The 108,014-nt window shown below is 38.7% G+C and overlaps 1 protein-coding gene across 1 annotated transcript; it reads left to right on the top strand.

Annotated features, from left to right (window-relative positions):
• The first annotated feature begins 12,683 nt into the window (after positions 1-12,683).
• On the top strand, positions 12,684-106,286 carry NUBPL (NUBP iron-sulfur cluster assembly factor, mitochondrial). Its single transcript, XM_086750056.1, has 11 exons — positions 12,684-12,851; positions 13,851-13,998; positions 19,115-19,149; positions 30,676-30,766; positions 43,219-43,258; positions 43,349-43,439; positions 72,870-72,963; positions 84,710-84,795; positions 90,486-90,606; positions 94,403-94,485; positions 105,557-106,286. The coding sequence occupies exons 1-11, from the start codon at positions 12,726-12,728 to the stop codon at positions 105,617-105,619; spliced, it is 978 nt and encodes a 325-aa protein (XP_086606182.1). The 5' UTR covers positions 12,684-12,725; the 3' UTR covers positions 105,620-106,286.
• Positions 106,287-108,014: the final 1,728 nt, after the last annotated feature.

Genomic DNA, 108,014 nt, shown 5'->3' with positions numbered 1-108,014 from the left:
AGAGTGCCCCTAGGTAGTGTCATCTTTTTGAAGAGAAACTATAAAAAGCTGCAGTGGCACTTAAATAACAAAGATACAAATAGGTTGCTGGTAAGGGTTATATCTTGGTAGAACTACCTCTTGTGGGATAGACATGGCTGAAAGGCTGCAGAGTGTCAAAGGAAGAATTAGATTTAAACACTTTATTTTCTCCATTGTCCAGTGTGGAACTCTCTCTTCCCACACGCAGAGAGATTAAAAAAAAAGAAAAGAGGACAAGTAGCAGGGCATATATAAGGAAAGAAGGAGTATTTAGTTAAATCACTTAAAACATTTCATAAAGAATCACAGGTGGATGCCACTACTGCTGTGAAGGGTGAGACAGAACTGATGGACTCTGCTGTGCTAGTTAGTAGAGGCTGCTGTTCATCTTTTAAATAAAAAAATCTCATCATCGGAGATGGCCTGGAAAGTGGAATTTGCAGCAATGAATTGCAAATTTCCATCACAAGATAAAGACAATTCTGCAAAATACTTTGTAAACTGGGATTAATGTTTAAAGTTTTTTAATTTGGCCATGCTGAAACAACACATCAGTCCCTCAAAGAAAGACAAAAAGATTGCATATCTTTAGTCTAAGATGTTAAAACTGCCACAAGATAGCTCAGAAGAATAGTGTGTTTTGGTTTTGAAGTGTTTACAGTCTGACATCCTGAACTGAGTCAAGCCCTTTGCTTTCTGTTGGATGATGATTCCTTTTTCTTCTCTTTTGCTCCCAGTTTACTTATTTTGCTTCTGGTTTTGAACTACTTAGACTCCTCATGCTATCTGTGATGAGCTATCTGGCTCTTTGCATTTGGCAATTCTTTTTTTTTTTTTTTTTTTTGTAGCCTGCTTCTCAGTCTAGTTCAAGACCCAATTAAGCATTTTTCTTTCTACAGCCTCAGAATTGCCAGCTGAAATACTGATTAGCTGGAAGAGAGAAGATACTGCTGAACAGTGATGTGGGTGTAGAGAGGATTAGGTGGGGGTGTTAGAATAATTTTATTGTCTAAGTAGCAGACATGTTATGATGACTGTACTTAGTACTGACTTCTCCTTTATTAAAAGTGCTGTCCAGACATTAAGGTCAGGAGTATGTCTGCCTCCCAACCATCCTCCTTCTTTCTCCAGAGGTATTTAAATAAGGAAAGAGGAGAGGGAGCATAAAGAATTTCCCTAGTACAAGTCAAGCAGCAGAAATGAGATGGAATAGCAGTCCTGTCACTCAGAGACCACAAGTACTGCACAATGCCTGGGTAAAGCTACCAGAACTAGCTCTTCTAGAGAACACGTGGGGTGAAGACTATAATCAACTTTGCCTTCCAGAGAGACCCCAGATCTGCTTAGCCTTCAAAAGAAGCATTGTAGACTCCTGGAGGAAGATGACTGAGAGGAAGAGATGGCACTGGGATTTTTGTCCTTCTGGTTTGCACCATAGCTCTGAGGAAGGTTGTGACTTCTTCAGCCCCAGTTTTGTAGCTTCAGAGTCGGTACACCTCTTTAGCTCTTCCAGCAGAGCCAATTTACTATCCTCATGAATGTCAGAATTGTTTCCAGTGAAGGCTGGTATTTCTATTGTAGGGAGAGCAATCCTGTGATTTGAGCAGTTAATTTTATGCGTGTTTAAAGTACACAGCAAAAATTAAATACAGTATTGAAAACAGATTAGTGATTTGTTTAGTCTTTCATACAATTACAAAACAGATACTGAAATGTGTTACATTAGAGTAATCAAAAGTTAATTAAATTTCTGAACAAAATAACAGATTCAGTGTGAAGGCTGTGTCAGGTACAATTACGGCTTTTCTAAGTGAGAAGCGGAAATTTAGGTCTATTGGAAAAAAAGGTAGCCAGATAAAGACACACAATTTGCTTGCTTACCATGATTGCCTAAAGGAAACGGGAACTGTATTAATCACAGTTTCTTTCTCTACAGGTGTCAGGCATGTTCATTTGCCTGTGGCATTTAACTACTGTATTTTTTCCCTGCTTGGGTGTCTCTGGCACCAAACCTTTGTCTGCATGATTGACAGATATTAATGTTAAAAGGACTTCTGTCTCCTGCTCCAATTAAATCAACAGAGCACTGGGCGTAGCCTACCTATGGTAGGTACTATAGGGTCTCAACACTTCATACTGTTTTTTTTTTTTTCTTCTCACAGAACTGAGCTACTCTAATAAGCTACAGTCCTGAACCTTTCTTGTGTAGGGCCAACCCTGAGTTTCAACACAACATTCTCAATTCTGGAATTCAGAGGGAGGTTGTACAGAGCCACCAGCCTGATTCCAGGAGTCCCTCAAAGGTCATCAGTTTTCTGCTCTGTTTTAGGAATGGTACTGCCAGACCCAGGCTGATCCCTGCAGGCATATTAAAATGTCTTTGTACTCGTTTCCTCAGTCTCCTGAGTTTGGGATCTGGGTTCTACACAGCAGGGGTGCATGGAGGCAACTTGAGTGTAGGACAGTAACTGAAGCAGCGGTGAGGGGAAAAAGCACCCACCTAGCTATAAAAGCCTAACTATGGGCACAGGGCCTGGAGCAAACAGGGAGGAGTAAGTGCTGAATGAGTGTGCAACCGTACGGGGCTGTTTGCTGTCCCTGAGCAAGTTCAGTATACTTGCTAAGGCCAGCTTTTACCAGTGAAGCTCAGTTTCAGCTTCTTGTGCCCCGTAAGGAGCTGCTGACCACACATCTGTGCAGAGCCTGGCACTGGTCTGATGGCGTGGTAGGTGGCAGTTCTCCTTTGCTTCAAGCCACTCAGTTAATCCATGCCTCACTGATCTAAACTGGTGTTGCAAACTGGGTTCCTCCTAATGGGGGATATACTTAGACTGGGCCCTGCTGCAGGCACTGTGTAGCACAGGTCCTACGTTCTTCATGTCCTACATTCAGGGTTGGTTTGGTGCAGACCCAAGGAGCTCCACCAAGTGTTTGTGCTATGCTCCACAGCCCCTGTATTTTGGTCTCTATTATGCTGGGTACTGTCCTCTACCCTTTCATGTAAAGGAATTAAAATCTGTTCTCTTCCCCAGGTATTGTTGCATCACTGCTCGCTTCACCTCATAAACACTTTCGCAATAGCAATTAGTACTACTGAAGTGTGTTTTGTTAGTTAATGCCATTTTTTTCATTTTCAGTGAGAAATTTTGATGGTAATGTGAGGACAATGCTATAGACAAAAATGCACTAATTTCTTCTAGGAGCTGAAACTCGAGTTCTCCATGTTTTCCATGTTTTCAATAGATGCCATGAGTATTGGCATAAAGCCTCATGTTATTATTAAAAATTTACATGGATTGAGATGTGGCTCTTCCTGCTCCTTTCACAAACAGTATGAAAGATCATTTATTATTCTCTATTTACCTGGCGGACTCCCTGTCTCCAGTTACTGTTGAGTGTGCAAGCATAATCAGGCTGCATGTAATTTTTTTGCATTTATATGGATAACTTTCAAAATAAAACTCTTACCACAGCTTCAGACCAAAAGCTTTCTCCTTGAGCCACAGCTCCTGTAATGTTTTTTTTCCCCTCAGGCATACTGATCCTTAGCTAGTCAGGAAAGCATGCACAAGAATGATAGATCATTAGGAAATTCTCTGAATAGCAAACCTCTGAAGTCATCCCAAGTGCTATGTGCCATACATCATGATAAAATTGGGTAAGTTTGAGGAAGCACTAATTATATGCTTGGTCTGTCATTTATCAGTTGCTGGAGCTGTTGTTCCCAGAACACAGCAACCTCTTCTGCAGCATAGTTCAACAAGACTGCCAGAGCTCAATGAGCCAGCAGGGTTGACAGATTTTGGCATTTTATTCCCTTTGATGTAAGGTCATTGCATTACAACACAAATGGGTATCTCGCTTTGCCATAACACAGCATCATGTACAGATACAGTAATGTTGGTCTATGGGCTTTTCTTAAAATTATATTTTGGGAACTCATCCCCTTAGAACAAATAGCAACTTTAGGACTTTCATTTACCATCAGCCTTTAGTTTTTGATGGTTTGTTTCAGTTAATACAATAGTGTGTATATATATAACCCTTTCACGATTTTAACCAACTTAAATAGAAGGTGATCTTGTTTCCCCTCAGGTCTTGTGGGGAAAAAAGCAGATGTTTAATGCAGTGAGCTAAATAATACGTGATTGTAAATTCTAATGAATATTCATGCAGTCAAATAAGATAATGGACCATGTGTCAAGAAATAATGTGGCTTCCTGCTATGACTTCCAGTATGGCTTAACATGTTTCAAAGAGCTTCCACTGTCAAGAATTGTTCTTTAATATTTAATTTTCACACTTAAAGCACAGATTTATTTTTTATGCATGTTTCTGAACTCATGTGGTGTGATATTATTTCTTTATTATTTGATACGTCAGAATCATTGCAATGATGAAAAGGAGATTTTTCACATAATCTTTGGGGTTTTTTTAAGCTCAGAAAGGGTCACAATTTCTTTCTTTTACAATAGATGCTAAATAGCTGCTACAGTGTGGAAGTAAAACACTTCATCTTCAATATTTGATGTTCTAACAGAATAGAAAAATGGTATTTGGTATAACTTTTTCTAAAAGCTTTTTATTTAACAGGTAATTATTGGTACTGCTAGAGGCTCACATTTTTATGAATAACTGGGTAAAACAATTACTCTGTAACTTGGGATATGTTAATATCAAGTACAGATATTTAATCTTTCCCTGCATACTGTGTTGCCCATAGGACAACAAATAATTGTGTCTTCATAGTGACAGTCTCAGTGAGGACCATGTCCAGATTAAAAAAAAAAATCATGTTAGTACCCAGAAATACATTCCAGCATAAGTATGAGGAGGTTTAACTACTGTTACAGAAAACACAGATCTAACTAATGCACTCTGGAGGTTAGAGAATGACTCAGCTCCCCTTCAGGTGAACCTCTAGGCTATGTCTGTACTAGGAAGTTGATCAATTGCAGGAAATGTTCTTGGACACTGCAACTCATCTTTACTTTTCATGGTTCCTGACATACTTTTGGCCAGGGCTAACTCACTAACAAAAAATTCTGGTCCTGGTTCAGCAGTTAAGATGGACCAGAGCCCGTTCTCAAGAGGCAACTTGCATGACACCACCCTGCTTTGCAAATCTCCTTTCTCTAATGACTTTCATAAGTCCTAAGTGTGAGCTAATAAGCCAAGTGCTGAATTCAACAATTGCTTATTATAAAACAAACGTATTTTCTATCAGTAGTCCCTCTTATTTCCTGTAATACCATCATATTTCCTCATGTCAAAGTTTGATTAAATTGCTACTTTAAAAGGTACAATGCAGTCTTTTAGTGGAAGTAATTAGAAGAATTTAAATTACATTTATCTCTGTGATAAAGTTGGTTTTTAGACCTTAGTTTCAAGATTCATAGGCCAAGAGCTTTCATGAAGAATTCACTAGAAAACTACCTTCCTCTGAAACGATTACAATGAAAAATCTAGTTACTTTTTGTAGGGAGTCACAAACCCAGTCCCTCTTGTCTTCCTGCACAGGGAGCTGGGATGGAAAAGAAAGCAAAGATAAATTCTCTGAATCGAGAGAAACTTGCTGAGTTTCTTGCAAAAGTTAAACTTCAAAGGTGCTCTGCTTTAGGCTGTTCTTTCCTTGGTCTAAACTTCCTATAAAGGAGAAAAAGAGGCAAGTTACAAACATGCCTATCTTCGCTCTCTGTGCTGGGAACATCAGTTGGCTGTATTCTGCCTAAAGTAGCCTGCTGTTTGACATTAGAGGACATTAGCATAATTAAAAATGCGAGGCACTGTGGCTCTCTCTTTTGAGGGGGTAAATCAGTAATAGTAACACTTTAGTACAGGAGATTACAAATCAGTAGCTCTAGCTTATATTACTGGATCTGCTTCTGGCTTACTGTAAGAATCTGAAGAAGAGTTAACTTTTCTTCACAGTTGAGGATTAACCAAAGGATTGCATTCCACTAATGAGCTGCTCTGGCTCCACGGAGGTGGGGCGCCTCACAGTGTTACACGATAGTGCTTCAAACAGGGTGCACAGACAAAAGAAGTGTTCTCAGATCACATTTATTTTCAGCTTGCACACTGAAACACTCTGGAGCAGGTTGCTGCCAGCATAATTGTGTAAGCGGTCTATATAAACCCAAAGTGCATCAGTGCCCTTCTGAAATATCTTGCACTGCTAGTGTACTGCAAATTGTAAGTATTGAATGGCCACGGAGCAAAACTGAACTGGTTTGGAACATGAACCACTAAACACCAAAACCACTAGAAGTTGATGTAATGTCTCAATCAGCCTCATTGGTTAAATAAGGTTAATTTGCTATACAGAACTCATTTAGGCTCAAGGTTCTGATGTTAACAAAAATGCTTCCTGAATGAAGAGCAGAATTAAAATTATTTCAGAAACTGAAACTGTGACTGAATGCCATTATGACTCAGACTAGTGGTGTCATATGGTTTACTGAAGCTTTTAGGACAGTGACCGTCTTTTTTATTCTGGATTTGTACAATGTCTAATACAATAGGGCTCTTTCTGCCTCTGGGAGTCTTACCATTACAATTTATCTCCATTACTGAAGGGAAAAAAAAAAAAAAGAAGAAGAAGAAAGGAAAAAAGAAAGAAAGAAAACACTAGTCTTCCTTCAATGCTTGTAAAATATATGGCAAAGATTAGGAATACTTTTTTAAAAAATCAAAACCTTTATTTTTCTCTGTTCTTCAAGTATGGAAATACCGCTAATTGGAGGTAATTCCATTCATGCAAGGAATATCTATATATCAGGTACCTTAGAAAAAATATGCGGCTTTGTTACTGAAAGGCATATTCAACAAAATAAATCTCTTAATTTTCTGCACCACTTGTTCAAAGGCTGGAAAAATTGCTGTAATATCAGCTGCATCTTCACTGTGATATGACTGTTACTACAGTAAGCAATATTAACCTGAAGAACTTGATGACTGACTTCTGAAGAATCTAGCAATAATTTAAATACGGTTTTCATCTCTTCTTGACTGTGAAGGACTGCACTGATTAAAATGTCCACATGAAAGCAATATACAAACTTAATTTGGTTCAGTTTTGCCAGACCTTCTTCCTCATTTAGCAAAACAGAACTGAAGGAGACAACTTAATTTCTTTCTCAGTTTAAGGTTTGGCAAAGCACTCACATAGGATGACGCTACTTTTGTGGTCTTATATTTATTGAAAATATTAATAGACACGATAAAGAAAAATCAGTACATTATTACTGTTTATTATGTGTTTTCATTGTGCTTGTTAAGACGTTGTAGTTTCAAGTAGTTTGAGTTCAAGATCCACGGGGCAGCAAGGAAAATACACGGCAAGCTCTCTGCCCTAGACTTCAGGAAGGCGGACTTCGGCCTCTTCAGGGACCTGATGGGCCAAGTGCCATGGGAGGCAGCCCTGGAGGGAAGAGGGGTCCAGGAAAGTTGGTCCATATTCAAGGAGCACCTCCTCCAAGCTCAGCAGAGGTGCATCCCGATGAAAAACAAGTCGGGCAGAAAGGCCAGGAGGCCGGCGTGGATGAGCAAGGAGCTCCTGGACCAACTGAAAGTGAAAAAGGAAGCCTATAGAGGGTGGAAGTGGGGACAGGTAGCCTGGGAGGACTACAAAGAGGCTGCGCGAGTGGCCAGGGATAAGGTAAGGAAGGCCAAAGCCCTGGCAGAACTGAATCTGGCCAGGGATATAAAATGTAACAGGAAGAGCTTTTATAGGTACGTAGGGGACAAAAGAAAGTCCAGGGTAAATGTAGGCCCACTCCAGAAGGGAACTGGTGTCTTGGTTACCCAGGACATGGAGAAGGCTGAGGTTCTCAATGACTTTTTTGCCTCAGTCTTCACCGACAAGAGTTCCTGTCCCACTGCCCAAGCTGTAGAAGGTGCAAGCAGGGACTGCAAGAATGAAGAACTGCCCATTGTACTCAAAGAGCAGGTTCGGGATCATCTAAGGAACCTGAAGGTGCACAAGTCCATGGGTCCTGATGAGATCCATCCTCGGGTGCTGAGGGAACTGGCGGATGAAGTTGCCAAGCCACTGGCCATCATATTTGAGAAATCGTGGCGGTCTGGTGAGGTCCCCGATGACTGGAAGAGGGGGAACATAACCCCAATTTTTAAAAAGGGGAATAAGGAAGACCCAGGTAACTACAGGCCGGTCAGCCTCACCTCTGTGCCTGGCAAGGTCATGGAGCAGATTCTCCTGGAAACCATGCTAAGGCACATGGAGAGGAAGGAGGTGGTTGGTGACAGCCGACATGGCTTCACCAAGGGCAGATCGTACCTGACCAATTTGGTGGCCTTCTATGAGGGGGTGACGGCATCGGTGGACAAGGGACGAGCAACTGACATCATCTACCTGGACTTGTGCAAAGCTTTTGACACTGTGCCGCACGACATCCTTCTCTCTAAACTAGAGAGACACGGGTTTGATGGACGGACCACTCGGTGGATAAGGAGTTGGCTGGATGGCCGCACTCAGAGAGTGGTGGTCAACGGCTCAATGTCCATGTGGAGACCGGTCACGAGTGGCGTCCCTCAGGGGTCCGTGCTGGGCCCGGCCCTGTTCAACATCTTTGTCAGAGACATGGACAGTGGGATAGAGTGCACCCTCAGCAAGTTCGCCGATGACACCAAGTTGTGTGGTGCCGTCGACACGCTGGAAGGGAGGGATGCCATCCAGAGGGACCTTGACAGGCTGGAGAGGTGGGCCCGTGCCAACCTCATGAAGTTCAACCAGGCCAAGTGCAAGGTCCTGCACCTGGGTCATGGCAATCCCAGGCACAAATACAGGCTGGGCGGGGAATGGATTGAGAGCAGCCCTGAGGAGAAGGACTTGGGAGTGCTGGTGGATGAGAAGCTTAACATGAGCAGGCAATGTGCCTGTTACCCCCAGGTACGACACTGAGCCCACGTGCACGAGCTCTGCCAAGCTGACGCTGGTGTGTGCAAGACCGGATCATGTGTCTCAGCATTAAATAAAGCAACCTGGAAGTTGCTTTAACTTACAGGAGGAGCATAGCAAAGATAAAGCAAATAACTCACATGGGTAGGCATTTTGGCTTGGCTTATTTTTCAGCCTGATCTAGTTTGTCAGCCCCACAGCAGAATGATAGTACGGCAAGAGCCATAGAGAAGCTCCAGCTTAGTCTCAGAGCCGCAAAAGGAAGGAGGTGGCAGCCATCCTGAGACACAGTGTATGGGCTGAGCCAAGGGATAACACTGAGGAGCCTGAGGCTCAGAAACGAGGGCAGAGCAGCAACGCTCCCTGCACCAGAAGTTGTTGGGCAACAGCACAAGAAGTCAGAGGATTACAATTTTTTTTTCAAACTGGGCTTAGCTTTAAAAAACCTTGGGAACAACTGCTCCAGTTCAAGAGCCTTTATGTCCTCCTCACTCTGCAGCAGCCTGAGGCTCAAACAGAAGCAGAGTCTCTTAACTTTTAAAAGGCAATCATAATGAAAGTTTTCCTGGCTTCTCCAAAAGTGCCACAACTTCCGTAACTCTTTTTTAGGCACTGTATCTCATTTTACTACATAACAATGTATGGCAGATTATCTCATAATTTAATGTATTCATCTATATTTCTTAATCATACATCAGCCTCATTGTCCCTCACATAAGCTTTGATAACCGGCCTAAAATTTAACTATCTTAGACTTGCTTTCTTCATGAACCTAGTATTTATCACTATGGGAACAAAAAAGATAAAAAGCAACATCTTAACCTTCTTTATCTTAAATGTGCCAGGGCTGGCTGACCAGCCAGGGAAAGAAACAGAACCAGTGATGCCCATGCCACATGCACTCGCCCTTGGTACGCTACCAGTATACCTCTGCAGCCAAAGATTACAGGCCCAGCCATGAAGCTAGAAGGACTGCTTAGTTTTGAAGGGCATTTCTTTAGCCTTTCTTTAATATAATTTCTAGTTTAAATTGTGACCAAAGTGGATGGCTCATATGAGTAAGAGTTTGCAATGTGTCCTTTACTTACTGTGCTACCGATGCGGTATTATGCAGACACCCAGAAATTAGAATGGAAATACAGGGTTCCATCAGCCTTGAAAGCTTAGAGTCTTAGTCTTCTTTTTTTAGCTGCTTACTTCCTGTTGCACACAAGTGAACCCAATTATCTACCAAGTAATTTTTCAAATGTTAATTCATTTTAAAAATTTGGAGTCATTTGGCAACAAATCTCCCCTAGTTATACCTGGATACCCTTAATTGATTTTGGGTGGAGAAAGAATACATTTGAACACAAAATAATCTAATTTCAGACAAAAATCAATTTATTTTTATCATGTTAGTTTTCAAGCTGCATAGCAATTTAAAGTCTTTGAAACATTTTCTTACAGTTACTTAAAGAAAATGTTATCAATTTGCATTAAAATTAAATATTGTGTTTTTCATTTTGTGGAACTATTGAAAAGTCCAGAATTGAATTTTCTGAAAGATACAGAGATTGCCCATAGTTTCCATAAAGACTCATCTGGCAGTAAAATCTTTGTCAATTTTTGGTTGCATTTTCCTAGACTGATATTTTAGCACTATATGTGGACTGCAATGACATGTTGACTTTCAAATACTAAAATTTAAATAGGAGGCCAAAAGCAATTATGAGAAGTGTATAATCCATAAAACTTTATTCACAATTAGTAGAGATGGTAGAATACTACTCAATCAAATTGTAATCAAAGTATTCCACTATTAACTATCAAGGTATTTGAAAATGTCAGCTTTATTGCTGAGCAAATTTAATCCCTAATGGCCAAATTCTACTTTTCATATTCACATTCAATACAACCAACTGCCATATTAGCTCCCCTACTATGACCAAACCAGTGCTAAAATAAATTATTAAAACTAAAAATAGTGAGAATTCTTCTTTTTTTTAGGTGACAGTTTGGAAAACTCCTTCAGCTTAGTTTTCTAAAAATCTATTTTATTTTGTGCTAGATCAGCTTTACAAAAAAACAAACCCACAAAAATATTTATGAAGGTTGTTCCAGACAGTGTTAAAGCTATTCCCAGAACCAAAGAGCATACGATGGAACTTTTTTGCCTTTTTTCTTTTCTCTGTACAGACTGTGAAGTGATGGGTATCTAAACTGTGCGCCTACCAGTGATCCTGCAGTACTAATTTAATTTCTCTGAGATGCCTAGTATTTTGCACTTTAACACTGCCTCCAACTGCTCAAGATAGGAAAACCAGTTGTGCAAATTTCTTGCAAGGCAAAAGGTAATCTGGTTTCCTGAAGCAGTGAAAAAAAGGCCCTTGAGGCAGATCTATATTATATTTTCAAAATGAAGTGCTCATTGGTTTTCAGTATTATTTTGCATTCTGGGTTGACAGTAGGATAAGTTATTGGAAAACTATTCAACCTCTTCAAGTGTCTGTGCTAACTATGCAATACATGTTCATGTGAGTACAACAAAAATGAGAGGTTGTATGAGAATCACTTAAAGGACAGCAAAAAGTTTTATGTTCATCATTGTAATTTTTGTGTGGTAGCAGAGCACTGAATAAGCCTTTCAAAATGATGTTTTTTAGCAAAATGCTTGATTAGCGCTTTTAATAATACAAGTCAAAAAAAACCATTTAAAATAGTGGTGAAAACTCTGCTCACTATGAAAGAGAGGGTTATGATGATAATGCTTTAAATGATGTAAAATCCTCTGATCCATTACGTATTACAAGAGATATCAACAAAGGACACTATCTAAACCGTATTTTATCTTTGGAAACTAATGTCCTGAAACTGCCAAGATCTGAATTACTTCTACAATACCGCTTAGATGAATAAGAACTATTCATGGAATTGTCAAGAGAAAATAATGTCAAATTGATCTAATTTCCTTCCACAACGTGGTTACAAGCCTTGTAGGTGGGAGAGAAGTAGACAATGTGTATCTTAAAGCTTTAAACAAATCTCACACAACGTAAGGAACAGAAACGTGGTTTTGATGAAACTTCCACGGAGTGAGTGTAAACTGGCTGCAAACCCAAAAGTATAACCAGAACAATTATCCGTGCTTCAGTATTACTAAAAAACCCACAACCAAGTGGCACCTGTCCTGGCTACAGGTCTCTTTGTTCTTTTAACTAATGACCCAAACGATGAAATGGAATATATTCATTATATTTGCAGAGGACACAAACCAAGGAGAGACCAAGCCCTTGACCAACCGTTTTGCAGGCCAAGATGAGAAGTCAAAAGACACCGACGAGCTGAAGGAGATTCAGCAGGACACAAGGACAATGCTATGAGGAATAACCCCCAACCAACGTGTAACGCGTATGGCGATCCGGTATTTTACCCTTGGGCCCAGTTTGCTTACAGACAGCGGCAAGGAGCTGCTTTTTTTTTTTTGTGCTGCTGCTTCACAGTGCCACCGCTCGGCACTTTATCCGGGAAGGCCTCGGTCCGTTCCACCAAGGTCGGGAGCCGCGGCAGTTCCCTCTCAGCGCAAAATCCGTTTCCAGCAAGCTCTCCGCTCTCTCCGGGGCTTGCTGGGTCCGCTCAGCCCCAACCCCGCCACCAGTGGTCCTGGCCTCCCGGGCTGTGCAGGGGCCGAGGCACCGGCCCAGCGGGGAGAGGAGAGGCCCGGCGCGGCGGAGGGGGCGGGCCGAGCCACGGCGCGGCGAGACGGCGCCATCTCAGCGCGCCCGGGGCGGGGGAGGCGGCGGGCATGGGGGCTCCCGCCTGGCGCTGGGTGCTGCGAGCCACCCGCCTCCCCCTGAGCGGCGGGAGGGCTCCAACGGCGCCGCGCCGCGATCCGGGCTGCGGCTCCGCCGCTCCGTTTGCCGACTCCGCCGTGAGTGAAGCGTGAGCGCTGCGGCGTGCGCCGGGTCCGCCCCGGGACGGGAGGCGAGCGGGACGGCCGTGCCCGCCGGCCGTGGAGGGTCGGGCTGCCTGTGTGCTCGGCCGGGAGCTGCCGGGGAGTGGGAGGCAGGAGGGCCGCCGTGTCGTGGGGCAGGTCGAGTGCCGTGGCGGGCTGTGCCCTGGCGCAGCCGGTTCAGCTCTGCCCTGAGATCGCTCCAGCGTGTTAGCGGCGCGGTCTGGGGGGCCGGCCGGACCGGGCAGAGGAGAGTGAGTCTTTGCCCAGTTTTTTTGCCTGGACCTTGGTCCGTTCTGTGGAAGTAGCCAGCGGTCGCTCACCGCCCGAGGCGGTGAAATCGGGCCACAGGGTGGGACGCTGCCTGTGGAGATGCGGGGTCCTGTCTGGTAGTCCATCCGTCCATGCTGCTGCGGAGGGCTCACAGGGCGCCGAAAAGCCGCGGTGTGCCCCATTTTCTGACACAGCGGCGAAGCAGGACGTGCTCCAGCGAGCCGGCACTCGGGCCGCTGCCCCTGACGGGACTGGGGCGGACACGGCCCCTCCGGAAAGCGGGCTGTGCTGCGCCGGCACCGCGGGTTTCTCGTCCTTTGCTGCTGGCTGTGTTTGTTTTGCCTGAAGCAACTGTAACGCAAAACACCGCTCGGTCTCGCCTGTGTTTTAAAGCTTCCAGCCTTTTAAGTGGTGTTTTGGTTTATTTTAACATAAGCCTTCATGCTTTTTTTTTTTTTAAGTGTTAAGATCGATCATATTTAACTGTTTCGCAAAACAAAATGCCCACTGGGGTTATTTTTAAGTAGGCTCCATTCCTGCCTGCCTGTGAAGCAGGCTCCCTTTGGGAGAGCCTAGGTGCAAAACGTTTTTTTTGGACCAGTAGTGAAAATTTCTCAGCGTGCAGGTGGGTTCTTCCCTGTCGGCTTTCTCTGCAAAAACTCCCGGTTGGTGCATACACGTTTACACGCTTTCTGTTTTTGATAGTCCTCAGGCTCCAGGGATGAGGCTCTAAGGGACAAACGCGCCCGGCTCCTGTCACGAGGGCTGCCGAAACAGAAGCCCATAGCAGGAGTTAAGCAGGTGGTGGTCGTGGCTTCTGGAAAAGGGGGAGTTGGAAAATCGACAACAGCAGGTAAGTGGTGGTTTTTTTTTGTTGGTTTTTTTTTTTATTGCTTACTTTGCACATTTTGTAATACTTTCTAAGGAATATTTGGGCACTTATGTCATTACCTTGTAATCGAGTCCTGCTAAGACAGTCCTCATCTCTGTCAAGTCTCATTACAGCCGTTGAGAATCTAGGTGAGTACAGAGATCTTGGCTTTAAATAAAGTGCAAATTGAGCAGACGGCTTTGAAATAGTGTCTTCATAATAATGCAGTGCTGTCCTGGGACAGTCTGCTATGTTAAGAGGAGGTGTAAGCTGGGGTGGAGGGGATCATATGCTGGTGCAGTAGTCCTGTTCCTCCTTCCCTAGCAGCATAGGTGTGCCTGTACAGTGCTCTTGTTTGTGATGTTGGCATAGTCATGTGCTCTGTAGAGGATACTAATATTTAGCAGGTTTCAAAAACAGATCTCTGTCCAATTTTCTCAACTACTTGTATAGAAAAGATAAAATAGTACTTATAAACCACAAAAATTGATCAGAGCCTTGTGAGGCACCTTGAACTCTTCTTCAGCTCCACCATTAGGTTTTGAATTATTTTTTTCTAACTGTGCAGTTCCTAGGTAGTAGAACAAGATAGTACATGGGTTACCAGTACTGCAGAAATTTACTTGATCTTAAACAAAGATGTTTCTGAAAGTAAACCTCTTCACAAACATCTCTGTAAAGTGTTAGAAATTTGTTTAAAAGTCTCTTCCTTCATCTAGATGTACCTTTTTGTTGATGGTTATAGTTCATAGGCTGGTTGTGTCAGGTTACTGAAAATATCAAATATCTGTTTGTAAATCAACAGGTATCTGAACATAATTTGAACAGTAAATTCAGATTATCCTCCTCATGTCTGCAAATAAATGTGCTAATAAAAGTAACACTAACTGGCATCTGTATGTAATTTGTACATAAATTATGACACATGTCTAGATAACACTTAAAGAGCTGGAAGTTCATACCCATGCATTTAAAAATAAAAAGTCAGGGTTCAACAAACATTAAATAGATACGTGAAATGTAAACAAACCATTCAGATGTCACTGTGACGCGCGGATCAAACTCTACAACTCGGAAAGAGTTATAAAGCAGGCATGTTTATTCGGCGCCGGGTGCATGGGGGATCACTCCTTCAAAAGCAGGCACACTGACAGCACATTTTACCAAAAAATGTATATGGTGCAGGTATACATATTCATAGGATTGCACAATACAGACATACATATGCGTAAGTGAGGCGGGGTTATTAAAAAAAACACTTGCGTTAGCATTTCAGATCTGTCTCTGGTGGTCGTTTACTTCTTCAGGGGTCTTATCTTCCTCTAGATGAACTTCAGTCATTCACCCATGCTCTCCTTTCATTTGGTGATTTCAGCAGTTTCCCAACTTCTGACCGAATTTGCGGTGGAACTAACATTCCGTCCTTTGCTAGACGTATTAGTCCTTGACAGATACCAGTTTCTTGAAACATACTAGTTCCTGATAAGCTTAAGTGAGTTTCAAGGCAAACAGGTTTGTTAGGCATTCTCTAGCAGACAGTTAGTCTCCTAAATCAAGCAATATTTAGCAGACCGTTAATTCCCTGTATCAACTGTATTGGACAGCCTTTTGTTAATGAATGAATTCATTTATAATATTGAGAAGAAAAGGAAATATAGATTTTTGTTAAAATGAGAATAAATTTCGTCGTTCAGATGAGCAATTGAAGATCAGATAACTCATATGAGCAAAAGTATTGCATGGCGTAATTGCTGGATTATGTACGTAAAATTATGTGCTTTGTAATGGGGGTTTATGTGGAACGTATTTGGTGGCAACTCCACTGACTCATTTTGAGAGCAGGAATTGAAAAGGAAGGAGGGTGGTATGCACCTAAAGCACCACAGCAAATATAATTACTCTTATTGTCTGCATCTTTCTGAAGAACTGTCAAGGCTCTTTGTATTCTTTTCCCTGGTGTGTTTATATTTCAGTTGCTTTAGATCTCCATTTCAGGACAAGTGGATATGCATTCTGGTCAAGTTTGTCAGGGCTATTCCTTAACCTGTCTCTATTTCTGTTGAGTAACTCTTTCTGTTTGTTGCATGTAGCTTTCATGTTGTGTTATCATTGCTTCTAGCACTGTTTAGTCTTCTGAAATCAATGTAACAAATGATTAAAAGAACAAATGGTGTTATAGAAAAAATATTTTTCAATGCATGTTTGAATACTTTGCTCTTTTTTTGGTTGTTTTTGTTTGCCTAGTGTCTTGGTTTGTTTGTTTCCTTTTTTGTGCGAAGTTTCTGTCTTCTACCAGCATTCTGCTATATTTACTCTATCTGTCCAAAAGTGTGTGGTTTTGGGTTTTTTTTAAATTTTTTTTTCTCTTCTGTCTTTTCTTTTACATTACCTGAAGATGAGAGTACTGTAGAAAATTGATCCTGGCATTAGAAGAGTTCAAAGTGTGGTCTTGAAAAAAGTTTCTAATTTATTGAAATTCTTATTTTTAGCTGTGGAAGTATAATAAAATTAATGACTGGTGTTCTTACTCACTTTTGTTAATCCTGCAGTTTGGGGAAAATAAAACTACTGATACTACCAACTACCTTGGCTTTGAGAGATTTTTAGTAAAGACTAATGGGCTGAGATTTTTCATTATTATTCAAGAGAGCTGCTAAACTCAATGGATGGTCAAGTGTATCTCAGTCATATTAACTGTGTTTAATTTTTTTTTCTTTTGTATGCTTTTATTCTGCATGTAAGATGTACTATTATTGAAACTCAGTCTCTCAAGGTAGGAGCAAAAATCTTGAATCCAGTTCACCCGACCGACTCAGACACAGGTCTGGGCCTTGGCAAAGGTGATACTAGTATTTGTTCATGGTTCTTTTCCAGGATCAATGTGTTTTTTGATTCTGGGCTTTCTCTACATGCTAAAATATTCTTATAAATAGTCATAAACCAGTTACTCTTTCTAAACGCCACATTGAGATGTCAGTGTTGAAAGTTAGCTTTCAGAGAGTTCATCTTAGTTGTCTGTAGGTATTTTATTGATCATGTAGATTAACCATGTCACCAATATAGATGCACTCAACTGGCTCTGTACGTGTCTGATTTTGGGTTGAGAAATTTTGTTTGTATTGTTAGCTTAATATTCTGAGAATTCAACTGTGGACCATTTTAGATTTGGAAGTTACAAGGTCCAGACTAGTAAACCTTCTCAGACTTGTGCTGATTTCAAGAAAAAAAAAATAACTCTGATGTTCTTGTACATCATTCTTGATATTATTTGGCTGGTTTAGCATGGGAAGAGATATCATGGTGGCTTTTCATGGAGCCTGCTGTGAAGTTTTTTTTTTTTTTTAAAAAAAGGAAGTTATATTGAACTTCTGGAATGTATCTGCCCTTCTCTCCTGCAGTCCTGTTAGAGCCAACGTGAATGTTTAGGGTCAGGTTAAATGCTGTGCTGCATCTCTATACCCTCTTGGAACTGATGGTAATAAGAAGACAATGGTATGCAAGAGTCAGCTGGGATTCAGCAGAGAACATGAGGTGTCCAGCTAGATATCCAGCTGAAAAACTCAGGTTTTCCCACTGTCTCCCTTTTTTCTGTGCAATAGTCAAATATCCTTTATTGAAGAAGCATTGCGGATCATATTTTAATTTTCACACATAGTAATTGTATAGGAAGAAGATAGGTGTATAAAGTGGTTTGAAGACAGTGTGTGGAGTAACTTGCTGCTTCCTTTGTACCTCTTCAGACACGAGCTGCAGTTGATTTTTTTTTTTTTTTTTTTTTAATTTATCATTGATTTGCTTGGTTTTTTTTTCTCCTTATCTGTGATTTGTAGATTGGTCTCCAGGTTCCAGAGCATGAATCTTCCTCTGATGGGTTCAGGGAACAGTTAATCAAGCATCTGTTTAAATAGCAAACTGGAGAATAAAATCTATGTGCTTTGTCAGTTTAGGAGTAAACAGAGGCTGTGTGCTTTTTAGGGAGAGCTGTGCAGTTTTCCTTGTTAACCTCCTCACTATTTTGTTTAAAGGAACTTATCTTTCTCAATACTAAATTCTTTAAGCTGGGAATGTGGCTCCCCAGGTTATTCTTGGTACCTTTATATTCTTTTGGTAAAACATGGCTGATTGCAGCTTGTCTTCCTTAAAAGGCTCTATGGACTGACATACAGCAGTGGTAAAGAAAGCAAAAGATGTTACCCAAGAAAAAGGGAGGCGTGTGTGTGTTGGAGGCTTTTTGTGGTTGTTTTTTGGTTGTTTGGTTGTTTTTTAAGCATGTTACTCCTTGGATTATAACAATTACTCTCTGGTTATACTGAAGCTTCTAGGTCTTCCAACATAACTGAAGCTGGTGAGCCATTAAAAGATACCATTTCTTGCATGTGCTTTTAAGTTATGGGAGTTAAGTATTGATGGAAATGTAAAAGCTGTAAACAAACTCAGTCTTTTTAATTGCTTCATCCTGTCTTTCTGTTTCTTCAGTTGTTACAGATGCTTTCACAGGGTAGATGAGGCTTTGTTTTCTGACATAAAAATGAAGTGAAAAGCATGCATCGTACCTTCTTCCAGAAAATAGCTACGTTTAATACATAACAAGAAATCAAAAAAAGGACTATGATCATCTTTCTGGTCACCATACTTTAACAGTTTAGATCAATAATTACCTAATCTCTAGTTTTTAGAAAGTTCACTGGAGACTGTGGTGAAGGTTACCTATGGTAGGATTATTTTAGTTTTATAGCACAATGTCCACTTTTCAAAAGTCAAGTGGGTACCTCAGAATTTTTGTCTTAATGTTATTGCTTGGCAAAATACTTAAATTGTATTTTTGTTTTGCAGTGTCCCCTAGAAACTTAGAGTTTGCAAACTTTTGCAGATTAGCTTGAGTTTGTCAGCCTGTTATCAAACATAGACTGAAATGTGGGTGCTGCCACTTAAACTGGTAATATTGTAGAGGTCCAAGAAGCTAAGAACCAAGATGATGAATGCAATTAAGTTTGATGTATTTTTATTATATTTTCTCATATTAGAAAGTATAACATTTTTAATATTTAGCAATTAAGTTTTCTTGCACTTAATATTTTTTTTTTCCCCTTTCTTGCAGTAAATATAGCCCTTGCCCTAGCAGCGAATGATTCGGTAGGTGAACATCTAATTATCAGCCTTAATGTGAAACAACTGTGTGAGTCATAAATAAAATGGTGATTGCTGAGGGCAGTCACATACATTAAGTCTTATGTATTCACTCTGACAGTTAATTTCTTTCTTTGTTTTTCATGGACTTCTGAGTTTGTATTAATTTATTTTATCAGTACCATGAATGACTTGGTAGCTCTCATCCTTCATTTGGGTTTGTCTGTGTCCTTTCCCTTGTGTGTCTCTGAGTTCAACTGCAATTCTGCAAGGATGTGTAGACATATAGAGGATGTTTATGCCGGCTGGAGACATGTAATAAATAATTAAATTCTATCACTTCAGAGCACTGACTTGGAAAAAGATAAGTAAGTGCCGAATGGTGTGCAAAACTTTTTTTTTTTTTTTTTTTTTGTAATAGCACTGAAGGTTTATGTTTTTCTGGAGAAACTAATGTGTAAAAATACTTATATAAATAGCTGAGGAAATAAAGGAGCTACGTATTTTCCCTAAAGCTTGGAAATACATTTTTTTTGAGTGACAAAATATCATTGCCCAGTTTGATATTACTCGAGCTGTTACTTGGACTATAAATAAACAGTGGGAATCATTCAGGTGTAAAAACAACAGGTTTTTACACTTGAATGTTATGTCCACCTGCTGCTATAACCTGGGAGTAGTTCCGTTGTGCCCGTGCAGGGGTGTATAATGCAGGTTTTGTACTCATGAAGCGTTAATTAAATACAAAGTATTCTCAAGTACTTTAATCTGGTAAATGTAGCATCTTTTTCCTGTTGTAAAAGATGAATAAAATAAAACATCAGGTAGAAGGAGTGAGGTTTACATGCAGTCTGCACACTTCCTGTAGGAATTTTATAAAATATTAAAAAAATTTCCGTAAACTCAGTCATACTTGATAAGAAAATAATGTTTAAAGCTGTTATATGAAATATGTACTGTTTGTAATGGCATCTGATCTTGATATTTCACACATTTAAATTCTGTATTTTAAATAGGCTGCTGGAGTAATTTGATTTCAGAGAAAAATCTGTCATCTTGAAAAGCAAAACAGCTTGAATGATTCCTTCTAATTAACTTTAAAACATGCTATTTGCTGTAATACTTTTACAAAATTAATATTATCCTGCAGTGTGATTTGTGTTGTGGTATGGTCATTGAGTAGCTCCATGGAAACCGTGTCAACTAATTGCATGTAACTTTCTATACCAGCTTAAGTGTTTTTAGGATTGTGCCTGATGTTTTTCAAACATGCAGTTTTGTACATTGTTTAAATTTATATTTAGATGAAGCATCTCTTAGTAATACTGACATCACGAGTTTTGGGATTATGCTGTTTGTTGAGTGTCAAACATCAGGCTTTAAACATAATGATCTGATACACCACTTCAGTAGCCCATTAAAACACTTTTAAAGCACACAAATAAGAGACCGTAGTCTAGAAAGATTGAAGAGATTGTTGCTGCAGTTGTTTGGAAACTCAGGGACTGAAATTATTTTAAATAAAATTGAGCCAAGAAAGTTAAGTAAACATAGAATGCGCTAGTGATTTCTGATGTTACGATTATGTGGTGGTGTAGAATTGGAGGCCAGCATCTGGTGGATATTAATCAATGAAGAGCAGCTGAAATAGATGAAATAGCTGTGACTTGCATGAACTAGTGATCACAATATAGCAAGCTGCTGCTGTGGTGAAGTTGTGCATGGATGTTGTTACAGGTTAGAAAATACGATATTAAGCTGGGCTGAGTAAACTCTATCTTGTTTGTTCATGCATTTATATATATATATATATATATATTTTAAGATAATGGTGGCATACCTCATGTTTATGTTTAACCTCTGGACTTTGCTAGTGCATTCATTTGTGTACTCCCGTTGATCAGTTCACTAGTTTTGTGAGTCAGGGTTATGAAATGGATATCTCTGGGGCATTGATCTGGACTGGGATTGCCCAGTCTTCTAAATTGTGGGGATTGTTGCTATGTTCAGTTTTGTTATGGTGAAATAAATAAGGAGGTTGTTTTCCAGAGTCCATTGGCCTCATGCTGAAGTTTATAATTAATTTCTTTGACCTCAGATATGCAGTAATGGACCTCTTCATTTTACTTCTAATAACTACTGATAGTGCATCATGTTCCCATGGTTTCCCTTCCCTTCTTTGCTATTGTAAGTTCATCTCTTACTGAGGAAGCAGTAATGATTCTGTTAGTAGATCGGGTTCAGCAGGCTCCCACAGTTTCATTACAGTCCTTATGTCTCTTATAAGTAAAATACAAATTTATAGAAACTGATGCTTGAACTTGATGTACTGTTTAAAGGAGCAAAGAAAGGACTAATGAGGAAAGACAGGTCACCATGACAATAAAGGTCTGTGCTTCCTCCATTAGCTGCAGTTGGTTTCTGTTTCAAGTTCAATGTTTGTAACTAGATTTTCAGAGCAAGTAGTATACTGGAGCTAAATGACCTTAAAAATAATGTTGTCTTCTGATGTTTCAAGTGTTCTTTTTCTAAGATTATACAGGTCACAGACTATTGAAAACAACTGTTTTCTGGTGTGGGAGATCCTTGGAAGTTGCTTTCAGAGGAGATTGAGTTAGAGTAGATTCTTGCTGCTTTCAGTAACAGCTGTGACATTTTATTGTTTTTTGGTAGTGTCATAAGCTGGAAGAAGATTGACAGTCAAAGCATAAAGGAATTTTTTGTCCCCTTGGTAAAAGGAAGTTTCTTTTCATCTGCTCTTAAAAGTCTGCTTTCGAAGTTAAAAACCAAAACCCCACTGTTTCTACAGGTTTTTTTTTTTTTTAATATGGAAGCTTTTTCAGTGATGTTCTGAAGTAATGAGGCATTGACAGAGCCTTGGACGTTGTCATTGGCACACAGTGTTGTTGGCAGCGCTGGGATTAGAATTCAGGAGTTCAAGTCTTGCATACTGGTGCTCAGTGTGTTTGGCATATTTTTACCTCATGGTTACAGAGTAAGTAATTCAAGACAGGATTTCATTTAGATGCCTAGATACCATGTCCAACACAAAGTAGGTTCTTTGGGGGTTTTTGTTTTGTTTTGTTGTTGTTTTTTTTTTGTGAGGGGGTGTTTTTTGGGGTTTTTTTTTGGTTTTTTTTTTTTGTTTGTTTTGTTGTTTTTTTTTTTTTTTTTTTTGAGACAGAGCCAGGGAAACAGGCAGGGCAGCCTCTTATCCTTTTCTGGAATGTTAGGCTTTTGGTACCCCAGGTTACCTGTTGTAGATGGATTAGTTAAGAATTTTATAAGCTCTTGTGCCTGTACCAAGACCTATAAATCTATAGAGTGTTCTTTTTGTGTTAAGAAATAACTTAAAGTTTTACCCTTGTGTCTTGTTTTTAGTTGCTTGCTTAGTTTGACAGCTGATTCTGTTCATTCTTTTGATGCACCAGTCAGTGGTGCTCCCCTAGGAGCAGTTGGGAAGAATTTTTGGGTTTCGTGCCAGGACGATTCATATTCAGACTAGAGTGACTATTTATGAAAGCTGCCTGGCCAGAGACGATTTGTTATAGTAGAAACAAGTTGAATTAATAGATGGCAGCAATAATAGGATAGAGATTGCTTGTTTATGAACAGAGTATTTTAGTGAGCAAACACCAGCTGTGCATGACTAAGGATGGCACAAATCCAGTTGGGAGGCTGTGTGCTTGTGCTGTCACTACCGAGGCAAGCTCCCCAGTCAGAGTTCCCTTGACTCCTTTCCAGGAAGATTTACATTTTTCACTATAGGGTGAAATGGTTTTTGTGCTGTGAAGGACAGAGGAGCAAGAAGTAAAACCGTATGGAACAAATCAGCATGTAAGCATCAGCAAGCGACTTCTCCCCGCAGTAATGGGGGTGTGTGATTAAAGGCACCGCTTTTAACTGTTCTGTGTCGGGGGGTTGTTGGGTGAGGCGGGCCAGGACCAAAATTGGAAATACATCACGGGTGACTTTTATCTTAGGGAGCAGCCTTGGTTTCCACAAGCAAACCTGCTGGTTGCTGCACAGCGCGGGGTGCTGGGGAGGGAGGGGGGCACCCTCGGTGTTTGGGTGCGCGGGGGGAACCAGCCAGAGTGGGAGTGCCTCTGCCGGGGGGGCTGTGCCCGGCCGCGGTGGCCGGCAGCCTGGAGAAAGCTGGGGAAAGCGGGTGATGAGCTGAATGAAAAACGCTTGTTCAAACCATAGCACAGTCAAAATGTCACAACCCAGATATTTTTATGTTTTTAAGCAAAAAACTCGTGTGGATATCTGCCTGTTATGTGCATACGTGAGTAAGAGGTTTCTCACAAATGTATAGCAAGTTATAGCAGAGAAATTACGTAGTTACGAGCAGAGTCTTCGGGTGAATTTGCTATTGTGATCATAAAATTAGTGTAGTTATTTCAAAATGTACATTGAATCAAACAACACAAATTAATTTTGAAACTACTCAAAATCCCCACAGCCTATTTTCTTTAGATTCCAGCTTTTTTTTTTTTTCCCAGATATTTGGCTCCTGTAATTAAACTACTTGTCTACAAGGGTAATATTTGACTGCTGCATTAATAGATGACTTCACAATGTATATACATTTAATTCTGGTAAGGAAAAAATTCCATACTGAGGGGAACAAACAAATCTAGAAGAATTTAGACAATAATGAGCTCCTTTACTGAATAATTAAAGCGTGAAGGGAAGTTTTGACCTGTTCTGTCCTCCTCCTATGCAGCTTTCCTAATTATTACGGTTTGATTTCTAGGCCTCTTTACCTTTGTTGCTTAGAGAATCAGATGACTTTAATTGCTATAGATAAAGTGTTCATGCTTGTTTCTTAATGCTAAAAAGTGTCAATAAAGCTGGAGATGCCAGTTAGAATTGATTTGGGTTATCTTGCAATGACAGCTCAGCTTCTAGATCAGCTGAGAAAATGAGAGAACAAAGCTGTAAAAGTCCTGCTGTTTTTCAAGTAACAATGAGTGAAATTAAAAATATTTTTAAACATAGACCACTTAATTTTATTTTAATCAAATGACTGTGTGCTTGATTTGAGGATTTTTTTTTTTTTTAAGTATTGCATGTAGAGTTAATGACTTGCACCCTGAGTCTTCCAAGTCATTGAAAGCCTAGTGCAGATGTCAGAGAGACTGATGTGAAAGGTGGAGCGTATTTATAATGGTTTGGCATGGGGTGGAAGCAGTGAGGTATCTTGTAGAAACGTAGTAGTGTTTGGGCTTCTGTTTTCGATTTTGGCAATATGTTTTTAAAAAGGTGCTGTATTGAAGTTTTTATTTTTTCAGTAGGGTACATAATACGCAAGAAGGACAAACAAGGTTGAATTACTCTTATCTGATTATTTAGGAATCTGACTAGGAGGAACTGCAGACAGTTGTGGAAAAAAGTGCCCAAGTTGTTCTGTAACTGGCAGAAAATTAGATCTTCATATAAAGGAAAAGGGCTTTTAAACCAATGGAAGAATGAGTGTTTAAAACAAGTTTCTGTTTCTAGGATAGAGAGTGAGGAAACTGTTGTGGTACTTTTTTGGCTTTAATCCAATTTACAGCTAGGCACTTAAGTAATGTGCAGCTGAAAGAGTTAGAGAATGAGGGATTAAAAGATGGCTATTCAGTGTGTCAGTATGTCAAATGAGGAATCCAGAGCCTATCCTGATTTTAAGTTCCCTTTTGTCCTATGTGTTGCTGCTTGCAGTTTGAGATTAGCTCTAAGTCGATAATGACATTAAAAGGGTAAATTGGGAGTCCTGGTGGTGGATTAAGAGCACCAGCTATAAAAATAACTGGCTCCTTCACTTAGCAAAGCTGGAATTTCTGTCTTTAGAATGAGCTGCAGCTGCTGAGTATTGGGAACACTTCTAATGTAGGGAATCCTTCACTGTATAGAACGACAGCTCATTAACCTGTGCCTCCATCCCTCCCAGGCTGAACACCAGGGAATTCTGGTGGTCTGTGGAGTTCACTTCAAAGTAAACTATCATCCGCTAACATCCAGCGGGGATACATATGCCCTACCAAGTATGGAAAAGAGTCTCAGAAAAGATGGGCAAAAATAAAATTAATGCTGTCAAAGAGTCTCTGGATATTTAGCAGTAACATAGGCTATGTTGATTAATAGCTATTTATAGCAGCTTTTTGTGAGCTGATTTTTTTTTTCTTCTTTCTCTCTATCGGCATGAATTATTTTGTCAGGCTTGTTCCTCAGTAAAGTATTTGTCATCTTGGAAGAAATCACTGAATATCACCAGATTCTCCACTGATCACAGAAGTATGTGTTGAAGGGTCCTCTGTGGTATATGAATAGAACTGGTTGCATTTGGTTGAAAAATATTTTACTGGAAAATGTAACTGATTTCATAGTTAATATTGCCTGAAAGACAAAAAAGGGGAGCTATATTAAGAAAGTGCATCGGAGAGGCTAAACAACTCTTAAATGTCTGCTAAAATTGTTAACAGGAGGAAAGATACGGGTCATTTTGTCCTTAGCATGGACCTGTGTCATCTGTACAAGGATCATGTATAGTAGAACTCACCTGCCTAAGAGAACAAACATAATAGCAATTGAATAAGTTTGAATCTGCGTAAGGAAAAGCAACTGAGGCAAAATTTACTGGATTTTTACGAGACGTCTGTCTGCCAGTATATAGAGGGACTATGTCTGATATGACCTTCAACAATTTTATTTTTTCCCCCAAAGGGATTTATTACAACTAAGTTTAGAGCTTGAAAATAATTAATTCAGAATACAGCTATCTTGCAGATTTCTATTGCTCACAAGGCAGTGGCCAAGTTCAAAGGCTAAACTGAACTTTAATTACGTTGAGAATCTTGCCAGAGAAGTTAAAGGAAAGGACCTTTTTTAGTGAGGTTATCTATGCCTGTGAGTTGTACACTGCACAAAATGAATCTGTAGGATTCTCATCTTTCAGAGATATGTGCAAGAATATATTTTTTTATCTGTTGATGTAGCATTTGGTTTTCTTGTAAATACAGAGTCTGTACCTGATGACTGTGGAAACTTGTTTTCATTTCTTAGTGTGAGAGAAGTTTCTAAGTTGGAACGAAAACTTTACTGTTTTTATACTGACGTAAGAGATGCAGTGATTATATAGATTTACTTTATACTGAATATTTGTCAGAAATCTTTAGATGGGTCTAGTTGGGCAAATTAATGTCTTGTTGAGAAGAATAATGATAGTGAATTAAAAAGGATGGTGTGGTCAATGATGTAAAAGCAGAAGATGAAGAGGAGTTATAGTTCTTTACCACAGTCTTTTATCCTGTGGGGTTTTTTTCGTTGTTGTTGGTTGTTTTTTTTTTTTTTTTTTTCCTGTGTTCTTGAGCTCACCAATGATTGGATGAGACTGTGACAGCTGGAACCAGTACTGCAGAAAGAGCAAATCCTAGCAGTAATTAGCCTATGCTAGAGAACATTGAGCTAAAGAGCTTAAAAGCATTGATAAGAAGGTAAATACGAACATCTGCCAGTGTTTAAGTATACTTTTTGCTGAATAGACCAAGAGAGTATTTTTGTGTTTTCATGTGCCAACAGTATATTTGTTTCTAATTTTGTGTTCTCTCTGCCTGATGGAATATTGATCAGGATCTTACTGAAGAGGTCGATAGTTCTGCATGTGTTACATTAGTGTATTTTTTCAAAGTAGCTTGCCGTATGTCCAGTGATGTGGAAGTACATGATTAAGTTATATGGAGATTGTTACATTGTCAGTTACATCTGCAGAATTTAAGCTGTTCAGAACTTGCAGTTAGGCAACAAAAAAATACAGGTCTTTAGAAAGGATTTTCCAAATGTAGTAAACTTGAAGATTGATTCAAACTTTCTTCTACATCTGGGCAGGTGGAAGGAAAAGGACAAGTGTTAACTTGAGAACAGCTGTTTTGAACTTGGTTATTGTGCCAGCTGGAGAGATGGAATGCTTTTTGTTCATAGCACAGGATGGAAATATTTTCATAAGGAGAAAATGCAGCCATAAGAAGACGACGGAGTTGTATTACCTGAATCCTTTTCCTACAGAGTGCTGAGGGTGGCTGTAGCAGTGGTATGTGCTGTGCTCTGAAAAACACTTAGAAGTAGGGGCACTTTGACATGCTTGGGTGTGCATTTCTGTCTGCATAACCCTAATATTACTTAAGAAAAAAAATGATTCCACATCAGTATGAAATGTATATGCATATGAAAATAATGTCACAGAACATTAGAGGAATCCTAGAGCCTATTTTTTTTTATTTTTCCTTAAGTTGTCTTCTTGGCCCTGCTTGTGATCCCCTGTAATCTGTTCCTTCTGCCCAGATGTTCTTTTTTGCCTTGTCTGATGTTATGCATATTTTTTAGGATTTGTTTTAATACAGCAGTACTTTTGAAAGATGTGTTGATATATATGAGGTGTGGGTTATATGAGTAAAAACAATGTATTATAACTTTTTTTTTTTTAAATTATTGTAAGACATGCGTCTGGATTAAACTTCATTCAGTATGAGAAGTATCTGGTGTTGATAATTCTGATTAACAGTTTCATGTGGTAGCATCCAGGTGTATACAAATTATTTCATCTCTTGGGAATTTAAAACATTGTATATGCTGGAAGAGATGATCTGGACTGTGCTGTGACTGTCTTAAAAGATCCCTTGCCAGCTGCCATAATGCTTTTCCAAGATTATTAAACCTTAAGTAAAGGTTTTATTATTAGTGTTCCAGAGATGCTTCCATGCTGCAAGTGCAGGCAGGGATGGTTGGGAGAAACAAAACTCAAAACCTTAGCTTACTGGGCCCATGCTTTCTGTATAAGCTGCTACTTTCAGGCAGTGTGAACTCTTTTTACCTGAGATATTGAATTGCTTGGTGAAGGAAAAAAACCCTATCTTAGGCTATCTTTAGTGAGGTTCTGCAAGTGATTTAAAGATTTTTTTTTTTCCAAAAGACCTTTTTCCTGTAATCCTGTAGAAAGCACCATGCCTACAGGAACACTTGTGCTGTCATTGACAATAGTTGTAGAAACTGGAGAATCTGTTAATTATTTTTCTATTTGAACAGAACCATTTTATTGAGCCGTATCTATGAACAAAAGCAGGGTATCTCAGAAACAGACGTCCTTCTTACTTTTGAGGAAGTGTGTAAATTTTTTTAAGAAACCTGTCAGGTTTATTGTATTAGCTTGAGACAAAGATCAGCTTTGTCATTTGGAGTAGTATCTGAATTTTCAAAGTCCTCCTACATAATTGAGGGATTTTTTTTTCTCCACTGTGCACGTATTTAATCTTCATTTCAGGAAATTTAGTACACTAGTAGTTACACTCCTGCTGACTTCTAGGAATAAGTGGTCTGTGATGGTGAGGATCTGACTGCCCAGGAGGTTGTGAGGTCAGTCTAAGTAATTTAGATCATCCTAAAACTTCAGTCCCTTTTCGCTGAAAACAAAACTGCAGTGAGTTGTAAGATCATTGTAGTTAGTCACAATTCTTGTTGAGGGGGAAATCCTCAAAAAGTTGAGGGAAAGAACGTCAGTCATGTTTAAAACACTATGAAGGTTTTTCTGCAAATATTTACTTTCATTTGAGAAGTAATTAGGTGGCACAGCCCTTAGATGATGTTTTGATGGGTTCGATTAGCTCCTGACACAGATAAAGGGACTGAGTCATGAATCTTTCTAAAAAATATGCATTTTGTACGAGAACAAAGAAGCTCTAATACTCTGTCTTTGAAATCTAACATAAAAATGGGTCTGTTCAATTTTTTTGAAATTGCAGCTTTCATACAGTAGGCAAGAGGCAGAATAACTTGTCAGAGAAACTCCTGAGCTTTTTTTGTAATAGCTTTGTAGAGATTTATAAAGAAAGAAATATTAAAATGTCTAAATGAAATAATCCATGTAATCATATATGCTTTGTTGTGTTTCATAAAAAAGTATATTGAATAACTGAACCCAAATTTGGTTGATTCTTATAGTAAATCCTTGGTTTTCAAAGTACATAGTTGTTTATGTATGGTAATGCATGTTTTACTAATGAGTTATAAAATTCAAGATGCATTTGGCTTATATTAGGTAAATTTGACACTTTAAATTGCTCAGCTGTTAGGGCTGTCTTCAGGGTTCACTATCAACAGCTTAAAAAAAAGATAAGAAAAAAATACAGCAACTCCCACAGAAAAACAAACCCCCAAAACCAAGTTATTATGTGTGTTGTAGTAAAAAGGATCAGTCTTGCTTCTCAGGTGTCTAGGCTTCTATGATTTGGTTTCTTTATCTTAATTGAATTTCAGATTTGTTTAGAAGTAGTGGCCTGAATACCCAAGTTTTTAATCCAGGTGCATTTCTGTTTTAAAAATCCTGTTCAAGGGTACAGATGCTGTGTACTTGCATTAAAAGCCTCATTATGCTCTTCTAACCAGAATCTTGGTAGTTATCACTGAGTCTTTGCCTTTCTCTTCATCTTTTCCATCAAAATTGTGATAACAAAATGACTTAATGTATGATACCTAATTACAAAAGCTTCATCCAAAAAATGAAGTATGTATTTTGAAACACTAACAGTGAAAATCTGATTTGGCATTGTTGGAAAAGCTCCCATTGCTGCCTTAACCTTTCAAGCAAGCCCTTAAACATACTTGCTTGCAGTTTTGCAAAATGTTGAATACAGTTAGCTTTTTATATTAAAGAAACTTGACGTTCAGCCCTTTAAAGGGCTTGCTCTTTACTACTTAATCTGCAGAACTTGGTAATTGGTAGTGTGTCTTGCCATCTGTAGAAAAAATAGTTTAATTTTCACAAAATATGTGTGCATATCTATAAAAACGCATGTAGCAATGAATCTCGTAAGTCTAGACTACATAGTTGAAATAATTTTTAGTTAAAGTTTATTGCTTAGTGTACCATATGTAGTTGAATAAACCAATTTTTTTAAGCATTCTTTTGTGTAAATGCATTTGATTAAAATGTTATGCTTGCTTAATTGGCTTGAGAGACTTGCATTTCAGTGTTTTCAAGATGTCTGTAGAAGTTTATTCTGGCTGCTTAAAGGGAAGTTAAAAATATGGGTTTTTTGTTTTTCACATTCCTTGTAGTCACAAGTATAATTCAAATTTCATTAATTAGAAAGTATTTATAAACATCGCTTCATTTTTTTTTGCAAGAAAATGTGACACCTTTTAAAAAAGTTAAAATATTATTTCTGGGTAAATATACATGGAGTAGAGAGAACATTGCATATAATATTTGTTAATATAAAGTCCGTGGTCTACATTGTAAGTAAGCAAATGTGAAAGCAAGGATTTTGTGTAGCGAGAATCTGGATTTTGTGAAGAAATCTGACTCAAGTTCTAGATGCAATTTTATATTTCATGCTTCAATTGCAGTTTAGGGAGAAAGGAAACAGTGATAGCATGTCTAAAATCAAGATGATATTTTTATTTCTATGGGCAATTTTGAAATTTTGTGCAACTAATAATTCATAAAGGAAGACAGACATTTTGACAAATACTTCTTTTTTTTAATTCCTTGCGCAGACAAAAGAAGTTGGTTTACTTGATGCAGACATATATGGGCCTTCAATTCCAAAGATGATGAACTTAAAAGGAAACCCAGAATTAACACCAAGTAAGTGGAAGTGATTGCTGTCTTCTTTGCTGTCTTCTTTGTACAGGGATGCACATGGACCACTCATTGGTGCTTCCTTGGTGTGACACAGAAAGGATGCAAACAGAAGATGAAGACTTAGTGTATTTTTTAAATTTATTTTTAGTGATGAGGTTGCTTCTAAAGCTAGCTTGTAGAACTAGGAGCATATTCAGGGTCTTATTTTTTTTATATTAGTCCACAGGCTTTGGGTGTTTCATAGGTTATTACTAGAGACGCTGGAAAGGGTAGCTAGGAGAGGAAGGTTATTGTCAGTATTTTTAAACTTGCTATACAGGATCCCACTATAGAAGACTTCCAAATTAAAAACCAAAACCCACTACGCTAGGAAAAAAAATTACTAATCTATGAAATAAGAGAAGGAGCATTACAGTAGCTTATATATAAAATATTATAAATATATATAATATATAAAAAATATTATAAAATATTTAAATGATTGTGTTTGATATCTCTTTCTTCAGCCAAACATGCCAGGCCACTTGATTAATTTTCATTTGAAGTAACGGGTTTAGGAATGCAGTGGTGGTGACTTCACTATCAGAAGGTAAAGACCGTAGGCAAAACTCCTAATTTTCCTTCTGCTAAGGTATCTGGTCTGGGGAGAAGTAAATTCAGGTAGGAGAGTCTGGAGAGAAATAATGAAGACCTAAATTAGAAAGATTGCATCAAGTCTGTTAACCTTTCAGAAGTTTAACTTCCAGCTAGGCCAACCATGGGTGAAACTGAAGAATGGCCTTATCCTGATACCCTGTTGATGTGATGCTTGAGTGTAAGGGAGCATGCTTCTTTGGGGGTGATAGGATTTGTTTAATGCTTTGTTTTGCCTATCCTGTGATAAAGTGCACATAATTATAAAAATTAAAAACATGTAACCACAGACAAAAGCAGTCCCACCCTGTAACACCTGGCCTACATATTAAAAAGTACTTGGATCCTGCTAAAGAAAGTACAAACTGGCAATACTTGTTGACAGGGAGGGATCAAGGACATGTAAGAGTTCAAATAGGACATAAAGGGCTTCAGTGAAATAATTCAGCTATAATTGCCGATTAATGCTTGTCAGCAGTAATTGCTAAGTAAAAGGGAAGTAAAACGTTCCTTCCACTTCCTTTCATGCCATTATCTTTGTTTATTTACTCTACTGTTGTTATAAAATGTCCATTTGTAACTTAATTTGTGCATGTGTATGGGTACTGTAGTGATGGTTGTTCAATATGTTCCCACTGGTTATAAAGCATGCAGAATGAAGCAGTGCCAATATCTTTAAAGGGTGGTTATTGAGCTTGCAGTGTTAGCCTCTGAGAAATTAATAAGTGGCAAACTTAGACTTTCTTATATAATTAAAATTCTGTCTCCTTATGCTTATACTCTGTATTCTGGATAAGGAAAAGGTAATGTATTTCCATATACGAATGCACTGCATGTGCTTATACAGGCAGCTGTCAAATTGAATACTTTCTACGTTTAAGTACCAACATACAAATACAGACTTTATTTGGATTAATTTCTAAGAGAGAAGGAGAGTACTTGGTTTTATTTGTTGGATTTCTCTTTTTTTTTTTTTTTTTTTTTTTTTTAAGTCGAAGGCTAATTCTGTTGTGTAATAAATAAACAACTGAACCCTATCACATATCATCAGTAGAGTTTGACTTCCTGATACAAATTGAAGTATTATTGTATTTTCTTGTACTTTGGACCCTGCTGAGGGTATATATGGGCTGTGTTTTCCTTTAATTGATTTTTTTATTTTTCCTGTGAATTTTGCATTTGAAGTGCATTATGTGATATCAACACAAAAGGGACTATGTTGTGGTGTTCCTTGTATTTCTCCTCTTTTCTTTTTTCTGTGACGTAGGTCATATGTTGAATTTTTGCTTTCTAAATGAGATCAGGTAAAAATTTGATTCTCCATTTTTTTTCCCTCACTGCCTGAAAAATTCCTTACATAATTTTGAGCTTTTTGTACATTTTGCTATGTACTTTATCAATCCATACCAAATTTAAATCCATGTCATAAACTACAGATGAGAAGTTGCCTAGGCAATTTCGTATGGTCATACAAATTAAATTGCTAGGAATTCAAGAACTGAAGAAAAAAAAAAACATATATATATATATATTTTTTTTTTTTTAGTCAGATATTAAGGCAGCTTAATTTTGTTTGAATATGAATTTCAATGACTGTAGATATTTTGGGTATGCAGTTGAGAATTCACTGTAAACTTTTGTCTTAACATGTTTTGAGTGTTGTTGAAAATATGGAATTCAGTGTAATAGAAAGAAATTGGAGTGTTTCCCTAAATTGAAATTGCTGCTTTTGACTTGTAAGCACTAACATTTTGATGACTAAAATGCATTCTTTCTACTTCTGTGTGGAATGTACAAGCAAATACTATCATGATTTAAGTACATACCTTATTTTTTAACTGACAGAAAATGAATTTGCCTATTTCAAAAGCTTGGCACATTACACAGGTCTACTGAGAAACACGTGTAGTAATTCAGTATGAGTGATAACAGGATAGAATTTGTATTTCAGGAATTCTGTTCACTTCTGAGCACACTTTTAACTCTTGAGTTGATGAAGCTGTAGAATAACAACAGTGAAACTGCTGGCAAAGTAGCAGACATGAAGATTATTTGGTTGTGAAAACAGGCATTTGGAGAGCATAGAAAGCTTTAATTCTGAACTTCAGGCATTCCTTTAATGAGTGACAGACAGGATAAGCTTGCAAGGAAGTGATGCGTCATAGGTGTATATATATGGTGTGTATATGTATACACGTATACATAAAAAAATGTGTATGACCCTTGTATTTTGGTGTAATGAGATTTAGTTTTATATTCAGATTTCTTATGTTTTCAAGAATAAAACAAAGTCTGAACAAATAGTTCAGTGTTAAAGATGTACATTAACAATATATACATAACAATCAGTAAATCAATTAAATTTTTTTTAATAGCATAGCAATCAAAAATTATGTATGAAGTCTATTACTGTCTTCAGCATGAGGCTTGGATTTGAAAATGATGAGTAACATCATCCTCCGTTACTAAATCCTTAGAGTAATCCTTGGAGGTTCTGAGCAGTCTTGCACTGTTCTATTTCTATTTCTTTTCTCACATGAAGCAGTTGAAAAGGAATTAGAGATGCCTGGTACCATACAGAATAAATCCATGCAGCAATTATTACTTCTGAATAGAAATTATTATAGTTATGCTATAATTTTAGGTTTTCAAAATGAATTAGGAGTTCTTAGTGAGGAGAGATTCTGTATAAATGGAAGATACTCCATTAATTTAATTTTGCAAACTGTAGTACATTGGAAAGTCTGCTAATATTTAATAGAGTGTCATTCAAAATACTTTAAATGGTCAGGGAAATACTGGTTAATAAGTTCACAACTGAATTTAATTAGCTAATGGAGGATTATCTAACTGTGGGATAAATATTAATATCAACTGCAATATATACACAGGGCAATGCTACTAACACAAGTAACAAAAGCATTATTTCTATTCTTTACGAAATAATTTACTTAAAAGCTGCTTTCTGGCTTAGTGAACTGCATAATTTCTTTTTTTCTCTTTTTAAAAAAAAATCTACCATTTAAACTACTTGGCAGAAAGAGAAAGCTATTATATTGCCAAAAGATATTGCTGTTTTGCCAGATGAATATAACATTTCTTCACTTAATTTAAATGGTTATGAAGGTTTTGGTGGGCTTTTTTTCTTTATGACAGTTGAATGCTCTTTTAATATTTTAAAGCTTTGTTGCCATTTTATGATATCCTCATTGTCTTTTTTAATTTCTTAATAAAATATTATATTCAAAAGATCAGTAGCGGACATAATGTTCTAAAAATCTGGAGTAAATGCAATTTCTGAGGGAAAGCTAGCAGGAGTTGTGTTTGGCCCCGCTGAGGCTAATAATGTTGCAGGAGCTGTAGAAATGAAATAACTGATAAAATTCTAAAGTCAGAAGTGGACACACACATTTTTTTCACTGGGACACATTTCCATTTCTCCTGCTTTTTAGACTGTGATAGCAGAATGTCATAACAGAAAGTGATAATATAAAATGTAATCTGTTGTGACTGTTTAAAGATGTCTACTGGAAATAGCTATATCAGGGGATTGTGGTGCATCCATTTGTGGGTTATAAATAGAAAATTTGGAATGGGCTTGTTAACTAGAGAAAATGTTGCATATGTAGGGTGGTTATTGAGGTAATCGTGAAGAAGTTTCTTGATCGTACATAAGGGTTTAAATTTAAAGATACAGCTTGTATTGTCAAACAAAGTTATCTTTATCATGCTTTACTAGTGGAACTGCATCATGATTAATTAAAATAAAACCTAAGTTTGATTATTCCAAAAAGTCATAGTTTGCTGCTGCTGTTACCTCTTGACTTGTGAACAAGTGATTTATAGATTGTATATAGTTTAATGATGTGCTTTACTGATTCCATTTTGAAAGAAGTCTGAACTGAAACCCGATGTTTTACTTTTGATGATGTCTTATTCCGATTTATCTGGATGGCTGAAGTAGGGTAGTCTCATGTGTCTTACATGTGACAAACTAATAATTCAGAACGTTGTAATTAGTTGTGGTTTGTATTTTGGAGGCCTTTTCATATGTGATGAGGTAGATGAAAAGGAGATTAGCCAACTGTTAAGTATTTTATTCTGGACCTTGACTTTTGCCCTCAAGCCTGTAACAATTAACCTCAAACTGGATTAATTCAGCTATTTTTGAGTTCACGTGTGGAAAAAATTGATGACCTTTACCTGGAGGGGAAAGGGGGTGAAGGTTACCCATCTCTGTAAGGAATTATCTATTGGCATGCGATTGTTAGCTGCTGTTTCTAAAATAAAAAGAGCTCTAGACAGCTAATAATATTTTATTCTTCATTATACATAAATTCATACTTAAAATTACAGAAAAAATAAGGCAAAAAAAAGTAAGATGAGAAATGTAGTATAGTAATTAAAGCTTCTTACTGAGAGCAGTCTTTTTTGAATAAACAGCAAATCAAGTTTTACTGAATGCTATTGCAGTACGAATGACTGAAACGCTATAACCTGAAAAAATAAATTTCAAGTACTTGAAAGGGGAAATGTATTACTTTTTATGTTGTTAATCCTGCAGTGCAGTATTGATATGGATTATGGCTAGCAAATATTCATTACATTATAAAGTTTACTCTTAGAGATATAAATGGTTTGTCTGGTTCGACTTTTATACAAATTTGAATTAAATTGCAAAATGATGTTATTATAGTAACATGATAGATACGCATTTCATTGTACATACATAAACAAAAGAAACTATTCTTTTTTTGTTTGCACACATTTACTGTTTTGCTTATTTCAGAGCGATGAATGTTTCCATCCCTCTGCTAGAAGTAAAATTAAAGAACTGCTACTAATTTTGAATTTTCTCAATATTTTTACCTTGCAATTTCACTTTCATATTTTTTTTTTCTCTGTGGATTTCTTGCTTTATTTTCTCTTTTTCCTTTCCCTTCTCTACAGTGCAATGGAGTGGCTTTTCAGGATAAAGAAATGAAGTTGAATACATCACAAATATATTAAAAAAATGTGTTTTAAACCTTTCCCTATAGTGACCAGAGCCTAAAAGTCACAGTAAGAGCTAGTGTCTCTTTCCTTTGCTTTAGTCATAATCTTGTAAAGTACATAGAACTTCACTTATCGAGTTGTGAAATTAGAATAAAATCACAGAAGGATGTATGAGAGGGTTCATATGAAATGTGAAACGAAAGGGAATATTTATTTATATACACAGAAACTTTTTTTTTTTAAAACAGAGAATCAAGTCATTTACTGTAGTTTTTGTGTAGGTCATCAATGTCCATGAGCTTGGTGGTTGTTTTTGTTAGTTTTTTTCCTTTTTCCTTTTTTTTTTTTTTAGATTACATGTAGTCCTTTGAACAGTTTTTTTTTGTTCCATATCTTTTCACCTACATTTATTTTTTTGGGTCTTGATTACAATATTTAACCAATGAAGGCTGAATCGACTCAAATGTATTGAGTTCTCTAGGTTTGCTTTGAAAGCAATGAAAGTCCCTAGTTAACTGGAATGTTTTTTGAAGTTAGGTCTTGAATTGAAGGTAATGCATAGGGAATGTCTGCCCCTCCCTCGGGTTCCTGCTTCTCCCTGCTCTGATGTACTGTTGTCTGTCTCGCTGTTACATGACTGACCTGGGCAGGCCCCCTCTCACAGAAGCAAGTCAGTGCTTCAGATGTCATGAGCCTTCCCAGGGGTTTTGTATGGCGGGACAGAAGCCTTCAACTGAACGTTGTATTAGTCTAGTTCACTCCTCTTGGGTATAATGAACTAAAAGAACCCACCCAAATTAGTCTAGGAAGGCTTTTGATCCACTATAAATAAACTTTTTTGACTCCACAGGGATCTGAAGCTTTTCAAAATGTAGGTTATTTTTGTGATTGTAAGGAAGATATTTATGATGGGAGGTAATGGCGAGATACTTCAAACTGGTCCTATGTTTTTATTCCAAACCGAGCAAGTCATCAGTGCTTTAAGATGTAAAAAAGATATAGCTAAATCACTGTGCTGTTTACTTGTGCCAGACGTTGTTGAAGTATAGTCTTCCAGAAAGTTCTTTTGCTTTTAGGGTAGGACTAATGATATCATATCTGCAGAACAGTTCTGTTAATGAAAAAGCTTTTACAGAGCTTTGTTTCTTCTGCAGTCTATCAGGAGTTAAAAAGGTGGAAAACCTACTTAGGTAATGTGATTGGTAGACTGACTAAATATGAGAAGCAAATCTTTTGGAAAAAGCCACGTTTCTTTGTGCATTTGTTTCTTAGAGTTGAACTGTGAGCATTAAATAATGCTCTTTGAGTCACATTGCTGGTTGGCTTTGGTTTAAGTATTTGTGATATCTTCGCGGTTAGGTAACACTGTTAGTGCGGAGTGTAATGGGAAATGCAGCCTTCCTTGTGTGGAGCTCTTCAAGCTTAAAATACAAATTACAGTACTTTTGGGGCAGTTCTGCAAATAAGCTTATAACACAATGTGAAATCAAGCTTGAAGTCTCAATTAGTCTATCGCTTGCCATAGAATATTCTGGGCTTCTGGCATAAGCGGTTAAAACAACCATTAGAGTTAAAACAATTATTTAAAATTTGTGGCTCTGACTAACGTTCTTTTAGTGACAGCATCCTTTCCCCCCTGATATAGATTGGTGTCTCTGTGTTTTGTTGTGGGATGCCCTGGGTCCCTGTTGCTGTTTTTCCCTCCCTACTAAACTGCATTTCTTTTCCCTTTACTGCACCATGGGTGGAATTCACTTGCCTTTGCTTAGGAAACTAGTACTGTTTTAAACATGCTGGAGTGTGGAGTACAGCTGCCTCTTCAGAAGGTGTGGCTCTCTCCTTTTCCCTCTGTCAAATCTGCTAGCCCTCTACAAATCTCAGCCCCCTAAGACATACAGTGTCAGGAAACATCTATATTTATGCAAGTAAAGCCCAACCTTTTTGTTTTCCCCTTCCTTCTTTCCCCCGCTTCCTTCTTTCCCCCTCCTGTTGGAAATCTTCATGTTCAGCCCTTTATAGTCTGAAGCTTGGAACCTGGATCCTCCCCTTTCATAACATTGATCTTGGCAGCATTGATCTTTCAAAATAAACAGCTGAGTTCCTTATACTTCGACATAGCAACAGCCATGTGAGAATTACTGTTTACTGTGATTAACAGAAAGTGCTGTGTAAGTTGGAGTCCTTACTTAGATTGTTGTAGAGTATTCTGTAGTCACTGCACCATGAAATAGTACACAATTAAAAAACAGATGATGCAAAAATTTTTGAGATTCTACAAGTCACCATGCTGAAAATCTGTTTCAGCTTGTCTGTATGTGTGGTACATGAATTGAGTTTGTCTCAGATAGTCTTATTTAATGTAATGGGATCCACAGACGCCCATTCTGCAGTGCCTCTCTCTGACTAGCACGGTGGCTTAGTGTTTTGGTGTGCTGTAAGTCTTCTGTGTTTCAGTCAGTGAGACATCACTGAGATGTGGGGAGGTGGAAAACAGCAGTTTGCCATGAAAACCTCAGCTAATGATGAGCTGCGCAAACAGCAGCAGAACCTTTAGCTTTTGTATAAACTATGAAGAAATTGCTCAAGGAAGTCTCTGATCCTCCATTATAGTGACAAGTTCCAAAAATAGTTGAGTAAAATAGGAAATCTTTAACAGGGAGGAAGATCTGAGCACCCAGTGTTTTAGTCTCGTATTTGGATTTTTTTTTTTCCTTTGAAATAGTAAAAAAACCCAACCCACCCCTTATTTCAGACACTTGAAAACTCTGAACAGTGCCTCTGCATTAGTGCTTGCTCAGTCACTGAGCTCAAAATAGATTTGCTAGGGTGTTGCATGATCCACTATAGTAATATTTAATAATTATAAGCTACCTTTGCTTTTCTTAAACAGCACAATGTCTCCTAAGGAGGTGTAGTATAACATCACAATCTTCTGGAATAATGATCTTTACTTACCTGATGAGATAAGTGAATGTAAGCCTTTTATTGCTCTAATGTATCAGTTAGCAGACCTCTTCTGAAAACTAAGCCAAGAACTGAAATGCATCTTTTTGGTTTAAGCCCAGTGGGCAACTAAGCAACTGGCCCCCCAGCAGGATGGGGAGAGAATTGGAAGTGTAAAAGTGCAGAAACTCGTCGGTTGACATACAGACACTTTAATAGGGAAAGCAAAAGCTGTGCACACAAGCGAAGTGAAATAAGGAGTTAATTCACTGCTTCCCATCAGCAGACAGGTGTTTAGCGATCTCCAGGAAAGCAGGGCTTCATAACGGTTACTTGGGAAGACAGACATCCCCTCCTTCCTCCTTCTTCCCTCGGCTTTGTATGTTGAGCATGACGCCGTATGATACGGAATATCCCTTTGGTCAGCTGTCCCGACTGACCCCCCCTCCTAACTTCTTGTGCCCCCCCAGACTGCTCACTGGTGGGATGATCTGAGAGGCAGAAAAGGTCTTGACGCTGTGCAAGCTCTGCACAGCAATAACTAGAACATCTGTGTGTTATCATCACAAATCCAAAACATGGTAGCATGCAAGCTACTATGAAGAAAAGTAACTGTCCTAGCCAAAAGCATATAGCTCTGTGCATACTTTCTGTGCTGCACTAACCTATGGCTGCTGTTGAACGGCTATTTCGGACTTACTAGAGAAAAAGAGTGGAGTGACTCGGTTACCTTGTCAGGATAGTCTGCAAGGCTTAGTTTTTCTGGGGGAAAAAAGTTAAAGTAAAATAAAATTACAAAGTGCAGAAGATCCATCTTAATTACTTCAGCATCATTCTTGCTCATGTACCAATCCAGCCTTCAGACCAGTCCTAGAACTCTTTTAATCAACATTCTGCTGTAATGCTGTCATGAAATTGCACGTGTCTGCCTTCTCCAGTGTCCTGCTTGTATGCTACCAGAAGAGCCATTTTATTGACATTTCATTGGTGCTGTCTTGGTCTTATTGATCTGATTTTGTATGTTCAGAGAAAACACAGCACACTTTTATTTAGGGCCATCAAGATTACTGAAAAGCTGTAAACGAGGATGTTTTATTGATCTTGGTGTAGGTGGCATAGTATTGCTGTGTATTGTCATTTCAAGAAATCTGTTTTGTTGTGTGTTGGATTTTTGGAGCTGTATGGTAGGCATCTGATAACAGAGAAGGAAGTGTTAACTCTACTCTGAAAGCAATGAGAATTAGAGATGTTACTGAGATCTCGTTAAGCTAAATCTTCTTTACATGTTATGTTTTAGAAAATCTTAATGAGACCCAGGGTGAAGGAGGAGGAATGGCTGTTGCTTTTGATGAGACAAGGGTGGTTACCAGAGCCCACTGAAGCACTTTAGATTTGAGATAGTCTTAAGGATGCTTTTTAGCAGTAGGCAAACAGCGGGGTGCGGGGTGCTCTGCAGTATTTCATGTTGCTTTGAGAATATGCAGAACGTTATAGCCAGAATATACAGCATGTTGTGAATTGTTCTTCTGCATTGTATAAATTTGATTAAGTCTTGCTGCTCGGAGCAGTTTATAGTCCTTGTTGTTAACCAAAGAAAATAAGATCCAGTTTTCATGTGAAACTCTGCTGTTGAGAAATAAACAGTGCACATGTTTTAACAACAGAGAGACCCCTTTGGCTACTCTGTAGGTCATTGTTTGTGTACTCGCAGCAACAATCTGATTTCACCCACTGAAGTGAAGGAGAGGGAGATCTCTGAAGATGCCTGTTCTGTGAGATTAGGCTGTCTTCCTGGGCTCTATACAGAAGAAACTGTCCATGCAGGTAGTGGATGCTGAGATGTTAGCCTCTGAATGTTTGACTGACATGCTGTAGAACACTTGGATTAAACTGAGAAGTGGCATAGTATTTTGGTGACCTTTCTCAGGAAAATGCATCTTTTCCCATCTTTTCCATCCTTCTTACCCTCCAGTTCCTGGTCCTCACGTGCTGAGTGGTCAAGGATTGGCCTCCTCTTTTTTTTTTTTTTTTTTCTTTTCTTTCTTTCTTTTTTATTGTTTTTCTTGAAATCAGTCCTGTGTCATGGTAAAAATTAAGCAGACCTTGAATCTGCAGTGATATATGCTGTTGCAGATACATTTTTTCCTGTTTCTTTTTTGAAAACCCTTTCATAGGTAAGTATGTATTCATTTTTCTCAAGGCTTCTTAGAGTATTATAGCTTGTGGTGGTACATGTGTTGTTTACAAGGACACCAAAGCAGTGCCTAGAGATGGCTCTAGGCTGAAGTTCAAATGTCATCAACCTCTTTATAACAAAACTGTCTTACTGCAGGTGGGAGAAGTAAGACTGTGCTTCCTAGAAATGTGGTTAGATGGTATAATGCCATCAAAATAAGCCCTAACTAAACACTGAAAAGGGCTGTGTGAGTAGAGAAGAGTTGTATTACACTGGTGCAGTGCATCAGTCCAAGCTCATCTCTTTTCATGTAGCAGTTCCATACTCTCACCTAAATGCTATAGTCATGCCAGTGATTTGTTTAGCTTCCTATTTTGTTCTTTTTGATTTGTAAACCAAAGCATCCAGTTTATTTTCATCCATATTTCTGCAAAATCGTGTCTTGAATGCCTTCTTACTTGATTGCTTGAAAGCTTTAATCTGTAGAGTTTAGCTTTTTAATTTGTGTGCTCTCAGGTGTTATTTTATCTGGATTTGGAGTTCAGCTTTGAATGCATTGCATTATATTCACACTTTTTATTTTACTAGCTATATATATTTTACCTTGGGTGTCTCAAAAGTTTCTGTCAAAGTATGTATTATAATATATTTCTTATTGCTTAAAGTATTCTTTCTGTTTTCTGATGGCTCCTGCCCATGCATGCTTTTAAAATAAACCAGCTAGACCAAATTCCTTTTGTTCTTTTGTGTATGTGCACCTTTTTGAGATGAGATGTGAGTTTAGATAGCAGAGACTATAAAGAGGAATTTTTGACTTTTGTGGCGTTTTGATTTGAATGTGCTCATTTTTTTTTTTGCTTTCTGCTTGCTTACCCCTTTGCCAGCGGAACAATTGAAATATTTTCCCCTCCTTTTCTTTTCTTCACACTGGAAACCCTAGGAATATAGAGCAGGACAAGGACATTACCTCTAAAATGTTCAAATAAACATCTTCTGTTCCTACAGTAATTTCAGTCTTGCAGACAGAAAAAGTCCTGCAGACTTCTGCCAGTTTGAAGAAATCCAGGACTTCTTCCCTAGAGCTGTTGATAGCATGTAATTTAGGGGTGGGTTTATTTGGTACCTCTCCTCTAGGGTTCCAAAGCAGACTTAATACAAGGAGAAGAATTCCCCAAAACACTGGTGTGTGAATGGGAATGATCCTCTGATTCCTGAGATTAGTGAACAGCATAGTTTTAAAAAAAAAAAAGTTCCCATCGTGTTGTAGGACTTTGGTTTTGTTCTGATATAAATGACTCGGCATTTAGCAAAATATTGCAGAAGTAGAAGGCTGCTTGATAGGGGGTTTATACCTCACAACATGGGGATTTCATACAAATAGGTGAAGTCAGCACAAGGTGCTCTGGTTTCAGCAGGACGAAGTGACATTTTATTATGGTAAATGCATTGTTGTTCTGGCAAAAGATGAATGGTATCAGTAAAATGTAACAACCTAAGAAAAAGTGGGGCCAGGTTCTTGGGTAGAATAAATAAAGGTATACATATATTGAAGAGATGAAGGGGGAGAATAGACAAATGCTTTTAACAAAGAGGGAACACTACTCTTAAAAGGAAAAAAATGTGTAAGCTTATTTCTTTTTTTAAAAAAAAAAGAAAATTCAAAACCAACTCCCTCCCCCAAAAAACTCCTTGTTTGCTTGTGTTTTAGAAAATCTAATGAGACCCCTGAAGAACTATGGAATCGCATGGTGAGCATATGTTTTAATTTAAATCAAGCTTTTTTACAGATGTACTTGATATTGTGCTGGAAAGCTTAATTTTTTGCTTTGTTATTTCAGCATGTCCATGGGTTTCTTGATAGAAGAGACTGCCCCAGTTGTGTGGAGAGGACTCATGGTAATGTCAGCTGTTGAGAAATTGTTGAGACAGGTAAGGACTTACGTGCATATTTGTATATCAAACTAATTGATTATTTTAAAATGCTTTTAACTGGTACATGACTGTCCATGACGTTATTTCATATATTAGTGGTGAGCATTTTTGTATCTTGATCTTCTTAAACTCTTAAGAATTTAATCTTAACTTCAGGTAAGAGGGAAAGTTGACACTTTTTGCTTTTACCCTAACCATTTCAAGTAGAGCTGTTGTTCCATCCATTTGATGGCTGAATCACCCCAGTTTGCATTCCTGCTCATTCCTTTTTGTGTTTCTTTATGTAATTGTTTAAAAAAAAAAGGTCATTTTGAAGTTGTCTAAGGATTTGAATGTATAGATATCTATGCATATCTACAGCTGTATTCCCTTATGTACTTACTAATTCACTAACACCAAGAACTCTTGGATGGCGTTTGACATGTGACAGGTACATGAAAATCATTAGATACCATCTCTGTGTAATGCAGATGGGTTACTAGTTAATAAATTTCCTGGCATATGGAAGTGAAGTGGCTTTTTTATTTCTTGATAGATTTTTTTTTTTTTTCCCCTCTTATTGTGAGTAGATCTGTGAAGTGCTAATGAGACAAACAGCTGAGAAAAATGCATTAAGGTTGCATGTTTAGACTTAAGTGACCCAAATTGTTCACGACTGACATCCATTCCAGGGATTTAATGTGGAGATCACTAGGTTTTTGTATGTCTTCTGTAAATGCCTCCAAATCGTGTACTCTCTTAATGACTAAAAACAAGAATTTTTTTTTTTTTCCATTTTTACTGAATTCTCCTCTAACACAAACTTTCAACAGTGACAGTCGTTGCCCTAGTCAGAAAAGCCATGTGTCTGCCAAAATTTCAGGAAGAACATCTTTGTCTAGATTTGGCCTTTAAAAATACTATCCATGCCAATAGCTGTGAAAGGCTGTTCTGACCTCTTTGTGTGTTGCATTGCATTGGCCAAACTCATGAAGACTAGAGCCTAAAACCTTAAAGGTAGAGCTAAAGTTAGCACCTGCTGTATTGGCGTACTCCACCCTGGGAGACTGAAGACTGGCAGGCGCTGCAGTGCTGTTACTTCAGTCAGTGGTATCCCCAGATGGGAAGCATGTGCCAGCATAATTGTGGAGGGTGCGGATGATGCCGTGTAATGAGCTCGTTGCTCCCTAGCAACCAATGAAGCAGTTACATGCCGGCCAATCATGCTGTAGGAACAAGACCGAGTCCATTAATGCTCCAGGCAGCAGTGATTTCCCTGATAGTGGAACCTGAATTCTGAAAGAGGAAGGCTTTACAGCTAAATTTCTTCTCCCCACAAGCATTTTGCTTCTGCATGGTGACCAGTGTAATCTTAAATCTGTGCTGGAAAAAGTTGTTTGCATCTCTGTTTGCACACAGTAGTGTACCAAGATGACCAAGAAGGCCAACAGCATTCTGGCTTGTATCAGAAATGGCATGGCCAGCAGGAGGAGGGAAGTGATCGTGCCCCTGTACTTGGCACTGGTGAGGCTGCAGCTCAAATACTGTGTTCAGTTTGGGCCCATCACTACAAGGACATTGAGTTGCTGGAACACATCCAGAGAAGGGCAGTGAAACTGGTGAGGGGTCTGGAGCACACGTCTTATGAGGAGCGGCTGAGGGAACTGAGGTTGTTTAGCCTGGAGAAGAGGAGGCTGAGGGGAGACCTCATTGCTCTTTGCCACTACCTGAAAAGAGGTTGTAGAGAGATTGGTGTTGGTATCTTCTCCCAAGTAACAAGCAATAGGACAAAAGGAAATGGCCTCAAGTTGCATCGGGGGAGGTTTAGATTGGATATTAGGAAAAAAGGTCTTTACTGAAGGAGTGGTCAAGCATTGGGACAGGCTGCCCGGGGAAGTGTTAGAGTCACCATCCCTGGAGGTGTTCAAAAAACATGTAGATGTGGCACTTTGGGACATGGTTTAGTAGGCATGGTGGTGTTGCGTTGATGATTGGACTTGATGATCTTGGAGGTCTTTTCCAACCCTAATGATTGTGTTCTATTCTATTCCTCCTTCAAAGAAAGAAGCTCGCAGATCACAGGGAGAACCAGCAGGATCTATCTGATGTACAGGTGGTTTTTAGAAAATAAGTAATAATTTTTCCAGATTCACACATGCTATTTTGATTTTAAAAACTGTAATCTGCCTTTTGACATAGTTACTAGTCAGTGTCAAGAAGGGGTTAGCTGTAAAACCAATAGTATTTTAACCTTAGACACCTAGACAAGAGAGGACCACGGCATGCTATAGTATTTTTAAAGATACTATAATTTCATTTTATAGATTTAGTTTAGTGATCTGTTGGGGGCTTTGAAATTTCTCTTTATCTGTTCAGATTGGTCTTAGCTGTTACCTTTTGCTTGACAGTATAAATTTGCTTGCAAGAGTAAAATACTTCCATTTGTTTTTAACTTTCTAAAACCATGTTCTTAAGACATAGCTGCTCCCCAGTCTAGATTTATAATAGAATACAAATGTAAGGAGCTTGTGTGCATTCAGACAATCTGATAAAATATTAAGTTATTAAAATAATTAAGTCAGCCAAATAAAAACCACAAAAATTTCCAGAGTTCTACATTAAAAACACTGATGGTATTTTATAAGGGTGTTTATTGGTAGATGGTGGAAGGTTTTTTGGTTGTTTTTTTTAAAGAGCATCAAGACTACACGTTCACTCTCTAAATAACTTTGGATGCTTGTTTGGTTTTCTCCATAGGAACAAATCTGTTTTCCAGAGCTTGTCATGCTTCTGATACTCTGATAAAGCACTGAAGGGCTTGGTTTCCAAGTTCATTAGTGGGGACTTGTTAACTCATTGTGTGCAGGGAGGAGTGGTCAAGCATTGGAATGAGCTGCCTAGGGAAGTGGTGGAGTCGCCATCCCTGGAGGTGTTCAAAAAACATGTAGATGTGGCACGTGGGACATGGTTTAGTAGGCATGGTGGTGTTGGGTTGACGATTGGACTTAATGATCTTGGAGGTCTTTTCCAACCTCCAAGGTTAACTCATAATTGGTCTGTGCCTGTAATCAGCATTTAAATGCTTCTCTTAACACTTGCAACTTATTTAAATTTCTGGAATTGTTATGTTGGAAAATAAATTTTGTTAAATATATACATTATGTGTTTTCTTATATATTTACTGCATGTAACCTCAGGCTTTGTAATACGTGTATATTTGTCCTCTGGTTTTACTTCTTTGTTGGATGAACAGCTTTTCAGCACAGTCCACAGTCCAGCCTCACTTTTGTCTCTTTTTCACTTCTACTTCCCTATGGCCAGGATGTACATCACTTTTCGGATAGAACACCACTTTTTAAATCCAGACTTTCCTTTTGCCACATGCTTAGTCTGACAAGCTGCCTTTGTTCTTGTGTGCTGTATAGTGTCAGACTGGTAGATAATAGGCACTAATATTGAAGACCAAAATTAGTGCTTGGGATTTCTCTGGTAATCCATATCTCATGAGCAAGGATGGTTTTATAGAACACATTGTGTAATTTTCCTTAAACAGAGTTTGAAGGAAATGTGCCTTTATAATACAAAATAGAGTTAACAGTTTAGTATTCTATTTTTTTATATATTACATATATATTGATGTATGTGTATCAAATCAGTATATAAATGAAAATATATAGCATATTGGTTCTATAATGTGTCCTACTTTTAATAAAAGTATTGTTCAATAGAAAAGAAGGAAAGGGATGAAGATAAGTTATTGAAAGAACAAGAAATAGATGAGGAAATCATTTTTCACCTGTGGCAAAAGTGAATTACAAACAGTAATGGAAGGTTTGATTCTTGTTCTGGCTTTGTTAGTGAGGGGGGGCCTAAGGTGGTAGCTTCTGTAGGAAACTGCTAGAAGTCGCTCCCCTTTGTTCAGTGGACTCGGCCGGGCCTAGGGCAGACCTGCTGCTGGCCAAGGCCGAGCCAATTGGTAGCAGAATGTCCTGTGATAACGCCTCTGCGATAACGTATTTAAGTAGGGGAAAACAGAAAACAAAAAAGAAGAGAAAGAGAGAAGATGTGAAGCAGCTGAGCGGAGGGCAGAGAGGGGGAGGTGTGAGCCTTGTGGGCCTTGCAGGCCTCACCCTCTGGCCTCCCGCCGGGCCGCCAACTGGGCCCAACTCAGCCTGGCCCGGCTGCAAGAAGTGGAGAGGAGATGAGATGGGTGATGTGAATAGGATGTAAAAAGGATCCTGAGAGGCGTCTGCCAGCCTGTTGTGAGGAACGGCTGCAGATGCCAAGGTCAGTGAAGGAGGCGGGGAGGAGTAACGCGGCTCCTGGCCAAGATTCCCCTGCAGCCTGTGGTGACAACCATGGTGGAGCAGGTTGTCCCCCTGCAGCCCATGGAGATCCATGGAGGGGCAGAGATCCACCTGCAGCCTGTGGAGGACCCCACGCCGGAGCAGATGGAGGCCTGAAGGAGGCTGTGGCCCATGGAGGGCCCACTGGGGCAGCTGTTCTGGAGGGACTACACCCATGGAAGAGATGACCCATGCCAGAGCAGTTTCACGAAGGACTGTGGCGCATGGGAGGGACCCCACGCTGGAGCAGAGGAGGAATGCGAGGAGTTCTTCCCCCGATGATGACACAGTGGCGTAAAACAACGTGTGATGGACTGACCGCGAGCCCCATTCCCTTTTTCCCCCCTGTGCTGCTCGGGAGGGGAGGTAGTAGAGATAATGTTAAGCCTGGGAAGAGGGGAGGGGTGGGGGGAGGTTATCTTGTTCTCTGTCTCATTCTCCTGCTAGTTTTAGAAATAAATGAATAGTTTTCCCCAAGTCGAGTCTGTTTTGCCCATAACGGTAACTTTAAGGATTTCTCCCCGTCCTTATCTGAAACCTTGAGCCGTTTTTCCTTGTATTATCTCTCCCTATTCTCTCGGAGGGTGGGGGGAGCGAGAGAGAGACTGCATAGTCTGGTCCTGATCGGGGCTGAACTACGACAATTCTATATAAACATATTCATAACTCTTTCAGTTAAATATATTTACATGCCTTGAAATTATCCAAAGTTTTGTCGTGGCTGAGAAGTGACTTTCTTCATTCACATAATTAGGTGTGCTGTAGGCCCTCTGGCACTGCAGGGTGATCTTTTTTTCTTGTATGGGTTTTAACTCTTCCCATTTCCCTGACACAATTATCTTTATGTAAAAATTCTTTCACCTGTGTTAACACTTCCTTTGAATCTTGCTTGCTTGTAAGTGAGATAGAAAAGAGTATTTTTTTTTTCTTCAGTTTTTCAAAAGAGAGTTCTTTCGTCTGACAATATTGTTAAAGCTCAGGTAAGGAAGTTTTGATAGTTCTCTAGTGTCTTCTGTAGCATTAGGCTTTTTCTATTCAGTTTTCACTTAACATACACTTCAGAAGCTGCTTACTCTTTTGAATAGTTCTGTTCAGCACTTGTTTATTTACTCTTCATGTGTCTTGACTCAGTGCTCTGGTAGTTGGTTTAGATTAGAGAAGCTACCTCAAACTGCATCATGTTGGTATATTTGCAGTGAGAGTGGCTTCTGTTTAACCTTTCGGCTAAGTACAGTAAAGATATGAGTATTTTTGAGAGTTTCCTAAAGCCTGTACTTGAACAATAATGTGTCTGAAAAGCTCTATTGGAATAAGTATCAAGAAGACAGGTAAGAATAGAGATACAAAGATTATTTTAAAAAAGAAAAAAAAAGACAACCAAAACTTGTTTGCTGGTTTAAAGTGCTTTTGCAACAAGGATTTCAAATGGTCATCACCACTGTCCCATACAGTCTGTACGGTAAGTTTTCTAGCACCATTCTCATTTCTGTCTGAGGGCACCTTGACAGTTCAGTGACAAAGGAGGAATTAGAAGGGTGCAGGCACAGTCCTGAACTGAGCCAGGAGCAGCATGACTGGCTACTGCATGTCCTGGAGTGTATCATGGCGATTGTTCTGCCAAAAGGTTGGGGGAAAGGAAGTGGCACCATGTTGGCTGCTCATTTAGTGGCTGCTACAATCATAGCAGCAATGCAAGTGGAGGAGGTTTCTTGTTTAGGCAGTAATCAGTAAAACTTTTAATACAAAGGGTAGTAAGTGTTGGTTTCTTGATCTTGAACTCTATCTTATACGTGTGTTATCAAGTTGAAACACCAGCAGAGAAGGGGAAAAAATGATTATGCAGCAGACAAGTCAACTTTTCTATTAAAAAAAAAAATCAGATAAAAAAGTGAAATACAAGGTGAAATACAAGTGCATATTTCAGCATGTTCTCCTTGTATCTTTATCGTATCTATAGATAACATTTTATCACTATTAAAAACAAGCGTTACCTACACAACATGGATTGTAGATGTCAGCAATTCTGTTAAGTGCAAACATTCCCCTTGGAACTAGCCCAAAAATCATTTCAAGGCAGGAGTCTCTGGTTGATTAACATCCGTAACAGAATTTCTTACCCTGAGATGACATTTTAACCTGTGTTTTTGCAGGCTAGTCAGATCTTACATGGCAGGACTCTTGTATTTCTTCCTTATCGTGCTCTAGAGTATCAAGAACATTTTGTGCACTGGCAGCATCCTTGGTATCGTGTGGCTGTAAAGTAGAGCCTCAGTGCTGTTAAGTGTACTGTGGGCTCTAAGATGTTCCTTAGATTTACCTGGTAAGGATGAACACATTTCCCCAGAAAGACGATGAAGCTTTTCCTGGAACGGCTTAATTCTAATGAGCCCCTAAAATACTCTTCTTATTATCTAATTGTAATATCTCCGTCTCTTTCTTGCTGCTTCTTTTAGCATCACTTCAGTGCCTCTGTTTTATAAAAGGTATGTATTGAAAGAAAATTAAAATAGAACAAAGTTTCACTGGGAGGGATATAATTAGAAAGGAAAGAATACAGGGAAGCAAATTACATAAAACTTCCAATGCAGAGCAGTTGCATGTGAGCAAAAGGAAATGAGATCTTATACTTTGAAACATCGTCAGGCTTTATCCCACATAGATTCATATTGGAAGCCATAAATTCAGCAGAAGAGTGATCAAAATTATTTTATTAGCTCAACCTAAAGCTGAATAGGGCTGGAGTCTGAAGATCTAGTCTTGTCCTTTAAAGAACTTTAACTCAGTTTATGCAGTTGTTACAATTGTACATAATTTTGGAAGTTTGGCTAGAGGTGGAGATTTAGTGTGCTACTTTACCTCTGAAGCTGTCCTCTACTTAGAGAAGATCTACTTCGAAACCAGCGCTTGCCAGAGGTAGTGGTGATAGTATTTATATAGTAGAGTGTTATGTGTGAACATGCATGTATGTACTCAAACCTTTTTTATAGCATAATTCTCTGATGCTTAGTTATTGTACATAAGTAGTTGTAGAGTATCGTGTGTTACTTGGAATAGGGGAGATGCAGACAGATGGATAAATTGTCTTTGAAACAAACTGTGGTTTGTGAGGTCTGGGATATTTCAAGAGCCTCTGTGAAAAAGCTGCCCTAAAAGCAACAGTGGAGTGAATGGTACAGTAAAAATTTGTGTTTAAAGATCTGAGATTAGATTAACTTGGAAACAGTAGTACTATTTAATTCTTAGAGGGCAAGGACTATGGAGTGTTGTGGGTTTTTGATCATTGCTTGAAGTGGCCCATCTCTATAGAGGAAATTATAGGTGTTCAAGACTATTTCTGTTTGATGTAAATTAGTTAGTAAATTATTATGTGTAATTGCTACTGTTTGAGTAGTGTATGTGTAGTTATCAGTATTCTCCCTTCCACTGTTTAAGTTGAAGAGATTGCATATGTGGATTTGGGGAGAATTTTTCTTTAAATGTGATTTATTTTAGGTACATGTTAATGCTGTGCTTGGGAAGACAAGAAGAATAGATAAGGTATTGAGAGCAAATGTATTTATACTTGGTAAAATAGCTGCTTTACTGTGCATTGACAGTTTTACTGTGCATGTTCTAGACAGTAGAGAGTCCTGTATGTGGTGTCTGTAAACACCAGTTTGATCTCATTTATTATGTATTTATAACATGCTATGTTAAATCTCATAAATTCTTCAGCATGTAAATTTTCAGTTTTGTACCCTTTTGTTTGCCTATGTGTATAAATATATTTCTTACAGACAAGAACAATGGAGAAACCAGGGGAAAGCATTCCAAATTAGAAGGAATGCCATATATTTGATTTGGAAGCAATACGTGACAAGAACATTGTCAGTAAGCTGGTTAAGTACTGCATGCTGAGCTGTCTGCCTGATTGATTAGTATGGTTTGCTAAGAGTTGTCCTTTGGCTTCTCTTTGTGTCCGTAGACTGTCTTTTGCCTTACATTTTGAGGACTGTGGAAATTTCATTCTGTGTTTATACAGTGTTCAGCACAGTACTGAGTTATCATTTCTTGAGAGATGCACAGAAATACGAAGACTAGTATTCGCAACTTCCAAGTAAATCTAAACTTCTTCCTTTGATACCTTTTCCTGTTTATGAGATAAATTTATTATACTTTTTTTTCTTCTAATAAGCACACTGTATTTTGTGTTTCAGATTCCCAAAGTGTATGTGTCAATGATATAAAATCTGTTAAGAATGCCTAAGATCAATATAAATGTGTCACTGGCTTCACCACAACTGATATTGATCAGAACCTAAATGTCTTTTGCAGATCTGTGCACAGTTGCTTTACTTCTGATGGTACATACTACCTTGCATATATATTCTCCAGCAAAGAGCCATCAAGGTGATAAGGGGGATGAAGCATGTAATATGTGAAGAGACACTGAGAGAACTGGGATTTTTTTTGTTGTTGTTTTGAGAAGGTTAAAGGGAGATATGAACTGTTGCCTTCAACTCCCTAGTGGGTATTTTCAGAGAAGATGAAGGCAGATGCCTCCTGGATGTGCACAGTGATAGCACAGGAGGTAATGAATGCAAATTGTACTGTACAATAAGAAATGTGCAGGGGTGGGGGGGGTAGGTTTCTTTAGGTTTTTTACAGTGAAAGCAATTGCCCATCAGAACAGATTGCCCGGAGAGATTCTAGAATCTCTCTTTTGGAAGATATTCAGATCTCAGCTGGGCGAGACCCTGAGTAACCTACTCTAAGCTGGGCCTGGTTTGAGCAGTGAGATGGACCAGAGAGCTAACCTCCTGAGGTCCCTTCAGACCTAAGTTGTGTGAATCTGGGATTAGTTCTAAAATTGGCATTCCACTGCCTGTTTGACTGTCGGTGTATAACTCCATTAAAGCCTACAGCTCAAAGAGGAGAAAATGGCTCTGCCTTTCACAGATATCACTGGTTAAAGCACTCAGTCAAAACCTAAACTGAAATGCAGGTGTCTCTCTAATATGAGTGCCCTAATTGCTAAGCTAGACAGTCATGCTAGCTCATCTCTCTTGCTTAAATAAATATACAATTTAGTCTTGCAATCAAATGAGCAAGTTTCAACATAGTGACTCAGAGCATCCTTTCCTCAGAAGCATTTGCCGTCATTTGGCCTGTCTCTTTAGAGGTGCAGATCTGATCCCTGTAGGCAGAGACATAAAAGTCAAACCCAAACAAGCCTTATCTCTTGAATGAGTATCCTTAAGATGAACTATGAAATTTAAAAAAAATACAGAGAAATATGTTTTTTTTTTTTTTTTTCCTGTCGTACCTCTCTCTTGTTCTGATATTCTGATAGAAGTACCTTGATCTAGGAGAGGTTTAAAAATGGGGATTCTATGCTTGTGTGTGTTGATGTGCTCTCAGGCATCTTAGAATTGAGTAGCAATGCCATAAGGAAGGTTGTGCTGGAGACTTATGGCAATTTTTTGCTTTAGCTTTGGTAGTTCACTGCCTAGGATGCATACCTTTATGAAACTCAGTCTGAGCTATCTGACCCTTCTTCTGTAGTGCATGGAGAAAAATAGGTTGATTTTTTTTTTTTTAATTTTTTTTTTTTTAAAATCTTACTGTCAGTGTCAGCCTTGAGTATTCTACAGTCTCAACTAGACAAAGAAAAATTCAAATATGACAGCAAAAGACATCTTCAAATAAGAAGTTACACATGTAGTATAAATCTTTTATGTCCAAATTTTTTAGGAGAAAGATTGAAGAAAGGCCAGCAGGAATGAATTCAGGAATGGAATCTGGAGACATGGATTTGAAGGCTAGCATATTTTTAAGTGTTTGCTAAACAGGAATACTGGTGGTAATTGTTTACATGAAAAATATCAAAATGCAGACCACAGTAGATACCTAATACCACTTTTCTATTCTCTTCCAGTAGTAAAGGAGTCTGTTCCTTCTTTCTAGCTGCTGTAGGTTAGATGCAAAAAGGGACATGAGTGTTGCTGTGCTGAGTGTTGCAGTGCCTAAGAGGTAGGTGCCCTGCCTGCAGGAGTGGAAGGTTAAACTAAAGCCTAGGCTGGAGCCACTGCATACTTGGGATGGTGAGAATACATCAGTTGTCATTTCCAGTGGTACTTTGAAGAGTTACTTTGCCCTCCTGGATGTACCTTCATGCTCTTTGGCACTGTTTTAGGATAGGTGCAAGCCTTGCATTTTAAGTGTAGCAAAAATTTATTCTGTTTCAGATCCATGCCTTGAGCGAGTTGGCATAAAGTTCCAGTTTTTCTGCGTTTCATCACTTACATCGTAAATGTCAGTGGGGGCTTGCTCAAAGATGGAATTATTATTAGTGTGGGCAAAAAAGTGTCTCGTCAGTATAAAATTAGTGAGAGTGTGTGTTGGTGGATGAGAGGGAGCAGTGAAATGGGATTTAGCAAAGAATTGCACGTATTGGGTCAGGAGGAAGACGACAATAACAAGTTGATGGCTCTGATTTTTTTTTTTTTTTTGGCAGCTATATTTTGAATGAATTGAAAGGATCCCCAGAATAGTAATAGTGAGTCAATGATGAAAATTACTCTTATTGTAAATGTAAAGAGCAAGTGAAGAAAAAGCACTGCAGTGAAGCCAGAAGTTTTTTTTTTTCTTTTTTGGAGTGTGGATTTTATTTTTAACACTTTTTGGTTTAGGAAGGGCACTGTTTCAAGCCATTACCATTGAAGGCATTTAACTTGCATTATGGCAGTAAATTTTGAAATGGGAAAAGAGTGAGATGCTGCAATGAGAAAAAGGTGGTCAGAAACATGAATAGCTGTTTTTAAAACTTTTATCATTTTTTTGCTTTTTAATACGTATTTAAGAGTCTGTGCACACTTGTCTGTTTATCAACAGAGTAGGTGTACCTAGAATTTATATGCTATAGGCTTGCTAATATTGTTATCCTCTTTCTTTTTCTTTTTTTTTTTTTTTGTGTTTTGGCAATGTCTTACATTTGAGAATTTTTGCTAATTTCAAAATTGACTTGTGTTCCGAAAGATTCTTGTATTTATCCAGTCTGCAAAGAATTAAGGCAGATAGTGCGTAGCAGGATATTTACAGTTTATATTTCATAGGGCTAAACAAAGCTGTGCTTGTATTATAAACTACAAAGATGTGTTTATACTTTGCAGTGCATAATTCTAAAATACAGTAGTCTCACCAGGTGTCACTACAGTGAAAAATTTGCCAGCATTTCAGCAATTACAGAAATATTTCATCTGTTTTATTTTTCTGTTTGAGTTTTCTTAGCCTGAGGGTGGGCATAGAGATTGTTAGTTCAGGTTCAAGTCTGCTACTTTACAGTTTGGAAAAAAAAAAAAACCAACAAAACCAGTTCAGACGTCACTATTCTTCAGAACGGTAAGAGTAGTTGCATCTTTTGGTAGTTGGGATACTTTTCTATTTTTATTTTTGTGATCCAAAATGCAAAAATGAAAAGATGTAGATGCTTAATCCCTACACATAAGATCACTGATGCTATGTATTTGTTCTGTTTAGAAAGGTCAAGATCTGCTATTGAGATATTTTCAAAAGAGAGCAACACTCAGTGATAAGTAGTGGCCAAACTTTGCAGTACTAAGACTGCACTTTGATATGCTGCTGAGACTGACTGCATCTACAGCTGCAGACAGTAAACAAGAACTCTGAATGCTTGTGAGGTTTGTGGTTTTTGTTTTTTTTTTTTTTTTCTTAAATCTTCAAGCTTTCAATTAAAGTAGAGGAGGTCAACTGGCATCCCTTATTTTATCACTGAAAGTAAGGAAGCTGTTTCAAGGGTAAGATAAGCAAATGACCCATTCATACCTTATAAAACAATTTGTTTTAAAAAATCCTGATACTAGTTTTTTGTTACATTTATTTTGCTAAATAAACAAATTTCTTCTCATCCAGAGCCCACTGAAATCAATGGAAATCTTGACTCCATTTTCTACACCATGCTTTAGTTCTGATGTTGATGTTTAGAAAAGCCTGTTACAGGAATTTGTATAATCATCACTAATGTGCTCAAATGCTAATAGTCACCTTGAAAGGTCCAGTCTGTACAGGGAGAGCTGCCTTAACCAGTCCCAATCAGTATGTACATATTTAAGGGAAATTATTGTGCTTCCTGGAGATGAGAAGTTAAATATAGGTTCAAGGATGTGCTGCAGCCAAAAGCACAGAAGGCTTCTTTCCACCCATCTGCCCCCCAGGTTAACTCCCTGTGGAGTAAGGGTATTCCTACCTGTGCTCCTGTATGTTTTGGGACAGGTATGGCTGAGTACACATGTGCGTGATTCTTTCCTTTTGTTTCTGGCTGAAGCTACAAAACCTGTTCTGTTGCCTTCCTTCCCTTAATGAAGGAAGCAGGATCTATATGGATCCCTGTAGCTTTATTGGCTTGCGTTAGCAGCTGATATGAAAAGGGATTATAGTTTCTGAAAGGAATAGAAAGAAGTGTTAGGAAAGCCAGAAGAAAATAAAAACATTAGCCAACAACTTACTGCTGAACTGGAAGCGTTTGCAGTAAATGTATTTTAACTGTCTTTCAGGATTAAAAAAAAAAAGGGGGGGGGAAAGCCTAACAACATAGTGAAAATGTATTTACAGCAAACATTTATTGGCCTGGTTCCTCAGCTGTCGTGGTTATGACTGTGCAGCTACTGCTGCTGTGGGAACAGGCTGTGAGGGTATTTTCTTTGCTCTGCTTCCAGCAGTATCATCTTTCACACAGATTACGCAGGTATGCATGTCTGGCCTCCTTTGCATAAAACAGAACAAACACAAACCATGCAACTGTTTGCTGGCTTTGTTGACTAGACAGGAAGAAGTGGCAGGGAGCTCATGGTGTCTCAAAATGGCTGCACTGGGCTAGAACTGATATTCCCCCCCCCTTTTTTTTTTTTTTCTCCTTTTTTTTTCCCCCCTCCCTCTTTTTCTTTTTTTTTTTTTTCTTTTTTTCCCGTTGAGACTTTAAAGGAAACTGTTTTGAGGTTTAAGGCTTCTCTGCCTTAACAAAGTTCAGAAATGTGCCTAAATGTCATCCAGCTTCATTCTTGGAAAGTGGTGGTGATTTAAGGATGTTTTAAAGTGTTTGCTAATCAGGAATACTAGTGGCAGAGGAGCTAGGAAAAGAGAAGGCACTATTTGTTTTCTTTTCTAAATGAAGCTTCCATTACTTACATGAGACTTTTTGAAAAAATAGTAGACACCTAATGCCACTCTTCTACTTTCTCTATTCTTCTCCACTAATAAGGGAGTCTGTTTTTTCTTTCTAGCTGCTGTAGGTTAGGTGCAAAAAGGAACATGAGTATTGCTGTGCTGAACGTTGCAGTGCCTAAGAGGTAGGTGCCCTGCCTGCAGGAATGGCAAGTTAAACTAAAGCCTAGGCTGGAGCCACTGCAAACCTGGTATGGTGAGAATACATCAGCTGTAATTTCCAGTGGTACTATCTGAGGGGTTACTTTGCCCTCCTGGAGATACCGTTAGACTCTTTGTCAGTGCCTTAGCGGAATAGGTGCAGTATCTTAGAGTGCTGAAGTTTCGAGCTTGGTGTGGAATAAGTGGAAATTAATGTTGTGGGTCAAAGTTGATAGGTTCACTGGCTGGAAGTGAACAGTACTGAAGATGCTGAGCAAGAGGGCTACTAGGAAAAGCCTATGGGATGTGTCTCACTTTCTGTCTCTGTCCTGGATTTTGGCACCTGATTGTAGCCTGTATCAGGCAGCTCTGTGGAGCTCAGATTTGGAGCCGAAATGTGAGTATCTTCTGTTAGTTGCCAAGACCTTTTTTTTCACTTTATCTTGACAGGCTTGTTCTCTGTTCATAATAGCCTGGGAAGTTTCCATAACCATTCAGCCAGGACATGGGAGCTGCAAGTTCAGCTACTTTCTCAGGTTAGCATTAAGGGTGTATTTCCCACTGCCCAGGAGATTGCCCTGAAATCACGTACACCAGACAGAACCTTCTGCTGTACAGCCAGGGATGCAAGATTCCTGGAGCCAGAACTAGGTGTGTGAAGGTAGAGCGTGACCAGGAAATTCAGTTAATCTGAAGTTTCAGCATTCCAGGTTAATGCCTCAGCTACTGGCCTTATGTAGGGTTCTGTTTGCTTCTATGGCGTTTGCATTTTTGATTGCACGGTGGCCCAGATAAATGCTACCTGGCTAAGAAACTGGGAACTTAGATCTTCCAGTTCATGGATAGGTTCTTTCGTATGTCTAATTATGGTATTAAACAGCCGCTGTTATAATGGCAGAACTACGGGCTTTGTTTTGTTTTTAATGGCCACAAGTGCTCAGCTTTGTGTTGGATTCAGTGTTATCACTGGCAGGTGTATTTAGAGCACTCCTGCTAGATTGGGCCTGTAAGACTTGCCCCTTTCTCACAAATGTGTGTGTAATTAATGGATCCTAAATGGGCTTCTAATTTTATTTAGTAAATAAACTATGAATGTAACTATATAAACAGCTTTTTAAAAATAATATGAATATTTGTTAAACTGATTGCACAGAGTTGGGAATTTTAATAATCCAACTTGCATTCTGACCATTGGAAGCTGACAAACTGATCCTTCACTCACACCATCCTCCCATATCTCTTTTGCTCCCAGAAAATAACTGCAGATATCCAAGAATAGCAGCGGGTTTTGTACCAGTATTCTTTGTAGAAAGTGATTATTTCTCACATACCAAGTGATTGACACAAACGTAAAGTAATTGTGCTTAAGGCACCAAAAATTAGTGTCTGGTTTGGTGTTCTGGTTTCTCTTCTCTCCCCCCTGCCCCCCCCCAAAAAAAAAAAAACCAAAGAAAAGCTCCCCCAGTACTTTTCTGTACTGTTTATGAAGCTGTGATAGATGTTTCTTCTCTTACAGTGTTTTCCTCCATCAACAGTATCTTAGAATCATAGAATCATAGAATAGTTAGAGTTGGAAGGGACCTTCAACGGTCATCTAGTCCAACCCCCCTGCAAGAAGCAGGGACATCCCTGACTAGATCAGGTTGCTCAGAGCCCCATCCAGCCTGGCCTTGAACGATTCCAGGGATGGGGCATCCACCACCTTTCTGGGCAACCTGTTCCAGTGTTCTACAACTCTCACTGTAAAAAATTTTTTTCTAATATCTAATCTAAACCTACCTCCTTCTAATTTAAACCCATTACCCCTTGTTCTATCACAACAGGCCCTACTGAACAGCTTCTCCCCATCTTTCCTGTAGGCCCCCTTGAGGTATTGGAAGACCGCTATCAGGTCTCCCCGGAGCCTCCTCTTCTCCAGGCTGAATAGCCCCAACTCTCTCAGCCTGTCCTCACAGGAAAGGTGCTCCAGCCCTCTGATCATCTTTGTGGCCCTCCTCTGGACCCTTTGCAACTGGTCCATGTCCTTCTTGTGTTGGGGACTCCAGAACTGGATGCAGTACTCCAGGTGGGGTCTCACCAGGGCAGAGTAGAGGGGCAGAATCACCTCCCTCGACCTGCTGGCCACGCTCCTCTTGATGCAGCCCAGGATGCGGTTGGCCTTCTGGGCCGCAAGGGCGCATTGCCCACTCATGTTGAACCTCTCGTCTACCAACACTCCCAGGTCTTTCTCCTCAGGGCTGCTCTCGATCCATTCCCCGCCCAGCCTGTGTTTGTGCTTGGGATTGCCACGACCCAGATGCAGGACCTTGCACTTGGCCTGGTTGAACTTCATGAGGTTGGCACGGGCCCACCTCTCCAGCCTGTCCAGGTCCCTCTGGATGGCATCCCTCCCTTCCAGCGAGTCGACGGCACCACACAGCTTGGTGTCATCGGCGAACTTGCTGAGGGTGCACTCTATCCCACTGTCCATGTCGCCGACAAAGATGTTGAACAGGGCTGGGCCCAACACGGACCCCTGAGGGACGCCACTGGTGACCGGTCTCCACATGGACGTTGAGCCGTTGACCACCACTCTCTGAGTGCGGCCATCCAGCCAACTCCTTATCCACCGAGTGGTCCATCCATCGAACCTATGCCTCTCTAGTTTAGAGAGAAGGATGTCGTGCAGGACAGTGTCAAAAGCTTTGCACAAGTCCAGGTAGATGATATCCGTTGCCCGTCCCTTGTCCACCGATGCTGTTACCCCGTCATAAAAGGCCACCAAATTGGTCAGGCACGATCTGCCCTTGGTGAAGCCATGTTGGCTGTCACCAACCACCTCCTTGCTCACCATGTACCTTAGCATGGTTTCCAGGAGAATCTTTTAAAAGAAGGAATTTGTTCTCCCACCAGAATGATGCCTTTGGAATACAGCTCTTTTATTCTGCTGCTAAAGTGGATGCCTGTTTTAAGTCCTTTTTAGATGTAAACATTTTTTTTTCTATATGGGCTATCCCTCCAAAGTCTGTTGAGTTCATTTAGTCCATGACTTTGGGTTCCATATGTCATACAGTCTTTCAGGACAAGAGAGATGGTATGTAGTATGGGATTGTTTTATGCTGCATCTGGAACTCGCAGTTGGTACATCTGGCGTGGCTGGTGTATCATGTCCATGGTCTGCAAGTTGAAGATGTTGATCTTGAGGAAATTGTTGGGCGCCAGTTCCTGTTGCATCATCGTTGCATCTCTCTTGGTTTTATTGAAACTCATTCTTCACTGATCAGGGTGTTCTTGCTGCAATACCTTTGATATGACATATAAGAACTATGGAAATGATTATATACAGTTCAAATTATTGGCTGTTCTCACCTAAAATCAGATCTCCTTGAGGTACACATCGGACTTCCCCATCCTCCCGCATCACCCACCAAGTACATCCAGGTCCTTGAGCAAAAGCAATCCCCCGGGTGGGTTTGCCTTTGCCCAGGGGAGAAATAACCCAGACCGTCTTTCCTAACATATTCCTTAGATGCACTACAGGGACTTTATCACCCTCTACAATATGTAACAGTTCTGACTGGGCAGGGCCAGCTCGACTGGTGGATCCCCGAGTGTTAACTAACCAGGTAGCTTTTGCTAAATGTTTATCCCAATTTTTGAAGGTCCCACCACCCATTGCTTTCAGTGTAGTTTTCAGCAGTCCATTGTACTGTTCAATCTTTCCAGAGGCTGGTGCGTGATAGGGGATGTGATATACCCACTCAATGCCGTGCTCTTTGGCCCAGGTATCTATGAGATTGTTTCGGAAATGAGTCCCGTTGTCTGACTCAATTCTTTCTGGAGTACCATGTCGCCAGAGAACTTGCTTCTCAAGGCCCAAGATGGTGTTTCGGGCAGTGGCATGGGGTACAGGATAGGTCTCTAGCCACACAGTGGTGGCTTCCACCATTGTAAGCACATGGCGCTTACCTTGACGGGTTTGTGGGAGTGTGATGTAATCAATTTGCCAGGCCTTTCCATACTTATACTTCAGCCATTGTTCTCCATACCAAAGAGGCTTTAACTGCTTGGCTTGCTTAATTGCAGCGCATGTTTCACATTCATGGATAACCTGTGCAATGGTATTCATGGTCAAGTCCACCCCTCGATCACGAGCCCATTTGTATGTTGCATCTCTTCCTTGATGGCCCGAGGTGTCATGAGCCCACCGAACTAAAAATAGTTGACTTCTGTGTTGCCAGTCTAGGTCCACTTGGGAAACTTTAATCTTAGCAGCCTGATCCACCCTTTGGTTATTTTGGTGTTCTTCTGTGGCTCGACTCTTGGGTACGTGGGCATCTGCGTGACGTACTTTTACAACGAGATTCTCTAACCGGGCAGCAATATCTTGCCACAGTGCAGCAGCCCAGATGGGTTTGCTTCTGCACTGCCAGTTGCTCTGCTTCCATTGCTTTAACCACCCCCACAGAGCATTTGCCACCATCCATGAGTCAGTGTAGAGATAGAGTTTTGGCCATTTTTCCCGTTCAGCGATGTCCAAAGCCAACTGGATGGCCTTCACCTCTGCAAACTGACTCGATTCACCTTGGCCGTCAGTAGCTTCTGCAACTCGTCGTGTAGGACTCCACACAGCAGCTTTCCACTTCCGATGTTTTCCTACAATACGACAGGACCCATCAGTGAACAGGGCGTATCTCTTCTCATCTTCTGGTAAAGAATTATATGGTGGGGCTTCTTCAGCACGTGTCACCTCTTCCTCCGGTGGCATTCCAAAATCTTTGCCTTCTGGCCAATCTGTGATCACTTCTAAGATTCGTGGGCGATTGGGGTTTCCTATTCGGGCTCGCTGTGTGATCAGTGCGACCCATTTACTCCATGTGGCATCAGTTGCATGATGTGTAGAGGGGACCTTCCCTTTGAACATCCAGCCCAGCACTGGCAGTCAGGGTGCCAGGAGGAGCTGTGCTTCAGTACCAATCACTTCTGAAGCAGCTCGAACTCCTTCGTATGCTGCCAGTATCTCTTTTTCAGTTGGAGTATAGCAGGCCTCAGATCCTCTATATCCCCGGCTCCAAAAGCCTAGGGGTCGACCTCAAGTCTCCCCTGGTGTTCTCTGCCAAAGACTCCAGGTAGGGCCATTCTCCCCAGCTGCGGTGTAGAGGATGTTTTTAACATCTTGCCCTGTCCAGACTGGCCCAAGGGCTACTGCATGAACAATCTCCTGTTTAATTTGTTCAAAGGCTTGTCGTTGTTCAGGGCCCCATTTAAAATCATTCCTCTTTCGAGTCACCTCATAGAGAGGGCTTACAATCATACTGTAATTTGGAATATGCATTCTCCAGAAACCCACAACGCCCAAGAAAGCCTGTGTTTCCTTTTTGTTAGTCGGTGGAGCCATAGCTGTTATTTTGTTGACCACATCCATTGGAATGTGACGACGTCCATCTTGCCATTTTACTCCTAAAAACTGGATCTCTTGTGCAGGCCCCTTGACTTTGCTTTGTTTTATGGCAAAACCGGCTTTCAGAAGGATTTGGATTATTTTCTCTCCTTTTTGAAAAACTTCTTCTGCTGTGTTGCCCCATACAATGATGTCATCAATGTATTGCAGGTGTTCTGGAGCTCCACCCTTTTCTAGTACAGTCTGGATCAGTCCATGGCAAATGGTGGGGCTGTGTTTCCACCCCTGGGGCAATCGATTCCAGGTATACTGGACACCCCTCCAAGTGAAAGCAAACTGTGGCCTGCATTCTGGTGCCAAAGGGATGGAGAAGAACGCATTGGCAATATCGATGGTGGCATACCACTTGGCTGCTTTTGACTCCAGTTCATACTGAAGTTCTAGCATGTCCGGCACGGCAGCACTCAGTGGTGGTGTTACCTCATTCAGGCCACGATAGTCCACTGTTAGTCTGCATTCTCCGTTAGATTTTCTCACTGGCCATATGGGACTGTTAAAGGGTGAGCGGGACTTGCTGATCACTCCCTGGCTCTCCAGTCGACGAATCAGCTTGAGAATGGGGATTATGGAGTCTCGGTTGGTGTGGTATTGCCGCCGGTGCACTGTGGTGGTAGCAATTGGTACCTGTTGTTCCTCAGCCTTCAGTAATCCCACAACAGAAGGGTCCTTTGAGAGCTTGGGCAAGGTGGCCAGCTGTTTATTTTCCTCCGTCTCCACAGTGGCTATACCAAAAGCCCACCGGTACCCTCCTCTGACTTCCCCATAGATTGGTTCTCCGGGGAGAAAAAGAAAAATGTGTGATTATGAATAATTCTTACCAAATGGCATCCAAAGTACGGAGTTGCCAGCAATGCCGAAAACAAGGACCAGATTAATTTCATGACCAGTGATGATACCATATCATAAGCCAGTAGTGCCCAGTAAATCAAAATGAGAATTCGCATCCATTTCCGAGAAGTGATAAACAGCATCAAAGGAAATATGTGATGCAACTTAGGACAGACATAACACAACCATGTGAACACGTAGTACAACATTGTGACTAGGGACTCAAATAAAATAATGAGCACTTGTAACAACTTTAACACACTCTAGTCAGATCTGTCCTTACCTCAACCCTTCCTGCCCCACGTTGGGCGCCAAAATGACTGTGATGGTTTAGCCCAAATCACCACACAGTTTCTCGCTCACTCTCCCCCTCCCCAGGGGGATGGGGGAGAGAATTGGGAAGGAAGGAGAACTCGTGGGTTGAGATGAAGACAATTTACTAAAATAAAAGGGAAAACTACAATAATAACAGAATATAAGGATATTAAAAATATACAAAGTGAACAATATGTGTTTTCTCACCACCCGATGTCCCAATGACCGATACAGCCCGTCCCGAGCAGCGATCACGGAAATAAAACCGAGCAGCAAGCAAAGGAGCAAAAGGGAGCCAGCAAGGTAGGGGGAACGATGCCAGCCAAAACAAGCAGGAAGGATGGATGCCAGGAAAGCAGATACCCACCCTCGCCTGCCCCCACTTATATACTGAGCATGACGTTTATGGCATGGAATACTCTCTTTGGCCAGTTTGGATCAATTATGCTGTCTGTCTTTCTCCCAGCTTCCTGCATCTGCAAATTAGCGAGACTTGGAAAGCAGGACAGTGTCCTTGGTCTCATTCACAACAACTGGTATCATCAGGGTGTTTATGAACATTCTTCACACACAAAATCCAAAACATACCAGCTACTGAGAGGAAAAATTAACTCCATCCCTGCCAAAACCAGGACAATGGTAAAGTAAGAATTGGAGCTAAATAAAAATCTAAGAAGCAAATGAAAACATGAAGACTGTCCCTTGCTTGGCAGTAATCACTGAATGTCCCAGAAATTCATGGTATCAGCACCTTCAGCAAATTATTTTAATTAGGTTTACAATGCAAGTAACACTTTTAATTTATTTTTGCAAATTCATAATAGAGGCCACTGGTGAATGCAAAAGCATGGTTCTGTGGGCACAGCAATTATTTTGGCAGTCTATATGTGATGCTTTCACAGATTATCTGTTGTCTAATTTGTAGTAAATGCTCTTACTACTCTAGGAGTAAGACCTTCAGCACATCTTCAGATTGTTATATGTGCAATTGCAAAATCTGTACAATTTAAAAATTGTATTTATTTTTATTTTTACATTTTATCTGTGTCTTTAATGCACTTTCTGTGTTCCACTGTTCATAAGGACAACCTATACGCAGTTCTTCATGCTCCTTTCTGACCTAAAGTCAGTTCTTTTAACAGAGAACCTGTACAACTTCACAGTCACAGTCCTATGGTCAAGAATCCCAGCGAGTCAGTGATCTGCTCTTCTTGCTCTACACGTGTTCTCACTTACGCTCTTTTTTCACACTCTCGCATCCTCTTGAATCTTCCTGTGGGATTGAAAGGTTCTGTATTTTGTGCAGCCTTGTTGTGACTTCTTGTTTCTTGTTGGGTGTATTGATTGTTGTGCTTTGAGGTAATCCAAGCAGATACTCCAATACTAGTTTCATTAGCAAGGGAAGGCTACTTTGAATACAGTGACTGGGGAGGTTATGCTTGTGAATTTTAAGTACAGAATGTTTGAGAATGGACATTTGTCCATATTTGTGAAAAACAAGCTATTTAAACAAAACATTTTGTTATTAAAAATTAATGTTTCACCTCAAGGCTGCTTACTCTGAGATCCGATAACATCTCACCTGACAAACAAACTCAAGTCTTATATTGAGATTTACTGTCTTTTGGCCTCACTTCAGTGGTCTACATCCATTTGATTCTATTCTAGTTTTTATCTTGTGCCGATTATGGTAATATCTGAGAGTTTTCTTCAGCAGTATCTTAAGTGACTTGAATAACACCTATCATGTTATTTTCTTCTGTAATCCTTTTTCTGAAGGCCTTAGACTGTCCTCTGTACAGTTTCCATCTTCTGTACAAAAAAGCATTATACAATGTACTTAAGAAACAGAATCTAACGATTTTTAGTTCAAGCACTAGTTTAAAATCAGTGTCTGAGTGATGGTCATTAAATGATGCCTGTATTAGTCTGTTGGTACCCCAATAAGGAATTTACTTCTTGTTGTACCAGAATATGAACTGAAGGTATTTAACTTCAAGGAAGTTAAATGGCTTGTGAAGAGACTTAGGGACATTTCTTTCCATTGCATGGCTTAAGCATTGAGTCTTAAACTGTGTATCAGCTTTTAACATCGTTACAGAAATATTGGCTGAAGTGTGTATAGGGAGTGGGCTTAATAAGCTTCTCCCTTTTGGTGTTTGTTGCCAACACTTGTACTATGTCCTTCTGTTGTTATTGTAGGGAAAATCTGAATCAGACAGCATATATAATTTGTATGAGCTTAAATTGGGTTCTGATAATACTGCCTTAAAAATGTGCTGCTGACTTTGGATTTGATAGCTCAACAGTGCTGATACCTTTGTGTATTAGTAGGGAGAGGTCAAAGAGAATTTGTAGTTTAGATGATGTACTTAGCATAGCTGCATCAACCTGGAGATTAGTTTAATTAGATGATGTGATGCTAGCTCACTTTCTTCCACTTTGTTTACATTTATATTAATTTACTTTTGTGCTTAATTTTATTGCTAAAAGGCATAAGAATAGAAACTTGCCTAGTTCCATATTTCTTTTCCAGTCATCATTATTCAGCAGCTGAGCTACAGACAGTTCTACGTCACAGAACAGGAAAAAACAATGGTGTATTTCTGAAGAAAAGTTTCTGCAAATTATGTAGTGCAGACTGTTTGTGGGCCAAGGGTGGAGAGCTGCAGATCAGTGATCATTCTCCAGGCTGACTACATACTAAAAGTTTGCTTCTCAAAGTGTCGTCTTTTAGAGATCAAGTGCCTGGACTCAAAGCACTTGAAGGCTTTTTGTAGTAACAACTTGAACCTAGTGGAGGAGTCTTTTATAGGTGGTGGTGCTGATACAGTCTCCATCAGTTGTGCTGGGGGTACACAAAAGTGTTCCTTTTCAGTCATCCCCACAGAGGCTGCCCCCAGAGTCTCATGGCCATGCCAGCTGTCCCACAGCTGTGTGCCTGACATGCAGTCACTTCAGACTGACATGGCATTGACTGAGCTTTCTGAAGTTGAGTAGGAGCCTGGTGTGGAGTGCCTTCCCTCAGTCTTCTGGAACGCTCTGTAGAGAATAACCTCATTCTTCTTGTCTTCTGGGAGTTGTTTAGTTTTGTAGGTTATATAGAAGAAACTGACAAACTTAAGCTACTGCATTTGCCTTCAGTTCATAACGTTATTGAAAGCCATCAGGGAGGAGGAGGTGGCCAGTTTCTCTTTTGGTGATTGAATTGGACACGATTCTGACTTCCTGCCTAGGCACTTATTTTTAAAAGTTACTATTAGGCTATATTGAGAAGGAATAGGAGAGTTTTCTTCTCTCCATGGAAATCTTTGGAGAAAATTGTTCATACACTTCTCCTCATTTTGTCTCTGAACTTTGCAGATCAGGCGGCTCGGAAATACCTTAGAGGGAATTTGAACTGTTGCAGTGCATCTGTTTTTCATGGTGTTGGATTGCAAGTCTTTGAGATTGGTTAAGCATCAGAGGACAAGTCAAAGGGGCAAACTTCTTTGTTCAGGAAGTGTCGAGTTGTATTAAGCACTATGGAATATCCTGCTATGGTATAAGTAGTTATTTCACTACCAGGGGGAAAGTTCCTGTAGGGACTGAAAATCTGGTTTGTGTCTGGGGAATGTCTCCTTTCTTTATCAAATATTTGTGAGAACAAATAATTTTTTTTTTAAATTAAAATGCCATATTTCCTCATACTATTCCTGAAATGTCTGTTTTCTTACATCGTTATTTGTTCCCAATGTCTGTGTATGTTCCAGCAGAATCTTTTAAGTAATTTTTCAAGGAAATCTTTTAAAATATTTGTTTTATCTTGCACTAACAGGTGTAAGTATATGTGAACAGTTATATACATCTTTGGTTAACAACAGAATTTCTTACCTTTATTTTGCGTAGCTGTTTGCCTGTATTAAGTCATCTATGTATACAACAAAGTAGTGAGGAGGAGCGGGATCAGGCAGGAATAGACCTCAAGCTGCCTGCGGTGTAGCTCTTAGTACTTTTCTGATACTGGTGTTCAGAGCTTGGCTGGCTGCTGCCAAGTCTGCACCTGCAGTGCTGCTTGATTGAAACTCTGCATGTATCCCTCTTATTAAGAACAAATAAATAATATCTTCTGTTATTTACTAAACACCAGGATTTCTTAAAAACCACAAGTAGCAATCCCTCTTCTGTGCTAGTATTCTGTCAGTTCTGCCTCATGCACAGAGGATGCTCAGGCTTCGTTCCTCAGCAGAAATGCCATCTATGTCTCTGTGCTCTACCTCGGGTTTAACTGGCTATTTGGAACCCTTACTCAAAATGCATATCTGGTATTTTGATTATGAATTGTCACATAAACAGAGTGATTGATTAAAGTAATTTACATAGAAGCATTCATGGTGTTTCTGAGCAAGGGAAAATACACAGAAGCACATGGCACTTAATTACATTGCTTTAACAATAAATGTCAAGTTAAACCTTTTTAAAAAAAGATGAATGCTATACTTAAGGAAAAGTGCAATTACGTTTCTGTGATTTGAAATGTTTTACACACTGTATATATTAAAGGGGCAAAGATATTAACACTCCTGTACAAGCAAAGGTGCTGACAGATTTCAGATGCTACAAGGCAGGCTTTTGTAACCACTGTCCGCTTACTGCGTGCAAAGGGAACTCCTTTACTGTAATGTGCTGTTCAGCTGAGCTCACTTACTTGTATGCAACCACATTTGTATACAGACACACTTCTCAGAAGTGATTGAGAACGTTAGGACTAGTGGTCCTTACTTGGTAAATTGTTGCTTATAAAAAGGATTTGCGTGCAAATAAGTCTTTTATATCACAGCCTAATTATACGTCCAATTTTAATAATGTTGTATGAAGGATAATAGTAGATTTCAGAAAGCCACTCCTCTGTTTGTAAGTTCCAATTCTAAGTTTAGTTAAAAATGTCTCTCCTCCCTTTTTTTCTCTTTGAAATTTAGTAACAGACCTGGAATTTCTTCTCTCATTAAATAACATGTACACTTCTATAACAAATCATTATACTTTCCAAATTACATTCAAGAATTTGTTTAATAAAATACCGTCATACTGCTTGTGTATTCCTGTGGGAGGGTAATGGAGGAGCAACAGAACTCCACAGTGTTCATCCTCTACTTCTTGGGGAATAGAAGAGAGTAAGAAAGAGTCTACAGAGAAAAATGAGATGAGGTACAGAGTTTTGCAGCCTACGTCTGAGAGAGTCTGTATGTCTAGAGGACACTATTCACTATTAAGCAAAAACAATACCTCAGTTCTTTTCAGCAATTACAGTTATGTCATTGTGGTGCAGCTCTCCATTCTCACCCTGAATTACAAATGAAAAAGAAGAGAATAAAATTGTGAGGATAACTGTTTGACTACATCCAAAAGAAAAAACAAGGTTAGTTTTAATAAAGAGCAATGTTGTAATCTGATTTACCATCTGACTTCCACCAGTTCAGCGCCACAGCGGTGGCATAAGCCAGAGAGGTGTGTGGAGGATAGTTCTCAGATATATTCGACACTTGTCCTCCTAGACATTTTCACTCTTGCCTTCTCTGAACTGATGTGACAAAAGCCTGTCTTCTGTCCGACTCTGCACAACATATCCTCTCCACTGCTGCTGGGGTGGTGTAGCTTCTCCATTTTTCTGTGCTCAGATTTATAAGTATTGTAATGGAGCACAATTTGTTGATAAATACAGTCCGTTTCTTTTTTTCCAGTCCATGAATTTGAAGAAAATATATGAAATAAGATTATTTCAGTGCCGTAAGTTAAGTAAGGTGTTATAATCTAATTGCACTATGTGTTAACAAGAGTATTTTTCCTGTTGCCTAGCAATGAGATTTACCATGAGATTCACCATGTGCTTAAGATGCCATTATTAACTTCTGTTTTTAGAGGTTTATAACTTCAATAAAAATCGTTACTCACAGGACAATCCAGAACATGCACATTGAAAGTTCTTTTTGTTGTTTGGGGTCACTTGCTAAGGAAGCCTGAGGTGGGGAAGCTCTGGTGCCCTCTGATTTCTGTACCCCTTCTCCCATACGTGGCAAATTTTGAAAGTAACTTCTCAAGCAACAGTTATTTTGTGTGTTTTTTAAGCAGTAAGCTATTTATAAAAGTATTCTTTTACTTCTACATGGAGATGTTTTTACCAAGGTGGCTACCGCAGCAACTGCTTTGTGCTTCCCTACAGAACTGAATGCCTAGGAAGGGGTTTGAGCAGTGACATTTGAGGTCTTCTCCGTTGGCATTCCACATAGGAGTAGAATAAATGTAGAGATTTTCTTTGGGGAACTGTAATGCTTGCTAGATAGGAGGATCACATGGAACTTGGTGAAGGAGACTGGTGCTTGAAGAGGTTGGAGAAGCAGAACCTCTGGTAAGAGTGAAAGGAAGAGCCATAAGACAGGCCCAGAAAGTCACCTTGTTCCACAAGAGGAGCTAGCTTAAAGTTAGGGCTAGCAAGTATATGCTAAACTATGACAACCAGTCAGCTTTTAGCTATGGGGAAAAAAAAAAAAAGTGTATTTATTTTTTATTCCAGTGACCTCTGATAAGGATGGGGTTTGGAGTGTCTTGCACTACTCCATGAGGCAGTGCTATACCTAACAGGAATTGTAGTTAAGCTTGTGAGGAAAAGGGCTGAAGACTACTCAATACCCAGGCTTTTTCAAGAAGTGTTCTTCACAGGCAAAGTGATTAGAAACTGTCAGAATGATAGTAGTGCTATGACACTCATAGATGTGTTTCTGGACTGCATCTTACTGCAAAGCAGAAAGAAAAAAAAAAAACAGTTTATTCATAGTTTCTATAGAAGTATTTAAAGAAGGAAAATATGATTACTGGACTTGTAAATTTGGACTTAAGAGAAGATGCCAGGATCAGTCTTTATGAAGACATGGGGAGGAAAAGGTATTTTGAGTTAATCCTTTTTAAAAAGTAAAACCCTCTGTACCTTAGTGTTTCAAAATGATTGTAATTATCATGAAAGATTTGGTTTTTCATACTGAGATTTGTGCACTTAGCTATTTATAGAGGGTATGTGTGTTTAGTTCAGAATCTTTAAGGAGCTTGACTTTACTCACGTAAACTGCTGCTTTTTATGGTTATGAAAATGGTTATATATGTGGTTAATTTTTAGTTAAGAAACATAGATATTTGCAGTTCATGCCTTCAATTGATCAAAGTAATTTTCGTTGGAAAAGGAGGCATTAATCACTACTGGTATTTACCTTGCTTTCTAACTAAGCAGGGTTAGTTAAGAAAAACTAAGTAAAAAACAGATTTTTTTTTTTTTAATTATTTTTTTTTAATTTTTTTTTTAGATAAACTGGCTTCTCTACCCCACTCTTATGTTTCCATACGTACATTTTTGCATGTATATGTAATTTAGGGGTATGTAGTCTCAATACTATTATGAATGCTAAATTACTTTCAGAAATGTACTAGGTAAATGTAATTTTTGTTGACAAAAGATAGTGTAAAATAATACAGATATTATAGATGATATAGATCAATATTAAATGTGAAAAAATTCAGGTTTTGCTGTGGTTGACATAAGTAGGATTTCCTGTTCAGCTAGGCTGTCTTAGGCACCATTTAGTGCTTCTGTAGCCTTTGCACAGAAAAAGGAAAGGGACGTGTGCTTGAGAGTCCCCAGTGTAGATGTCTGAAGTTAGAATTTGCAGCTAACCTTCTCCATCCCCGCTTCTCCCAGAAGTGCTATGAAATCTTCCATCTTCATCAGTCTGCCTTGAAAAATTCCATTTCTCACTGGAGTGCTGCATGGGTTAGTGGTGTGGATTTCACGTCGCTTGTGCTTCCCAGAAGATCATCATCTGTACAAGAACTGGATGAAAATGCATGAGTATTCCCCTGACGGAGTCTAACACTCCAGGACAATGACTAGGGTACTGGAAAAATGTCAGTTGTTTTTGCTGTTAAAATGACACGCAGGAATGTGTAAAATGAAAGAGAAAGTAAAAACCTACTCTTGATGGCATTTTCCTGTATCAAAGCAGCTCTATCTTATATATGTCGTATGAATCAGAAACATACCATGTATTTTCATTATGTCTGTGTGGAGAGAAAAGTGAGAGGGAGACATTTGTGAGTCTTTATTTTTAATGTGGTTATGATTTCTAAATCTTCTGTACTGCTGAGACGAAAGGTCTTCTGTCTTACTGCTGGCTAGTAAGAGTGCACTGGTAGTAACCTGCACCACGCCAGAATTGAATCGAGGATCTCCTGAAGCTTAGTTAAGCTGTTGGGAAATGTTTAGGCAAAGCATAGCTTGGCTTTACATTATATAGACTAAGCCTAAGACCATTTCTGTTCTTAGGAAGAGAATGTTTATTTCAGTACACAGTGCTCTAGAGAGAGTTTTTTTGGCTCTCTTAGAAATCTGTCCTAGTAAAGAATGTAAATAATCACAACATTCTCATATTTGAGCCTAATATCTCTCATTTGATGCCTAGCAACCATTAAACTTTTTTTATTGTGTTGTATCTTATGTACATTCTAAGTTTGTGTAATTATACCTTGTGATTTTCATTTAACAAATCTGTTTGTTGGTTTGGGGGTTTTGTTTGGTTGGTTTTTCTCCCAAGAGCTGGTTTTCCTAGAAGAAAATTCAGTACCGGTAGCTTTAAATTTGCAACAACAAGCCAGAAAAAAATTACTAAAGATTTATATGTAGTTTCAAAGAAGTTATTAGAAGCAAGCAAAATGTGGTTTTAAATTAATGGAAACAATGCCTAAGCTGTATTTGTTGCACAAAACCTGGAATTTTAGCCTGAATTTTGCCTAACATTTGCATCTAACCTGTGATTAAGCAGCTGCAAAGTAAAAGTCTTAATTTAAGTTGTTGCTACTTTTTGAGGGGGAAAGAATTCAGTAAGGTTTGTGCTCAAGTTCGTAATAAAATTGTGCTCATAGTTTTGAGTGATCAGCAAAGATTGCATCTTCTGAAATTATGATGTCTTGATCCTGTACTGAAAATGTGACTAAGAGGATGTTTCAGTGTCATTCTTTTGAGGTGTCCTTGGTTCACTTGTTTTACGTTCTAGGAAACAAGGCCTGCAATAAAACACAAAGTGCCTCAAATAAAAACACTTCAGACTTCCAACATACGCTTTTATTGTTGTCTTCTAGGTTGACTGGGGTCAGCTGGACTATTTAGTAGTTGACATGCCACCTGGGACTGGAGATGTACAGCTGTCAGTGTCACAGAATATTCCAATTGCAGGTACATATATTGCTTGACTGTTTCAGAGATTTGAAGTTAGTTAAGTCTGGTAGCTTTAGAAAAATCTTACTGTAAAATGCCAGTCAAAAATTTTTTAAATTGTCTTTCTAACACCCTAAGAAATTGTTCTGTTGGTGGTGTGGTGATGAAAAACACTATCAGTGATTTTTAACCTGTTGGCATTATGTTTGTGTTACTTTCTTTTAAGCTAAGTTTCAAAAAGATTATGACGTCAAGTATAGCAGTACTCTTGAAGGAAAGGCAGTCATGCCAAAAACTGGTAAGGTTAGTAGCAGAAAATATTTTCTTTGTACCTACTGCATGGTAAAGCTAATACAATAAAACAGTTTGTCTTCATGATTGCTTTTTAAATAGAAGCTGACAATGCTGTTAATGCACAACATTTATTCAGATAAACTATGCAGCACTGTAATACACTAATGCATTCTTTTCCTCTCGTGTTATGAATTTTAGTTTTTGCAGGGGCTTTAAACTTTGACAAATTAATCTTGAGATATGTAGGCTGCCCTCTAATCTCATTGGTTTCAGCAGGAGTTAGAAATACTGCTTCTGGAAGGATACTGAGCATCTCATGAGATCTGGTAGAGTGTAATGGTTTATTACCTGTTTGACATTCTTTAGCACAAGCAGTTGTCAATAGCTAGCAGAATCAATGTTAGGAACCCAGTGGTAAAAGATCTCTCACTATGTTAAAATGTTTGGTTTTGATTGTGGCAAACTGAATACTTATGTCACACTAATGCAATTTATGAAGCAATATTTATTTAGCAAAGTGAAAACACTCAGAACATTTGTAATGACATCTATGAACAAGTATTATTTGCAAAGTATAGGCATAAAATGAAAAGCTGCTCCCTCACAGACACTCTACCACTTTCCACTTTTCCTTAGATATCTGGATTAGCGTTTTTTCTGCTCTACTCTGTTCCATCTTCTGCTTTAAAGGGCGTTTGCCAATCATGTCCAGATTATAATGAGCATTGTACTACGAAAGAGCAAAGTCCAAATAGTCTCTTTTGAAAAATGAATATGAATTCTTAAATTGTGAGATCCTAATCCGAAGAGGAGAACAGGGTAAAAGAGTGATTCTACTACACAAAAAAGACAACACTCAGACTAATTCAATCACCTCCACAAACCATTCTTTTTTAAACTTTTGTCCTCCAGAGGTGGGGGTAGTAAGGGGCAGATTTAAACACTTATTTTTTTCCTAAGAAATATCTAGAGGAGAGAATACAGTACCATTATTCGTATGGATTTCTCTCATCTTTTGCAATTGTCAGCTGAACACTATGCTCATTTCTTCTTCCAATTCAGAATAATTGGTCTAAAAAAACTGAAGCAATTGCAGCTAATCTAGTACTTAACATACACTTAAGCACTGTTGCCAGACCTCAGTTTTCAAAGCCTCTATACTTCACAGCTTTTTTCCCCAATACCTGGAAACTACTTTTCAGGAATGATAAAATATAAAGAACTTGCACTGAATATACTGTTGTTTCAGCTTGGACAGGCAATGTGTGTTAAGTCAACCTCTGTGAGCCAAGAGTTAAAATTAAATTTATATTGAAGGAGTGTGAGGCATTAATGTGTAAAGTCATACTGTATTTTGGTCTCTAAATGAAGTTTACAGAGTCTACTGAGTCAGACACTTCATAGTGAAGTACGAGGAGTGTCCAAAGCTAAGATAACCCCGATGATAATTTGCATTTGTCAACTACATTTTTTCTGACAACAGAAGCAAACTGTTTCAGCATACAATTTATATTTGGATGAATACAAAGAACTATTTTAAAATCCCCAATGGTGTGACAAAGTTTTTTTTGTTTCTCAATCTATCCTAAACCTATGTGTCTTTCTTTTCCTGCAGTTATTTAAAATATCAAAATAAACCATGAAAGAAAGAGTAAATACATAAAAATCTGATACTAAAAATAGTTACCATTCAAAAATAGATCAGGTAAAATTTACTATTACCCAGATGGCTTCCATAAAATATCTTCAAAAATTTACTGTAGAAACTAATGGTGTACCTCTTCCATAAAAGAAGAAAGCAAGCTCAGAAACTGAGAAAAACATTGTATATTATTGTTAAACTAAAAGCAAAGAAGATCAGATGCCTTGCAACTGTGATTTGCATCAAAGTAAAAGATTCAATAAGGGGCAAACAGACATTTACACAAAGAGCAATGACAGAATACATATACACCTCTAATCTTAAACTGTATGCTACACGCAACATGTACTGCAGCACTGGGGTTTTTTTGATCGTTTCTCTTCAGAAAAGACAAGAGAGCGGCACCATACCTACTCAGCTTGCAAGTTTGGTTAATTTTAAGACACCTTTATCTCACAAGTCAGAATTCTTTTTCACACTAATGTATACATAGTTTTATAAAACACTAACAATATTTTCTTTTTAAAAACCTGATTTGAAATTCTCCTTTTCCTGTTTTTAATCCTCATTTCTGAACAGTCTACTCATCACCTGGAAGTTCCTGTTCTTGTACATTATTATATATTGAGGCAGGATCTGGTTCTCGTAAGTCCCACACGTGCCTGTAAAACAGTTGTTTACAAGGCTGCACCCTGGTCTGTGTGACACTGACATAAATATGAGTAAATAGCTTGGTTCACCAGTTTGGTACGTCGCATTTCATTCAGAATTTAAAAATGCCAGGTGTCTTCAAGTTGGTGGCATCCTTCTACTCTTTCCTCTTCAATGTACGTATTTGAATACAAATAAGACTTTTAACATTTAATCAGTAAAGACAGAACAATGCTTTTTGGTTTTATTTAAACCTATATATCAAAATGCTGCCATCAAAAGAAACTTTATTAATTACAGTTCTTTGAAAATTTGTATTTGAAGTGACAAAAACTCTTTTGGTAAATATTTCAGCCTTATCTGCAAAAAGTATTCAGGAGATAATTAAGATCTACATATTGCTGAAACATGCAATCATTAGGAAAAATGATGCCATTTATAGGATAAGGCAATAAAAAGATGGTAGGAGCTCTCTACTATGTCGATTTTAAATCTCTAAGGTGACAAAAGTAATTCCCTGTATGACTAGCAATGGCAATGCTTCTGTTTTTCTAGAACTTGAGAAAAACATAAAATAGCATTCACATTGCTTTTACTTCGCCTATCTTGACTAATTTTCTTTTCTGATTCTTATTAACAGCCTTTTTAGAGCTTATTATTATAAGATTATAATAATATATGCTTTGTGTTTAAACCCCCCAAAAAATACGTTACTTCCAAAAGGTGGAAAAATTAAGCACTGAAATAAAACATGAATCCTTTTACCTTTAGGTCTCCTGTATAAACACAATTCAATCCAATGCTCACTACTGCAAATATTAAAAGATGGTTCAGTAAGGTGTGAAATTATTTGGTTGTCTTAGTCCACTTCCCACTGGACAAGTGTATATTTCTAGTGGTTTTCTCTGCCATGGCCTCTCTATATCCAAAGAAGAGTGATATGACAAAGTTTAGCAAATGAAACAATTCCAGTATTAGCCTGGAGTTGGTTCTGTCAGTCGGGGCAGAGTGTCAGTCTCTAGAGCTGTCAAGGTGTCACACTTCACTAATGCAAATTTCACTTTAACATTACTAAAGAAAGGGCGGTAGAGAACCTAATGTATTGAATGGTCAGCCTCCACAACGCAGCTTCTCCGTGTGGAAGAAACACTTGTGCCAGTAGGGCCCTGGACTGCAGAGGGGCCCTTGCTGCTGCCCACGTAGGCTTCACATCCTGAAGGGAGAGAATGATAAACGTCCTGCCCAGTCTTTAGGGAAGCTAATCCTCCGTCTCCATTATTATTTATTCATTTGATTTATGGCTCCTTTATCTAAATAATCAAACAAATACACACACTTAGATTTCTCAATTTACTAACTAGGTAATGCAAAGGAATCACAAGCTTTATTTGTCATAATATTATTAGTTTACACTATATCTTGATATCAGTCCCTCTGCTATTGTCAGATGTTGGAATGCTACACTTTTTCATGCCCCATATGGGTAAACTTGCCCCAAAGAAAACACCTTTACCATTGCTGTTTCTCACATTCACAGAAAAATCTGCAAGTGTCTGGCAAAAATACGCATGCAGGTTTTGTAAATTCATTTAGAGACAGTAAAAATGTTCTACACTGTCTATTCCTACGTAGCCACAGATAAATAATGAAGAAACTGTAATGCAAATACTGTATCTCACATATGCATGCATGCAAATCAAAGTCATGCAAACTAGATAATGCACTTCTAAATGTACTTAACTAAGATATACATGCTGTCTCTGAGGAAAAAGAAAGAAATTATGCCACTAATACCGTGGTTGTCCAAGACATCCTCAAAGGATGAAGAAAGAACAAGAAAACTGGAGAGGGAATGGAATGGCACAGCACCAAATACTTTCTGTAAAAAAATGAAAGACAACACACGACTTAGAAACATGAATTGCAAATGAAGATGGAACCCACAAAACAAGCAGAATTCTGTAGACTGCTCCAAAGACGACAGCATCGAGATTTGTAACACTATCTTCCGTACCCTGGAAAGGAACAAGGTTGAAGAAAATAAAAGCATGCTAAACAAGGCTATGGACTGTCAAAGATACAGAAACCAAGTAACAAGAGTAAAAGAAGAAAGCACAGTTCAAGCAGTAATAAGCAAAAAGAAACCCTTCCAATGATAATAAAAAATACTCACAATACAACAGAAAAAAAATCTTTATAGATCACTAAAATTCATTGAGCCAGTAAGAACACAGGGAATTTTAGATTTTTATCACTCCTTGTCTGCTGTGCTTGTCTTAATCGAAAGCACAATACATTTATTTTTTTAAACTGCAAGAGTCAACATCAGTGTGCTCAACAAAACGAACTAAAGGGAAAGACAAATGTAAAGTGATGCTATCGCTCCTTATTTTATGAATTTAGGATTGAACTGAGCAACTGTGGCAACAATGTGAGGCCATTTCATAATTCAAATAAAAATCCTGTCTTCAGTTAAGATGTTGTAAAAGCCCATACTTGTACAAATAATTTTTAAAAAATGCCAGAAAGCTATAGTGAAGAGTTTATAGAGAGACATGGGCAAGAATTTATCCCCTTTTATGGCATATCAAGAAAATTTGCCTTGCTTCTTGTTGTTTTAAACCTGTTTTCCTTTTCTTTTTTTTTAAATCAACGTCTTGTCTACTTTGAGCCTTAAAACCTGATTCAACAGGTATGGGAACCACAGGTTTCTGACAATCATATGGAAAACTAATTAAAAGACTGAATAAAAACTATTTACTTTTCATTCTTCACTTTGTTACCCCTACACAAGAATGAGGACATTGCTGTCCTTAGCAAGAAAATCCAGCTTTTTTTTTTTTAAACTTGTTTTGCTTTTGTTAACATTTATTACATTCTAAGAAGATGTAAGTATTATTAAAAAAAATAGAAATTAAGGTTCCCATTTACTGATGTAGTGTATCAGTTAGAAAAATCTTGTGACCTTTCACAGACAGACCTGAGCAGAACTTAGAAGAAATACAGGATTAAAGTACTTTCCTCAGTTGCCTCTCTGTCCCTGAGGACCCAATGCACCAACACCCCAACCACTCACACTTCTGAGGACAGTGTAGAATTCTGTGGGAAAAGGGCACAATAATCCCTTGAAAATCAAGAGTCTAGTGACCTTTTCTATGTTAAACTAGGATATTTAGGTGTACTGCAGTGAATAGCAATTATCCATACCCACCATACTTTAAAAAAATCCCTAATCCACAAAAAGAAAGCCACATGTCTTCAATTTCATAATTCTACTGCCCTTACGTACCCTTTACGTACAAGATTTAATGTGAATTTCTACCCTACCAAAAACCTCCATACTACTGTCATGCTTCACCTCGTTGCTTAAAACCCTGTGAGTAAAAGGCCCCCCTGCTTTGCTACTCACGCGTGCAACCTACTTTAGCAGTATATTTAAGAAAATGGCTATCAGTCGTAGTTTGCTTTTCATCGTATGTTCCGCATCTTTCTCCATGTGATCTAGTGTGAAATTGGTGCTGTACTTACTGATCAGTTAGATGAGAGCAGTTTAACTTCAGGGTGACAGCTTTATCCAGCTTGTGATATTTGTCTGTTTCGTGGTTTTGCTGACAGTTCCTCTTGCCAAGAGGAGGAAGCTTGCTCTCAGATTTATATTCTGTTTTCATGTGGGCAAGGTGATAGTGCCCCAATCTCTAATTACCCACTAGTTTGTGAGCAGAAGAGGATGTGTGGCTGTTGGAAACATACACTGTCTGAGCAGTTGTTCCAAGATTCCTCCAAGAAGAAGGTACCGAGCGCGCTAGAGGTGTGACACAGCCAAGATCCAGCCTTTGGGACAATTCTGAGCTATATTATGAGTCTCGGGTAAGGATCCCTTAAGGGAAAATCACACTAGTGACTCTTGTAAGTTGCTGGTTGTAATGAGAAGTCAAACATAAAAGCTAAAGGAACTTCTTTATGAGGTTTATACAAGGAGATGGACAGTTTTTAATGTTAATGTATCTGGAATTATCACCAACTGAAATTCTAGCAGACAGAAGTCTGTTGTTGCAAGACCTTGTCCTGCATCTTCAGATGCAAACTGTATCTATAATTGCAGGCACCTTTTACCTTTGAAATAACGAGAAATTTTACAGAAGATGAGGACTCTGAGGAGATTCACAGTAGAGAAGGTTCTATTTATAACTTGAAAGTTATTTATAACTTGAAAGTCTCGCCTAGAAGTTTGAAATTTGTGCATTGGAAAAGCGCAAGATCGTGCACCTGGGTCGTGGCAATCCCAAGCACAAATACAGGCTGGGTGGAGAATGGATTGAGAGCAGCCCTGAGGAGAAGGACTTAGGAGTGCTGGTGGACAAGAAGCTCAACATGAGCCAACAATGTGTGCTTGCAGCCCAGAAAGCTAACCACATCCTGGGCTGCATCAAAAGAAGCATGGCCAGCAGGTCAAGGGAGGTGATTCTCCCCCTCTACTCTGCCCTGGTGAGACCCCACCTGGAGTACATCCAGCTCTGGAGTTCCCAACATAAGAAGGACGTGGACCTGTTAGAGCGAGTCCAGAGGAGGGCCGCAAAGATGATTAGAGGGCTGGAGCACCTCTCCTATGAGGACAGGCTGAGAGAGTTGGGGCTGTTCAGCCGGGAGCGGACCTTATAGCGGTCTTCCAGTACCTGAAGGGGGCTTTTGAGAAAGATGGGGAGAAACTCTTTAGCAGGCCCTGTTGTGATAGGATATGGGGTAGTGGTTTTAAAATAGAAGGAAGCAGATTCAGACTTGATATAAGGAAACAATTTTTTAACAATGAGAGTGGTGAAGCACTGGAACAGGTTGCCCAGAGAGGTGGTGGATGCCCCATCCCGGGGAACATTCAGGGTCAGGCTGGATGAGGCTCTGAGCAACCTGATCTAGATGGAGATGTCCCTGCTTCTTGCAGGGGAGTTGGACTAGATGACCTTTAAAGGTCCCTTGCAACCTGAACTATTCTAGAAAAGGTAGCAAAAGCTACAAAAAGTGTGTGAGTTGTGTGGTTAGATCAGACTATGCACAGCTGCGCTGAGGTATCAGTGTGATTCCTTGCAAGAACATTCCATGTCTGGCAGTCAACAGATGCAATTATTAGAAGAGAGCAGTGTGTCTTTCTGTGTCTTTATCCTCCACAAATCTATTTTCAGTCTTTCTGCTCAGTTACACTTCACAGGTTTTGGGGTGCCATTATTTACTAAGTTAGTAATAATCAGGGTGATCTAAGACACATTTTAATACTTTTGTGTGGAGGGGTCCTTAATCATCTGTCTGGATGAGATGCATATGGCCTGGTTCTGAAGTCTGCCTTTGAAGAGACTGAAGGGAAAAAAGAATATGTTAGGGAGGTCCTTTTAATCTGAAGGTAGACCTTCTAAAGTGCTGCATATCACCTGCTTTTTAGACCTGCCTGTTTGTTGCTTGGGTACAAATTGGCTGTAGCTGAGGCTTGGAGAGATTCCACCTTATGCCTTGTAACCCAGAGCATCTAATGCAAACCTTAATGATGCATTCAATATAGGTGATATTTTCTATACGCAGAAATTCTAGGCTGTTTCTGCACTTGTAATTCCCTGAATATCAGTCCACCAGAAGGATGAGTACCAATGCGCTGTGCTAGGCATGCTTTTCTTTTACTGAGAATTAAGTACCTGGGGTTAAAAAAGAAAGGCAAACATCAGTGTTACAGGCTACTCTTAGTTCTGTCTCTATATATTATGCATGCTAAGGATTAAAAATGTCGTTAGCATAGGTTTTACTAATGCAACATGCATCAGCTTTTTGTCAACTGAAATACGATGAAGTTACAAAAATAAACGGAATGCATGAATAAGTAGATATGTCAGTTAAAGCTAAATGTGCTCAACTTAGATATCCTTAGTATGCTTAAGGCACAGAAATTATTCTTCTGCACACAACTGCAAACACAGAATTTGTAGTATATTTTAATGTGCAATGTGATAGCATTGTAGTGTCTGCAGCTTCTCTGTTCAGTTTGTCAGCATTAGTTTGCCTCATTCAGAGAGAGGGTTGTGTAAACATTGCACGTATTGCTTCAAGAGACGTGCTGTGTGCGTGAATGCAGTGATATTTCATTACTTTATTGATCAAAAGTAACTCGTTACTTTTTGATATTCCTGTTAACCATGTAGAGCCAAGATAACAAAGAAAACGCGGGCTGTGTTCTTTCTTCCTCATTATTTGAATCACTTTCTGAGATAAACATATGCAGACTTATTCAGGGAGGAGAGCACCGTGAAAAGTCTCATTTGCCATATTCGGTTGTTAGTGAAGGAAATAATGCTGCTAATAATTTGAATTCTTGAACTTCAGGTTGGGTTTGCTGGACTAGCAGTCGTACCAAAGAAAGAGAAAAGATATTTATTTTAAAGGGTGTTGGTGTAATTCAGGACAAGCTGTCTGTGAATAAATTTTGTCTGTAATCCAGCTCAGAGTGAAAAGGAAAATAGGAAAGACACATGTATCACACCCTCAGCAGCAGCTTCTTGAGCATGTTGGCTTTCATTCTGTAGAAGAAGCCATGCAGGTTTTCCATGAGCATAATCCTAATGCACACATTTGAGAAGCCAGAGGTTTTTTTTTGTACAGGGAGTTGATGTCTGTGGCAGCCTAAACTCTGCAATGTGGGTCTTTTTGGTGTTTTAGCTTTTTCCCTTTGGGTGGGGCTCTCTAGCAACAGAATTTGTTAGTCAAAAATAAGTCTTGGATAAGCTGTTTGTGGTTCTAGTGGGTGTTTTCATTGTATATAGCCTCTGTCATTCATGCCATGCTGATTATTAGATTATTAAAAAAAAAAAAAGGGACCAGAAAATGTAGACTTCAGTTTTGTTAACTGCATGTTAGCTTCTACCTGAAGATCCAGGCAATGCTGAGCCAGTATCTTCAGAGAAGAGGGTGAACAAAAGTGTGAAACAACTAACATGAGTGTATACACATGGGACACAGATTTCCAATTTTGGTTTGAAAAGAAAGCACTAATAAGTACTTTGTCCAAGTGTTGAAAGATCTTTATTTTACAAATGTGCAGAAAACTCAAGGACTTTGAGTCTAAATTACTTACTTGTGCACTGTGATTTTAGGAAAGGGTGCATTCATTTTGTGGAATTAGCCCTACATTTCAATGTCAGCTGTAAAGCATAACCCTATGCTTCAGTGAAACAAGGAACTAAAGTGGCTTGGATATAATGGAAGGGCTTCCACCTTATTCTTGCGATGCCGTTGGAAGCAGGTCAGCTTGGGAAAAATAGCAACTTATTCAGATGTCAGAGTTTTAGCAAACAATAGGGAAATTGCATTTGCTTAGTACATTACATATGCCATTCAGTTTTTGGACTTGTGTCTAATATTATGTAAGGCAGAGATTGGCAGCTTTTCAGGAGCGAGGTGCCAGATTGTATTTTTCTTTCACAAATTAGAGGTTAAGAACACTGGTTGAAAACATTCAAACGTGCTGTCAGGCGGTGTTTGGAAACGGCTGGCTGTCACGCAGGCAAGATGCCACCCGGCAGCCGGTGAACGGCATGAGGCCAATGTGAGGGGCAGGACTCCCTGTCCCAGCACTGCCAGAGCTGGGAGTGCTCTTGGGACGCCCAGGCTCCTGGTGCTCCGGCCTGTGCCAGCGATGCCGGTGTTGTGTGCCTCTGGAAATCCACCCGCCTCTTCCTTTGCTGTGTATGCCAAAGCTTGGGAACTGCAGCCGTAGTAGGAAACTGTCCCATGCAGCTAGAATTGTCAGTTGTAATTGCTTTTAGTGTGAAGTTTGGCATAAATTTCTTGTGTGAGGTTGGTTTAACATGGCTCTGCAGAGATGTTTTTGTAACAGATACTTTGGAGACTCGATGGTCACTGTGAAACCAGAGCTAATCAATTGACCAGTAATGTCCTCTTTTTTTTCCTTGCATTTTTCTAAAATAGGGATGAGCACGAGCAGGGTCTTGACGCAAGTTTCAAAGAAATATTTGAAACCCCTGATCATATGCAAAAAGATGCTCTTTGTGAAGTGATGTGGAATATTATAACCTCTGTATTGGTTTTGCAGGTTGTATTAATCAAGAAATAACATAGGATAGTAGAGGATAGTAGCCTGTAGGCTTACTTTAGAATCTAACCTTTGACAAAGAGCTCTAGCTGGTTTATATGCTCAGTAACTCTTGGGAGTACTACTTATCAGGTAACCTGGAGCCATGTCTTGAGCAGTCAGCGGTACTATACTTTTATTTTGAACCTAGTGCAAGTGTGCGTAAATTGCCCTCTTCTTTTGTGGTATCGTTCATACAAAGGCACTGGTGTTGCATTGAGTGTAGCATGTTTCAAGACTGTGCCTGTCAACGCTTGTGTCAGAAAGTGTAGAAGGTTCCGAAAGCAACAGTCTGATTACAGGCAGTTACCTCTTGATTTTTGGACAAGGCTTATTGTTAAATCAAAAGCTTTCAGGTGTAATTATGGCATGGGATAGTTACTGTGTAGATATTCCCAGAGCAGCACCTCCGCAACCTGTCAGCACGTGGACCATGTTGTCTTCTATCCATGTTCGTGTGACAGCTAGATCAGTTTCCTCATTTAGAAAATATAAATGGTTTCTACATAGAAAAACTTAAGATCAAAATATCTAAATTATTTCTGTCACCTCATATCATATCTCAGTAATTTTGGTCATTGCATAATAAAAAACCTAGCATCATTTTTTTCCCTAAAATTAAAAAAGAGCCCATATAAACGTGTGAGTGCTTTGAATTTAGTAGCATGTACTGAATATAGTCAAAATATTTAACAGTATAATTAATAATACATGTTTTAATGATCATAGAATCATAGAATCATAGAATGGTTAGGGTTGGAAGGGACCTTCAAAGGTTGTCTAGTCCAACCCCCCTGCAAGGAGCAGGGACATCCCCCACTAGGTCAGGTTGCTCAGAGCCTCATCCAGCCTGGCCTTGAACGTTTCCAGGGATGGGGCCTCCACCACCTTTCTGGGCAACCTGTTCCAGTGTTCTATAACTCGCATCGTAAAAAATTTTTTCCTAATTTCTAATCTAAATCTACCCCCCTCTATTTTAAAACCATTACCTCTCGTCCTATCGCAACAGGCCCTACTAAACAGCCTTTCCCCATCTTTCTTGTTTTCTTTTCCAGGAGCTGTGATCATCTCCACTCCCCAAGATGTGGCTTTACTGGATGCACGCAAAGGAGCGGAAATGTTTAGAAAAGTCCATGTACCTGTAAGCATCTGCATTAAAAATACTAGTAGATTGTTTTTCCAAAATGTAAAAAAAATTCTATATACTGCAATAGGTGAACAAACCATTCAGGAATCACTTGAACTTGATAAATTCTTGTTTAAAAAAAAAATAAATTAGAATCCATCTTATATCTGTATCAGGTGCTTGCTTTAATGGAAAGGAAAGAGTTTTCTCAGGCTCAGGTCATAATAGTACTTGATTTATTTTAAATCAGTTTGTCTAATCACCTAAAATGGATCAGACTGCTAAATAGAGTATCTTACAAAGTAATATTTGCTTTGCAATTGTACTATCTTACTATTCTTACTATGTCCTCATTATGTGTCCTCTTCAGCACTCTCTGTGTTGGAGCTTACAATCTAAAATTTCTTGAAATGTGGAAAAATCATATACAGGTACCTTTTAAGGAGGAAATTTAAGTTTTTTTGTGAGATATGTGTATACCTTATTGTCACTTTGCCATTTGAAGGGCTCTGTGGCTCACACCAAGTAAAAGGTTGTCTATATAAGCTATAGTTTTATAGCTTACATGGTAGCTTGTTTGTTTGGGAAATGCAAAATTTAAAAATACCCACAATATTCGTATGAATTGGGAGAAAATGTTAAACAGAGTGACATCTTTGACTTTATATTTTCTATGTGTGCTACAAGTTGCTAAGTAACTGAATGCTATACTCTAGAGTATGTCCATGAAGAGATTCATTTTTCATTTGAAATGTACAGTTAATGAGGAAATATAAACAGAAATGCTTCCTTACCTTAAACAGTAAAGAAAAAAAGCCATTTGCTGTACTTTAAAAAAGGTGTTTTCTTGCTTACCTGTGTGAAGGTCACTCCTACTCTTTATTAAGAAAGGAAATTTCTTTCATAGGTAGTGCTTTGGTAGTTTAAAAAATGCAGCAGAAACCTTGAAGTGACTGCTTTCCGTTTTTGTTTTAATTTACAGAATAGCTTAACAAAAGAAATAGATTGATAAATTCCTTATTGTTAACTATTCCTTAAGCGTATTTGCACCAAAATGAAAGTATAGTAGCATTTATAGTTTCTTAGTAAAAGAAAAATAAATTTATGTAACAGAAGAATAACAAATGGAAAGTTTTTTTTTCATTTTATGTTTGTGTTTGCTAAAATTATGCAAAATTATTTCCTTCAAATAAAATTATGTTCAGGTTAGTACTTTCCTGAATTTTCCTTTTGATTTAATGTTAATTGTTAAGTGTTCTTTGAAGAGAATGGCCTTTAAGAAAATCATGTGTTCTACAACAGTCTTGGCTTCTATTAATTTGGCTAGCGGTAGATAAGATATTAAATATGATCTATTTTGATTCATTGGAATTTTCAGATCTTTCTAAATCAAATTCTAAAGTCACAGTGAAGCTGTTGCACTAGATGATGAGTTTGAATGTGCCTGTCTTACTTTTTTCATGGTGCTGCGTCATTTTATTCTAGCCTTGTATGTACATCAGTACAGATGTGTAATTTGCTTCAGTGTTAAAGCAGCTCCTGCCTATGTGTTACATTACTAAGTGTCAACTAAATCTAAAGGGGATCTAAAGAAAGGTTAGTTACATAATTTTTGATGGACAGCTTCAAACCTGAGGTTTACGTCAAAGAAGTGGAATCTGTAGGACTGCTAAAATTGCATATCCTGATTATATAATTGACTGATCTTTAAAAATCTAATATTTAAAATCTTCAATCTAATCATTTAAAAAGTGCTTGCAAAGAGTCTACTTTTCAAAGAAGCAGAAAGTCTGTAGGTTGCTGAGCTCTGAGTCTGAGTATGCTTGCTTATATTTAATAAACTAGAGTCTTTCCCTTGTACATGTAGACATACATACACCACCTTCCCTTCACCCCCATGGTCATTAGTTACCACAGTCTCAAATGAGATATGTAGTATTAACACAGTAAAGTCACAATTTTTGACATTGTTTATCCTTTACTGCATTGAAATTAGAGTAGAATGACTGAAGGAACTGATGAAAAACTGGCAATGACAGTCAACTTTAGAACCAGGATTACAATGCAAAAGTCTTATTTTCAGTCTTAGGACATAGTCATTAGAAGAGGAGAGCCATCTCTTCTGCAGTGAAGCCTACTTGGTAAGGAAGGAGTTTGCAAAGTGTTGCTGCCTCCTGTCACAAGTTTCAAAATTCTCACCCATTGTGTGACTTTGACCATTGTTTTCATGCATCCTAGAGGCTTGCTTTAGGCAGATGACAAAAAAAAAAAAATTACTGAGTTTGAGTATTTAGGAAAAAAATTGTCTATTTTCACCTGCTGAAATTATGTTCGGTTATCCCTCAAAGAAAAAGACGGCAACTTTTCTGCTAGTTTCCTTGAATGGAAGGTTACGTTGCGGATTTCACAGGTTTCAAAGAACTGCTTATGTAGACTCAGCTAAGCTATGTATTTCCATCTAAGATGTACTAAAATTGTTTATTTGGCTATATGCTTGCTGGTGTTTCTGTAGCATCCAGAGTACTCAGCCGAGATTCTGGCTTCATATTGGGCGCGGAAGTTAGAGCCAAAAATTGCTCATTGTAATACGAAAAGTGGAGAGAAATATTATTGTGCACTTGAAGCACTAAAACATCAAGTGACTGCCTGATGATGATGTAGGAAGTCGATGGCAGAACTGTGATCCTGATCACTTCAGTCCCCATCAGACTGGAGTTGGACCTCAGCGCCATCCACCCTTAAGTACAGTGAACGACTTAAATGGGTTTCTCAGGAATTGTCTTATGTAAAGACTTATGTAAAGGGTTTCATTCTCTCACTGTATTTTCTTTAACTTAGAATGTAGTGTATTTGGATATTTTGGCATGCATTGTCGTGTAACCAAAAGGTTAATTGAGCGTAAGAAATATGTAAACATTCAGAAAGAGTGTATGCGCAGATAATTTGTAATGAAAGGTTTCCTCATTTCCTGTTATTTCTTGATAGACATCTCTTCACCATTCAGAATAATGATTTTACTAAATGAAGTTCAATTCTGTGCATTATAACTACCCTCTCCTCGGGTACCATAGGTTAGCTCCTGTATTGTGTTGCATCTCGTAACACTAGTTTTCATGTCATTACTGAGCCAAGTTTGCCAACAGATGTAGAGGGAAAGGAGCTCACTAAGCAGTGGAATAGGATTCATGCATACTTAAAGGATAGCTTGTGTACACAGTAACAGCTGCTTTGAAGCTTTTCCAGATCTATTATTTGAGCAGGGAAGTGAGAGTTATTACTGGCTTCATTAGCAAGACCTATTACTTTGTCTGTAGATTTAAAAGCTCTGAAGATCATAGTGAACTTTCTTCCTTCTATAAATATATCTGCAGAAATATGCATGTTGAAAATACACTTCAGCACTAATGTTGTGTATGTTTGCGCAGATTCTGTGTTAAACTGGGTGTTTATAATGGTAAATATTCAAAAAAAACCTCCTCATATTCCAGAAGAATAATTTATGTATTAATAAATACGCACTATTCATAGGCTGACAGATAGGAACAACACTGAAAAAATAAGAAAGAAGATTGTGTCATTTGCTTTTAGTAAGATTTGTTGAAATGAAAACAAAAAAAAAGGAAAGTGAATAAGACCTCTAAAACTGATTTATCTTTGGGTATACAGCTGTATATCATCATTTGCATTAACTGTGGCAGAAGGACTTCTTAGTTATTAAGAGGTTATCAAAGAATTAACAGAACAGCTGTAATAGAGCTTAACTATTTGCAAAACAGTAGTATACCACATAACTTTTTATTTGATTGTGAATTCACTGAATCATAAATGTTGTATGAATACTTTGAGGAGAACAGAAAGTTCAGACCCCAAGATATCTAAAGGTGGATTAATTAATTTAAAGTATGAATATCAAGTTCTTTTTTTTTTCCTGTGCTGCAAAAAATGGCTTCCCTGTATCTCAGTTAAAATACTAAATTTTTGTGGTCAAATAATACTCCCTACAGTGTTCTCCAGTTTACCAACACAGTGAAAATTCCATTACTTTAATTTAAGGAGAGCATGATGAATGGCTGTCCAGAGGTCATCAGCAGAAGACTGTGGCTGTAGAGATCCCTTTTTACCATCCCTGCACCTTGCACCCTCAGACATGTAGTATGCCATCTCTCTCTTAGTTTAATAAATGGATGAGAAAATTACTTGTAATAACATGCCAGTAAATAGAAACTTGTTCCTCTTGCTCCTCTGGTACTCCCGAAGTGACAGTAGAAGACGGGGAAAGTTTGTGGTATTAAATTGAAAGTAGGTAAACCTTTTTTTTTTTTGTTGTTGTTATTACTGTTCCTTAAAATGTTCCTTGCTTTAAAACCTCTGAAAGTTTTATATACGTAAAGGGAGACTTCTTAGAAAATAATGTGAAACACATTACAGTGGTATAGACAAGTGATCATCTTCTGATCAGTTTTATCTTAGATATAAGGAATTTTTTATTAAGATAGTGTAAATAACATGCTTTTTTTTTTCCCGTTTTGGTACCAAAAGTTGTGCATTCACTCTTCATTAAATAACTTAATACTCGTTGGTTGTGTTTAACACTGGTATATCCTTTTAGGTATACTTCATCAGCATAGTTGATACGTTATTTCACTAATAACTAGTCCAGCTTGTTCAAACATTAAACTAGAATGCTCAGAGAAATTTAAAAGGAAAAAAAATGCTACAAAGTAAATAACATTTTGTACTTGAAAAATATATTCATATTTTTTAAACCAGGCTGTAGTGTTTGTGACATATCTGGATACCATATAAATCTTAAAGTGAATTTTCGTAATGTGGAACCTTTTAAAGCAGGTCTTCTGTTGATTAGCAGATGGATAGAAGCTTTCACCTTGTAGTCTTTGAATGCCACTTTGTCACATTTTAGAAATTCTGCTCTGCCTCAATGAACAGTTCTGTTTACTGGGTGAATAAAATGAGATCAATGCTGTCATTAGCGTTATTGTACATTGTGAAGATAGTTGTGTGCATGATGTGGCAAATTTTCATTTGACATAGTTTGCAAGGATGATATTGAACATCTGGCATCAACTGAAAGGTACCTAACCTAAGTGTGCTAGATTTTTGTGCTGTGGTTTTTACTACTTAGTTTCACTTAATTATTTCTGTTGTTTGATCTTTAAAATGTATTTCTGCTCTTCTGAAGAGTAGCGAATCTGGTTCTTTTTTGAAAACATTTCCCTGTAGGATAACTTACAAAAATATCTTAAAAGCATGTCAGATTGTGTCACTTCTTGTAATGGTATGTTTTTGTTTTGTGTTTACTGAAACTGTAAATTACAAAGCTATAAAGCACAACGTGAAAATTCTTCCAGTGTTCAGAGTTTAAAAATGAAACACAGGCAGGGAGAGTTCTTGGAAGGATAGGCCTGTTCAAGCGGTACTTACTGTTAACAGGTAAATGTGTTGATCCTTTGAGAGGTATAACTGTGAAAAACTTGAAATAATGCACAAATGATAGTGAAACTGAGATGACTTGTAAGAGTTGATAATAATATTAATGAATCTGATATTACTGCTACTTGCCATTATAAATGTGTGCTCTTTGTCAACTCTTTGTTGATAATTTCTTCTTTATTGTCAGTGATGAATAATGGAAATACTGATGCTTGAATCCCAGGTTTGAACATTAATTTATTTTACTTTAACAGGTTTTAGGACTAGTTCAAAATATGAGTGTTTTCCAGTGTCCCAAGTGTAAGCATGAGACACACATTTTCGGAGCTGACGGTGTAAAAGATCTAGCAAAAACCCTTGGATTGGATATTTTAGGTAAGAATATAGAAATAGTTTTAGTTTTGAAGAAAAATTTAATGGCATGCATGAGGGAAGCATTAACTGAAGCATCAAAGTGCATAATCCGAGTTTACTCTATATTCAGGCAGTGTTCAAATACAATAGAACTAATAACTTCAGTAGCTGAACATTGCAGTTTTTGTATGCTTTGTTCCCTATCAGGATCGTTCTTGTAAATGGGAAGTGGACTGGATCTGAAAATTCTTGAATTGCTTCTTAAAACTCTTTTGATTTATAAACAATCCAGAACATGAATTGTTTTGATATCAATGTGCTATATGACCTGAAATTCATTATATTATTGATCATACATCGATCTTTACAAATAACCAAGAATTTTATTTGGTCTTGTAAAACAGACCTAAGCTCTGTCAGTGGAAGTTTTCTCATTTATTTTATTTAAATGAATTAGTTGTAACATATTGAAATAAATATGGTAATTTGAAATGCAGTTGTTTTTATGCCTGTATGAAGATATCTTGACTCTTGTGACGCTGAATTGAAAAACATTGTTTCAAAAGAAAATTTATCTTTATTGAAAACAAAAATTAGCCGTGATTAAACAATCTGGCATGCCTATAAGCCAAACTATACATTGATCTTTAAAATATACATTGCTATTTTAAAAAGGCATGTTTCAACGTGTGCCAGCAGGAAAAAAATTACAGAATATAACATAGCGTAATTAAGTTGGTAAATGGGATAATTGCATGTGCTAATGATATGTTTCCATGTATTACTATAATTATCTCAATGATTTTCCATAGCTAATTCATTAAAAAGAACCAGGAAGTTCACTTAGATCAACACAAAAACATCAAGGTCTGACATAAGCTTAAGATAGCAAGGCAACACATAATTAAAGACATGCTTTTGGGCTATCTTCTAGTTTTCTGAATGTATAATGAGTTAGGATCAGAGCCCAGGGGGACTTCTGCAGCCCTGGGTTATGTGGATGGATGCAAATCCTCTGCAAGCAGCTGAATCAACCATGCATTTAGATACACAGGCACAAATTATGTGCCATGCCATTGGTCTCATAGGTGGTTTTTGTTATTCCCTAAGAGGGCAGAAATGGTTGTGATTGTATTTAATTAGGAGTGGTGTGAGAGATTTACAGCTTTAGCAGGGGATGAATTGAGTTGTATGAAGAAAAAAGAGTGAAGTTTACCTTAGTCTGGTCTTTCACTGACAGTTTGAAGGTTAATAATGCCCCAAGGCTTAAATTTAGAATTATAGTCCTTGATCTGATTAGTATACTCCTCCTTCCAGGGGTGACCATTATATAATAATACATATGGTATTATAAGAATTACTGCTTACAGATTTTACGTTGATCTGTCACAAATGGATGTTTTATGCCAGTGTTATTTGAATTCTACTCAAAAGTCTTGAGAACCTATTTTGTATATATATATAACATGTATATATTAAAATAAATATTTCTAAATTTATTTTGCTTGTATTTTGCAACACCTGTGGCTGTTCTGTTTGTTCAACTAAGCACCTAGTCCTCTGGTGAAACCTGACAAGGTTTTAGTTTCCTCGACAACATCTGACGAAATCTGCAAGCAAACAATATGCAGGGTAGAAAAGTATTTTCCTTTTATTTGCTCAGTCGGCTGCCTTTAATATTATTGAATGCCTCCTTTATTTTTGTTTCAGACAGAAGACAATTGGCAGTTGGCAGTGCACCTTTCACTGTAGTTCATTATTTCGTATGCTTTTGATTGTCTTGTCTTTTTATTGTTCCCTAAAGGAAAGAGTGCCAAAGTTTGTGAGAAAGACTTTGTGTTGCTAATTGTTTCTCTTCCTGTCTCTCAAAGTCCCATATTTTGTTTTATTTTTTTTTTAAGTTAGATGACCAGAACTGTGACCAGAAAGCTATACCATTGAGATACATAATGCTGAGATAATCATTTCCGTACACACCATCCTGACCTGTGCACTTCCTTTTTAAACTATATCTGCTAATAGAACCAGCAACAATGACTCAGATTGTTTACATTTTTTCTTTTTTTTTCTTTTAACTTCCTACAATAAAGTCTAATTATTCTCAGCGCTTACCCTGCAGTAATTGTTACTGTCAGAAAAACTTAGGGTGGCAAGCTCCCATCATATTCTGTAGTGAAGAAGTGAAAAACTTCATCTTCCTCAAACCATTATCACCCAAACACATGCAGATGCTTTTGCTATCTTTACAGTTCTGCTTTATGTATAAGGTTTTGGTTTTTTTAAAAATTAAGATTGCATTTTGCTTTATCTTCTGTCTTGCACTTTTGCTCATACAAGTCCTGTTACGGTCCTGTAGTACCAGCACATCTTTGTAAGTATGATTAAGAAAAGAGAGTAGTAGGGCATTTGTTTTTGTAATTCTCTGAGATTGTTATTAAGCTGATAGTGAAGAAGTATTTTTTCATTAACAAAACATGATTGGGAAAAAAGCAATGATTAGTTGCTGCATAAAATAATGGTAGGAAGTAACTTCTGGGAGATGTATGAAGTTATTGTTACTCTGTTTAAGAATGTTTAGGGTAAGAAAACTTCTAAAGGACCCCTTAAATACTTTTAAATTAATAAATGAACAGACTTCTAGATCTAAAGAAATTTATTAATGTCTGAAACAAATAATTAAATTTGAAGGAAATGAACTGTCATCATCATAAATAACAAATGGAAGTTCTTCAAAGATTTATCGTGCTAATCATGGAGCCACAGCTTTTGTGTTTGCTATTTGGTTTTTTGTTTGTATTCCTGCTTGCTTTTGGTTCCTTTTTTTTTGTCTCTTAAGCTGTTTCAATTTTCATACATTTTTTTTTAATGTTTCTTTTTCTGACTATATTGAACTACAGTAATTTACACTGGCTTTAGTTTGGACTAAATAAGTATTGCTAAAGTGTATGAATTAAACTGATACAGTTTCTGGGACCAGTCAAGACAGAACTAACCATAGGCTGCTCTGTCTAAATCCATCCATAATGTAAAATGTAGCTGTATCTCCCATTAAAAGAACGTTGGTCTTAAATTCACTTCATAATTTTCTATGTAGAATGAACTAAACGTGGGAACTTCAAGTTTTCTTTAGTGCTGAAAAACTGTATTTCAGAAAGTAAGTTTCAGAATGGAATAGGGCTGCTAATTGATTCTCCTTTAGAGTGTTCCTTTCCTCTCTGACAGTTCCTGCTCGTTATAAAAGCAGAATATAAAGGAGATTTCTATTGGAAAGAAGAATGAACTGAATAGTTGTCTACCTTTTAATTGGATCCAAGGCCTAATAAGGACAATAACAAATGCTATTATTTGGAAATTAAGTATTCAAGGAAGTCTTTGAACAGTGATTAAAATCTTAATACAGCACTGAAAAGAATATACAATGAGGAGATAGGCTGAACAGTGGGTTGCATGATGAGCATTTGCCTAACTCCTAAGCACGTTTTTTTAATGTACGCAAAATAGTTTGTATCTCAGCCTGTGTTTTTCTGTATATTCAAGAGGCAAAAAAGCAAACTGCCTTCTCTAATAAAAGACTACAAAGCATAGTCCTTCCTATTCAGAGAATGAAAAATCCAAAATATGCTTGGCATTAATATTATGGATGTTCAGAAATGATAATGCAGCCAATTTTCATTTTAAATGCTAATTTTTTGGGATTAAGTAATTAAAATAATATACTAAACTGTAATTTAATTTTAAGTTGCTTTAGGGCTATTTTAATGAAACATTTAAGGAATATTAGGTCTTCACGAGTGTCTATCGTGGTATTTTGATACAGGAGACATTCCACTGCATGTTAATATACGGGAGACATGTGATTCTGGACAGCCTGTTGTGGTCTCGCAGCCTCAAAGCGATGCAGTAAGTTTGGTGCACTACACTTAAAACAACAAAAAGCCCTCCCCTAGAAGTGCATGAAGAGTGCTTTTCATAATTACTGTTTGAAAAGAAATGTGTATCTGAGTGTAACCTAGGGAAATAAAGTGAAAGAGGGTAGTATCATCAAGTAACTCTGGCCCCCTTCATTTTGGAATGCTCGTCATTCATTCTGCTTCTGTGGGTGTGTTTTTGTTTAATTAGTCGGAATCATTGAAAATAGTGAAGATTTGATCCAGCTTCTGGCATGCCAAGAAAAGGAAGGTCAGTGTCAAGCCTCATGAGACCTTGCAGCTAATGTAGGTCCTCTAAAACCGTCAGTTGAGCCTTTGGTAATTGAGCCTGGAAACTGTCAAAGCGTCCTATCCAAAGATGCTTGGAATAAAACCTGCATATTGTCAGTATCTGGGTTGTTTTCAGCAGGAAATGGAGCAATTCATAGACAAGAGGAAGTGGATTTTTCAGTGCATTTACCGTAACATTTTATTGCCAAAGGAAAATACGAGTTGTTGAGGTGGTGGGAGTCAAACATGCAAGCCTGTAAAGAAAAGCAGTTGCACATATAAAACTTCATTAACACCGATAGACTAAGATTTTCCTGGCTAGTATTTTCTTTCTCCTCTGCTGAAGTTTGTCTGCTGGGCTCTGTAGGGCAGAGTGTTGTCTGCCACATTGTGTTTGCACAGTATGATGCAGCCTCACTCTTGACTGCTCTGCTTAGATATTACCATAAAAAAAAAATGCTGGTAATAGATGGTAGAGTCAATTAGAGATAAGGTAGAACGTACCTATGGTACGTTCTAATATGGCTAACCTTTCTAATACCATGATTGCTAGGCGCATGCTGAAATATTTTTTTGGTTCCCACTCTTTTAAGAGGAAAAAAAAAAAGAGACGGAAGGGAGGGATTAACACTGTTAATCCAGTGCTATTAACATACTGATCATGATTCCAGAGGAACAGTGTCGTAGTTCAGCCCCAATTGGGACCAGACTACGCAGTCTCTCTCTCACTCTCCCCACCCTCTGAGAGAATAGGGAGAGATAATACAAGAAAAAAAACAGCTCGAGGTTTGAGATAAGGACAGGGAGAAATCCTTAAAGTTACCGTCATGGGCAAAACAGACTCGACATGGGGAAAACTATTCATTTATTACTGAAACTAGCAGGATAATGAGACAGAGAACAAGATAACCTCCATCCACCCCTCCCTCTTCCCAAGCTTAACATTTTCTCTACTACCTTCCCCACCTCCGAGCAGCACAGGGGGGAAGAGGGAATGGGGGTTGCAGTCATTTCATCACACATTGTTTTACGCCTCTGCTTCATCATCAGGAGAAGAACTCCTCACATTCCTCCCCTGCTCCATTGTGGGGTCCCTCTCACGGGCCACAGTCCTTCGTGAAACTGGTCCAGTGTGGGTCATCTCTTCCACGGGGTGCAGTCTCTCCAGAACGGCTGTCCCAGAGGGCCCTCCACGGGCCACAGCCACCTTCAGGCATCCACCTCCCCCGGTGTGGGGTCCTTCACGGGCTCCAAGTGGATCTCTGCTCCTCCGTGGACCTCCATGGGCTGCAGGGGGACAACCTGCTCCACCATGGTCATCACCACAGGCTGCATGGGAATCTTGGCCAGGAGCCACATTACTCCTCCCCCTCCTTCTTCACTGACCTTGGTGTCTGCAGCTGTTCCTCTCACAAGAAAAGTTCTTCACAATAGGCTGGCAGATGCCTCTCGGAAGCTCTTCACATCATGCACCTCATCTCCTCTCCACTTCTTGCAGCCGGGCTGGGCCGAGTCAGGCCCAGTTGGCCGCCTGGCAAGAGGCCAGATGGTGAGGCCTGCAAGGCCTATGAGGCCTGCATCTCCCCCTCTGTGCCTCTGCGCCCGCTCAGCTTCTTCACATCTTCTCTTTTTTTTTCTGTTTTCCCCTTCTTAAATACATTATTGCAGAGGCGTTATCACAGAACATTCTGCTACTAATCTGCTTGGCCTTGGCCAGCAGCAGGTCCGCCCTAGGCCCGGCCGAATCCACTGAACAAAGGGGAGCAACTTCTAGTAGTTTCCTACAAAAGCTACCACCTTAGGCCCCCCCTCACTAAACAAAACCACAGAAAACAGTGACAGTCTTAAAACTGTAATACATCATTTTGTTTTAAAAGAGAAGCAGCAGCACTATGGCATGTTGATTTCCAATTGAATGCAATATTTTTGCTAGGCTTGGGCGAGGCCCAAGCAGATCATCTGTGGAATAATGCAGTGATCTTGAGTGTAGATCCTTGTGAAAACGAACCATTCTAATCAATACTTTAGTTTCTATCTGTAAAGTCTAATCAGCAGTTCTCAAGGTTTGAATAGGTGCATGGCTTAGGTCAAAGTTGAAGCAAAACAGCTGAGCAAACTAAGATGGAAGGCTCACGGCTCACAGTATCTAAAATCTATAATAACCAAGAGTCTGTAGCCTGCAAGACTATCAATCTAAAAATTCAGACATGTAGGATAGTGTTCTGAAAATTAAAAGAGACAGGAAAGTCTGTTGTGTTGCCATCTGTTCCTCCTTGGACTGTGTTCTTGGTAATGAAGGGAGGGGTTATAAGCACCATTTGTGGCAATTAAGTTAAATATGAAGAGGAATAAAGATTGACAAATACGTGTGACTCTGGGGAAAACTTTTAATATTCTTCTCTGCTGTTGTGTCTGTGAGATAATAATTCTCCTTAGAGAATGAGGTTTTTTTTTAGATATCACTAATCTCTACAGAATGAAAAAGAACTTCCCTTTATCCCTGTTTTGCTTCTTATTTTAAAGACAGAAAAAATTACTGTTGTTCTCTTGTATTTTAAAAGAAAAATTAAATTCTTAGCACATAACTGGTGGTAGGAGAGGTCAGATAAGGTCAGATTCTAATCTTTAATACATGACACCCATCGACATGTTTCTCAAATAAACTAAAATTGTGGCTATTCATGCATGAACAATCACAATTTTTCGGATAGAGAACAATGCATGCAGAGCTACTGAAATTATCTCTGCTCTTGTCCCTTAAATTTACAGGGGTTTTTTTTGTACAAAATTCTGAGCCTTTTTTGTTAGAACACACTTACAAATCAAATACAGAATCATAGAACTGATATAATAGCTAGCAGATTCAAATAGTGGGGAATAAGGATGGTGATTGACTTCTCAGAAACCCAGCATGCTGTCACACCTTCTGAGCTCTGTCAAGACTAGAATAAAGGGTGTTTCTAAAATATGTTACCTAATACTTTTTTAGCTTACACACCTGCCATGGAGTGCAACGTGCCTTACTCATATATAAAAGTATAGCTCTCACTCTGCACTAGAATTTTAAAATGTGTAAGCAAACTTGTCTAAATTAATTATTTTAAAGCTTAGACATAGTTGATGGAAAAGGGAAGTTTCCATTTCACAACTGGAAAGGAAATTATTAACAACTCAAACAATCCTTCCAGAAAAAAAAGAAAATTAGTTGTAGAATTTTGCATGTGTGAGAGAAAGCTCTTCCTCAGGGAAGGCACAGAATACGCAAGACTCATCTACTTATGGAAAGGGCTGACTATATAGGTAAATGATGTGAAGGTTTAATGGCTGGAGTTCTCTTCTCATGAAGCTTAAGATGGTCCCCATGGAGAAATAAGCAGTGCTGGTAAAATGATTTTGCTTTCGGTATAACATTCTCTACATTAGTGTTTCTGTCAGCTTAGTTGTTTAAATTGTGGCTTTTTTTAAACACTCTTCATTGACAAAACTTTGTTATGTGCTGTAGAAATGGAATATTGCTGTACTCACATGTTAGCCTAAATGGCAGGGGCTGGTCAAACAGCAAGAGAGCAGACACACCACGGCAACTGGGAGTGATCTAAGATCCTCTACAAGAAGCTAATAATTTCATAGTTTAATCAGCAGTGCAGACTTACCAGACCCTTCTGGAGATAATTGAGAGTCTTGGGAGCATTTTCCTTCTCCATCAGGCTGTGGAGGTGGATTGGCTGACCAGGTCTTCATTTTTTTCTTGCTCAAACATAACGAGAGTGTCTCTAGACAGCAAAAGCTAGTGAAGGAAAATCAGGAATGCTGCTAAAATGGTAGAATAGGGAAAACAGTAGGGAAAAGCTAGAGTAGGAAGATCAGGTGGAACTAATCACGCTTAGATGTAGGGGAACCTCCTAGGGATCATGAGAAGGAACCAGCAGCAAAACAGGTGTTCAAAAGAAGCATCCTGAAATTTGCAGATAAGAGGGCTGGAAACACAGTAAGAGATACAGAATGTGATCAACTGCAGTGGAGTCATTCTTCCACCAAATGAGTGTTTAAATTCTCGGTGAACTCTCCATCAATGCTGCGGGAAAAGGTAAGTAGAGGTTCCTAAGAGCTCTTCTGTCCGTGAGCGCAAAACCCAGAGAGGTATGGGACAATTGGTGGTTATCTTGTGAGGACTTCCTGCTGGAAACTTTTGGGTGTATTGCAACCTTTATTGCACAGTGGATTGGTTAATACCTTGCTAGAACTGATAGGCTAGCTGTGACCACTGAGCACCAAACTCCCATCTGTCTCAAGGTCAAAGCAGCAGCTCAAGCAAGTACAAAATACATTTGCTGTACCAATGTGTCTGTTCACCTTCTGAAAACTAGGGAGTCTTGTTGGGATAGACATTTCAAGGAGGAGACACGCTGGAGGCTGAGGCAAGCAGTAGATGTTGCTTCTCATCTTCTTATCTTGGGAATGAGGTGATAATTAAAAAAAAAAATTTTGGAGGATAGATGATACACCTCTAAGATTCAGCAGGGATAATGTATTCAAGACAGCAGAGAAGTCATGAAAGAATGGAGTTTAGATTTAACCTTCTTTCCCTTCTCCATTATTAAAGAGACAGTGAGTGAGCCCTCATGGCAGAAAGTATGAAGAGGATGATTGCTTTTGGGAAAAAAAAACAAATTTCAGAGAACATGTAATGGTCGGTTAGTTTCTTAGTGTTTTCTTGCCACATACTGTTATGGAAAACATTTGGAATCTATTAAGGAAAAATACTTTGAATTCACCCTCTTGTTCCATAAAAATCAAGTGGAGTACATTGGGAAAGCAGGGAAGATGAAAGGGTGCAAACCCAGGGAATCATATATAGCTTAGAGTGTTGGATCCCCACATCACACAGCCTTTTGCAGGTATGCACACACTTACATGCAGTGTGCTGAGGAATTTATGACTTGGGTAGGAGAAGAGCCGAAGTTGTCCGGGAGCAAGGAAACCAGGACCTGTGGCTGGAAAACATGCTTAATGTCATCCTGTCCAGCTGGTGATAAAGACTGGTGTATGCTACAAACCCCACATACTTCTTGAGGGAGGTTCTGCTACTGTCTAGTTCACATTTAACAGTGTGAAATGTATTCAGCCCTCTTACAGATTTCATATACTCATATATATCAGTAAAGGATTTTGAGGCCAGTAAATGGCACACAGATCTATAAGGGGAGAGAAAAAGCCAAGTCAGGTGGAAAATAGGGGCACAAGGCATCAGGAGTCTGATGTAACAAAGGAATGTAAGTCTAGTTAAAAATCCATTTTCAATTAAATTAGAAATGTTGCAGACCTTACTGTGGTATTATCCAAAGAGACAGGTGGACTTTGTATTCAGAAAGACTTTTTGTAGAACTCTATGAAAGGATGGTGTGCGAGTAGAGTGAAAATGTGCAGCCTTTTAAAGCTTGCAAGAAGTGTTGGAGAAAAATTGAAGCAGTGGTAGCAAATAGTGTTTGCTGTTGTTTAGCTGTCATCAGTAATTTAAAGAGTAGTCTCTCCAGGGTGTGATACCTTTAAAATAAAAGCAAACCCTGAGGAATGCTGTGTGATATGATTTGTAATATGCCTTATCATCAGGGCTTCCTTTGAACGATCACAGTAACATTTGGTATGTCTAGGTTCGGATCCTTCATTCAGGGTGTGGATAGTACAATGCATCATCAGACCCTCCTTTATGCTTCACTCTGCTGAAGAAAATGCTGGGTGGTAGGATAGTTTGAAGGATGTTACTATATTGTATTTGAATTGCACTGTTCTACTTAACTACGTTTTCTGGGCAGGATGTCTTTTTTGATGTACGTAATGGCACCTGAGTGATGTACATGCAGAATGGCACCTTGGGGCTAGCAGTATTTCCCAGCTGAGGCTCCCTCAGAGGGCGGCTTGGCTTTTGCAACTGCTGATATGTAGGATTAACAGGAAATTTTCCATGAGCACTAAGGATTGGTTTTGAGGTGTTAGATTCAGGAAGCATCTGGTTTACTTACCCATCTCCTCCATTTCATATTGTAATTTATGGACTGACTTTTATCGTCTCATTAAGTCCCTTTTCTGGGCTGAGACTCCGTTGCAGCTTTGCAGGAGTTGCCAATACATGCAAAGAGGGATCTTAAGGTAGAACTGCCCAGAGGAGGACAGAGACTCTCGGCCTCTTGCTGCAATCAAGAATTTATCTGGGTGACATGAAGCTTTTATGTGAAGTGGAAGCTCATTTAAAGCTGTGTTTATCGTCATGCTTTTAGTGCCTTCTGAGTTGACCACAGTAAAATACAGACATTGGAGGGCAGCTCCAGTCATGCACTGAAGGTCGGAGTTTTGTCAAAGTAACAAGCAATTTCCATGGAAATTAAAGCTATTTAAAAATCTGATTGAACTGGAAAATAGACTGTGGTTGAGCAAAGAGAGTGCTAACAAAGAACAAAAGCTATCACCTATCATTAGTTTCATGCAGATGGTAGGTAAGTCTAGTATATGTCCTTTTGATAGTCACTATTTGATTAGTTGCTAGCTTCCTTTAGCCATGAATGAAGTATAAGCCCCTAACAACTCAGCTGAGCAGATTTAATTACCTTATCCTTCTTTACAGGTATAGTAGCATCCACAGCGTTTGATTTTCCAGACAATTTGGACTTGCACAGATTCTTGCTTGTATTGCTGAGCTAGATAATGCATCTTAATTGTCTTGGACCCTTCTAATCACAAATAGAAACCATGTCACTACTGGGATTTACACTCTGTAGTGTACTTGGCCTGCACCCAAGTGCTGGGATCAGTATGCTTTTTCTGAGTTGCTGGTCTGAAGTTGTTTGCATGCAGTGGTTTGGATGAAGACGAATGTGCTGTCACCTCTGACCTGTTTTGACTTTGTTGATGGGTAAATTGTATTCTATTTGTTGCACTAGACACTGAAATCCACTGTAGTGAGCTGTTTGCAGGCTATGATCTGCGCTTCAGTGAGAGGCAAACTAGCAGGTCAAGCCAACCAATCCAGTCCATGAGAGCAGGGCAGAGTCAGCTGTGACCTGTGCGGTCAGCTTGCGGTAATCTTAGCAGTCATGCATATTTCCCTCATGGGTAAGATTTTTAGGGAGAATAAAATGCCATAACTGAAAGGCTCACATTTCTCTAGGATTACTGTATGGCTTAATTAGTTGAGCTAATAGAAAGACTTGCAGTTTAAATGTACCCCATGTCTGTTATCCCATGACAGAGTAATGAATCAGGGTCTTCTGATTATGTAGGCTAAGTAGAACTTTTCAGTCCTTTTCCTGATGAACTTCAGTTCTCAGTTTCCTACTCTACGATCTATGCTGTCTTTAGTAACTTCATCAGCTACCATGCCCTCTCAGTCCTAAGGAGATTTGTGATTGAGTTAAAGAATGCTGCGCTCTTCTTGCCGTGTTTGTACCAGTGTTTGAGAGGTGAACAGTCTCTCACATGGCCATTATTATCTGGCTCTTTTGACTCTCACCTTCCACTGCTACCTCTGCCTTCCCCAGTGCTGCTTTCAGACTCCATCTAGACAGTGTTTGTATTGAACAAGTCTGGTCTGGTTTCAGGGCATTCTGTCTTTCGGTGTGCTTCTCCTTCATCCTCTCGAAGCAGGGAGAATGTTTGGCTTCCAGCTAGCTGATGTATAACTGTTAAATATAAAGTTGTCCATCTGCAAAAAAATGCTTTCAGAAAGACAGTCTGTAAACTTTAGAGCTTCCAAACCATAAAGGGAAAAGCTGATCTATAAAGTTCACTTTTATCCTATTAAAATGAAAATGTTTGTGAGTGGTGAATAAGAGCTCATTCTTTACTTTTTCTCCTCTGGTTTTCCACCCAAAAAGGAAATAAAAAGCCCTCTCCATTTTCAGTTGCAACCCATCTTCTTTTGCTTAGTAATGGTGGAGTAAACAGCTGAACCGACCTGTGCTCTCTGTCTACAGATGCCACATTGAAAAGATCATGAGTAGGAGAAACCATTCAATACATGTAAGGTTGTTTTTGTGTAACGCAAGGTGTATTGACAGTCACTGAGATTCCATTTAGACCTTTCACATATGTTGATTGATAGGTCCACCCCATAGCTGAGTGACTTGTTCAAAGATAGGAAACTAAGGCTCAAAACAGTTAATTTTGTCAAAGTTAGGTTACTGGTAGAGTTCTGTAAGGACACGTATGAACTGGTCTGTTCAACATGTAAAGCAGTGGTCTAGGGAAAAAAAAAAGGTTGCTTAGCAGGTAAGACTGCTGATAACACTAGAGCTAGGAAATACTGGCATGCTGGCTACAAAGAGTTGCAGCAGTGTCCTCCTGTTATGAAGCAACAGTTCAGCTACTTGGCAAATGAGAGGCCAGTGCACATCGTGAAGTTGTTGCCCAGATACTTATTAACAGTGTTTTTTGGGGAAAAAAAAATCTATTTTATTGGGATCTTGACATAGGGTAGCACTTACACAAGCAATCAAGTCTCCCAAGCAGGATATCTGGTTGCTGTCTGGATGGTTATGAAAGTCTGTGTTCCAAGGACCCTTGCCAATGGTGTCTTTAGCTGGATCAAATGAAACTCCCTAAAATGCTGTTTAGCTCAGTTTTAACAGTGCAGCTAGCCCGTGGTCCTGTATGACTACTACAGCATATGCATGATCCGTTGCTGTTGATTATCTTGATTTATGTGCAGAACGTCTCCTGCCTTAACTATGTACAAACAACTGTCCTGTGTTACTATTTCTGCACCTACAGGAACAATTTCTACATTTTTTTTTTGTAATTCTGTGTACAATTTGGTCAACTCTGGAGCAGGAACAGCCTGGGCAGTCTCTAGGAGGGGCCAGATTTTCCATGCAGGTTGTTAATTGACTCATTAACACACTTTAATTGATCTGTGCAAAGTGGGAGCTGCCTGCAGGACTCTTCAAGGTAGTCCTAAATTCCCACCTGGAGTACTCCTACACCTATTAGTCGAGTACTTAACTGCAAAGGTAGCTTGACTTCAGTGAATCACTTTATTTCAAGTTGGTCCATTATCTCATCTAGGCAGGTGGCTAGCAGGGGTGTAGCCAGACCACCCAGGGCATGAATAGCTAAGTGTGGTGAGTGTTGCACAGCTGTGCTACCCAGCTGCACTGCAGTTTTACCCGTGGGTCAAGTTTGAACTTCATGCTTGTGACTTAAGTTCTATAGTTCTTGCCACAAAGTCACATATATGGGAGAAAACAATTCTAGGTTGTTGTCTGCATTCCTTACAAACTCAGAAAATTACTTTTAGTTTTAAGGTGGTGTGAGCACTGAGACTATGAGGTGCTGAGGTTGGGAGTGCCAGAACAGAAAACCCTACAAGCCAGGAGCAAACCCTAGAAGAGAGGAGACCCTGCAAAGGGCTGCCACTTGGTTGAGACCAGTGACAGCTGGTGCTAGTGGCCTAAGTGAGAGACAGACCTTCTCTTCCTGCCCCTCAAGCCTTGGACTCGGGCATTTGTCAGTTTGTTTGCTATTTTAAAGGCTCATCAGGGATACAAGGTCTAACTTGAGGTTAGAGCCATCTAAGAGTGCCGCAGGAGGCAGGAGAGACCAGCGCGGTAGGGAATATTGTGGTGATTTCTTCTAGTAAAATGGGCAAGGTTATCAACATGGGCTCCATATGCAGACTTATTTGAGGCAATGAAGATGTAGCTTGATTGCAGTCTAAAAAAGTAAAAGTAAGCTGAATATCAGGAGAGTTTTCTGTTGTACTAGACAAATCCAGAATGTGATGCACCAGCTGGAAATTGAAGCATGACTAATTCAAATTATAGACAAGGTGTACGTTTTTAACAAGTAATCAACCTCTGGAACAACATACAAGATATATATATTCACACTTAAAGATACTCTTTTAGTTGAAAATCCATCAAGATTGGAGACCTTTCTAAAAGGCGTGTTCCATTTAAAATACAAGTTGTTGAGCTTGGTGCAGGAATTACTTGGTTTCATTTTGCGGTTTGTTCTGTGTTAGACTTTAGGCAGTGTTTTTATACATGTCTCTTGACATTAAATTTCTGAGTACCTGGTGTTAGACTGATCATGGTCCTAGCCGTGTCATGTTTTTTGAGATGTTAAAAGAAGTGTGCTTATTTGGGTCGCTCCTGACAGTCTTACAGTTCTGTGCTCTTTTGCTGTATGGATTCTAGCATTGTGGAATTCTTAACAACACACACTTCAGTCTTTTAGAAAAATGTCTTTTTTTTGAAAAGAGTTTAATTTTTAATGTCTGTGTAGGAAATTCTGTAGTTTGGTCTCGCCCGTAGTGAATTAATTATCTCAAAAAAGTGGTTTTTTTAATATTGTTTTCTCTGATTCTCTATCTTAATCCTATCCATGGTGCATGTCAGTCTTCAGGGTGAGGGAAGTTTATAACCAGTAGTACCTGTGGGTCTAAAGACTCTCCTTCCTTCTCAGCACTTCTCCTCCAGAAGAGTATTGATTCTGTTTGCTGTTTAAGACAGATTGTTCAGTCAAGTTCTATTCTCAGAATAGTACCCAAGTTAAATTTTACACACCCACCCTCTCCCCATATTTTAAATAATACTTGTATTTATTTTATGTATTAATGCACCGTTTTTCCTAAACACACAACTGGCTAAATCCAACCTATTTATTGTAACATTTTTCTTTTTCTTTGAAGGTATGTGAAAGAACATATACCTAACAGGTTGTAAAATACTCCTTTTTATAGAAAACGAGGTGCTAAATACATGTTTCTGTTTTTACAGGCTAAAGCCTATCTAAAGATAGCTATGGAAATAGTAAGACGACTGCCAGTACCTCCTGCTTGAAGTGTTTTTCCCTGAAACTTACCAAAAAAAGCCATCTTTTGGTGCGACCAGTGCAGAAGAGTCCTGCTACATAATTATACGGATGCCATTTTTTAGGAGTTAACTTGCCAGAAGTTGAATTATGATTGTGTTATTTACTGTTTTTCAGTCATTGTTTGGCCATGTCCAAATTAATCAAAGTGTGCAAAAGATGATAGACAATATGTAACTGCTGGATTTTACCATCATCAAGCAAGAAGGGTTGAAGTCTGTTTTTTACATGTGTCCTGTTTTAAGGTCAAGAATGAAAAAAAAGCCACTCCAGCCAAGCAGAATGATGAGAAGGATGCCAAGGCATACATTCTCCTTAAAAAAAGACATTTGCCATCCTCTAATTTCTGTAAATTTTGGTTCAAATTTTACTTGGTTAACTACCAAGCTTAAATTCTGCAAAATTTTAAGAGGCAAATTGAGTTATGTAACTGCAATACTTTTGTGTGTTCATCTTAAAAGAAAATTTTTAAAAAATTCCACGTTATACTAAATTCCTGTGATGGATCATTAGCAAACTCATTCATTGTTGGATATTATTCGAGCATGAGGCAATTCACAGTTCAGTGGAGAATGGATTATGTGACCCTGAGGTTTATTTCTTGCCTGCTTTGCATTGTAATGGACCCGGATAGAAGACCAGATCTATAGATCTACAGATACAGATAGAAGACCAGAAGATCTACACTGAAAACCAGATGTTGTGCCTGAGCTCAGTTTGCCAGGGGATGCAAATGGTCAAGATAAACTAAATTTATGATTGCATATTCCTGTTACAGTGCAGCAACTTGGAATTTAAATATAAAGATATATTTTTGAAGTAAAGAAAATGTGCTCTTCAAACTGCGTGGCCTTCTGGTTTGTTTTTTCATTGCCTTATAGTTCTGCGATCTTTATTTTTGTGTTTGTGTGTGAAAGTGGAAGAATATGCCTTAATGGAATGAGTTTCCATTTACAATTAGATGTTTGAGTTGATATTAAGGCTTTTTCACTTACACAATCAAATATGGATATCTTAAACATACATCTTAACCATACCATACTAGGGAGTTCTGCTGTTGACCTCTGTGGGACGAAGATTTTCCCTGTAGTCCACATAATTATCCATAATTTTGTATGTGGTTGTTTTTTCTTATTGAAGTGATACAGTATAAAAAGTTGGTATATATTTACAGTAAGAATATTTAAGTAATATGTACACAGAATTTACATGTGAAAGCTAGACACAAGTTATGGGTTGAATTCAAGCTTGGGTGATTTTGTAAACATGTAAATTATGTAGTCCCAAACTGTTGATTTTTTGCTTCAAGTCAATCTCTGAACCTCCTCGCGCACAACCTCCCCCATGAGATCTCATAGCAGTGTTCAGCTTTTTCAGTAGCATATTATCCCAGGCCCATAGAACTTACACAAATAAATAATCACTTCCTTTCAGTTGTGATATATTTTACAAAAATTAAAGCTGGCTTAGTGTTTTGCCCTTTCATATTTTATTGATAACTTACTGGGTTTTGTAATTGAGTTTTATCTCTACACGTAGGAGTTACTCACTTCTGCTTTTTGTGTTGTAATCATTGATAAGTATGTGTATAAGTAATCTTGTCGTTGTTTTGGCATCATAAATTTCAGAGGAAAACTAGGATTTCTGTCTGTTTTTTAGCAAAAGACTGCGATACTTTCTGAACTTTGGTATTTATTATTTTCATTCTGTTAAAAAGAATGTGTCTGACACCAACTTCATGTTGAGACTGTGTGGACTAGTTAGTATACAGATAGAAAGTTGTTTGTTTTCCATTTCTTTTCTTTCTCATTATTTCATGTGTTAGGTGAGGGAAGAAACTTGCTTTCAAATGTCCTTTTATTTTTACCCCTTTTAACATTTTTTCCTTTTAATTAAGTACTGTGGTTTTGCTCTGTTGAATTTTTCACCTGCAGAACTATTTTGAATGCCTTTATCAATAAACTGGTTATAATGATTAAGCCAATCCGAAAACTCGTATTTAATGAAATTTTTTTTTGAAGGATTGCACAATGTAGTATGTGAAACCTGATTTCTTGATTTAAAATTGTCAGTCGTTTAAACATGTGTATATGTATTTGTACAGAGCAGGTATGTCATTGTGTGTATGTTATGTATGTATGTATATATGTAATTGTACAGAGCAGGTAGGACATTTCTGGATTTAAGGATAGCAATGGTCAAACCAAATTTAAAATGAGAATGTATTTGCTTTACTTTCCTCATTCTCATGAGTGGAAAAGTATCTGTTTCCCAGCCCTTCTCCTGCAAAGAAAGTAAAGGGCATTGACAGTGTTATTGCTACTTAATGTTACAGAAAGACATATTTTTTTTATTATTATTATT

The sequence above is a fragment of the Chlamydotis macqueenii genome, chromosome 5 (assembly GCF_036417535.1).
Source record: "Chlamydotis macqueenii isolate bChlMac1 chromosome 5, bChlMac1.mat, whole genome shotgun sequence".
Lineage (NCBI taxonomy): Eukaryota > Metazoa > Chordata > Aves > Otidiformes > Otididae > Chlamydotis > Chlamydotis macqueenii.
Note: the sequence above shows the minus strand (reverse complement) of the source record. Positions and strands in the feature narration are given on the sequence as shown.

What these genes read in the sequence shown, in the direction of transcription:
- NUBPL (XM_086750056.1), top strand. Translation starts at nt 12,726, where the DNA reads ATGGGGGCTCCCGCCTGGCGCTGGGTGCTGCGAGCCACCCGCCTCCCC. An exon ending in CTCCGTTTGCCGACTCCGCC is followed by an intron (nt 12,852 to 13,850) that starts GTGAGTGAAGCG and finishes TGTTTTTGATAG; the next exon opens with TCCTCAGGCTCCAGGGATGA. An exon ending in CCTTGGATTGGATATTTTAG is followed by an intron (nt 90,607 to 94,402) that starts GTAAGAATATAG and finishes ATTTTGATACAG; the next exon opens with GAGACATTCCACTGCATGTT.